The sequence below is a fragment of the Polyodon spathula genome, chromosome 2 (assembly GCF_017654505.1).
Source record: "Polyodon spathula isolate WHYD16114869_AA chromosome 2, ASM1765450v1, whole genome shotgun sequence".
Classification (NCBI taxonomy): domain Eukaryota; kingdom Metazoa; phylum Chordata; class Actinopteri; order Acipenseriformes; family Polyodontidae; genus Polyodon; species Polyodon spathula.
In genome coordinates, this window is record NC_054535.1 from 32,251,678 (window position 1) to 32,395,856 (window position 144,179).

At 36.4% G+C, this 144,179-nt stretch overlaps 1 protein-coding gene across 4 annotated transcripts; it reads left to right on the forward strand.

Moving 5' to 3' along the window:
- The first annotated feature begins 33,875 nt into the window (after positions 1–33,875).
- Positions 33,876–116,521, forward strand: tll1 (tolloid-like 1). Of its 4 annotated transcripts, none has more exons than XM_041219945.1 (22): positions 33,876–34,018; positions 35,927–36,391; positions 61,897–62,007; positions 63,176–63,256; positions 63,619–63,771; positions 67,005–67,122; positions 72,155–72,333; positions 72,799–72,904; positions 73,496–73,620; positions 75,834–75,949; positions 79,629–79,731; positions 80,608–80,724; positions 81,293–81,438; positions 83,782–83,977; positions 85,984–86,109; positions 87,666–87,826; positions 89,179–89,359; positions 93,540–93,665; positions 99,300–99,427; positions 106,466–106,679; positions 112,480–112,730; positions 112,993–116,520. In XM_041219945.1, the coding sequence occupies exons 2-22, from the start codon at positions 36,247–36,249 to the stop codon at positions 113,125–113,127; spliced, it is 3,018 nt and encodes a 1,005-aa protein (XP_041075879.1). In that variant the 5' UTR covers positions 33,876–34,018; positions 35,927–36,246; the 3' UTR covers positions 113,128–116,520. The 4 variants fall into 4 exon arrangements, with proteins under 4 accessions (XP_041075879.1, XP_041075870.1, XP_041075886.1 ...); XM_041219936.1 differs by lacking the exon at positions 33,876–34,018 and adding an exon at positions 34,874–35,039; XM_041219927.1 differs by lacking the exon at positions 33,876–34,018 and having other exon boundaries at positions 35,760–36,391.
- Positions 116,522–144,179: the final 27,658 nt, after the last annotated feature.

Sequence of the window (144,179 nt, forward strand, 5' to 3'; positions counted from 1 at the left end):
TTCCAAAATTCTTAATGGTCAAAGCTAAAGTTGAAGATAAATTATCTTAATCCCCACCAAGAAACTGCCGTAACAGTAAGATTTACTGAACCTCCTTTGAAATGGCAATTGTTTACAGCTACAAAACAGCAAAGAGCTGTCCTTGTCATTGACGCGCATCAGAAGAATTAGCCTTATTAAGTTCTTACACCATAGTGCTAAATGCTGATAGGAGGAAAGATCTATAAACCATCTTAACATTTTTAGCTTATGTTTGTTTTATATGTTAGTGCTTAATATTGAAGTGGTTCTGGCATCCACCATTTTGTAGTATTCTTCTATCTTCTCTAATTTTCTAATTACACTTCAAATCTCTCCAAACCTCTTCTATGGCCTGTAAATTCGTCTAATGGCTACCACAAATTTGTTTTGCATGATATCACAGAATAAAGAAGTACAAGCCACTGTAACTGTTCAGTTATTGGACATTACCTAGATGTGGAAGGTCAAAGAAAATATTTTAGGAACTGTTATTATAAAATCAAAGGTATTAAATAGTTTTATAAGGTATAAATAGTTTAATACAAATTAGATTTTATATCAAACAGATGAAAGAATAGAAAGATAAATAATCACAGGTGTTTTTAAAAAGTTCATGACAGGCTATTAAATAATTTTATATTAAATCACTCTGCTGGGAGATGCTGTGTTAATTTAATTGATTGACACTCAATAATGTGTAGATTACAGATGAAAGCAATGGTGTTTTCAGTGTTTTTCAAATAAAGATTGTTTAAAAAGTTAAGGAAATTACTCAGAAAATCTTTACGTACCTGTACACTCTTAATAAATATTGTTAATATTTTATCTTCATGATCATCACAGTATATTTCCTCCCAAATAAACACCAAGACTAAGTATGAGTAATGGTTCCACTGCTCCACCCTTTCTGTGAATAAGGAATAACACTGAAATCTATTATTGTGATTTTTTATTGTGTGTAATATCGTAGTAGCAGTGGCACTGGAACAAATTTCCAGTGGGGTGGTGCTGAAAGCCATTGAACAAAACTGTCACCCCTGTATATAATGGAAGTCATGCAAAGCCAAGGGGGTGCTACCGCACCACCAGCACCCCTAGTTCCAGCGCCCTTACTTAGTAGTACCATTTTAAATACCAAAACCTGCACACTGTGATTATGTATTTTCCATTTAATTTCCATATTTCACAGGAAGAGGCTTGGCAATGTGAATAAACAAAGAACTGGAATTAAATATTAGTCTCCCTGTAAGTGCAGAGACAATCAAAGTGCGTGGTAACTTTACTGTCAAATAATCCCTAACTGATGAAAGTTTGTGATCTGAAGCAGTCTCTTACACAAATGAATAAGGTCAGCTATCTTTCAGTTAACAGGAAAGGATATTTAAATAATGGCCATTGACTGACCTATCAAAAAGTAGTTAAATAAAATGTTCAAGTTATTGTTTCACAGTTTCCTGATCCTGTTAAGCACTTTACAGTGTATTGATGCAGTTGGAGACTCCCTCCTTTGAATGTCAGAGCACCAGTGAACATTTAAGTCATTTTTTATTTCATCAAACAGCTTAAAATTAAGGTCACAGCGACAATGTTTAGGTTAACAATAATTACGGAACAAAAAACTGTTAAAATGTGATTAATTTTGAAAAAGATGTGTCCATGTAACCCTATAAAAACTAAATTTATTAAACACTAGCATTACTTTGAAATCCAAGTCATTGTCATTTATTACGTTCACATGGCATCCTTGCATATGTATATACTGTGACTCCTGCCCCAGAGCTAGGATCTAGGACAAATTAAGTTTCTTGAAGAAATTCTGAACAGCAAAAAATAAAGATTTGAGAAGACTGTTGTAATCTCTCTCTGTCAGTGGTGCTTCCCGCTGGGCCATTGGTAGATGGAATTTGTCCAGATTATCTAATAGCAGAGTATGAGTCCAAGAAACTACTAGAAAGTGTGTCCCAAGTTTGTCCAAATGTTCAATAGCGTATGATCACTTTTAAGAGAGAGAATTAGCTGGCCAAGGGGGAATTCTTGTTGCAATTATGTTGATTTTGTTTAGCTGGAATATGTAACATGTCCATTCTTGCTATCAGAAGAGTATTACTACTGAAACAGCATTACAGAATGGCAGATTCATTCAACCGAAACATTTTTCATCTGTTCTTACTTAAATGTTCCTTCATCAAGACAATGACCGCCAAAGAGATCACATGGTCAGCACCTGGTAATAGCAATTGGGACCATAAATTACACAGAATCCAAAATGAGATCAAACTTTTTCTCTTGTGCTTGTGTGAATGTCACTGTAGTTCACTGCTAGCTAGTGAAGTCTCTTTTGTCTTGACACCACATTATATCAAAAAGCGAAATTGTTTTGCACAGATTTTTCTGTTTTTCAGTAACACATACAGATTACAGATAGTCAGCATTATATTAAGTTGACATTTTATAAGCATAGGGAAATGCATATTATTGTTTTTTTCTTTGTGTCTTTGTATAAATATTTTACATATTTGAAGACTCTTCATCCATACCAGGGCATAAATTAAAAATCTATACCTGTACTAAACTGTCTCTATATATAATGATGGAAAAAAAGACAGAAAACATGAAGAATGATGTTAGGAATTTAGGAAAATGTTACTAATGTCACTGAAATAACATGTTTGTGCTGGTTACTCTTTAATCAGAATCCCTTTGTACCATTCTCATGAACCGTTCCTTGTGCATAACTGTGTATGCATAATACTATGAATTGACTGCTATGTTAAGAACATTGATTAAACAAAAAAAGTAAACACATGTGAGGATAGGCCTCAAAAATAGATTGTAGTAATTTCAGAAAATTGAACAAGGACACACAAAACAAAGAAAAAACAACTGTAAAGAAACAAAGAAAATGTGAGAAATGATTATATTAATAATAACGAATGTATTCATAATCTCAAAAAAAAAAAAAAAAAAAAAAAACTACAATTGGCATCAAACAGTTTATAATTGATTAATATAATTACATTTTATTTTATTACAGCAAGTAGGTCAAATAATGATCAAAACCAATAATCAGCATGAGCACATAATCTCAGCAGCCCCTTTGGCAGGTTCCCTACTCAAATGAAAGGAGAGGTGACAATAAAATAGACGTTGATGTAAGAGATCTTTGCACGTGTTTACTGCCCTTTGGATATGATGCTTTACTGTCCTAAAGTCTACTGCCCTAAAGTATGTTTTTACAGTCAAATAAATTGTATTAAAGTTGAGTAAATATATTGGAAGCACTGTTTTCATGGTCAAACAAATGAGATCGAAGTTGGATCCAATTTATATAACAAGTAATGCATTTGATATATTGAAATGTCACCAGCTATGTCAACAAACCGAACATGTCACTGCAATACTGTCAACCAATCAGAGCCAACTTGGACATGATGTTTCTTCAAAGAAATTGCATGTGTTTGAGTATGTTCTATAAAGAAATGTGATCGATTTGGAAGGATATAAAAGGCTACTAATTATTTTAACAGTCTAAATGATGAAAAAGAGCTACAGAACAAATAAGGACATGCCAAGGAAGGTTTGAGGTTAGACATGGAGATACATTAGGCAGGAGGCATTATGGGCCTGTAGTCATTTGTGCACCCTGTGGGATAGAACTTCAAGACTTATCAATTTATATTTATCATCTTGTCAAAAACATATATGAATGACCCATTAAACTGATTTTGACCTTTAAAACAAAGAAAACAAGCTTATCCTTCAGCTGGATTTATCCACATTGGTGGGGTTACATTAATCAGCTTGACAGTTGCCCTAAGAGGTGTGTTATTTAAATCATTTTTGTTATTAGCAACACATACATACTTGGGCCAGGGGATTCAAAAAGTCATTGAAAATACAAATATAAACTCATTCAGGACAATGCTTTGTTCTATTTATTATTTTTATTGGCTAAAATATTTAAAACAATAAACTCCAAAATAATTATATGTATTAGATGCAGTAATTGTCTTAGTATAACACACACCCTGTGTGTATTGTGCACCTTGTGTGTAACACACAAGCTGTGTATATCATGCATGAGTGAGCTGCCTTGGTATTAATATCTTGTAAAAGCACTCCTCTCATATTAATGTACACTTCTTTTATAATATATAACTATTTTAATAATTTATTTTTATCAGGAAGTCACTTGAGATTAAAAATCACTTTTACATGACACATGTATAATTTCAAATATTTAGCCTATTCCATCCTACCAAACAAACAATTATATTATATATAATATATAGAAGTTATGTATTGAATCATTATTTGTGTATCGAAGAGGCTGTCTGATGTCATGAGTGGGATAATTCTCGGTACACAATGAAGATTCAGTACATAACCATTATATACCACGAATGAGACATTCCCGGCGCATTTCAAATGTAAACTTTAACTTAACTAGATTTGTTTTTTTATAATCTATCTTTATTTGTGGAAGGGGCAGAAAAATACAAAGCATCTAGGATTCCTCAGAAACAGTCAGATTTTTGTGCATTGCACTATAGGGCAATTTCAACAAGGCAGAGCTGAAAACGAAGCCAGTGCAGTAATGCAACATGTCGATTGCAGAGTGTAGTTTAGGGAATGGATAGAGGCAGCCTTACTTTGGAGGTCGTGGTACACGTAACCACAGGGAAGACTGCGTGTAACTAAGACACGCACACAACCAGGTTTGAATATTTTAATATTGTATGCAGTCAGTTACAAATCTGTAGTAGGTAGTATTAATTTTACTGTTTCTATATTAAAAATAAACAGTCCTGTGTGTGTTTAATGTGCAGGGTTGCTGATTTGAGCCCAGCCTCCACTGTTACATGTGACTCTAACTGTTAATGATTTACTCTTCATGGACTGTTATAATTAGGGCTTCTGTTTTTTGTTTTTATTTATTTCATTTTGCAGTGCTTATTTTTAGCTATTTTCAAGTTTTATGTATTTATTTATTTTTTTTACTTTTTCGGGGCTTTCACGTTTTATATACTGTTGAAATTATTGTTTTCGGTTACTTTCCAAAAGGCTTGACCATTTTTTTTGTCACAATATGTACAGTAACTCGACAGTACTTGCACACTTAAGTTGAACCTTCTTTCCTTTGCTGTCTTCCACAACGAAATCCTTATGGTCAAAGGCACATTCTTCTGGGGTTTTTGTGTGTCTAAACTGCACAAAAATGTTTTTTTACATTTCACCTCAATCTGCCATTCTGTTTTAAATTCTTCCTATCTAACTGTAATATAGCTTTAAATCCCACGAACGAGCCTTCTGATTGTAATCTTGTTTTAAATCTTGCAAGCAGAGTATCCAATAGAAATGTAGGAATTTGCTGCCACTCTGTTGTTGGGGCGGGTTTAAAGTATTCAGAACAAATCAATGATAGATACAAGTCAGAAGGAGGGTGTCACAGAGACGGCCGAAGTGGGCGCCGTCAGAACCAGGAAAAGTAATGAAATACACAAAACACAGGACGGATGAAATGAAATGATGAAGACGCCTGTTGGCGCCGGTTTAATACAAAATAAAAGGTTTAAACAAACACGAAAAACACAGGACACGGCACTCTACGCCAAAATAAATAGACAAACAAAAACAGACTAAACTTAACAAAACGGTGCACGGACAGACACTGACAAACACGGTGAGCGGATACTTTCTCATTATTATTATTATTATTATTATTATTATTATTATTATTATTACTACTACTAATTTCCTCCGTCTCCAATCCCGTTCTCCGCTCACCGAACACCCAACCACCAGTATGTGACAACGTGCATCTATATATACTATTGTGCTGGGATTCAATTACCAATTAATTATTCACTTGAATCCCAGCACGTGAATTAATAAAGTGCAATTCCCCGTGCTCACATATTACTACATTTTACTTGCACGTGAAGTGCTGTGCAATCCTCGTGCCTAAATACACATATTTACACAGACCCGTTTATATCCCGTGTACCAATGTCTATACACCAACATTTAAACACACCACACGCAACACATAACAGATAATATACACAGGGGCGGGCACTTTGTTACAGAGGGACATTGCCCAACTGCACTGGGAAAGTTAGTTTCTTTTTGTTTGTTTTTTTGTAAAAGGTTTTTTTTTTTTTTTTTGGAATGGGTGTGGGAAATGGGTGAAGTCAACATGAATTGTAACAATTTCCATTGTTTTTTCATTGTTTTTCCGGTGTTTATTGGCTATCCACCAATTACATTTTTTTGTATCGGGGGTGTTTTATCGTTTTTTATCGGTTGAAACCGAAAATCAGAAGCCCTAGTTATAATTTATGCAGTTTAATGCAAATTGGAATACTATGATACATTAGATGAAAGTAATCTCTCTGAGCAACAAAAAACCTTTAACTAAACATGTAGTGATGTTGTTTCTATCAATTATATATATATATATATATATATATATATATATATATATATATATATAATATATGTGTGTGTGTGTGTGTGTGTGTGTGTGTGTGTGTGTGTGTGTGTGTGTGTGTGTGTGTGTGTGTGTGTGTGTGTGTGTGTGGTAGTGAGCCGGGACATTCAAAATCCAGACTGAATGTGCAAACCCACTTTCAATCACATGTAATCAGTAAAAACTTTGCTACTCGCTTCCTTTGAAGATGAATTGAATGTGCAAACCACTTTCAATCACATGTAATCAGTAAAAACTTTGCTACTGCTTCCATTGAAGATGATATGGTTATTGAATTGAACAGAATCTACACGTAATATAATATATATATATATATATTATATTATATAGATATATATCTATCAAAAAGTTATAAATGTGTATTCAATATTTACATAGAAGCAAGAGTATACACAATGGCTACAAGGATATGATAGAAGATATCTATAATTAGACTTCTTTCCTCTCGTTCACATGTATGTGTTCTCTTGTTATTGCATTAAGTGGAAAATCCTTACAGGTGTCAATAGTTAAGCTCTCCTACTAATACATAGGATCTGTATGTATTGAGTGATTACCCTCACTAAAAAATGTGGCCCTAAAAAAAAAAACCCTACCGGGATGAAGAATTTGGGATGGTTTTTACTTTTGGGGGATCCACCTACTAAAAACCCCAATATATATATATATAGATATATATATATTATTATAATATATAGATATATATATATATATATATATATATTGTATAAATTACTATCAAGAGTCTACCTGAATGTCGTCCCAGCGGACTGAGACCGTCAAGTTGGTACGACACTTTCTCGAACTTCGTTGTATGAGCCGGTTTCACCTTTCCCGTGAGTGGTTGGACGGACCAGCGTACCTATTGGCTCAATACCGCTTGGGGGGGGTCCACCCCCATGATGATACCACAGACAAAAACATGGCCCTCATTCCCCAGAGGCTGGATTGTCGCCGACCAAGGCAGCGGACAGTTAGACATGAAGGCAGAGGGTGATGAGAATAACCGGGTTAAGATTTTAGGCTGCCACAGAACACTGACCCTGACCACATACAACTACAGATCTCTTTCGGGTGAACGATGAGTTGGAGAAGAACTTGGAAGAATCAAGTGGGACATCATAGGACTGAGCAAAGTATGGTGAAAAGGACTACTAGAACTCAAGACAGGACATCTTCTCTTCTACCGAGGCACTACAGATGGACTATCACAAGGCATTGGATTCATTATCCACAAGAGACTCAAGAATAACATAATAGATATTCACAGCATGTTAGAGAGGTGCACAAGTCTGATAGTGAAAGTTTCAAGGAAGTATGAACTTCAGGTCATTCAAGTATATGCACCAACAGCAAGCTATTCGAATGAAGAAGTGTAAGATTTTTATGAAGAACTATAAGTTCATCATCCTTGACTTTGATGACAAAACAAGAGCCCAGCAAGAAGTTGAGAAATCTGTTGGCCAATTTGAAAGAGAGGGGCAACAGACTAGTCGAATTTGCAAAGAACAAGAACTTATTCATCATTATTACTTTCTTCCAGAAGAAACCCATCAGCAAATGAACATGGAGAGGACCCAACGGAGTGAAGAATCACACCGTACAAGATGTCTCAGTAGTAAACAATTTTAACACAGGAAGGGACCACATACTTGTAAGATGCAAAATACACCTAAACACAGCACTGGAGAGAAAGAAAGTTGTGATGATGAAATCCAACATAATCAACGTAGAAAGGCTCCAGAGGAAAAGCCTGATGTTTCAACTGGAACTGAAGAATAGATTCAGCGCTCTTCAAGAACTGCAAAAAGATGAAGCAATTGAGGTAAACAAAATCTGAGGAAGTGATGCAAATAACTGCAGAAACAGCAAAAATCATTGCTGGAACACAGAGTACAAAATGTGACCACAAGATCACGCAAGAGACAAAAGACCACATAAAGAAAAAAAGGGAAATGAAACAAACAGCAGCTCTGAAGTCAAAGATTGAATACATTGAGCTCTAGACAGTAAGAAAGCACATTACTGAGCATACACGGTCGTTCAACTGTAGGTTGGTAGAGAAAACTATTGAAAACAACTGAAGCATGAATAAAGCAAAACAAAGAATGATTATCGGGAAAAAACTTTTTAGCAATCAATCAAGAGGACGGGGCTGTCTCAAGAATTGTGAATTGATTTTGATGAGAGTTGAAAACTTTTACACAAAATTATATCAAGATGAAAAGAGCAATGTAGCAGATGACAAAGACGAGACAGAACAAATGCAATATAAGTAAGAAGTTCCAGACGTACTACCGGAAGATGTGAAACATGCTATTAAACATATTAAGACAGGAGAAGGACCTGGAGAAGACGGCATAACGATTGACATCTTGAAAGAAGGTGGTGAAGAACTAATAAAAATACTGTGGCATATTTTTACAGATTGTATTAAGCAAAAAAAAGTGCCCAATGGCTGGAATGCATCAGTGATACTTTACATGAGAAACGAGATAAAGAAGAGCTCAAGAACTGCACACCTTTTAGCTTACTCCCTATAATCTACAAAGATTTTACCAAGATACTCACCAACAGACTTCAAGATAAATTTGACTCGGCACAATCAAATGAGCAAGCAGGATTCATTAGTGGATTTAGCACAATGGATTATCTTCAAATTGTACAGCAAGTGATTCAAACCAGCAATGAGTACAAACTTCCACTTTGCTTGGGATTCATCGACCATGAAAAAGTCTTTGACTTTGTTTACACAAGATCTGTATCTGCCACCCTAGAAGACATTTTCAAAACAATGGATTGGGAAGATAAGGGGCTGAAGATCAGTGGAGCCTACTTGAATCACCTACGATTTGCTGACAACATCCTCATATTTACAACATGCCCAGAAGAATTATAAACAAGAATACAAGAACTACACGAGGCTAGCATCAAAGCGGATTTGAAAATGAACCTGAAGAAAACTCAAGTCATGTTAAAAAAATATATCACTCCACAGGCAATTGAAGTCAATGTGATAAAGCTTGAAGAAATCAATAACTACGTATACTTAGGACAGTTAGTTTCGGCAATGGAGAACCAAATGGGAGAAATCAACAGAAAAGCAAAAATGGGCAGGAGTGCCTTAAAGATTAAGCATAGTTCTAAAAGGGAAACTACCCTTATGCCTCAAGAGGAAAGTCTTCGACCAATGTGTGCTGCTAGTGCTAACTTACGGATGCGAGACCTGGACCCTCAATGCAAAAATGACTCAAAAATTACAACCGACTCAATGGAGTATGGAAAGATGCATGCTGGGAATAACAAGAGACAGGAAAAGTAAGGAATGGATAAGAGCACAAACAAAAGTATGCAATGTTATTATGATTATGGTTGCCTCAGCAGAGTGGGACTTTATGGTAAAAGAATACTGCAGCTACCAGTCTCCGATCTAACAAAGGAGTTTAAGTGTACCAAGGTCCGACTGGAAATGACATTAGTAGAGTAACACGATAAATGCATAAGGGAGGCAGCACCTGTGTTGAAAACTGGAAGAAAGTGGGTGGCAAAGGAAGCCGTGAAGATTCAAAGGCTACCCGTCAAATCAGTGATATCGTGGGTCAAGCTCAGCATGGAAGAGGAGGTATTGGTCTCAGTTCAACTCCATCTACATGGATCAAGGCAGCCCCAGCTCAACAGTAGAAGCTGGTAGTCAACGAGCTGCAAAAGCAGGAGGAGAGGATGAGGTGTGTAAAGGCAGTTTCCTAGGCCAAGCAGGGAGAATGGATGAGATGGAAGAGTGTGGAACAATGCAAGATCGGTCGACGAGACCTATGGCTAATGGAACAGAGCAGGATCAGTTTCCTCATCAGGTCAACATATGATGTTCTCCCATCACCACAGAACCTAAACCTCTAAGTAGGAGAGGATCTGTCATGTCCTTTGTGTTCATCACCAGGAACATTGAGGCACATTTTGACAGACAGCAAGGTGGGCCTTAGACAGGGATGGTTTACCTGGCATCATGACCAGGTGTTGCATTGTTTGGCCTTAACATTGGAAGACAAACATAACATGACCATTAAGTTCTCAACAGTTCCATCAAAACATTACACACACAGGATAACATTCCTCCATCCAGGGGAGCAACCACCAAGAAAAGGTAGTAAAACCAAGCCTCGTCTAGGACAACTGGAAGCTGCTAGAGACTAGAAAATGCTGGCAGACCTTGGTCAAAGGCTTATTTTTCCACCTTTGATTGCCACCACTAACCTTCGACCAGATATTTTCTTATGGTCTGGATCAGCATGCCTCGTTCACCTGGTAGAGTTATCAGTTCCATGGGAGGATGCTGTGGATGTGGCTTATGAGAGGAAGAAACTTTGGTGTGCTCAGCTAGTTGCTGAAGTGGAACAGCGAGGCTGGAGAGTCCGGGTTTACCCAGTGGAGGTAGATTGTCAAGGATTTGTGGCTCTACAACTCAGTTTCTCAGAAACATCAGAGCAGCAACTGGCTGTGGTGAGACAAAAAAATTCTGGTTGGGGATTTCAAGCACAATAGAAAGAAAACAACGTTGATGCACATGTAAATCAGCTGTGCTGAGCTGAGTGGGGAATGGAGGGGGGTGATTCTGGGACATCAGAGTCACCGTTGAGCCTTCTTATGGTGTCGTGGGCTAGTCGTCGAAACACCAAGGATGGCGGGTCCCCACTTGAAGACCCTAGAGATGTACCCTACTCAGATCAATCCAGATGGATGATATGCTGAGGCACTGGGGAGACCGCACTGTGGTTGATCCCTGGAGCCAGCATCGCAGCTGTTGTGTGTACTTATATGCCAGGGAGGCAAAATAAGCTGATCCCTAGAGCCAGCATTACACATCAACGTTAACACCAGGCAGAAGAATATCTACATCACCAGATGGAAGGAAACATAAATGAATAGAAACTCAGATGGATCACATTAATTTACTGTAAAGCTAATACTTAGTTGGTGCTTATCTTGGTAAGACCCGATTATAAAAATTAGCATGAAGTTTTAACATCTACTCTCATGTAATGGAAATCATAAGAGCAAAAACTGACATGGCAGTAGGCAGGACATGTAGTAAGAAGAAAAGACCATCACTGAATCAAGGAGATACTAGGCTGGTTCCCAAGAGATATAAAGCAACGAAGAAGAAGACCTCCAGGAAGATGGCAAGATGAAATTAAGAAACATGCTGGAACAACATGAGAGCAGCAGACAGGCTTTTGTGGAAGAATCTTGGGTAAGCCTTCATCCAGCAGTGGATTGAAAAAGGCTGAAGATTGCTTCTCATCAACTTAAGTCTTCAATTAATTTAATGAGTTTTATTCTCCTTTTTCAAATACACAAACCCGCTGCTTTGAAAGAATCCATTCCCAAGTCACTGCCCTGTGACTTTTGCTAGTGCTTTGCTGCCACAAGTGAATATCTCATTGGCTAAAATAAAAACTGCTTCAGCAAGTAGATATTGGATTTGCTTTGTGTTATTGTCTGTGTATGGGATAAAAGTACAATATTAATGCTTTGTTTAATTGTTTTGTATATTTTTATTTGTGATGTGCAGTACAAAATAAAACAAACAATAATTCAAAATTAATTTGCCTATGTATATTGCAGCTAAGGCATGCACAGTTAGACTGTAAAAATATGGGGAGCCAACTCCAGGACCACAATATATGTGAATCTACTGTATAGTGAGGGGTGATATAACTAGGTGTGGGTGTATATACATCCTGAGGAAGAACAAGTTTTAACCCCATAGTAAACATCAGATTAATTTTACTGTGACATCAGAAACTGTTATTAAACATTATGTTTATAAGAAATAACAATCTTCACCTGGGTCTACTAGTTATTGCTATTATATGACAAGCACTTTGATCTTTCCCTGTTTAAAAGTCCTGTAATGCTGTCAATTGATTTTTTATTCAAACTGTACCATGTCACTTGCCCTAAAATTAGAGGTGATGTGGCACCACAGCCCAACAGTAGTGATTTACCATGCAATATCATTATAAGGAATCATGTGTTCTGGCTTCTGATGTAAACCATGAAAATGAAGTATAAAGTTTTTATTTTCACACAATTTGGTCTAAAAATTATTTGCTGTGCTGGTGAATGTAACAATATACTTTTGACATAATTATTATATTTATTTGTTTATTTAGCAGACACCTTTATCCAAGGCAACTTACAGCGACTAGGGTGTGTGAACTATGCATCAGCTGCAGAGTCACTTACAACAACGTCTCACCCGAAAGACAGAGCACAAGGAGCTTAAGTGACTTGCTCAGGGTCACACAATGAGTCAGTGGCTGAGCTGCGATTTGAACCAGGGACCTCCTGGTATAAGGCCTTTTCTTTAACCACTGGATCACACAGCCTCCATCAACTAGAGATTATCTAAATATCCTTTCTGGATCAGCTTCACAGCTGCACTCTTTCAAAACAGACTTTCTTAAGCTGAAGAATCAAAATATTATCTTGGTTTACTTTGGCCAATTTGAGATTGTTACCTCTCCCATTACAGGATCAGATGACACAGAAAGCTGTCAGTACAGGGATATCCTTTGCAAAACAACTGAAGTACTAAACACAACTCAGTGTTTTAAGACGTGTTTAGACATATTTATCTTAGTGTAATACAAATTACAACACATGGCAAATAGTTTGCTGAATAAAGTGTAGAAGTGAAATACACATCGTGTCTTTAAGTTTCATTGATACTATTTGAGCCTAAGCAGGGGACCAAGACACCTTAAGAAGTAACATTGTTTTTTTTATCTTTCTTTCTGGTGTTTCTGATATGTTATTCTGCCCCAGGTTTGATGGAATGTGTAAACTTTTTCTTGTTGAATTTATGTGAACACCAACATAATAGTGTAGGTGTAAATATGCAGCAGTTTTATGTTAATTATAATTTAATAACATAGAAGTAATGCCTTTCAGCTAATGTAAAAGCTACATGAATGTTATTGATTTATTTATTTTAGATTTAAATACAGAGACATAATGTAAAAAAATGCACTTCACATTGGCTCTGGCACGCTCATGGGTTAGGGAGACAAAACTGTCAGGGACTAATTTCTCCTCAGAGCGGCAGTGAACCGTGCTGGTCAGGCGCCCAGTGAGCTCAAAGGCGGACACCTGCAGTGCTCTAGAGGTCGGTAGCTCGCTGACATTCACTCTCCTGAGTGAGAAAGGAAGCTGTAGAATAGCCTAAATATAATATATTTAAAAATTAGAATTTGTATTTAGGCCTAACTTAGATGTAAGCCAGTGTGCATACATCGTTTTCTGTGTTCATGGGAGAGAAGCTCAGTTGCCTATAAACTTATTGATTGCCGCACCTAAATCCCCATCAGTTGCAGCTCCAGGAACACCTACAGTATACATAATACTCTGCAATATAAGCTGTCTGATGCTTTCTGCTCTACACCAGAGGGTGCGATTCTTGCTTTATGATCTGGATAGACGATCTAGCTCAACAAAAACATAAGCTAGCTGCCAGATGCTCTTAACTCACAAGCAACACATAAGGTGGTACACAATATTCACCAAAAGCCATACATTGCCCGACCTTTTCAAGCAGTGACAACACAACCCTATACCCCTCCTCCTTTAGAACACAAGCCACCCCAGACTACATTACTGTGGGAGGGTTGTTCCTTTTTCTATTTCAGATCCACCTGTGCCTTCAGCCAAGATCACATCTGATCCAGATCCTGTGCAACCAGAGCCTCTTACTGCTCTCTTGACTGCCCCTACTCCAAATGAGACTAGTCCGGTGGCTGCATGAAACTGCAAAGACTCATCAGATGTGACTTATAACATTGTTGGGTCCAGAGACACATGGAGTGGCAGGACTGGTAAGCCACCTCAGTATTATACAGACTTTAAATGTTCAAGTAATTTGTTGCCCCTTAAAACAAATTGTTGCTTTGCTGCAACTTGTTTAAAAAAAAAATCCTGCTGTTGACATAACCTGTTACTTGCCACCATATATAAGCTTTTCTATATTAGTATAAATTAAGACGTTTCTTTCTGAAGGGGAAAAGAGATGCAGGAATAAATGTGCAATATTTTTTCATAGTCATCGGTATACAAATAATTTCCTTTTATTTGAATTTTGGTTAGCTTTAGCATTTAATTATGTGTTTTCTGTCTCTGTTTTTCTGTTGATATTTCACATAGTTATTCTCTGTATTTTTCATATTTTTTGAGCATATGCCAAAAACACTTCGCAAAATGTTGAGGGACTACAAACATAACAAATAATTACCTACTTTTGGATCAATTTTAGTTCCCTGCAAAATATGTATTGCATGTTAATGCCATTTATACTGTAACACACTAGGGGGTCTGTCCATTTGGTACATTTCTGACTGAGCCAGCTAATGTTTCTGGGCATTAGCAATTACTCCATTAGGCTCAAAGTTTGTAGATGAACACATATTTTATTTCAGTCAGTCCTTATCACTGGCCGAGCTGCTGATCCGAATCTGTTCTTACTCTCTCTCACACAACCAATTGGCTGAGAACAGCACATCTGGCAGGTCACCAATTCATACAAAGCAGTCAGGGTGCTTTGTGAGCTACCATTACAAAGTTTATTTAAAAATTAAATTGTTATAAAATTATAATACCTGTTTAAAACCTAGAAGAAACCACAGAAAATAATTTGCAGACCACCAAATTACAAGTATTGTCAAGTAAGTCAATGGATTTCAAACAAATACAGTGGTCCTTTTTGATTACACATACATATACAGAACAACAATACTTGTATCGCTTAATATTTAAAAAAAGGATTTGCACAAAACTATAAATGCACTAATAAAAATTCAGACATAATAAAAAAAATAAACAACATTAATTTTGAATGTGCAAGATGATTTATTGACCCAATTATTAACATTAATATATACAATAAAAATACAGTGAAAATCTGGTTTATTTTAGAGCCGCAGTATTAAGATCCGCCTTTGTTTCAATTGTTTCAAAAAAAGGCAAAAATTATATTTACAACAGCGTAATTTTTTTTTTACAGAAGACAGTTGAGATTTCTTTTGTTGCGTTTATTGAATCACTTTTTATATCTTGGTGTCGCCCTTGCATTAAAATTTTGTATAAACATGTGTAAAACCCCTAATGAGTCCTGATACAATGCCAGGAATAATAGAATCCTGTTTGAAAATGATGTGTGCTGTGCATGGGAGTTCATCTCTTAATACAAGCATTATGTGCCTTCGTTAAAATAATACTAATAGTTATTTATTTAGGCCCTTTTACACTTTGCCACAAATAAAAATGCATTTTATCCCCTTTTGCATTTGAAGTAAGTTTATTTCAGACAATACGGGATTGACACTGGCAATTTAGTTGTGAGAGTTGTCTTGAGTTCACAGTGCTGTGGTTTGCAAGGAGTCTTACTGCTGGCCAATCACATTAGTTGAAGTCAAATGCATATAGTGCGTAGGTGTAGGGGTAATGCAGGTGCTCCAAACATGGACAAACACAGAGTTCACAGTTCAAGCTCTTTTATTTTTACTTATTCTCGTCGGCTTGACCAGTTTAAATAAAAATGCTGGCTCTACCCAACTACGGGTTTTGCCAACGTCAAAACCAAGGGTTTGCAGTCCCGAAATAATAACAATGAACAAAAACATGCAACACAAAAACAGACACATCTCTGGAAGGTACGTGCTCTCAGTGCAGGTGTGGTGCTGGTGTGTGTTCAGGTGCAGTGTAATCCGGGTTTATTGCTGGCGTAAAGCGACAGCTCCCAGATCCGTATTTAGCCACCTGGCGAAGACAAACACACACAGTTAAAACACGAAGCAACACTTCACTCACGTTTTAACATTCTTTGTTTCCTCCCATTAATCAGCACAATGGAACCGATTATTCATGAGTATAAATCAGAACACAGCCAAACACAGAAAATGGATAAATAAAATATATTATACTTGTGCTGGCTGTATTCTTGTACAGCCTAACAGTATTGTGAAAATGCTGTCCTGTGGGGAATCAATGCATAGTGGAATTAGAGGAAATAAAACTGTGATGAATTCTAGGTAACAATAATCCCTATGTTTATTTCTTCAGTACGGGTGATCTCAAATAAGAACGCATCCATGCACCTCCCACATATTTCCACAGTAATCTGTTGCTATAATGGGAATACTAACATTAATTCATTCTCACATTAATTTCACAATCTTTCACTTAGCTAATCCTATAGGGGACAGTAAAAGGTTCAGCAGCTAATGATATGGTCAATAATGTTAAACATTCAGATTACCCTAAAGTACAACTTCTTTAATGTAATGGCTTTAGTCAAATTTTTGTTTGGTAAACGTTTCCCTGTTTCCACTATATAAGAACATAAGAACATAAGAAAGTTTACAAACGAGAGGAGGCCATTCGGCCCATCTTGCTCGTTTGGTTGTTAGTAGCTTATTGATCCCAGAATTTCATCAAGCAGCTTCTTGAAGGATCCCAGGGTGTCAGCTTCAACAACATCACTGGGGAGTTGATTCTAGACCCTCACGATTCTCTATGTAAAAAAGTGCCTCCTATTTTCTGTTCTGAATGCCCCTTTGTCTAATCTCCATTTGTGAACCCTGGCCCTTGTTTCTTTTTGCAGGTCGAAAAAGTCCCTTGGGTCGACATTGTCAATACCTTTTAGAATTTTGAATGCTTGAATTAGGTCGCCGCGTAGTCTTCTTTGTTCAAGACTGAACAGATTCAATTCTTTTAGCCTGTCTGCATATAACATGCCCTTTAAACCTGGAATAATTCTGGTCGCTCTTCTTTGCACTCTTTCTAGAGCAACAATATTTTTTTTATAGCAAGGTGACAAGAACTGAACACAATATTCAAGATGAGGTCTTACTAGTGCATTGTAAATTTTTAACATTACTTCCCTTTAAATTTAAATTCAACACTTTTATAATGTATCTGAGCATCTTGTTGGTCTTTTTTATAGCTTCCCCACATTGTCTAGATGAAGACATTTCTGAGTCAACAAAAAATCCTAGGTCTTTTTCATAGATTCCTTCTCCAATTTCAGTATCTCCCATATGAAATTTAAAATGCACATTTTTATTTCCTGCATGCAGTACCTTACACTTTTCTCTATTAAATGTCATTTGCCATGTGTCTGCCCAGTTCTGAATCTTGTCTAGATCATTTTGAATGACCTTTGCTGCTGCAACAGTGTTTGCCACTCCTCCTATTTTTATGTCTCCTGTGAATTTAACAAGTTTGCTTACTATACCAGAATCTAAATCATTAATGTAGATTAGGAATAACAGAGGACCTAATACTGATCCCTGTGGTACACCGCTGGTTACCACACTCCATTCTGAGGTTTTTCCTCTAATCAGTACTTTCTGTTTTCTACATGTTAACCACTCCCTAATCCATGTATATGTGTTTCCTTGAATCCCTACTGCGTTCATTTTGAGAATTAATCTTTTATGTGGGACTTTGTCAAAAGCTTTCTGGAAATCTAAATAAACCATATCATATGCTTTGCAATTATCCATTATTGATGTTGCATCCTCAAAAAAATCAAGCAGGTTATTTAGACATGATCTCCCTTTCCTAAAACCATGTTGACTGTCTCCCAGGAGACTGTTACCATATAAGTAATTTTCCATTTTGGATCTTATTATAGTTTCCATAAGTTTGCATATAATAGAAGTCAGGCTTACTGGTCTGTAGTTACCTGGTTCAGTTTTGTTACCCTTTTTGTGTATCGGTATTACGTTTGCAATTTTCCAGTCTGTCAGTACCACCCCTGTGTCAAGAGATTGTTGCATGATCTTGGTTAGCGGTTTGTAAATAAAATCTTTCATTTCTTTGAGTACTTTTGGGAGACTCTCATCAGGCCCAGAGGATTTGTTTATTTTAAGAGCTCCTAGTCCCTTTAACACTTCTGCCTCGATTATGCTAAAGTTATTTAAAACTGGATAGGAACTGGATGGCATGTGGGGCATGTTGTCCGTATCCTCCTTTGTAAAAACTTGTGAAAAGTAATCATTTAATAATCATTTAATATATTTGATATACAGTATACTCTATCAATTCTTAACCCTTCACACGATAGAATGTTCCTACTTAAGTGTCAAAGTGCTCTCTCTTCCTTTACTTGCTCAGACTGCTTCAAGTCGTTCAAAAGGTGAAACCACTTTCTGCTACGTTACAATCTTACTTGTTTCCAAAATGTCCAGAAATGTGTCCAAATTATTGAATGAGAAAATCATAGAATACAAATGTCTACCAAAATGGACAACAGATTATGTTTAGCAACAAGAGCACAAGCAAGAAAATAAATTAACCAATCTGGATTTTCATTACTGTTTAAATTATTCTTCTTTGTTTTTCTTTTCAAACAGGGCAAATTGTCAAAGGCTAGGATACGGCTGTTAAAATTAAGGCCAGAAGCTGATCCTTTTAAACCTGTATACTGTATATGTAAAATGTTTCAGTAAAGAAAACATAGCTGCAGTTGTTGGCAAGGTATTCATTTGGTCTGTGTGTTTGGTGTAATTGTTGCACACACCCATAACTATACAGCTTCAGGTGGTTTTACAGTGACCCATAATTTGTAAGGCATATCTATTTAAAATGCCACCATACAGCAACAGCTATTTTTTATTTTAGCTTTGGTCTCTTTGAATTAGAATTCACACACACACACACACACACACACACACACAGGTTGGGTACCATCTCTTCTATGCGGACCTGTTTTTTAATGGCCCATGTACCTAGAATCTTTTTTCAGGTACTGATAAAAAAATTGAAAAAATCACATATATTAATATTTTAAGTGCATTGTACATATTTAAATACTATATAGTGCACATACATTTAGTGCCTTCAGATCTGTAGATTTGTGTAACCTTTTTTCAGTATGTGAAAAGACATAATAATAATAATAATAATAATAATAATAATAATAATAATAATAAATAATAATAATAATAACTAATAATAATAATAATCTCTGTTTAAATACAGTTTTTAATGTTAAATGCACATCAAGTTGCAGGATACTTTGTAACATATATTGGCCATATTCCACTGTTGTTGTTGTTGTTAATGTGGCTGTTATGTTCAATTTTAAAACTAACAGTAGTACAGCACCCCTAGTTTATATTATGGACTGTCGCAATAGCTACCATAAATTGAGCCAACTGGGTTCTGACGGCAGTCGCAAAAGAGACACGTGCATCTGTTTGGTTAACAATAAAGTGTTATTACTGCTCATCACAAAATTCTCTTGTGTTATCTGCAGAGATTTAGAACATAAGAATATATATAGATATATATATATATTATATATTATATATATATATCTATATATATATATATATATATTAGTATAGGTCATACTCGAAAAAATCCACAGTGACTAGGAGGTGAAACAGGGCCCAAAACATGTGGTGTCCATAACACTGATAAGTGCACGAAATGTAACAAATACATGAATTAAACAGCTATCTCCTGCCACTGTAATTGCTAGGTTGCTGTTGGCCACAACCATGCTGTATCTGTTTTCGATACATTAATCCACACAGAGCTTGTGAGAGGGTGGTGAGTGGTGGGTGGTAAATGAGTCACACAGCAATTATGTTTCTCCCAAAAATGTCAGTGTTTTTTTTTTTAATTACAAACAATAAATGAAACAAAAAGCAAGTCACCCCTATACCAGCAATGGTATAGGGGCATCCAGTAAACATGGCGGGTTGCAGTCCCAAACAAAGTGAACACTCCTATTACCATGATCCTCCATGCACGAAACTGTGCTCTGTGATTGTGGTGAGAGGGCCCATCAGTCGTTGTGCTGTGAAGCTGTGAAGCTGTGAATCCGGTGTGTGCTCTGTGACTGTGGTGAGAGTGCCCATCAGTCACTGTGCTGTGAAGCTGTGAAGCTGTGAATCCGGTGTGTGCTCTGTGATTGTGGTGAGAGTGCCCGTCAGTCACTGTGCTGTGCTGTGAAGCTGTGAATCCGGTGTGTGCTCTGTGATTGTGGTGACAGTGCCCGTCAGTCACTGTGCTGTGCTGTGAAGCTGTGAATCCGGTGTGTGCACTGTGATTGTGGTGAGAGTGCCCGTCAGTCACTGTGCTGTGCTCTGAAGCTGTGAATCCGGTGTGTGCTCTCTGTTGTTGTGAGAGTGCCCGCCAGTCGCTGTGCTGTGAAGCTGTGAAGCTGTGAATCCGGTGTGTGCTCTGTGATTGTGGTGAGAGTGCCCGTCAGTCGCTGTGCTGTGCTGTGAATCAGTGAATCCGGTTTGTGCTCTGGCTCCGTGGCTGCAGTTCCCGACTTCTGCAACACAACAAAACAAATACAAAATACAGGCTCCGGCTGTTAGTACTGTCTTAGCGTAGCATAAGAGGAAGTACTCATGTAGCAGTACTACCCAATTCTTCCCTGCAATCAGCCCGGTGGCAGGCTTTCTCCAATTGCTACCTGCCCTGTAACTGATCGCAAGGGATTAGTTTCATGCACTCGCCAATCAGCGTGCAGTCTGGTGATTGACCCTCTGGGCAAGGCTAACGAGGGTGTGCATTTCCACAATCTGGCTGGGGGGAAACAAAGACTCTCAGGTCGCATTTTGGTGTAGGAGCCTCCCATACACATTACAGTATATATAGGTAAAAGCGACTGGCAGAGCCTTGTGGAACCTGACGCTCTCACTCTGGCTAGAACACTGGAAATAGCATGTCAGATGAACTGGACGATGTAGGAATTGTGGATCCACCCGACATCAATCTGGAGGCCTGATCTGGTCAATGTCGCAATTGTGGCAAGTTTAATAATTGTGCTCACTGGTACAGATCTACCCCTTCAATTGCTGTCCAACTGTTATTAATACAGTGCAAGAAATGGGGAGTACTTTCAAAGTGCATATTTGCTACTTAAATGGGGTTTTAATTCCCTTGATTGTGGACACAGGATCCAAAGTGTCAAGAAAAACTGAGCTGGCACTTCATAACACAGACATCTTATTCAGCATTTGTTTTATAGCTAATTAAATATTACATTACATGGTTATTTTTCCGAATGTGTTTAGTTCTCTGCTGCGAGAGGAGCTGCAGCTTTCTCTGGGAGACAAGACACTTAAGCTTCGTTTCAGCCCTGCTCTGACAGCTGAACCTGGGGTGAGCCCATTCCCTCTTCCCCACACCCAACACGCTCTCCTTCTCGAACTTCTGAACTGCCGACCATCGTTTAGCCAGGCCATTTATAGTTTAAAAACTGCTAATTAAAATGATCCATGAGTGGTAATGTTACCTTTTTTGTAAAAAAAAAATATAGTGTTGATTATATGGTGCTTTATGCACGGTCAATTCACGGAAAGTTAAATTTTTGCTTCACTATATGTACATTTTACAGAGGGAGTTATTTTATTTTGTGATTTACTCAGATGTGTGTTTTTATGTATTCCGCGGCACCCTCCAACCCCCCCCATTTATAACGCTCTTCAGATATAACGCTCGTATTGTGTGTCCACCGAGTCCTGCGTTATAGCTAGGGATCATTGTATGTGGAGAGATCCACCAGGCACCATACCATTAAGTTTCCTTTTGGTGGTTTATGACTTGCATTCCAAATGGCCGAAGTGATTGCAATAAGTGAAGTAACTTCAACAACATTGACGTCTTGTTTGCATGATGGTGTCTGTCGCAAACCATCATCAATAATAATGGACCCCAGTTCACCTCCCATGTGTTGAGAAAATACCTGAGAAGTAAGGCTATCGAGCATGTCACTATTTCACCCTACCACCCTCAATTTGCCACCCTCAAACCAATGGTGGTGTTAAGAGGTTCAATTGAACCCTGAAAAATGGACTTAGAACCAACATTTAGGCGGGCAAGACTTTCTTGAAACTTTCTCTATTAACTACATTACAACACTATAGGGCCACTGCACATGCTACCACTGGAGTTTCTCTGTCCATGCTGATGGTGGGCAAAAACCTCAGGCTGCAGTTAGATCAGATTTGAAAACCCCAACCGTCAGCAGCACCAGTTGCATTTAGGAGCAGAGTAGCTTCGAGACAATGAAGAGATATAAAGACCACAATTGCCATGCACATAGGGCAGATCTGAAGGAAGGCCAGAGGATGAGAACCAAGAGGCCACTACAAGGCCATAAACTGAAGTCGCAATTTTCAGCTCCATTGCAAATACTCACTAAACTGGGAGAAGCCACATACAAGGTTCATGATGGCTCCCGGTGACATTTCAGTAGGTTGGTCAGGGTGGCTGTGCCAATGGGAGGAGTAGTGGAGCCTACAGATCCTGTACTGGTGGATGATGTGAATCCGGTGCCAGTGCCAGCAAGAAAAGAGCCCAGAGAGGGGGATGGTCTAAATAGTTCAGTTTGAGTTCGGCACACCCACAGAGATTCTGAGACTTTGTTACAAACGTTCCTGTTTATTGGACACATCTCCTGGGAAGGGGGGGAGGGGTGTTATGTATTGTTTTAAGGTTCATTACGACAGTTAATGTAGGTACCACAAAGTGTGATGGAAAGGGACTTTATGACAGGAAGTTGAAAAACAATCTATATGTAAGTTAGCAGGCATGTTTGCTTAACGCACAAACGCTGTACCTGAGTTTATTTCAGCAAATTGGATTTATTTACAAACACAACAGACAGCATTTCATATGCTCCATGTACGTGTGACGGATCATTTTTTGGCCAAGTTTTGTGAAAATCTATGCTATAGGTTTAAAGTTAAAAAATCACGAAAAAATTAGTTTTGACAAATTAGTCAGTTTTTTTGTGCTAAAATAACTAAAAAATGTGTTTTTCAACACCATAACGATCAAGCGGTTATTACCTGTGCCTTTTTTTGGAACTGAAAAAATTGAATAAGTATTTAGTGAGTTATTTTAATACTTCTTTGCGAATGCATAGTTTATTTTTGCTAACTTATTTTTGCTAACTTTAATCATTCACTGAGGGGAATTTTATTTGAATTTTATTTCACATGTCTTGTGATTCTTGTGGATCCTGACTTTATCCATTTAATTTTCTATGACTTATTTTAATTTGTTTTTGTAGCAGGTCAGTAAGATAAATGCTATTTAAATGTGTTGTTTATTTGTTTTTAGAGCGGGGTCTCCCCAGGGGTCTCCCCACCCCCTCCCCCCTGCCCCGCCCCGCCCCGCCCCTGTGTGTTATTTTGTGTTTGTTTATATGATTATATTATTGTGTTGTATTTGTTTAAATGACAGCGTAGCCACATTTTTTTTTGTTGTTTTGTTTTTATTTGAAACGTGTTCTGGCAGAGGCGAGGGAATAACTCGTCTTCTGCCAGGAATGATTAAAAACCTTGTGCAGAAGGTGGCCATGCTCCTACCGAGGAAGGGCCATCTTTGTTTGCCCGAAATCGGGGGCCAATTATTAAGTCATTACATAGCTCTATCTAAAACGGGTGGAAGATGGTCACCTGGCTTTACGAGTGGACGTTTTAGGATGTCGCGCGAATGAATCCCACCCAGCCCGTAGGGTGGGTGTTCGAGAGGCGGAACGAGAGCGAACAAGGAGAGAGAAATTGAAAATAATAATAATAATGAGGATCAGTGAAGGCAGTTGCCCAGCCTGACCTTAGTTTTAGTATTATTTTGTGTTCATTGTTTTGTTTTATTTAAAACCTTTATTTTCGCACTGTGCGCAGTGTTTTCTGTTTAAACATTTTATTTAATTTTGTTGTTTTGCCTGCAGTACTGCCTTTATGTGTCTCTTCCTGCTTCTGGCCTGACATCACCACTTAGCCGACATGTCACAGGTTTTTAAAATGCTTCTGACCTTAACTCAGTCTGTGAAGCTAAACCCTGGATACAGTACCATGACTGGCAGGACTATCACCAATGGGGGACTCTAGAAGTTGGCCTAGCAATGAATGAAATTGTACCTCTTTTAAATATTTACAGCCAAGACATGTCAGTATATATTTAGTTTATATGCGTTATATACACTTTAAAACATAAGCATAAAATATCTATATTTGTAATACTAATATATATATATTGTGTACGATAACATATTACAAACAATGCAATAGCCATGATAATTAGCATTAGCAAATGTTTGAAGGTTTGTTTCCGAACACAAAAATGGTTGCATAACATATTATTTGTCTCCTTTCAATGATCTCATTACTACGGAACCCCTAAAGGGACATAGTGTAAAATAAAAAGGGAGGCTACTATCTTGTGAGATAGTAAGTCATGCGCACAAGGTAGTAGCATTTCATTTTAATTTTGAAAGTTGAAATGGTTATGACAGTTGTAAATATTTGTATACTTGGAAAAGCACACAATCAAGAACTTGTTTTACTCCAGATTTGTTAATATTCCAACTATTGTAATTAGCTTTTTAATTAACATATAATTATGACAACATGAAAACAACCATGGCCTCACCTGCCCAGTGGTGACTACACATGTTGTCTGAAGTGAACTCACCTACTGTACCAGTTAAGCAGTGTGTGCTGGAAAGCCTTGTCAAAGGGCAAAGTGGCAGCATTACCTGACTATTTCTTGTATTTTTCGGAATTGTCAGCTCTTACAAGGGACAAGCTTTTCCTTTTCAGTTTAATGCACTTTACAAATTAAAACCTAAACAATGTCATTGTGGGTCTTACTTTGTTTCTTAGTTGTATTAGCATGTATAGTAAGAATTGAAAATATAAATGATCAATTGGTACCATTACAGATGAAATCCTAGAATATAAGAATAAGATAATGTAAACCCTGATTATTCTACTTAGTCTGGGACATCTGGTTCAGTTACATTTACTTAATTTTTCACTCATAAACTACATTTATCCTCCACATAATTCTCAATGCAGATTTATGTTCCAAGATTTATGATTTCCATTACATGAGAGTAGATGTCAAAACTTCATGCTGATTTCTCGCCAAGATGAGCAACAACTAAGACATAGCTTTACAGTAAACTAATGTGATCCATCTCCGTTTCCATCCATTTGCTTTTTGGTTCCATCTGATGATGTAGATATCCTTCTGCCTGGTGTTGATGGCTAAAGTGTATCAGCTTATTTTGCCTCCCTGGCGCATCAGCACACACAACGGCTGCGATGCTGGCTCCAGGGATCAACCACAGTGTGGTCTCCCCAGTACCTCAGCAGGACAACCGTCTGGATTGAGCTGAGTGGGGTAAATCTTTGGAGTCTTCAAGTGGGCACCTTCCATCCTCTGTGTTTCATCAACTAGCCCATGACACCTAAAGAGGGCTCGACAGTGATTTGGGTGTCCCAGCATCACCCCCCTCCATCATCCATTCAGCTCAGCCCAGCTGACTTACCTGTGCATCAACATTGCTTTCTTTCTATTGTGCTTGAAATTCCCAACCACAACCAGTTTCTGCTCCTCTTTGCTGCTTCAGCTAAGTTCATCGCTGTGTGGCGTAACTCTTGAATACTGAATCCAACATCTCTGAGAAACCGGGTTGTAGAGTGTGCCACAAATCCTCGACAACCCACCTCCACTGGCTAAATCCAGACTCTCCATCCTTGCTGTTCCGCTTCAGTAGCTAGTTGAGCATACCAAAGGTGCTTCCTCTAATATGCCTCTCATATGCCATTGTTAACTCTACCAGGTGAACGAGGCATGCTGATCCAAACCACAAGACAATATCTGGTCGAAGGTTAGTGGTGGCAATCAAAGGTGACCAACATCTGCCAGCATTTTCCAGTCTCTACAGCTTCCAGTTGTCCTAGACGAGGCTTGGTTTTAATATCGTTTCTTCGTGGTTGCTTCCCTGGATGGTTGGAATGTTATCCTTTGTGTGTAATGTTTTGATGGAACTGTTGGCAACTTATTGGCCATGTTATGTTTGTCTTTCACTGCTAAGGCCAAACAATGCAGGAACTGGTCCTTTGCCACCAATGAAGCAGTTCTTTAATAGGTAGGTTGACAATCTCTGAGCAATAATGCTGAAGAAAATCTTGCCTTCTACGTTTAATAGGGAAATGGGACGAAACTGACTGATGCTTGTAGAATCTTTTTCTTTTGGTATAAAGACTCCACCTGCTCGGCGCCATGCTCTTGGTACAACCTGTTTTTCCCATGCCACTTTCATCAATTTCCACAGGATTCGTAGAACTCCAGAAGTACTCTTGTACACTCTGTATGGAACTCCATTAGGCCCTGGAGATGATGACGCCCTTGCTTTTTTCACAGCTTGCTCTACTTCTTTCCACTTAGGTGGACACTCCTCCATTTGGTATTCTGGTGGATTGATAGGTGGGATGTCTGAAGGAATTGACAGGCTCCTGCTTTTTTAATCTGTGTGTGTTTCTTCAAAATATCTCTCCAGCTCAACCTTTTAGTGTACAATTTTTCTCACTGGTGAATAACTTCTGTACAAATTTTGAATGGGGCTTTATAAAAGTTAGTTCTCACATGCTCCTTTCTGCAGCGTTTTTGTAGGCGCTCAGCTCTGTGCAATGTTGCTAGCTTATCTTTTATGACCCTTTGTAACAGATTGAGTCCCGCCTTCTGGCTTTGTTCTGCTCTTCTCCATTGCTTCCTCAACTACCTCCTTCTCTAATTAAGTGTTCCATCTCCTGCTGCAATCTAGACTTTCCAGGAATAGTTTCCTTTTTTCCTTCCATTTTTCAACTCCAAACCGTATATGCGTAGATGATGTTCCCAAATTTATCCAGCTTCTTTTCAACGGTTCCACTTACCTTTCCAATGCAAAACAGAGATCCTTGTTTACTGTCTCCCATGCAGTCTCTTTGGCCATTTAACTCCAGGCTTGTGCCCGTTGCGTTTTTTTTCTCTCTTACGCTGGTTCGTCTGCCTTGGTTCACAAGGATCATTAGGTTCATCACTAGTTGTATCCATGTGTCCTCCTCACATCTATGACAGGGATGCTGATATCCTGAGAACTGTGGTTTGCTTCCTGTCACTGGATTTCATTCGACTGACTTGACTGAATTTGTAAGAAGTACTGATCAATGCAAGGCCGTTCTCCTTTCTCCCTTAAACATTTCATCCTCCCTTGATAAATCGTCAAACCCCTGACCATTGTTTCCTTGCTCCAGCTGTAGGGTATGTAAAACTGATGTATGAGTGCTGATACGGCCCACTGTGAGTTGAGGCAGGGAAGGGACAAACAATAGCCGGGGGCTATTATTAGTGGATACTGGAAACACACTTGCAGTTTTACAAAGATAATCAAAGATATCTTCTAGGGCCTTGAGTTAAATATTTTATTGCAAATGTATCACCAATGTACACAATTTAGATGCTCCAAATTAGACTGGGGAAGCACAAGGGAACTGGTTGTCTGATACTCTGTCAGTTTTGGGTTCATATGGCCCAAATCTGTGTGCCTGCAGACATTATTTTTGTTAAGCGATTCACTCTGTAACCTTTCCCAATCAAGATGTAAGAGATAGCATCACAGCTAAACATTTGTTCTTGCTATTTTTATTTTCAGGAGGACAGAACATCCTAGGAAGATTATTATAGGAAATAGAACAAAATGTATTTCTTGGCCTTTTGTTTATTGGAAACCTAATTTTAATGATGCCGTGAATGATGATTTGTATTTGGGGTGAATAATGTATTCATACAAATACAGGGTATTTTAAAGTTAGTTTGTCATTGTGCAGCTGTTATGAAAAACAATATCGGTAGAGCAGTGAAACTTGAAGATACTTACAAAGAGCCAGGGGTTAATTTGTTATCAAAAAGGTACCAGATCTTAAGTTATAATTAAGGAAAAGGGCGAGCATTTTTGTTTCTAGACATAATGTACTGATCTAGTCATGTTTTAACATAATCTTCAGGTTTGAACAATACCAGTGGCAGGCCAACTAGTCTAATGAACAGGAGAGACAAGTTCTAGTTTTTGTCATAATAAATAAATAAAAATAAAATAAATCTAGAAATTTTCTTACTCATCGATGTTGCATCCTAAAATTTATCCTTATAGAACACTTTTGTCGTTGACTTCATGGAACAGGAAAGTGTTTTTATTGTATGTGTTACCGTAAAACTTAAAATCATTGCTGGATCTCCAATAAGCGCCGGGTCTGCTAGCAAATATTGTAAATAACGCCGGGTCTCTATTAAACGCTGTGTCTCTGTTAAACGCCGGGTCTCTATTAAACACTGGGTCTCTATTAAATGCCGTGTCTCTGTCATTAACATTGAAACTGAAGAAGATGAGGAGGAGCTTGAGCATAATAAACTGCTAATAGGTGACAGCGATGAAAGTAACTAGCAAGATTAATAAATAATATTAATAATAGAAAACGTATTTTAAGGTAGGCCTAAATGTAATGCATATTTGTTTAATGAAGTTATTACATTATTAAAAGTTTTTGATAATTTTAAGAGTTCTGAAAGTAGGTCAGATACAAACCTCTTGGTGTATTTTAAAACATTTTGTTAAGTTTGAGACTAAACAATAAATGATTTTTGATAATGATACCTATTGCTTTTATTGTGCATTTTAAAAATATTTAAAAAATTTGTATTATTATTATTATTATTATTATTATTATTATTATTATTATTATTATTATTATTATTATTATTAACAATGGTAGATCTAATTCAGTTTTTAAATACAAATTCGTACTTCATTTTCTAACGTTTTGCCTAATGTATCCGTGTTAACTAGTCCATATAAAAAGACCATAATAATACTTTCGCTTTATACTTGAGGGTGTACAATACAATGTAATTTTGTTAAAAAACAAAAGTTCCCACTGACACACAAACAATTTAATGAAGATGCTGGAATGTTTAAATTGAGTTACAATGTTACTGCAAGGTTGTGTGTTAGCGACTTCTCAATGACCTCATGAAGCATGTGAATCTAGAGATCTAATGTAAATGGCGGTCTCAAATAATCAGCGGTCTCTCAAATACATGCTGGGTCTGCTGATAAATATTGTAAATAAATGCTGAATATATACTGTATATATATACATATATATATACTGTGTGTGTGTGTGTATATATATATATATATATATTCTGACGGTTGTTCATTTGCCAGCTCTATGATTCTCATCTGTCAGATTAAAAGGTACTCTGCAAAAGATTACCACCATGGCTATCGAGGGGTACTGTTATTTTAATGTATTACTTGTTCAGCATCCTATCATATATGTTATAATGTCATATATTATTATTGTTTTTTCTGCGTTTTTTCAGAAATGAGATGGTTTGACCAGTATGGATCTGCAGCTTAAAAATCCCTTCAGAAAGTGGGCTTTTGTAAAGAGATTTGCCATTTACTAGCCCACAAGTGCCATTGAAGAGGTAGAAATTACAATTGCATGCCCCTAGAGGTCATTTTTCAAGCCACTTCACTTAAGATATTCAGCCTTTTCAGTTCATTATGATCACCATTTGTCTTAAAGAGGGGTTGATATTTTAAATTACATTGAGAACAGCAGTAATGAACATGTTCTTACACACAATGCATGGCATCCTTCCATCTGGATATTTATTTTTTTTTTTTTCCGAAGCACCTGCAAGAAGGAGCCAAATGACTTTATAATCAATCACATTGTAGGATTATAAAATCGAAAGGTCATGTCAATGTAATAAAGATCAAAAAGATGTTAATTGCATAACAGCCTGACCTCAACTGTTTCTCAACAGCTTAACAGGTAAACAGTTATACATCATGTTATGGAAAAGTGGGGTATTGTGGGAAAAGTGGTCTTAAATAATTTAATAATCTCAAATTCTAAAGCAGCATGCAGGCTACATGTATCAAAACATAATAATGAAATTGGTTAATTGTCTTTGTTGACCTGTGTAACAATTAGGAATAAAACTGTCTTCTTTACATTCTCTACATACTAAAATGCTTTTACACTGTGTCAAAATAGAAATACATTTGCTTTCGGCTACGCTGCTGTTAAATGCCAAGTAGATGAATTAACTCCCATACCTGGACTACTCAGTGGAAACTATGACAGAATGATATAATCTCCATAACCCTGCTGAACTCTCTACAAAGGTAAATGACCACAAGTAAACTGTATATAACTTTGTATAGTAAACAGCTTAAAAAACAAGCAGGGATACACTTCTGTTTATTTTTTTTCTTTTACTGAAATGTATAATTAACGATCAAAAAAAAATAATATCATAAAAGCAGTGCCACAATTTCCAGCATAAAGATCATGTTGGTATAATTATACTCTACAAAACTAGTGTTTTATTGCCAGAAGCTCAAAAGTTTCAACACTAAATTCTAAACATGCCCGACACTGATGGGAGTAACAGTAGTAGGGTAATTGACTCTTATCATAATGACACAGAGACAATAACATAACCAAATGAACATTAGCTCATTGTTGGTGTCATGACAAACACAGTGTTTGTTGTTATTTTTTTCAGCATGGATGGGGTTAAAATCCTCCATCCAGCTAAAACTTGTGCCTAATATGTAAACGTGAAGCAGCCACTCCTGTTGGGTTGATGTGAGTTGGACAGAGTTTGGAGAAAGAGTTATAAAACTAAAAACAATTGCTACTCGTGCTGGCTTTACAGCAGAACAATACTTGTTTTAATTATTGTCTGTTTTGTTTTGGCCACCATGCCTTTTTGTTTATGAAAAGTGTTTTGTTTTGTTTTGTTTAAACGTTTTATTTAATAAGGAAATACAAGCACATTGGCGATTTCCTGGTCTGTGACGTCACCACCAAGCTATCCTGGTCACAGTTATCTCAGACTTAACTAACAATAACTGTCATATTATTTTGCACATATTGTTATGTTTATCATAATATATTTCCCTATACCATTGTAGGTACATAACTCCTGAATACAATCATTTGTAACAGTCCTTGTTACGTGTAAATATACTGCTAGGTTTGTATATATGCATTAAAATTAAAGATGTTTTTGGACAATTACAAATCATCCCCAGGGGCAAAATATCAGAGGAAGATTATCTCAAATCCAAACATTTGTAAAATATCAAGTAAAATAAATACGTGGATAAAGTTGGTGGTCTGTGTCTATATTAGGACAGTGGTCAAAAATTAGGGGTAATGTTGAATTTTTCCTGCAGTTTGTATAACAACTAAATGATAATGTATTCTGACCCAAGCATTATTATTATTATTATTTATTATTATTATTATTATTATTATTATTATTATTATTATTATTATTATTATTCACAGGGCTCGCTCTGTGCCCAAATCAAAATCCAACACAGGTGGATAAGCATTTGAATACTGTATACACCAATATAAAATTGTTTGGACTATATTCCTTACCACTTTATTTATTGTAGCTTACTGTAACATACTGAATGTGAGTAATGATTTTTTTTTCAGCACGTCTTGCTTCTATATCGATCACTTTGTTGTATTTATCTGGACAAGACTGGAATGTACTGCGCCTTAAAGGCAAACTAAACATTGGAGAATTTTTCATTATACAGAAAAGGCATCTAAAAACAGTTTAATAGATCATAACTGTCTAGTCTGTTTGCTGTTGTGCTAACTCTATAACGTGTCATCCCAGTACCTGTCAACCAGTATCTGTGAGTCTGTGGAGTGATCTCTGTTAACCTTTGGCTCTCGCTAGGGGTCGCACGATGTCAGAAAATCGATTTGGCAACAAGGTCTAAAATGACAATAGAAAAGCAGTGACCTCCAGATTTCAAGGGTGCTTTCTTCTGAAATCTGAAGTTAATGATACTGAGGTTCTGAAATACTGGTTGTTGTGTATGATTTATATACAACATAATTATTTTAGAAGAACAGTGAGTGGATGGAAATTCACATGTTGAGAAATGAGATCAACGTCTACAGGCCTATACCTAATGTTTTCTGCGAAGGTTCACTTATCTTTCACAATTTATAAACAATCTAATGTGTATAGAGCTGAACCAAAGAACGTGAAATATACATGTTTCTTCAAAGGAGAATAGACTCAAAAATAGAATTATAAGTGTTTAGATAAGTTAAAAATCTGCGATTATGGAAAAAAATATAGTTTTAAAATGTAATTATCAATTTTTACAGATTCGCTTATGATAAAAAAAGAAAGGAAATTGCTTGCATGTATTTAGTCAAAGCGTCACCACATGTATTAATACCTAGCTTTGTATTGGTTATATTTAAAAACAATAATCGAGATGATAGTGGTTTCCCTTTAAAACAAAGCCCAGACATTGAATTATTTGGATTGTAAAAAGTTAGAGTGCAAAAAATACTGCTGCCTCCCCTAAAGCTTGTCCTCGGCCGAACCCACTTCCATTCACTTAAGATAACCTTCCTGTTTCTAAATAAGTCTGCATCACATAATTTCATAACTTTTACTAAGAGTAGTCTAATAGGGGCCATTCTAAAAAGGGTATGGATGCAGCATGTCGTCCGTTTTTAAATGAATATTCTGTAACGACAGCATGTGGTGGGTTCTCAGCGGCGGTAAGATACTTCCACAAATTTCTTTTTGGCTCTAAAACGTGCTGTTTAATACTTTTTAAGCTCGTTCAGAAAGACCAGTTTACCTCTTTTACACTCCCAGCAACAATTCAACAATAAACCGTGGATGCTGCGCTTAATATAGGCTCATCCTCACTGCTCATTGGTTGGGGTTACAGTAGGTTATTTGCATAACCTTCCACCACTCACACAATACAGCGAGCCCACAGGGGGCGGTGCACACACACAACAGGAGGCAGACAGAGACACACACAAAGAAAGTAACAGGCAGCAAGCAGCTGGCACACACAGCAATAACATAACAGTGGTAATCACAATCAACCCCCCCCAGTTCAGTAAAGAACACAAAGTCCCAACTTTTGAACTTGTTTGACCTGACGCTACAGTACTTTTAAATCAGCAATCAAATGTCAGTTGCAAATACTTGTGCAACATAGAGATGGTACCTTTTTCATTAAATATGTTATGTCCTTAATTCAATATAGATAGTAACACATTAAATAATGTAAGTGTAGGTTATACACTATACTGCACGAGTTTATTAATTCAATATAAAAAAATAAATCAATGTCATAAATCCAGGGAAGTCCATAAAAGTTAATTGCCCCAATCTCTTTATAGAGTATAGTAAAACTACCAAAACCTGACGTTCAAAGACACCATATGTATATAAGAAAAAACGCAAATCTAGATACAGGGGCAGATCTATCAGGAGGGATTTACTCAGCAGGTTAGTACTAGTAATGAGGTTCAGACAGATTGATGGATTGATGGAGTGACGCAAGCACGTACCTTGCTTGGAGAATTAATCTCCTGCCGAAAACAGTCTAATCTCAGTCACAGGGGAAATGGGCACATTTGGATTCAGGTGTTCCACTCAGCAACCGCCAACAAATATAGTAGTATTATTGCTAAATTGTTACAAAACCTTAAATATGTTGCTGCAAAGGTTCAAGATTCATTTACAGAAGATATAAAACAGCAGAGCATTATATACACGGTATGTATAAATGCATTTGTATTCCTGTATTGTATGTTTTAAATAAGTATAACAATTATTAAATTGCGTCACACTGAAGTCAAAAGACGTTTCAATTCCTAGCTATGGGTGTTATAAACATAAAGGTTGTTCCGTATTCTGATCTCGGCTAAGTCTTATTTATATTTTTCTTGAAAAATCAAAAACTCAGCTTGGCAGCAGAAACCTACCGACGCTGCGGTAGGAAAGTTGTTTTTGTATCATTAATAGAGAGAGCGGGGTCTTGAACAGAAGCAGTCTTTGGTTAATAGAGTTAGAACGTAAGGTCAGGAAATCCCACAAACTACCTGCACTGCTGAAGTGGCGAGTAGTATAGCGTTTGTTTAGCGAAAAAGTAAGATTTCAAACCATGTTATGACTATTATGATAGGATTGACAATACAGAGCAAAATTGTGCTGTATGCATAACAGCACAGTAACAGACAGTCGAGTCCGTCAGTATTTAAATCACAGTATTATTATTACTGTTGATATACCGGATGGTTATAGGCACACGATTTACAAAAGCATTGTTGACAAACAAAGGCTAAATGACATGATATTTGAATCAGCGCCAGAAAAGTTATTAAAAGTGTGATTATTTCCGAACTGAATGTGCATTTTCGCCATTCTTTTATTCGGATATGTGGTTGTCTAGTCGAGACATACACACATAGGAGACTGATCATTGAGGAAGACAGACGTTGCTTTAATCAGCTGTTTGTTTTACATTGTACAGCATTTAAATAGTTATCTCCGCCCACCCATTGTCCCTCCCACCTTCTGATATAGCCTGTTACATTAAAGGCACGCATCGTACAGCTGAAAGGAGTGAGGTACTGCAACAACAATAGCGTGTTAATCTGTTAAATGTAACACCATCAAAATGACACTCCCCCCTCACCTCCCCCTATGTAGCACGTGAAGAGGTGGGGTAGAGAGAGGGAGTTTATTACTGGAATCTCACCTAGATGAAAACTACTGTCAGATACCAAGGCATCCGGTATTTTTCTTTCTTCAATTTTTAGTTATTTTATTTATTTATAGATGTAGTTGTTGGTTTACTTGTGTATGTATGTATGTGCTTGTTTGTTTGTTTGTTTGTTTGTTTGTTTATTATTATTATTATTATTATTATTATTATTATTATTATTATTATTATTATTATTATTGTTATTATTATTATTATTATTATTATTATTATTAAAATGCACTAATTTTTCGTTGGACAATAGCCAGTGTTATCGCTGAGTTCCGACTTTGAAATGTACAATTGTTAGAAACAAGTGTGTGTGTGTGTGTGTGTGTGTGTGTGTGTGTGTGAGAGAGAGAGAGAGAGAGAGAGAGAGAGAGAGAGAGAGAGAGAGAGCGACACAGTGTTTATTTATATATCGAAATCTTTTTCATAAGTATATATTATTATTAATCATTACATTATTATTATTATTATTATTATTATTATTATTATTATTATAATGCAACAATTTTAACGGACATCGTAGTTTACAACCAGGGTCAAAGATTTGTTGTATAACGTCTGTATCAATTTTACTGTATAATTCTCATTTAACAGCAACTGCTTTACAACACTTCCAGTGTTTCTCCTGACTTGTGTGAAGTTAGTGCTTTTATTATCAAGAGGCCAGATCAGAGGCGGTCCGGATCCTGACCCTGATTGTATGAATAAGTAAGCAGGATGCTGACGAGTGTTAGATGCCTATAGGATTTTCTTAAGTTAGAAAAAAGTGCTAGTGCTGGCACTCCGCCCTGCAGTGCTCGTGTCATCTGAAGCTCAGAGCCCTGTGTTTTGTTTTATAAAATTGCACGTTCCTTTGTACTTTAAAGATCAGCAATTCTAATGCAACGCTGGATCCTTTATTTTCCCAACAGGATTTTCACCCGGGATTTTCATTTTCCGAAGAACAAAAAATCTACCGGATTCAGAAGTCCTGCAAAAAAAAAAAACCACACACACACATGCTTAAAAGGAATTGCTACCTCGGTAGTAATTTGTAACGTTGTCATCAATCAAGTGATATAAGCTCTGAGCTACAGTGGCTTTGCAACAACCCTCTAAATTCCACCATCAGTCACTTTAAGAGTGGCGAGCTTTTCAGAAAGAATATCTATACTCAGAGTGGAGAAGATTCAGCCTTTTCATTCATTACTTATTTTTTTTGGACTGCAGTCATCTGGTATTTCCTTCTAAAATGCTTTGGATCACGATTTTACTTGCCGCGCTGACTTTTTGTGGAAAACTGTCAATGTACAATGGCTTAGATTATGATTATAGTTATGATTTTTATGACGAAGAGAAAAGTGAGACGATTGATTACAAGGACCCTTGCAAAGCTGGTAAGTGATCTAAATATTTGTATTGAGTACTCTACTCTGGCATGAATTTAAGTCATAGTTTAATAATTGAAAAGTTATACAAACCTTAGATCCCGTTGATGCTTGTAGGCTACAGTCTAAATATTTATATCCAAGAGTAATTGAGCGATTTACATATCAATGTTAAAATATAATACATTTATATAAATATAAATATATTTTCATATATCATATCTATGTGCTATATGAAAGTGTGGTGTACCTCACAGAGTTTAGACCATAACACAGTAGCTATTGTCTTGAATGTGGATTATCATCCCCCAGGTGGTTGCACAATGCTTTTTTTTTTTTTTTTTTTTTTTTAATACCCTAATACTCTCAAATCAGTTGACAGACAATATTGTGTTTCACTGTTATAAAGCATGGGACGTAGTAAATGTCTGGTGAAGTAGTTCCAATAAATTTGTATCATTATAATACAGAATTATACTTACTAGGTACTTTACTTCTATGCATTAGCCCCTCTCGCGTAACTACTTGCATCTGGCAGGTCATTAGACATTTTACAATTTATTGGCTTTCACACTACCCTCCCACCTTACTATTACAGACTGTGAAAGCTTTGACGCCAGGTTTTAAATCGATGGCTACTTAAGCATCTGAGAAATTCCTTTCTTTAGTGTTGTATGCGTATGCACATAAAATATGAAATGGGACAAGGTTAAACTGTTCTCACTTTGTTATGTGCGGCTGGAGTTTATTTGCTGCCGGTACAGTATCACGTCCTCCCATGACCCCATCACGTCTTACCAAAGCCACCTGCAATTTGTAATCACAATTACATTATATATCAGCGTTAGGATTTCAGCACAAATCACAGTCTTAACATAGCAGGCATACCTTTTTAAAATTCGCTTACTAAAATACCAGGAAGCATTAAAAAGGGAAACGAAGTGATGTTTTTTTTGTTTGTTTTGTTTTTTTTTTTGTTTTTTTGGTGCAGCAATACATTAACAGTAAAGCAGAGTAAACTTTAAACTGGATTCCCTTAGCTCTTCTGTTCCATTTTGTTGCAATGTTTTAACCACTTTCTTCATTAATTAACTACTTTTCAGTTAGGGTCAAATGTATTATAGTCAATGAACTGTTTGGAGAAAGAAGTTATTTAATGGAATGAAGTGGAAGAGTCAAGTTTGCCTACCCCTGACACAGGAGGCTGTTTTGTATAATTTTTTCTCTATACATCTAGTTTATTTTGACTTGTACCTGTGTTTGTGCTTGTTATTTTCAATGGAGGCTTGAAATGAATCTTATCAGCTCTCACAACTGTGTTCCAACTGTTTGCTGTGCCTTAGAGTCATCAGCAGGTGTTTTGTCTTATGTGCAGGGATATGTGTCACCTGACTAAAGCAAAGCCAGCTTGGCTACAAAAGTACATATTTAGCGGATCTGCTATTCTTTGGTCAGATATGTGAATGGAATAAAGGGCAGTGTGCTACTCAATAAGTGAATGCATTGTATTTGTTGATATGTTTAACTTTACCTCAGCAATTTCCAGATTGGAGATTGGTATTCTTCTAAAATAAACACTCTAGAAAACTTTTGCAGTTGGTGTAATACATTGTTCACTGTTTACTTTTCTGTAGAACAGCTGGTTTATGAACAAATAAAACAGGGGTTGTTCTTTTAGAAATCCCACCCATCTCTCAGTATTAAATCTTAAATACTAAAGGGCATGTGTGTCTATTTATCTAAGCTGGTAAACGATTCATATGTTCTAATTACAGTGGAGTGGGTTGAAAGGGTAGTTATGGCATTAGTCCTGAATCATATGTTGTGTTGTCATAGCTGTATTTTAAACTGGATGGATCTCAACAGCTGAAAGACAGCTGGCAAATAATAGGATAGTGTATCAGATTAACAGTTTTATAGCTGTATTTAGCTTTTCCACTGGGTAGCCACCACTTCCCAGTTGTACATTTGATGTCTTAAGCATTGGAGTAATTAGTGCCAGAACTTGTTATGGAATTTGACCTTAGAGTGGTGGCAGCATAAAAGAATGACTGACTTACCATAATGTAGTCTGTTATTAAGAATGTCAATAGCTCTGTTTATACAATTAAAACAGACACAACCTAAAAAGAGAAGTCATAATTAAATACTTTATATTTATGTACCAAAACAAATTTGAGCTTTTTTAAATTATTACTTTTTTTTATTATTATTCATTTACCAATTACATTTTTAGATATGTCTAGATAGACCATTATCCATGTAAAAAACAAAAAATAATAACAATTTTGGCAAATTTAGAAATGCTAAAAGAAACTTAGTAAATTCATGGTGTTTTGACAAAAAAAACTTTCCCAATGTTTTTAATGCAAAAAAAAAAAAAAAAAAAAAAAAAGTGCTTTGGCTCATATACATTTAATGCTGGGTGATGCAGTCTCTACCTGAAGTAGTAAAGTGTGAAGGATCTCGTAATTGTCCCATTAAAAGGAACGTGCATACACCTATTTTTGCACATATTAGACATTAACCTTACGTAGGTGAGAGAATGCAATAGTGATGAATTTTGGGAATGACTGAAACACAAATAATGTAATAATTTAGGGATATATGAAATCATGTTTCCATCTGTCTGTACACTTACATTTTAACACGCTTAATCTGTGGATGTTGGTCATAAAGATCTACTTCTTCAGGCTAGCATGCCATGCTATCATACAAATTAAAGGCTCCGCTTGGGAATTTAGAAAAGGTTACTTGTGCCCAGGAACAGACTGTCGATAGTGACACATTGTGGAGAATCAAATTGATTTTTGCGTCCCAAGAGAATAGTTCACTGTTGTCTGCTGAGGACCAATTTAAGATCACCAAGCTGATTAATTTGTATATTCTACTGTATAGTCTTCTGTGAATTCAAACCCAGACCTCAAGACATGCAAGTAGCCATTTTTGACATTTATTTAATATCTTGAACTCCCCAACCTCAAAAACAAAGTGATGCCACTGTGTTCTACTGTTCTACAATCTTATAGAGAGAACAGGATTAGGTGCACCCTGATCTACTTGGTTTAGTGATAAATAGAGCTTTAACAATTATTATTGGCGCATACTCTATTTATTTGTTGGGTTTTAACAAAGACTAGTAATTGTGCCCCCCCCCCCCCCCCCCCCCCCGCTTCATTAGAAACAATGTTAAACTATAAATAAACCAGTGAAATAAGAGATTAGCATACATATACCAGAGAAACATCTGGCTGCTTTCAATCTTCAAGCCTTAACATTTTTTTTTTTTTTTGTCACTGCAACTTAAAGAGTATGTAGCTTAAATTTTCATTTGTGTCTTTTCTTGCAATAACTTCAGCACTGTGTTAAGGTGCTTTCCCCTTGAGTCCAGGAGATGTCCCATTTGGCAGCCACTGATTTCTGTAAAAGATAGCTAGATCAGCCACAGTTTGCTTATGTAACTGGGAGCAAGCACTATCTAATGATCTTTCTCTTTAGAGATATGTTTACTTTAGATTTGCTTGCACTACAGTGCTGTGCACTAGATGGTGCTGGTTCTTACAACTATACAGACCTTTTGACTTATGAAGAGCAGTGTCTTAGTAATTGTAATAAGAACTACTCAGAATGATTACAAATATAAGAGTATGTTTTGAGAATATTAACCCTGTAATGCCTATATATTTTTTTATATGAGAAAAGCTACTTTATGTAACTAGATTCTGTTTCTTGTATAACCCCCCCCCCCCCTCCTTTCTGGCAACACATAATGTACTGTATATGAATAATTGTGGCTTCTGAGACTTACAAACGCAATCATATAGAGGGGTGGCTAAGCATTGTGTCACATGTAATGCAGGAATGGGCATAACGGGTTAAAAGGAAGTTCCCGAGTAATGAATCTAGTATATAGATGTGTCAGCACTGAGGGCAGTGATTTATTTAACTTTTAGGAATTTGATGCACTTTATGAGCAGCATCATCAATTCTCCACTGTATTTCTGAAACCTGCTTATGAAGTTTTGGCAAATGATCACTTTAAAAGTGGAAAAGACCAAATTGCGTGATTACAAAAGATGAGTTCCACTGTAATTGCTAAATTAGAGGGTTTCACTAGATTAGGAGATAGCCTCGTTTTTAATCGTAGAATCTTTATTTTCTCTAATTGTATAGGTAGGCTTGCATTACAGTTTCCCATATGCCATGTTTTCTTATTATTGTACAAAAGAGTGCTGAAAGTAGCAGTTGGAATTGACAAGTAATCTTTTACATACAAAAAAAAAGAAAAAAAAGAAAGACATTTATGCGTAATCATGTGGTAGTTTAGTTATGTGAATAATTAAATAGTGCATAAGGGACTGGGCTGAGACAGCCTAGATCATTTCACTTATGACGGAAGATTGTATAATGGTCTCCAGAGCTAAAATGCATAAATCTACCAGTTTTTTATTACTTTAATTCATTATCACCCAGATTGTAAAAAAGGTATTTCACCAGTCTTGGTGTTATACTGCTTAAATATTTCTGCAGACAGGCAATTTAGAGGTTTTTATTCTGTAGCAGATTTGACTGGTTACCATTCTAATTGAGCCTATACTAGACAAATCGAATGTATGACTGTTTGATGCACTTCCCAGCCTCATTTAAAAAGAACAAAAGATTACTTTGCGAATGTGTCAGCATTCTTAGGTGTATAGCATCCAGGCAGGTTAATCTGAATTTCAAATGACATGAGAAAACTGGGGAGGGTATTAATGTATTGACTTGCATTAAAACCTCACTGAATCTCTCATTTATCCATTTGTAGTATGCAGCAGTTGTAGTTTCCTCTTGCTTTTCAATGACTTGCCTTTTTTCGCTGCAGAATAAGCTGATCTAATTTCTCTATGCAAAGTTTCTGTGGATGTTTACTTACAATAGTTCATGATACCACTGTTATGGTCAATTAAAATGTTAGAAAAGTAGCAGTCTGGCTGTTGTTTCAGGTGTATATGTAGGTATTATTGCTTTCAATGGAGGTTTTGCCCTCTGTGACTCTCTTAGATACAATATCAGCAAGTCTTTACTAGAATACAGCATGATTTAGAAAAAGATACAAAACATGTTGAATCCAAGTGTCTTCACAGAACTGGGGCAAAGCTAAAGTAGTAGCCATAACAACCAGATGTAAGCAACATATATACCAGTAGCTACTGCATATATATTTAACATCAAAAGTAAAATAATCCTCTAAAATATATATATATATATTTAATTCACACCAACACACACATACATTGTAACTGTGTCAAAACGGATGTCACCACCAAGCTAATGTACCACTGCTGTTTTAAAGAAACTTTTGACATTTCAGATTGATATGTTTTGCTTATAACTTGTGATATGATAAGAGTTGTGACATTACTTTTTTTTTTTTTTTTTGGCACAGATGCATTTTAAATCTAAATCTCTAGATTGTTCGTTTTCCAAACAACTGAATATGGCTGTACTCAGATTTTCTGCATTACAGCATTCAGATATTGGTGCTTCAACATTTACAAAACAATAATAATTTACTCTTGTCACTTTGGTCAGTGCTTTCATCAAATATTGTGCTCACAAATAATGCACCTACCGGTAATTTTAGGGTTTCGCTGAAAAGGTTTTCTCAGTGTTCTTGCAACAGTTTTTGCATTACAGTGCAGTATTTTGAAAACAGTCAAATTGGGGTAGTTTTTTGTTGCAATTTAAAGACACTACCCTGTAAATTGTAACTTGGCTTTTGCCAAGGCAAGACAGATGTCATTCTGTCTATATTTTTGGTCCAAATTTCCTGCCTATTTTCACAAGTGCTTTTAGGGCTCCCCTCAAACGCAAAATGTTCTGTTATAAAAAATGTTTATATGTTTGTACGGATAGTGTTAAAGGCCAAAATTGAGTAATGCATGTTGTATATATGAATTTTGTTTAGGACTAGCCTTTATATTTTTGTCAACCTCCACTCGCAATACATACATTTACAAAAATGTTCACAGACCAGAAAAATTTTGCCACAGACACATTGCCAACCCCTGCTATAAATGTCTGTGTGACCACAGAAAAGAACCTGTAAATTATGTTGCTTTTGGCAGATAACAAGCACCATCGTATGTTTGTTTTTCTGAGCTCATGCACTGATATTCATATCAAAAAAAGCTCATACAACATGAAAGTCTAAAGTGATAAATCTTCAAATAAATAGTACACCCCAATGAAAGGAATTCATTGTCTATGATAATCTGTATCATACAGATTTGATATTCTTTTACTCACATAATAGACCAGTTTTTTTCTGGGAAAATTGACTGCATTTTATTGCATTCTTTATTTAAAAAAAATGTTAATTGCATATTTTGCATTCACCTATATTTATGTAATTTTTCACCATTTACCTCCTGATATTATAATTAGATGACAAAACAAAGCACTGGTTATTGTTTACATTATTTTTTACATATTCCAGTATCTTCAAAATACAAATTAAACCTTTTCTTCTCTTGGTGGTGGGGGAACACCAGTGATTGTCCAGTGCTAGTCATTTGGTTATTGTAACTGAAGAAATGTACATTTGATTGATTTAAATGTGATTATAAACGTGCTTGGGTAATACGTGTTCTGCCCTCCAATCATTTTTAAACAGTGATGTAGCTATTTGATGCTGGGTACATTTATAAAAAGACTGATTTGAGTTCAAATTATATTAGAACCATAGGATATGTTCTATATTGTTTAAATGCCATTAAATGCCAAAACAGTAATGAGCAGGGCAAGAGTTGAGCACATTACTATGTTTAAAATGTGTATTTATGAGAGCTGCAGAGCTTCTACTTAACTGAGATATTTAACTGCATGTTCTTTTTGGCAAGGCCATTTACTGTACTTTGACTTCAACTTTTGTAATGCAAATAATAATCATGCAAAGGAAATATCTTATTTTCATCCAGAGGTATAATTTTCATATTGTCAGATGTCATTTCTTCACTGTAGGAAGCACAGATATAAAATTAGGTAAAATAGTGGCTTGAATGAGAGAAAGCAAAACTGTTCATTGTACAATCTTGATGAAACTTTTCTTTTTACTAAGAAAACATAAAAAAAAAATAGATTAGTCATGTTTAAGGTTTTAATTCTGGAAAACTGTGTTTATGGTGCTTGGCCTTGCTTGCATAACACCTTTGATTCATGAAGTCAAAGTGTAGTGGGGCCTTAGAATGGGTTGGTTCTCTGAACACGTTGCTAAAAAGAAATTACTTATTAAAAGGCAAAAATAAAATGTCACTGGCTGAAAGATAAAACTAAAGCTTAGGAGGCCCTAACGTTAACAGTAAGGTAAACCAGAACAAATGTTATAGGCTACAGAAATAACACTAACATATTTATTAGTTTTTTTTTGTTGTGTTTTTGCCTATGTTGTGGTCTAGGGACCAAAAGAAAGGGCCACATTTAATCAATTCATTTGAATTTTCTAAATGTGTGTCCATGAATGATGCATTGAATGAAAACATAGTTCTGTGGTCATTTTCTGTTCATTTACAACAACTAACTGTCTCTTGACATTTTTTTTTGATGCATAAATACTATATGACTTTACTGCAACATAATCCCTTTATCTCTTGTGATATAGTTCTGCTACACAGAAATAATATAAATGACCTGATTCTAAAACCCTTTAAATGTTAGTTTATGCTAATCCAATATTAGTTATTTGCTGTTCTAATGATTTGACTGGTAACAAAACAGAAAAATAATTTACAATGGCCCATTTGCAGTGTCCATAGTAAGATAAATATAATGTCAACAGACAATCTTGTTTTGTACATTAATAAAAATAAAAAAAGGAGGTGGCGGAGATGCGTTTCACATGTTCTATAGACACAGACATTTTCCATTGAAACACTTATTGATGGTCTGTTTTTCAGGTGTACTAATTTATTTCCTAATGGGCTATACTATTAATGGGTTTTAAATTGTCACTGTACTGCAGGTGTAGACTAGCCTTTAATCACATTTGTATAACTATCTTTAGTTACGCAAACAGCATCAGGATTAGCACCATTGAGCATTGGTGAAGAGAGGTTGTTATTTTTCTTTCTTTGTAAAACAAGGTCTTAATGAAGCTTGGTTTTGTTTGTTAAAAACATCAGGCTTTTCAGACCTTTTTGTCTTTTAGGACATTAGCAAATTGGATGCCCCATTGTCCTCATAAAGAGATTAATGATGCTGTGGGAGGATTAAGCATTTCACCCATCCCCCTCCCCTTTGCTCAGATGACCACACTGGAGCCAAGTTACCTTTTATGCAAATTGTACTGGAGCTTTGAAGTTAATAAAAATGCACTATACATACATTCTTAACTGTTGTCACCTGTGTGTTATTTAGAAGCTTTTATCTCCTTGGGTAAATGGGTCTCCTGTTACTTCACACAAACATAGAGATTGTGCAATTATGCTATCATATAATTGAAAGTAATTGGATTCATTTTTTAATAGTATCAGATTGCAAACAGAACCAGACAGATTACCCACTAATTACCTCCAGGAGCCAGAGACAACAGTTTATTTCAAACAGGTTACTCCACAAATCCACAAACTATTCTTTTTTCATTTGATTACTGTTGATATTAATTAAGCATTTGTTCCTCATAATAGCCAAGTTAGGAGGGGGTCATCAAACTGTACTGCATCAAAATGTATCGATAGAATAGAAGACCACTCGATGAAGGACACTTGATTCAAATCTCAGTTTATTAACTTAACTTACTTTGTGGAATGATTGTTACTACAGACAGAAATACAAATTATGGTTAGGTCTTTTTAAAAGGTCATTTTGGTTTTCTACCTCTATCATTTTGATGCAAAGCAAAGAGTTCAATCTAGGATTAGCTTCAGTGTGAGATTTGAACTGTGACACACGGTTACAGGTACACTGTCAGCATAGCTTAGTACATCAGTCTGACTGTAGCTCACTAGGTATTGCTGTTATTTCAGATCTTATAGCCTTGGGTGTTCTCAGAGTTAATATTGTAGAATTGCTTCCAATCTCTGTTGGTTTTGCAACGTGTAGTTTTGTATGCCAGGGACTGGGCTTTGGCTGTCTGAACTCAAACCACGAGAGATTTGCACAGCTTTTCAATGCCAATGATCTCAGTTCTTCTGCTTTGTGCTGGGATTCACACTCAAGGGTCCCAGGGGGAAAGGGGCACCAGGGCACAAATTCACACAAGAGTCTTAGCCCCATTTACGCTTTTCAAAATATAGGACCCTGAAGGTTGCGAACCGTCTGTAAATTAACAGACAGTCAGTAAAAAAAAAGTCACATTTTAACCAGCAGGGACTGTTTCTCCTCATTGCACTACAGTGAACCCTGCTGGCCAGACGCCCATTGAGCTCAGAGCAGACACCTGCAGGGCTGGCCCTTTTCCTCTAGAGGCTGGTAACTCGTTAATAGCTGCTCTCTAGCTCCTGGGTGTAAAAGAGGAAGCTGGCTTGATCGTGGGATTGGAGGACGCCCACTGAAACTTTGTATCTTCTGAGCTATGTGGGGAATGCGGTAAGGAGAGCAAATAATTGGACATTCCAAATTGGGGAGAAAATCATTAGGCATACTACCTTTATTAAAAAAAAATATAGGTTTCTTTCTGAATTGTGCAGTTATTGAACACTGCTTTTTTTATCCCACGTAGTTCAATAATTAATTTTGAGAAGGGGGTTCAAACCCCTAATACATAAGAACATAAGAACGTTTTCAAACGAGAGGAGGCCATTCGGCCCATCTTGCTCATTTAGTTGTTAGTAGCTTATTGATCCCAGAATCTCATCAAGCAGCTTCCCAGGGTGTCAGCTTCAACAACATTACAGGTGAGTTGGTTCCAGACCCTCACAATTCTCTGTGTAAAAAGTGCCTCCTATTTTCTATTATGAATGCCCCTTTATCTAATCTCCATTTGTGACACCTGGGCCTTGTTTCTTTTTTCAGGTCAAAAAAGTTCCTTGTGTCAACATTGTCAATACATTTTAGAATTTTGAATGCTTGAATCAGATCACCATGTAGTCTTCTTTGTTCAAGACTGAATAGATTCAATTCTTTAAGTCTGTCTTTAAGCCATGTCTATTAAAACCAAAATAATTGTGGTCGCTCTTCTTTCCACTCTTTCTAGAGCAGTAATATGCTTTTAGTAGCGAGGTGACCAGAACTGAACACAATATTCTAGATGAGGTCTTACTAGTGCATTGTAAAGTTTTAACATTACTTCCCTTGATTTAAATTCAACACATTTCACTATATATCCGAGCATCTTGTTGGCCTGTTTTGTAGCTTCCCCACATTGTCTAGTTGAAGACATTTCTGAGTCAACATGAACTCATAGGTCTTTTTCATAGATTCCTTCTTCATTTTCAGTATCATCATCTCCCATATGATATTTATAATGCACATTTTTATTGCCTGAGTGCAGTACCTTACACTTTTCTCTATTAAATGCCATTTGCCATGTGTCTGCCAAGTTCTGAATGCTGTCTCGATCATTTTGAATGACCTTTGCTGCTGCAACAATCTTTGCCACACCTCCTATTTGTGTCGTATGCAAATTTAACAACATTTTTAAAAAATAGCCATACTTTTTCTGTGGATGTTATCTGTATTTTACTCTAGTCTACTTCTGTTAAACCATCCCCCTAGCTACACAACTGTGTATGAGTGAGTCTGTGTGTGCACATGCTTAATCCCTTGTATGTCCTATCATTTGTGCAAGATTCTAACTCAGCTGACTACTGTTCATATCAAAATCTTGATTTCGTAGGATTAGGATTGCTAATTGCTTTGGTTTCATACTAAATAGTAATACTAAATATATTTGGGAAAGTTTAGGAAGTGTTTGAACAAAAAGGGCCAGTTTTATTAATGAGAAATTAGTGCCTTTTGAGTTACCAACAGGTGACTGTTTCATTTAATGGTGGTTTTACACTGGCCGTTTTTATGACGGCTTTGGGCCGTCTCAGGTCTTTTTTCTGCAGTGTAAACGCACACAGCTTACTCTCAGCTGTCCTAAAAACGACCAACTAAAGATGTGGCCCAGCGCCAGCTTAGGTCTGTCCGAAAGTCAGTGTAAACTCACCAGACTTTAGGACGACTCACGCACGATGTGAGTGCTGCTCGGCTCCTCCCCCACGGAATCTAAACAGGAAGAAGTTGCAGTGCCGTTGCTGTGTCACAAAAGAGAAGAACTTGAGACACAAGTGTCTTGAAGATTTGAATTATTAACTGTTTTGTTAAACAGGTGCAGGCGCCGGTGGACGTAAAAGAAACAAAAGTGTAATATTTGAGTATATCGGTGAGAATTGGGGAGAATAAGAAAGCAGAGCTGTCGTGGGGCAAAACTCAAATCCAGCATGTATTGTAATTTAGATGGTATGCATGTGCATTCGGACCTAAGCCTGTGTCGTAACCAACACTGCCTCCCTGTATGATAGTGCCTTCCGGATAACAATCTGATTGAATACAAATGACTAGAATTTGTGCAAATGACTGTATTAATAACAGTAGAATAATCCCAAGTTCCTGCAGCAGCTGTGATGATGTCCGAACACGTGTGAGCAGTGGCATAGCCAGGATTTTGTTTTTTTTGATGATGGTTAATAACACTGATGTAGCAAGGATTTTATTCTGAGGGGGGCGGGGTGGGCAGACTGCTGGTGATGGATCGAGATTTTTCCACTTGACTGATATTTTTTATTGTCCCACCTAGTTGTATAATTAATTTCAGTAGTGGTGGGGAGCACTGTTTTGAAAAAAAAATGAAATGCTGCATTCAAGACATTTAGAACAATAACTACGAAAAACATCAATAAAAGTACACTTATGGTCTCTGTGTTGCACACATGCCATTAACAAAATGTCCCAAAAACTTAAAATAGAAACACGGCAAAAGGTCAATAATAATAATAAAAAAACAATAATTAAAAATCAAGTGAAAAGGTTACCGTATCACACTGAAAGTTTGTTTATTTGTGAATTTCAATCCAATGTTCTCTTTTGCCAGTGAAATTGTTGTGTGATTTAATTGCACAGCAATTTGCCTAGTTATACGACAAGTTGATAATATCCCTTGACTTCAGCCAAAGAAGCAAGCAAGGTGTTACCATAATGGTGTTTGTACTAAAGTAGAGTCAGCTGCTACAGGGAAAACAGTTTATTCCTCACTGACCATTTTAAGAAGGGCGATAGCAGAATGCATATAAATTCTATAATTAGGAAGTGTACTCCTAAGAACTAAATAAATAAATAAATGAAATGTACTGCAGCCTGCTTGACTGCATAAGAAAAAGATTGTCTGACAGTGGATTGGCGGAGCCCCAAATCCTTAGAAATGGCACATTTCAACAATATATTCAACATATATTCAACAACAGTAACTTCTGAAAACATACACGCATGTAAAACTTTAAGGTACTGCCTGTTTGTATAGTGGTGACCACAAATCAGTCAATTTCTAATAAATCATAACTAGTGCCTGCATTACAAAAGTTAACAATACCTTTAAGTTGACTGTAGTTATTCCTTTGGAAATAGAAATATGGTCGACTGTACAGCCGTTTGAAGTGAAAGTAAAACAGCCACATAGAAGTATTAGAACTGCCAGGTATTCCTGTTCATGTTATTGTTAGGAAAAACATAATGAGAATATTTGGCTGTCTGCTTATCTGATACAATCGCCTCTTCTATTAAAGTTGCACATTTCCAGCCTTTTGTTATCTAATTTCCGAACTTGTATACAGTACTATACAAGGCTTTGCCAAGCTCTGCAACTTTTTTGCAAGCACTCACCATTGACTCAGTTATCTCTTCCTGGTAGTCTGCATCCTGCCACTTAGCTGGAAATGTCACACACTCTTGCTCATTCATGCTTCCTACAAATAATTGTTTTTATAAAAAAAAAAAAAAAAAGTACACAAAGCAAAATAAACACTGGGGAGGCCGGCACCTCATTACACTTCAAAGTTTCAGCTGACATTAATGACCCAAAGTGCACTATCATGTTTGCTTTCCTAATTTCTAGGCATGCAATAATTTCTTGAAGCATAATATTTAAACTTCTGCTGGGCTAATTAATCACAATAGTGAATAGGCCCTACTTGTGCCTATACATCCAGCCAAGCTTTCCTTACCAAAACCAAAAAATTTGACCATCTCTATTTGAAAAAAAATAAAATAAAAAATAAAATAAATATATATATATATATATATATATATATATATATATATATATATATATATATATATATATATATATATATATATAAAGTTTTATTCTAAATGGGCATTTTCTTGCTGTGGCTTATAACTCTTTGACTAATGACTAATGTATTCTTCAGTTGTATTCTTCAGGTACCAGTTAATGATCACCAGTTTTAGGTGGTAAACACTTCTAATGCTATCATAATTTCTTCATTACAGTGTTTACTTACCTTGATTAGGTGTGTAGTAATGCTATCACCCAACTGGCACCTGAAGAATACAACTGTTACCAAAACTAACATGTTTATTATTTCAAACCTGCTGTGCTTTGTCTGGTGACAGCAAGAGTAAACATAGTGCAACTGCACTTGATGTGAGTTGGTGTGAATTAACCAGAATATAATATTATGCTTTTGCATAGGGATACAAATGTTAAACAAGGGGATGAATTTATTTGACATTAATGTTCCAAACTTGAAATGTCAAAACTGTATTGTAAGCCTGAGATTTGTTTTTGTTGTGCAACACAAAAAAGGTCTTTCATAAGTTTAAGAGGCTATGGAAAACTTACAGAGCATTTCCTATGAATTCTGCGAAAGCAGTTTGTCATGAAGTCAGTTTGATAGATGTAAATACTAAAGAATTTCACATGAAAGAATGATTACACTTAATTGCATCACCAGGTGTTGTAAGTTGTCTACTTAAAACTAATGATTTTGGTATTTGGACCATCTTATTATACTGATCATTGGTCACTGTAATATACTGTGCTTATTTAATCAATACAATATTGTTGTTAATCTTTCTGAGATATTTATGCAGATAAAATACAGGTCCATAAATACAATTATAATATTAACAAATGTTAAACTGTAGTTTGGTGCAAGTTTTAAAACAGATAAGAGTTATGTTAGTGATGAAAAAATGAAACAATGTTGGGGTTGGAATCTTTTATTGAACCAACACAGCACAAGCATACTTAGAACTACATACATAAATAAAGAAATAAACACACTGTACATTTGTTCCTAAGGAAAATATATTTTACAAAAATGAAATCAGGGATTACTTAAGCCTGTCATTTACTTTCTTTCTCTACTTATAGTAAAGCCTAAAAGGCCACAAACCAAAACGGAAATGGGTGTTTCCCTTTGATGTTTAATTGTACAATGTGGGTTGAAATATCTAGTTTTAACCTTCTGAGAGGTTAGGCAGTTCCTATGGTCCAAGTATGTTGCCTTTAATTAATAATATGTTTTTTTTGTTTGTTTGTTTTGTTTTGTTTTTTACATTTTATTTCTCACCAGTTGCCTGGATTTTCACTTCACAGATCTCTAAACCATTTGGGATTATTTTTCAGCCTGTTTTTCAGCTATGTTTCAGCCTGAATTTTTTCTGCTCTGTGTGGTGAACCATAAGAACTGGGGTAAGGTCACCAGCTAAGCCCACTTACCTAGGCCCTTGATTATGTTTGACTTAGGGATCTCAAGAGTCATAAGATAATTCTATTCCACCTAAAACTATTTGTGCTGTTTAGTTGCGTTTTATATGAGGAGGAATCACTTTGGGTCAATAGTTCTTTCACAACACTGTCAAATTATTAAATCACTAACCCAAATTGAAAACACATGCTTCATATATACATATGTTTCCTGTATAACAGTTCAAACCTGAATAGCTTTCTCTTACAGTTGAATTACTAAAAACATGACTACTGTAGAAGTGAACAGAGGAGGCAAGTGACCCTAATGAGTATATTATTTTCAAAACAATGGCTTCAAAATAGCTACTTGAATGACAGTTACAAAAAACAAAAACATTCGAACACAAAACTATTAAATTAATGTTTGCTAACTGATAAAATACATAGCAGTTTTCAACAGTTTCCAGGCCTTAATCTCACTGATGTGTGAGTTGCTTGGACAGTTCAGCTACCCCCTAGGAAGTAAACCCAAACTTGAGATATAAATATAGATATAAATCTCAGCGGGTGATGTTGCTAGGGAGCAGTGTGGGCAAAGGGGCTTTGTTCCAACCATAGCTGTTAAATTAATTGAACTGAATAAACCTCCATAACTATCAATAACATCAATAGAACAATACAAACAAGCAAACTAACCCTATTTTATGTGTGCTCCATATTCTTGTATATTTAATTATAATGATTTTTTGTATTTTAGCACTTTATTTTAGTTGTACTGTGTTTGATACATGTACAAAGCTGGATTAAAAGCAGATGTTTCGCTTGTTCATTTCTGTGGACCACATTTAAAGATCACTCAACTTACAGTGTCTGGCCTGACTGGCCTGGTATTGATATTTTAAGGAATGAATCAAAAAGAGAACAGTATGCCTGCATCATAAGAGAGATGGCATGTGAAAGTGACACTTTTTCCGGGTGACATCCATAGCTAAAATAGTTTTATAGTGTGTATTGAGACACGCCTGAAACATGTAAAGACTGCAACGTATCTGAGAGGGCAGCCAGCTGTATGCTCTGGAGCTGTTCCCATTAGCCACTTGTGAGGGTACTCTTGTTTTGTAACAAGTGTTTACACTCCACCCCCATTACAACGGTCACTCACATATAAAGCTACTATGTCTACTTGGCTGTCACCTATAATAACCTTTCCCCTTACTCGTAACTTTACAGGTTACTGCAGCTGAAAGACTAATTTCTGACAAATTATAAATCAGATGGCAATATAGTTACAACATCAACAATAAAGAAACTGGGATTTTTTTTTTAAATTTTTTTTTTACTGCAGAAACATAAACTATATAATGGCCAGCCATGAAAAAATATTAAAATACTTATTGGCCAGCACCATGGCCAATAATTTTGCTTTGTTATCCAAATGTTAAGGAATATAATTTGTTCTGTGATAAGCAAAATATATAATATATATATATATATATATATATATATATATATATATATATATATATATATATATATATATATATATATATATATTTTTTTGTTTTTCTTGGTAATTTTATAACATTTAACAAATGTTGTCCTGTAAAATAAATGACAATTAAATTATATGTACATTGTACCTTAAATGGCATTATTATTATTGTTATTATTATTTTTTAAAAAACAAGCCATTTCAATACCCTTTAGGACCAGTTATTAGTACAAATTACAATGTCTCTTCACTCTCTCTTATACACAATTATCACTTGCACTATTTTGGATGTGTATTAGCTTCCTTGCTTTGCTTAGTGTGTTTCAATATTGCTAAAGATCATTTGATTAGGTGTTGAAATGAAAATACAAACTTCATTTTTGCAGTTCAAGTTCTATTTGATACAAAAAACAAATACTCTCAACCTCTCTCATAGAGCATTTCTCCAGCTGTACTTTCCACAGGGCTTTCAAAATCACTGCCTATGTTAACTGTTCACCTTTACAGTGTCTCTATATGATTTGTGGCCTCCGACAATACACAAATGTGAAAAAGGTGGTGTGGCAGCCCTCACACCAATGTCTTATTGGCGAAAGTGGCCCCCCTCTGAAAATTAGTGAAGAACACTGGTGTAAAGTGTCATCATTTAACTGATTTTGTTCCTATGAACGTATAACAACAAAATAATAATACTGTTATTTTTCTTGAGTGTACTGTATGATGGAAGTGTTTAGTGAAGGTAAACCACAATAGTTTGACTGGAGCCACACATAGTTAAGGAAACATTCTCTGCCCGCTTGTATGTTCACAGAAAAATTATAAACAGGTATGTTAAATAAACTGATTTAGCTGTTGTTCTACATACTTACAGGGAATTTAACAGCCCACATGTGCGTGTTTGGTTTCAATCAATTAGTATTACTAAATTCTAGGAAGGGTTGCTTGACCCATATATGTAGTTGCAGTACTCTTTCTTTCACCCACTGACATGCTCTGGGAATCATTGTTTGGCCAATGTACTGCTTTATCACAGGTCTTTCTGGTAAATGCAACAATAAACAGCAGTTGGTATTAGGGTTTTAAAAGCAATCCCAGATTTACACTTATCATTAGCAAGACGGACAACCCACACCATTCTTTAAAATAAAACTTGATTAGAAAAGCTTCAGGTTATTTGGGTGGCATATGCTACATGTGATTATAAGACTGAATGGCTGGGACTATACATTAGAAAACAATCACACTAGAAGTGAATGTGAATAAAACACATGAGCTAAGTTTAACATTACATTTTTTTTTTTTTTCGGTGGGGTGGGGGGGTTGTGCGATGGATCATCAAGGCCAGATGATCTTCTGCTGAGAGGTGAGAGCCATCTGGATTAATTTACATGTTTTGAAGTACAAAGTAAATCAATATTGATAAAATGACCAAGTATAGTTATATATGAAGTGATTGCTTTTTATTTTCTCTAGGGATGTGCCTTTACGCTGCAATAACAAAAAAATATGGCACTCACATGAAATATATGCAAGTGTTGCTAAATTATTTGCTGAATTACTAAATTATATTATCAGGGAGTGTGGCAAGCATGCTGTATAACAAACTCCTGGTCTCGGGTTTGATCCAAAGCAAACATTGCCTTTTGTGATCAATTTTGCTGAGCTAACCATTTTGAATAAGCATCCTGTCAGTTCATTTTGGTCCTGAATAACCTTGTTGCTTTTTCCATTCATGATTTAAATCAAGTCCCATGATCAACCTACAATAAGCAAGTGTAGTTCAAAGATAAGCTCAGCTAGCTGACAGGTTTTAAACAGTAAAGTACAACTCCTTAACTGGCAGTTTCACATTGTTAAACTGGAGCCCCTAAAAACATAACCAAGGGAATGCAAACCTGAGCAAAAATAAAGTTATAAAACCAAAAATAAACAACTATACTTGGTCATTTTATAGAACAGAGGCAGGGTTTGTCCACATGCGCCAGGGTATCCTGCAATGTAAGGAGCTGGCATTCTTCCCCGAAAATACAAGACTCAATTCAGTTTGGCAAAGAGGCTAACAAGCAGAGGTTTGTGTATACATAATTTCATAGAACTGTTAGAAATGTAGTATCCTATGTTTGCATTGGTAACACCTTATTTTAACAATTATCTAAGTCTTCCTTAAGTTTGTCAAACTATAGAAACACCTGAATTTGCAAATGTGCTTTAAGCTGCTTAGCCATATCCATATAATCAATGAGCTACTTCCCAATCTCAACAACATCTAAATAATTGAACCTCCGGTGAATATATACAAAGCATCTCATAATATCACATGCTGTAAATGCCTAAATCAGCTCAAAATTACTTTACAAAGAATATTAAGACATGCACTGTAAACAGGCAGATCCACAGAAAGGGCTCTAAATAAGTGTTATTGCTGCTTAGCATTAAAGTATGAGATCTCCGTAAGTCTTACATGGCAATGCAAGCTGCTAAACAGAAAGGATCCATTTGTTGTTTCTCTTAATATTAATCACAGGATTGGATTAGACATAAACTAAGTTGTGGACAAAACCTGAGCATAAATATCTCCAAATGTGCTGTACTTTCCATATTTATTCAGAGTCAATTCTACAATGGTAATTGATAGTTTAAATCCATATAGCTCTAATGTGGTAGTGTGCTTCTAGTGCTGCCCTTTTTGATGGGATTGCAAATCCACACAGTATGCACATTTCAGCATTACACATTTTCATTTGCTTAACACCAGAAGCCTTTTGTAGGGCTGCTGTAATTGCAGTTAAATTTCTGTTTACAAATTGGCTTTATTTGCAAGCATACTGTACACAAATCAAGATGTAGTTGCTCTGTGTGAAAGGGTTAACTGCAGCGACGGGCCATTTAACTATCACAGGAGTGCAGTATCTGCATACACTGTATTAATTTTGAACTCATGAGCTGTCAAAGCCTTCAGTCACATGGCAGCATGAATGGTTCCATCCCAAACCAATCACACTGGGGCTCGAAGGACGTAAGCTGCATTAAGCTACTGAACTGTTGTTTGATCACTATTTATATAACACATGATTTACAGGAACTCCAAAATCAATGCCTCATTGGAGCTGTATGATATTGAAGAAAGTGTCTCCCATTCACGAATACTGTACGTTCAGGGTAGTTTGGGTGAGAGCATCCTAACTAAAATTCACCACCACAGAAAACGTAATGTTGAATTAATATTGTGTTTGTCAAAAGGCATCAGCCTTGCAGATTCATATGTAAAAAAATCTAGTCTTCAAAGTAGCCTTTACCTTTTTTTAAATTATCACGTTATGTAATGTTCAAAATCTATAACGTTTATAACATAAATTGCTCCCCTCACCTATAAGTTGGACATCTTTAACCTTAGTCGTAAACTTTCCAAAAAATAAAATCTTCATTACTTTTGTTAATAAAAAACTCTTACATATCTTAAAATTATTTTTAATAGCTTATTATGTTAGAAGTTTTAGATAATGAGAGATTTATAATTATTCCAAAACAAATCACCAGTATATATGAATCAGTATTACAGTGTTTCTGTAGTGTCCACAGATATACATGATGTTTGTTCAAAGCAAAAATGAAGTTTTGAAAATGGTTCAGAATTAGAATTAATTTATTTAATGAGTCTGGTTATCAGGATAGGAATGTAACATCTCATTTTGTTACTTTACCTCTTAATTGAAGTGCTTGCTAGAACAAAATGATCTATTTTTTGTGGTGAATTAGTCACGTTTGACTTAAACAGGATGTTTTTTGTTCTGAATAAAGGTTATTCTATCTTGTTATTTGAGGAAAATGTCCAGTTGTACATTACACAGAATGTTACATGGAAGTTATAGTACATGGAGCGTTTGTTGTATTGTTTATAAATATTTGTAATAGAAGACGAGTGGGAGAGAAGTAATGGTTACCACATATATGGCAACTCAAACAACCAATTTATAAGAACATAAGAAAGTTTACAAAAGAGAGGAGGCCATTCGGCCCATCTGGTTCGTTTGGTTGTTAGTAGCTTATTGATCCCAAAATCTCATCAAGCAGCTTCTTGAAGGATCCCAGGGTGTCAGCTTCAACAACATTACTGGGGAGTTGATTCCAGACCCTCACAATTCTCTGTGTAAAAAAGTCTAAACTTTGTCTAAACTCCATTTGTGACCCCTGGTCCTTGTTTCTTTCTTCAGGCTGAAAAGGTCCCTTGGGTCGACACTGTCAATACCTTTTAGAATTTTGAATGCTTGAATTAGGTCGCCACGTAGTCTTCTTTGTTCAAGACTGAACAGATTCAATTTTTTTAGCCTGTCTGGATATGACATGCCTTTTAAGCCCAGAATAATTCTGGTCGCTCTTCTTTGCACTCTTTCTAGAGCAGCAATATCTTTTTTAATACGAGGTGACCAGAACTGCACACAATATTCAAGATGAGGTCTTACTAGAGCATTGTACAGTTTTAACATTACTTCCCTTGATTTAAATTCAACACTTTTCACAATGTATCCGAGCATCTTGTTAGCCTTTTTTATAGCTTCCCCACATTGTCTAGATGAAGACATTTCTGAGTCAACAAAAAATCCTAGGTCTTTTTCATAGATTCCTTCTCCAATTTCAGTATCTCCCATATGATATTTATAATGTACATTTTTATTTCCTGCGTGCAGTACCTTACACTTTTCTCTATTAAATGTCATTTGCCATGTGTCTGCCCAGTTCTGAATCTTGTCTAGATCATTTTGAATGACCTTTGCTGCTGCAACAATGTTTGCCACTCCTCCTACTTTTGTGTCGTCTGCAAATTTAACAAGTTTGCTTACTGTACCAGAATCTAAATCATTAGTGTAGATTAGGAATAGCAGAGGACCTAATACTGATCCCTGTGGTACACCGCTGGTTACCACACTCCATTCTGAGGTTTTTCCTCTAATCAGTACTTTCTGTTTTCTACATGTTAACCACTCCCTAATCCATGTACATGTGTTTCCTTGAATCCCAACTGCGTTCAGTTTGAGAATTAATCTTTTGTGCGGGACTTTGTCAAAAGCTTTCTGGAAATCTAAATAAACCATGTCATATGCTTTGCAATTATCCATTATTGATGTTGCATCCTCAAAAAAATCAAGCAAGTTAGTTAGACACGATCTCCCTTTCCTAAAACCATGTTGACTGTCTCCCAGGACCCTGTTACCATATAGGTAATTTTCCATTTTGGATCTTATTATAGTTTCCATAAGTTTGCATATAATAGAAGTCAGGCTTACTGGTCTGTAGTTACCTGGTTCAGTTTTGTTTCCCTTTTTGTGGATCGGTATTACGTTTGCAATTTTCCAGTCTGTCGGTACAACCCCTGTGTCAAGAGACTGCTGCATGATCTTGGTTAGCGGATTGTAAATTACTTCTTTCATTTCTTTGAGTACTACTGGGAGGATCTCATCCGGCCCAGGGGATTTGTTTATTTTAAGAGCTCCTAGTCCCTTTAACACTTCTGCCTCAGTTATGCTAAAGTTATTTAAAACTGGATAGGAACTGGATGACATGTGGGGCATGTTGTCAGTATCTTCCTTTGTAAAAACTTGTGAAAAGTAATCATTTAATATATTTGCTATTTTTTTTTCTTCATCTACGATTTTGCCATTTGTATCTCTTAAACATTTAATCTCCTCTTTGAATGTTCTCTTGCTGTTGTAATATTGGAAAAACATTTTGGAATTGGTTTTAGCTCCCTTAGCAATGTTCATTTCTATTTCTCTCTTGGCCTTTCTAACTTCCTTTTTGACTTGCGTTTGCAGTTCTGTGTACTCTTTCTGCGTACTTTCTTTTTGGTCCTTTTTTAATGCTCTGTAAAGTGCCTTTTTTTGCTGAATATTTTTTTTAATTGATCTATTAAACCATTTTGGCAATTTAGTTTTACATTTAGATTTGTCTACTTTAGGGATATAATTGTTTTGCGCCTCTAGTACTACATTTTTGAAGAACAACCATCCTTCTTCTGTGGGTGTTTTCTCTATTTTACTCCAATCTACTTCTGTTAGTCTCTGTTTCATACCTTCATAGTTTGCTTTTCTAAAATTGTAAACCTTAGCTTTAGTCATTACTTTTGGGGATTTAAAAAACACTTCAAATGAGACCATGTTGTGGTCTGAGTTTGCCAGTGGTTCTCTGACCTCTGTTTTAGTTATTCTATCTTCGTTATTTGAAAAGACTAAATCAAGGCATGCCTCCCCTCTAGTGGGTGCCTTCACAAATTGTGTTAGGAAGCAGTCATTTTGTCATTTCCACCATTTCTATTTCATCCTTCGCGCTACCCACCGGGTTTTCCCATTTTATTTGGGGGAAGTTGAAATCCCCCATTAGTATGGCTTCTCCTTTGCTACACGCATTTCTAATGTCATTGTATAACAGATTATTTTGCTCACCGTCTGAATCTGGCGGTCTATAGCATGCTCCTATTATTATGCCCTTTGAATTTTTGTCCGTTATTCTGACCCATATTGATTCGGTTTTATTTTCTTTGTCCAGGTTTAACACCTGGGCTTCAAGACTGTTTCTTATGTATAGCGCTACCCCTCCTCCTCTTCTGTCCTGCCTGTCTTTCCTATACAGTGTATACCCACAAATATTATATTCGTCCCCATCACTCTCAGACAACCACGTTTCTGTAACACCTATCACATCATAGTTACCTGTTAGTGCAGTAGCTTCAAGTTCTAGAATTTTGTTTCTGATACTTCTAGCATTTAGATAAATACATTTAATGGTTGTCTTACCTGAGTTGTTGTTCTTGTTTTGATGCGGTCTCCCTTCTGTTTTTTTGTTGATTTCTCCCCCCTTCCTTTCTAGTTTAAATGCTTCTGAACCTGCTCGAGGATCTTTTTTCCGAGTAGACTGGTTCCCTTGTTATTTAAATGCAGTCCATCCCATCTATACAGATAGTCCTCGTTGTAGAATGTGGTCCAATGATCAAGATAGGTGAAGCCTTCCCGTGTGCACCACGTCTTCAGCCATGCGTTTTGATTAATTATTTCCAGCTGTCCATATGGTCCTTTGCAAGGTGCCGGTAGTATACCAGAAAATACCACAGTTTTGGTTTTCTCTTTTAATTTCCTTCCTAGCTCTCTGAATTTGTTTTGCAGGGATTTTGGTCTGTCTCTTCCAATGTTGTTTGTACTGATGTGGACGACTACTACCGGGTCGTCTCCTGTTCGTTCTAGGAGCCTGTCCACGTTCTCAGTGATGTGCTTGACTGAGGCTCCCGGAAGGCAGCACACTGTTGTAGTAAGGGGGTCCAAACTGCGAATTGAACTTGCTGTGTTTCTCAATATGGAGTCCCCAACAATCATGACCTCCCTTCTTTTTGCTGTCTGGTCACCACTGTCAATGGGGTCCTGGATGTTGTTCCTTTCATTCTCTTGTTGTTGGTTCTGCTCATCAAAATTCTGAAGTGACTCAAATCTGTTGGTTGTTTTGATTTCTGGTGGTTGTGTTTGACAAAGTTTCTTTTTTTCCCTGCTTCTGCCTACCTGAACCCAGCTGTTCTGACCTTCTATCTCCCTGGTGGCTTTCAGTCTGTTAGGGGTGATGCAGACTTCCATGAATTGTGGGTGTGCCAGTTCCTCAAGATCCTCTTGCTGTCTCACTTCTTCCAGCTCCATTTCTAGCATACTTACTAGTTTATGCAAATCCTGGATCGCGCGGCACTTTACACACACTTGGTTTAGCTCCGCTGGGTTTTCTCGGATTTCCCACATCAATCAGGTGTCACAGATTACTGGCTTGAAGACCATGTTGAGGTTTTTTTTTTTTTAAGTGTAGTTTCTTCTGCAGCCGTCAACCTGCTTTCAAACTGCTTCTAAACTGCTCTGTACTTTTCCAGGCCTGTACTTCTCCCACTCGCTGTCGCTTCCACTCGCTGTCGCTGGGAAGACTGCCTCGTTTAACTGCGTTGTTCTGCTGTGCTGTTGGCTCCTCCCCTCGCCCGTGTCTCAGAACGGCACTGAATTTGAATCAGCTGCTCCGAGTTTCAGCTTGTTTGTTATCAGAAAAACACACGCGGCTGTTTGACTTTGAGCTGCTGCTGTGTTTCCCCAATGTCCTCTGTTTTCTGATTAAAGCAATTCAAGATGCAATTTCTCCTTTCTGCGTCTAAACTGCTCTGTACTTTTCCACGCCTGTACTTCTCCCACTCGCTGTCGCGTCCACTCGCTGTCGCTGGGAAGACTGCCTCGTTTAACTCATGGGAAACAGTAGATTGTGACATTGAGTGCTTGTAAAATGTTACATGCTTTTCAAACAAAGCTTTAAATTCACAGACAAATAGATCTACTGATGCCAGTGGATTTCAATGTTGTTGTTGTTGTTTCTTCTTATACTATCAGTAAATTATTTATAGCCCGGTGTGCAGAATCTATTGACATAATTAATTTACATATACAATGTTTTATATACAATTCATATCTGGTGAGGAACATAAACGTAAGTTGTACAACCTTGTTCTTTGTTTTCATCAAGTGACAGATAAAACTGTTTTATTTTTCAGGGTATGTACTTTCTGATGATCACCATGTTAGCAAGATTAATAAAAATACCAGGTTCGCTGGTACCCCAGATGCTTACTGTGTTCTTTACTGTTACGAGGAACCTGTTAATCATTTATTTTTAAAGATACACATTAATGTCATTTACTGGATAATTTCTGCATTCTATATAAGTCCATAGTGTATTATGGTCCTGCTACGGTGATAAACAATATATGCCTGTTATTCAGTGGTTGTTATTCAATGCTCAGCCATACCCATTATGAAGAGGGCATATTATATTCAGAGGATTACAGTATTCAAGAATCAACTTATGTTCTGGTCTCAAATGCAAAATGCTGTGGGTTCAATCACAGACTCGCAGATACTCCCAGTAACCTGTGCTTTGATTAGATTCCACATTACCCTTTACTGGCTGTTTGATATGTAACCAAAAAGCAGTTTCCATTTCTGTTTGCATTTTGGGAAGAACTTATGAACTATTACAATCAGAAACATATTCTGAATACTTCTTGATACTAAGGTGTAGAGTCAATCAATGTAGGACCCCCTTTCCTTTTCTTTATTTTATTTAGTCTACCAACATGAAAGACATTCCCTGAACACATCACTGCATTAGAAAGTGTGTTAACATTTAAAACAGACCTACATCACACCCTTTGAGAGTGTGTTTAAATGTCATCACAGAACAGGGAATTATATAGTTATCTATCTTTATAACATGTACCCATGACTAAGCTATACTTTCCAGAGGTACAATCCTCTCATACGTGACTTGCTCTTTCATTTACAGCTGTCTTTTGGGGAGACATTGCCTTAGATGAAGAAGACTTGAAAATGATTCAAATCGATAGAACAACTGACCTCACTCAGCACACAAATGAAAGACTAGGTCACACAACAGGTATGTATCTAAATTCTATGAAAATAATTATTGCCTTATCAAAATCCAGCACTGTTTTTAATGTGACCTATTTCCTCTACCTAGCATTGGTTTCTAACTGCATTGCTAGAATATTCCTTTCAGACCCAAGTTAGGTTATATACCATAATACTGCCAACTGAGCTTTGCTAGACATCTATTAAAAAAAAGAAGAAGAAAAGAAAAAAAAGCACATTGGCTTGATCATGGAATGGGAAGACGCTCCCGAGCCTTCAGTTTTCCTGAGCTGTATGGGGAATTACTGTGATGTGGGAACACAAACTCAAACCTTAACATAAGAAATTAATTTGAAAGTAGGGTGTCCATGAAAATTCAATTTCTTACACATGCTATTGACCCATTGCATTTCCTCTCAATACTACCTAAATAACGGCTAAAATTAAAAATTCTTACACATTCATTTTTACTTTTAGTATTAGTCATATTGTCATTATATGTACTCATGTACACTGGGCAACAACAACTTCCTTCATATTGTCTTACTGAGATTTGTTTGTTCTCAGCCTTCCTGTTGGCTGAGACATTAGAATCCATGTGAGGCTGAACTGTGCGAGACATCAATACAGAGGAGCCACAATAACTAATGCTTCATTTACTTGCTGAGTCAACTAACTTGGGATGATCTCCAGCCTTAAATACCCAACAATCCTCCCTAAATGTATTTCAAATGCAATAAAATCTTCAGTACAGTAAAAGCAGTCCAAGTAATGAAAATATAAAATTGATTTTCATGACAGAATACCATCAGTGGACTGATATTGATCTCTATAATTGCCAAAGTAGAACAAATATGAATTACATTTATACCAAAACTAATATAGTCTGACAACAATTGGAATGATGTAGACTATCTCACTATATGGAATCCAAGGTGTTAAAATATTCAACATTCCCATGTTTAATAAGCTGTGAAAGATTTCATAATAATTTAAAATTATAAGATTGAAGACAATATTATATTAGCATTTCTTTTTTTTCTTCTTTTTTTATTGATTTGGGAACTGTATATTAAAAACACCTCTAATCTGCTTTCTCCATTCCAGAGAATTATGTAGGTTAATATGAATCATGTACAAAAAAATATTAAAAAAAAAACCTGTAATATCTCTATCTCTCTTTCTTTTTCTAGGTGGCTTAGGGGAGCATGTCCTAGCCAAGAAGAAAGGATCACTTTATCAGCTTATAGACAGAATAAGAAGATTTGGTCATGGTATTTACTTGAACTGTTTCAATTCGCATACTCTCTGACACAGTATACAAGACATAATTAACCATTTGGGAACTGTCCTCTTGATGTACTGTGTAATATTGTGATTATCAAATCCTGTTGCATTTATAAAGTTGTTAGGCTCATATAAAGTGTACTTCCTGTTAATGCACCACGTTAAAAGTGCCAGATAGTTCTCAAACGATTGATTCCTTGGTAATGTATGTTAATTACAAGGCTTTAAAAATCTTTCCAACCACAAAGTCTTGTTTTTAAATTTTTGATGAGATACTTTAGAATAAAGTATTGAAATTATAGATATAAGTCAACAACAAGAAAGGTGGTCTCTCTAATTGCATTTGCAGACATTGGGAGAAAAAACACAACAAATGAAACTGGGAGCACAAAATCCTCCGGGAAAAGTAAGAAAAGCAGAGTCCCCAGAGCTGCAACTTCACGCGCTGAGAGAATATGGCCTGGAGGCGTCATCCCATTTGTTATTGGAGGCAATTTCACTGGTGAGATACTTTGCTTTTTAAAGGATAAATGTGTTTACAGAAGATGAACCGGGATATAAACATGCTGTACTTTATAGTGCCTTGTAAATCGGTTGGGGATTTTCTTATGATATAATGTGTAGATGTTTAATGATTTGTTTTGACCTTTAAAGCTCATTAAAGTTGTACTGGACTGCAAGTCATCTTGTGCTGTTCACAGAGAAGATATAATTAACATTCAATAACAAGAGACACAGGCCATGACGATGTAAGGTTTGCCTGCATTGATGGACCAACCTTCTCATGGGGTTAGAAAGCATCTATTTTCTCATCCATTCCCTGACCTTACTTTTTGAAACTTCCTAAATAGGTGCAGTGTGCAGTGTTTAATTGTGTTGTGGTTTTGGATTGTGGACTAGTATTTACTGAAACTATCAGCCCCATTTGTTTCTGGCTAAACTTCATTGCTTTAGTTTTCTTTCACAACTCATCTACCTAGCTGTCCCCGATACAAACACTTGCCTAGCCACAGGTACACATGTCCTGTTCCTGTTCAGGTCAGACAGAATGATAGGCATTACTAATTCACAGGTACTTGGTAAAGTGCAATACAAAAACACCTTCTCCACAGTATGGATATTTGGATTCTAAACTTAAATACCTGGGTTTGAAGATGATAAAATGGCAGTGTGAGTGCAAAAGTAAGGATGATAAAACACACCGACATTGGTCTTCACATGGACTAAATATGAGAACACTCTTCTACTGCTGTCGAGTTGATAAAATAGACATTGGAATTTATTAACTTGTTTTTTAATTTCATTTGGAACAAAATGTTTCACTGTCACATATTATTCTAAGCCATTCACAGAATCTGCAACATCATTAAGTTACAAAACACAATTACAAGTTGATTTACATGAGTTACTGGGCAGGATTTAAAAAAAAACAAAAAAAAAAAAAAACAGTGTCACTGTATCGAACTTGTGGTATAATACCGAGAGTTTTAGTAGCAAGTGATTTTCAAAAGAAATGTGTTAATTAAATCAATCCGTTAATGCTTTGAAATTGAGTCAATGAGGTTGTCAATGAACGCATTTTTCGTTAAAAAGCTTAATTGTCGCAGGTCACGTACATCACTTCCTGGTTCAATGACTTAATAAGGGTAAATTGTTAATCAAAATACATGTTAACGAGATAAAGCATAATTCGCTATTATGGAAACTACTAGTGTACAGCGAGACGGCTCTGTCACCTGCGAGCAGCAGTCAAATAATCTATTTTGTAAACTTCATTTAAAATTGTGCATTTTGTCATGCAGAATGTACATTTATTTACATAACTTCACATATACAATGCTGATTTCCGATTATGTGGCGTGTGGGTAAAAATCGGACAGCTCAGAAAAAAACTTTTTTATTTATCTTTTGGATGGGGCAGGGGGTAAGCCATCTGTCTATATTGGTTGGAATTTATTTTATGATGTTGACTACTACTTGTGCATGTATTTAAGTGTATACTATTGTAGGCTATAAATAAATACGTTTGAAGTGCCATTTGTGTTTATAGTTTGTAATGAACGACCCCGAACAAAACTGTATCATCTCTGCCTTTAGTGCCGAGGGTCAACGGTTCAAATCCGGACAGTGGAGAAAATAATAAGTAATAAATAAAATGCGTTAAAAAGTGATTTGTTTATTATTAATAGCATTATGATTAAACTATACTAAAGCATGTTTTTATTTACAACGAAGGGAAAACTTCTTTTTGCCGACTTTATAAGCATTTGGGCGACACAGTATAACTGTGTTAACTTAATTGTAAGTAAAAAAAAAAAAGTGATTTGGTATAATTTAATGATAACGCTATTAATAATAAATGAATCGCAGCAGTTTTTAAGTATTCTGTACATATTTCATCTAATGGTTAAAAAGTACAATGTGGTTTTGTCAGGTCTTGTTTTCAAAAATATTGGCACGGACATTATATATATATATATATTATATATATATATATATATATATATATATATATATATATATATATATATATAAACCCTTTGGAATACAATGTGTGTGTGTGTTTAATAGAGAGAAGAATACATGCATGTCTCCACTCATATGTGGTTTTCAGGATCACCTCACATTAGGTTCTAGCCAAAATTGTAGCTATTTATTATGCTGCCATAGCATTATCTTTTCACCTATTGATTCGCACCATTGCCACTGTACTTTATGCATCCCTTCCTGTGATGTCATCAGCAGTGTGTTCCAGGCTTATGGTTACAAATTGTTAAAACAAGTGAACAAATGTCATTCATAACCACAAGTATATAAAAGCCTCAAATATTTCCATAACTACAAATATTGAATTGTCTAGGCAGTCTCTGTATCGTCAGCATCACAGACACGGTCTGTTAAATTTCTTTTTTGAGGTGAGTTGTAGTCTTTCAGTAATTAAAACACTCCTTTTCCAAGTGCAAATTAACTCATGGTAAATGATGACAATTAACACAGATTTACTTTTAAATTCCCGTGCAAACAAAATAAATTGTTGCAAGAACCAGTGCTCGTTAAGACATTAACATTATTTCATAAATCAACATCATTTTGGAAATCACATTAGCATAATTATTTAATAATGAGATATGCCAAAATCAATGCTACATAATGACTTGTTGATTAAAACTGGAGTTATCATTTATGAACTTTTGAAAATCCTGCCCACAGAATTCCACATCTTGTTAAACTACCCCATCTTAGATGCTTCATATATAGGGAGAGCACCCTTGTCAACTGTTAACATTAACATTTGTGCAACAAAATAGCACCAAAAGAAAATAGGCAAAAGCAGGTGGAAGCAATACTAATATCTGCCTTTTTAATTTTTTAAAATTTTTTATTTTATTATTATTATTTCTCTAATCATTTTACAGTTGAAAAAATCCACTAAGTGAAGGGACAAGTATTGAAGATGATCCAATTGAAATAGAACTGGTTTTCTCCTGATGCTGATAGCTTCAGCTGATATAATTGATGTTTGAATGGAGATGTATCAACCACTGACTTTTAACCTGAGATGAAACACATTTACTGAGTACTCCTAGGGTTGAAAAAAAATGTAATAAATATTCATGTGACCCTTGGAAGAAATTCTAAACCAAGTCTAGATGTTGCTTAATTTTTATGCCAAAGGCTACTATTGTGTTAAATCTCATCTTGCATGGAAGTTGATGTTTGATTTGATTCCTTCAGGCAGTCAGCGAGCTATGTTCAAACAGGCCATGCGACACTGGGAAAAACACACATGTGTTACTTTCATGGAGCGGACGGATGAGGAAAGTTACATTGTCTTCACATACAGGCCTTGTGGGTAAGTTTTAGTTCCAGTCAGAATTTGTTAATCTTTATGGTAAAGTCATGAAGCAGACTGGGTGCTTCTGTAGCTTAAAGCTCCACTTGTTTTGGCATGCAGTGTTGCCTGTAATTGAAATCACCAAAACAGTTGTCTTTGGATTGTGCTCCGTCATTTATGCTTTTTATTTTCTGTTTTTAGACCTTTGAAGTTGCAAGATAGTTTTTCCTAAAAAGGCTTTTGCACACATATATGTTCCTTTCTAAAGAGCAGCTTTCCCTAATTCAGACTTTACTTTGGGTGCAGGTTAGCTGTGGTATTGTACTACGTACCAATTCTTCCATATTTGATGAGCTATCGTTAATGCGCAGAAATGGGATGGTCCTATGGTTGATATCGTTTTTGAACGAATACACAACTAATTGTCCAGCTCTCTGACTCTCCAATATATTAGGTACAATTCTTTTAGAAGATTACATTTCAGGTTTGTGTCTTAAGCATATTTAAACCTCTGAACCCTGGTTCTGATGACCATCCTTCATATCTTACAAATTAAGAATTAGGAATTTTCAAGATTACGGAGACCTAGACTTTTTATACATATCTTAGTCATATGCTACAGCATCTAATGTAAGAAAATAAGAACATAAGAAAAGTTACAAATGAGAGGAGGCGATTCAGCGCGTCTTGCTCGTTTGGTTGTTAGTAGCTTATTGATTCCAGAGTCTCATCAAGCAACTTCTTGAAGGATCCCAGGGTGTCTGTTTCAACAACATTACTGGGGAGTTTGATCCAGACTCCCACATTTCTCTATGTAAGAAAGTGCCTCCTATTTTCTGTATGGAATGCCCCTTTATCTAAACTCCATTTGTGACCCCTGGTCCTTGTTTCTTTCTTCAGGTCGAAAAAGTCTCCTGGGTCGACATTGTCAATAGCTTTTAGAATTCAGAATGCTTGAATCAGATTGCTGCATAGTCTTCTTTAAGGCTGAATAGATTAAATTATTTTAGCCTGTCTGCTTATAACATGCCTTTTAAGCCTGGAATAATTCTGGTCGCTCTTCTTTGCACTCTTTCTAGAGCAACAATATCCTTTTTGTAGCCAGGTGACCAGAACTGAACACAATATTCAAGATGAAGTCTTACTAATGCATTGTAAAGTTTTAACATTACTTCCATTTAATTAGATTACAACACTTTTCACTATATATCCAAACATTTTGTTGGCCTTTTTCATAGCTTCCCCACATTTTCTTAATGAAGACATTTCTGAGTCAACATAAACTCCTAGGTCTTTTTCATAGATTCCTTTTTCAATTTCAGTATCTCCCATATGGTATTTATTTGGACAATTTTATTTCCTGCGTGCGGTACCTTACACTTTTCTCTATATATTGTCATTTGCCATGTGTCTGCCTAGTTCAGAATGCTGTCTAGATCATTTTGAATGACCTTTGCTGCTGCAGTGATGTTTGCCACTCCTCCTATTTTTGTGCCGTCTGCAAATTTAACGAGTTTGCTTACTATACCAGAATCTAAGTCATTAAAGTAGATTAGGAAGAGCAGAGGACCTAATACTGATCCCTGTGGTAATCCACTGGTTACCTCGCTCCATTTCGAAGTTTCTCCTCTAATCTCTACTTTCTGTTTTCTACATGTTAACCACTCCCTAATTCATGTGCATGCATTTCCTTGAATCCCTACTAAGTTCAGTTTGAAAATTAATGTTTTATGCAGGACTTTGTCAAAATCTTTCTGGAAATCTAAATAAACCATGTCATATGCTTTGCAGTTATCCATTGTCGATGTTGCATCCTCACAAAGTTAGTTAGACACGATCTCCCTTTCTTAAAATCGTGGTGATTGTCTCCCAGGATACTGTTACCATATAGATAATTTTCCATTTTGGATCTTATTATAGTTTCCATATAATAGAAGTCAGGCTTATTGGTCTGAAGTTACCTGGTTCGGTTTTGTCTCCCTTTTTGTGGATCGGTATTACATTTGAAATTCTCCACTCTGTCGGTACAACCCCTGTGTCAAGAGACTGTTGCATGATCTTGGTTAGCGGTTTGTAAATAACTTCTTTCATTTCTTTGAGTACTATTGGGAGGATCACATCCGGCCCAGGGGATTTGTTTATTTTAAGAGCTTAGTCCCTTTAACACTTCTGCCTCTGTTAGGCTAAAGTTATTTAAAACTGGATAGGAACAGGTCAACATGTGGGGCATGTTGTTCGTAACCTCTTTTGTAAAAACTTATGAAAAGTAATAATTTAATATATTTAATCATTTAATAATAAACTTTATATGCTTCACCGCAGAACTGCCAGTGGCGACCTAGTGCATATCCTTTTCCAGCTTGAACCTTCTAAATATAAATTAGTTATCTTTGTGTAGATTTCCACTCCAAAGGTTTCAAAATGTGTATTTAAAATGATATAAATATGTAAATAAAAATAACGGGTAGCTAGTTTTTAAGACGTTTTTACAGGACAAGTCCACTTCTCGTTCGCACTATAAAGAGGCACAACATATGTTTTTGTGGGCATTTGTACAACATTAACGTCACGCGTGGGAAGAAAGGGCACTAAGGAGGCTTGGTGTAGGGGTGTTAGGATCTCATACAGTTGCTCCAATAAATAAGGTCAGTGGAAAAAAAAAAGAAAAAAATTATATCTATGTATATAATATCTGATTTTAGAAATTAACTTGAGTCAGTAGTGTAATAATGTATTACAAATGCCACTCTAAATTATTGGGAGTTTCTTAAGTCTCACTGGGAGATGGGAGATTGAGGTCTTACACTTGTTAATTTTATTTATTTATTTATTTGTTATATTTTTATAGCACTTTTTATAGAGAAGTATCTCAAAGCACAGTACAGTACATAGTAAAAAAATATATGTATATACAATACATTTGTAAAACACATTACTCATCTACCACAATCATACCATTAAAATAACATTCAAACAGTATAATATACACACACACACACACACACACACACACACACACACACACACACACACACACACACACACACATATGTATACATAGATAGATATACTTACATAAACACATAATAATAATAATAATAATAATAATAATAATAATAATGCAATATAAAAGTTAAACATTAAAACCCACTAAGACAAGAAAGCCATTTTATAACAGTATGTTTTCAGTCTTGACTTAAAAACTATAATGGTCCCAGCTTCCCAGATGCAGGCAGAGCATTCCACAATTTAAGAGTTTTACAAGAAGAAGCCCACCTCCCATGTTGATTCCATTGACCCTGGGAATAACCAGTAAAAAACATTGTCCTCAGCTCTAAGCCAAGTTTCAGTTAAAGCTAAAATATCCAGGTTAAAGTCCTTAATAAAATCCTGAATTAAAGGCGCTTTATTAGAGAGAGATCTAACATTAAATAAAGCTAGGCATAAAGTTGTATTATCAGAGGCGTGCAGTTGGGCAGAGGTAATAGGGATTTGATAAAGATTACTAAAACAAACACCACAGGGTCTGTTAAAAGGCAATACATACTGTGAGTGGTAAGATATTATAACTTAATTTTTTCTTTTTTTTTTTTTTTTTAACATTCAGCACAGGGCAAACCTCTTTAAATCCCTTCCCCTCCCCAGTTCCTATCAGGAGTCCTGATGAAATCAGGAGACTTGGCAAGTCTGTAGATGCAATACTGAACTGGTGTTAGGCTGTGGAGAACAGCATTATTAAACGTATAGTAGAAATAATTTCAACAGTAAGTAAGCTACTTTGATGCATTTCCCCCTGGGAATATGGATGGGGGAAATGTACTGCCCTGTATCAGTGAAACCTTAATCCTTCACAGACTTTACCAGATGTTGATTTCCATCAGCAGTTATATTGCTCACTTAGTCAATTATTATTTTTTATTTTTTTTTGATGTCTATATCAAACCCAGCAGTGTCTTAAACCCTCGTCATTGTGTCAGTTTTGCTTAGCTGCCAACTCCACAGCTGGTTTAAATGCTGAAATATACATGCCCCTGAATCCAGCCAAACCAGATGAAGCTTTAATTGTGGCCAGTTTGTGTTCAGGGGTTCATCTGGTTCAAATGATTGCATCTTTTGCAACTAGTTACCACTTGTCCCAAGAATTGACAGAGAACGAGACTATAAATAATTGTGCCTTAAATATGTAACATGCTATACAGAGGTCACAATATTAGTCTCTCTCTTTACCATTTGTCACTCTTTCTGTGCTATCATTAGTGAATACCAAACACTAAACAGAATTTATCACTTGTATAAATAGATACAATCCTGAACTGGTGTCTGAGGTAATAAAGATTAGGCAGATCAGCAGTCCAGCTGCTTTACTCTTTTCTCTGACTGCAGGTTTGGCTGAGTTGATTTTCAAGATGGCTGTAAAGGTGGATAACTCGTTGGTCCAGGGAGACGTGCAATATATCATATCACATTTTATAGGAGAGCTGTCTGATGAAAACAGATGTGCACCTCAAATATGTGATGTAATGTACATAAGTAGGCATTTGGTTTCAAATCCCATAGTTATCACAATATGAATCATGACTTGGAAGTAATCTTGGCCTGCTGCCAAATTAGAAAATGGTATAAAAAAAATAAAAAGGTTGGGGTTTGTACCTTCTTTGTGGTTAAAGTTCAGATTTCTCCTCTTCTCTAATGGCTTGTTGGTTTAAGTGCTTTTTAGTACTTCTTGTCTGCGCTCCAGTAATACCAGATAAGTGTTTGTGTTTTTTTTCTGCTAGGTTTACATGTCCTTTGAGAACATTGCCAACTCTGGAGCACTCTTGTTCAGGTTAAGTTGTAAGTCTGGCAAATCATCAATAGACATTCCACATAAATGCCTGTGGTAACCTCTGTTAGTATGTTTTATATGTAAAGAGATATTCGTCTCTTATGTTAGCTTTTTTATGACGCTAAATCACTTAAGTAGATCAGATTTTGCTAAAGGTGAAGCCCGCAGAGCATGAGGAAGGGAAGCTGGCTGATGTTACTAATCCCTCCTTTATTTCCATGGCAGGTGCTGCTCCTATGTGGGAAGACGAGGAAACGGTCCTCAGGCCATTTCCATCGGCAAGAACTGCGATAAGTTTGGAATTGTTGTGCACGAACTGGGACATGTGATCGGGTTTTGGCATGAACACACACGACCAGACCGAGAGGATCATGTAACCATTATTAGAGAAAACATCCAACCTGGTGAGATTCTACAAAAGGACAGGCTCCACTCCTGTTTGGCTCTTTGTCTGGACTGATTATCAAATATATCAGATGTGTGCAGACATCTCATATGTTATCCATGGCACTGTACACCTTACAGACCAATGGAAAAAAGCACGTAATGGAGCGTATCACAGTTTAGAAAACACATTTTTGAAAATGTAAGCATTTTGACAATGACAGCATAGTGTGGCTTATATAGTGTGTGGGTGAAGTTATTTTTGGTAATTGAACAGCAACACACAAAATAAATGTGTTCCCTCTGAAATGTTATGCACTGTAATGAACAGTTTAGGTGTCTATTTGTAATTTTAAATATTACGGAGTAATAATAATAATAAAAAACTAAAAATAAAATACTTTAACTGATTTACATATAAGGGCATTCTGAAGCTTAGCAAGTTAGATGATTAAACAGCATCTGTGGTTATGATTTGTTTACAGGTCAGGAATACAACTTCCTGAAGATGGAACCTGGAGAAGTGAATTCTCTTGGGGAACAATATGACTTTGACAGCATTATGCACTATGCCAGGAACACCTTCTCAAGGTTGGAGTCTAAGGTTCCACATCTCTGAGCTTTAAAATAATATTATATTGTCTAAAAAAAATTGCTATAAGTGACAGGCAACCAGAAAATAAATCCCTGGGTTTAAATAATCAAAACATTTGTTTCCTTTGAAGGTTACACAAGGAACTTTACACTATGCTCCAGAAAATCTTACCTATCAAAGTCTGACTGATCAATTGTCCATTGTGGATGTTTCCATCCTGTTGCCACCAAACCCTGAAATGCTCTTAATGACCTTTTTCACAAATTCCTTTCAAATGTGTTGTAAGACAAATTAAATATCGTTGTGGATCTATCATGTTTACCCTTTCAACTGATTATTTTCCCCCTCTAAAACCAAGAACAATGACAAACCATCAGAAAAGCCTACATTGGGATCCTGCTCCATAGAATAAAATAAAAGTATTATGTATATGTAACCAGTTTGTGCATACCGGAATTTAAAAAAGATGTTGACAGAAGGATTGATGTATAAGGGATTTTCTGAATTGCAGCAAAAATTAACAAAAAAATATGTAAATCAATATGTAATTAGAGCACAAAATGAGATGCTGTGTGTTTTTGTTCTAGGGGCATGTTTCTGGATACTATTCGTCCCTCCCGCGATGAAAATGGTATAAGACCTGCCATTGGCCAGAGAACACGATTAAGTAAAGGAGACATTGCACAGGCAAGGAAGCTGTATAGATGTCCAGGTATTGCCATGTAAAAGTACACAAATAAGGATCAGTCTGTTAAGACATTTCATTTTTTTTATATTTAACTTTGAAGAACACCATCATACTCAACCCAGGGCATACAGTTTATCCAGCATTCGTTAGCATAGAACAAAAAAAAAAATCTTCCCTTTGTGTGCTGAGTGCTTTGGGTTCTTGATGTATAATTGAATTATTAAAACTGTCCTTAAACAAGGCAGGTTAAGAATTGCTATTCTACATCCATTATTTTCACTGACAGACCTTCCCCATAGCATTTCAGTAACACATGTAGCAATGTGACAGCCATTTCCCTTCAGCTAATGTTAGTCAAGTTCATTCCTGCAATGAAAAAGTCAAATGTACCTTTGATTTCTGTTTCAGTCAGTACAATCAGTCTAACGAGTGCACGTTAGTCACGGCCCCCTCAAGAACACTAAAAATATGCAATGACCTTGAACTGATTTGTACATACAACCCTTTTACATATGAGTTAACACTTTTCATTTGAGCATTTGAACACTTAGGTATTCAATTTGACCGCACAAAAATATTAAGAAATGTGATAGAAATAATGGTATTTCTTTTATTTGGAGGACAGTTTTTTGAAGAAAAAAAACCTCTTGATTGAAATCCTGAGATGTTTAATGGCCTCCAGTGTGTGAAAAGCATGTTACGGCATAGTAAACCTGTCCCATTCCGTTTGTTCAAAAATCTCCATTTGGAGTAAATGAGGTTTAATGTTTTTGTAGCAAAGAAGGTATGTGGAGACCCTGTTTACCCTTTATTCATTCATTTATGATACTTCAAAATAAGTTCTCTGATAATGACAGTCTGTTTCCAACCTCCTGTTAATTGTGAATCTGCACTCAGTGTCCTGTTTGTCTCCTGCACAGTAGAGAATCTGCTTTTCTCTGTGTTTACCTGATGGTCAGCCGCATGTTGAAATTCCATATTTAGTACTCAGCGTGAAGATTCACGCACTGTTTCAGAGCCCTTGTCAGATGTAATCTCTCATTCAGTCTAACAAGGCAGCCTCCATTTTAAAGACATATTGTCTTCCCTTTAAAAGCAGAGCCTCATCACTTGTCCCCTTTTATCTGAAGATATTCTCATCATCTATAATTCATTGAGATTATGATGGTGCTTTGATTGCCTGCTGACTGTTGATGCTCTGTAATTGCAAGGTACTTCAGCACTGATTACACTTTCATGGGGGAAAGGTTGGCCTCGTTCACGATCAGGCCAGCAATTCATCAGGTGAAATAACTTGTAGATTGAAAGCCATAAGGGTGGGTGGCTGCTGAGTGACGGTCTAATTGAAGCAGTCATTAATTGATAGGAAAATGAGAGCAGCTGATGCACCGCAGGAAGGAAAAGTATTAATCAATCCCCCAGGAGCTGGCAAAGTGATTGACAGGTGGAACTACAAGTGATAGGCTAATCACTCCTGTGAGAAACAGAATTGTATTTTTCAAGCTCACTTAAGCTCCTTAAATAAATATGTATATTACTAAGCTGTCTGTCATAAGCAATTCCATACTACCGGTTGTATTGTTGTCCCATTTTTTGTTCAATCCTAAACAAGTTACACAAGTCAGCTCTCTAACGGCACTGTGTTTTTTTTAAAAAAAAATAGTATATATATTTTTTTAATGCATGGGTGTTTTATTGTGCATTTGTAGTAGAAACTCTGGATGTCAGTTGTCTCAATGGAATTATTATTATTATTATTATTATTATTATTATTATTATTATTATTATTATTATTATTATTATTATTAATGCTGTTAATATTAGTAATAGTAGTAGTAAAAGATATATTATAAAATAAAGCACACTGAGACCATGACAGTATAGATAAGAGTACATGTTTTGGAATACATCTACCATAATTTCAACATAATTTAAAATTGCATCTGCTTAGCAATATTACCTATAAGATGAATAAAATGAGTTCATATCAATTTCAGTGGTGTAGTGATAAATGGTTTGTTGCCTGACACCGTACATTTTAAAGAATATGCAGTGCCCAGTATGGACAATATGACAGCCACATGTTCCAATTTTTATAAACTAAATTGTGCAGATAATCAAGATTTATGAATGCCAGTTTGCAATATCAATCCAGGCAAAGAAGTGAATTTCTTTATCAAAACACATCAATCCAGCAACTGACAAATAAATGAAACAAATTATTGTGTATGTTACAGCATGTGGAGAAACACTACAGGAGTCAACTGGTAATTTCTCATCCCCTGGATTCCCTAATGGATACCCCTCTTACACTCACTGTGTTTGGAGAATCTCAGTTACCCCAGGAGAAAAGGTAATCCTTCCTTAATTTCTGGTGTTTCAGAAATGCTTTCATTGTCTAGAGACATTTGTACAAAGGCATTTATCAAATACCTATACTGTGTATGCATGTATGGGTGTTGATTAGTTTACCATTAGTTATTTACTTATGGTTTGCTAGTAATCTATAGCATTGACTGAGATAAGCCCATAGCTTTTTGCCTGCCATTTGCTGTAAGGATCACTTTTATCTTCTGCTTGGATCCAAGGGAGTATGGATGATATTGTTTAATCTGTAATGCATCAGTGGGGGTAGGGCTAAGCTTTGGAGAAACCAACCCTTTATCACCAGGGGTTCTGCAAGCAGACACTAGGAAGGGAAATACAAATTTGCATTGCCAAGGTTGCCAGGCACTAAACATAAAACATGTTTTTTAACCCTGTTTATCGATTTTCCGTGATTTCCCCCCAAAAGACAAAATAATATACACAGCTAAAGCATTACCTTGAAACAGATAGCCAGAGCAGAACAAAACACAAACACATATGTCTTGTAGTAAATAATAACAAAAACATGATATCCCCTTTAGCAGGTCTAAAGGCTTTTCTATTTAAAAACATCACCTTAAAGTACAGTGTTGGCAGACTTGCCAGGACTATGCTTGGTGGAACACATCTGATTGAAAAACCTTGTTGTGAAACAAAATGTTTCATCAAGTCTTATTGACAAATAAACCCTTTTTCCTATCCAAGCAAATTTCCTTACAGAAAGTCGTTGCAACAGTCACTCAGCAATGACCATTTTGGCCGTGAGTCTTGCAGTACGGCAGAGAAGCATAAAGCTATGCATTCTGTGTGACCCTCTGCTGTCCCAGGAAGAGCCAAACCAATGCATTATTTGCATTCAGCCTTCAATGGCACAGCAGAATGTGCTTACATAGCCAATATTTTCTGTATCTTGCTGACACACATCCATTGATTGTCCTCTCCAGGGAGACTGGGCCATCCTGTCCCCTTGAACTGCAGGCTGCCTCATCCCATTTGGCTCCAGATTTCTGCAGTGTTGCAGAATGCTCCTTTTCAAAGTCTGCCCATCTCCAATAACCCGGGCAATTGCTCTTAATTTGATTTTTGCTACTAATGGTCGACATATCTTTTTTCAGCTTTTTTCTTTTGATCTTATAGTTATTGGGAGCAGCCCACCTGCTGAGGCTGGGGACAGCTTACTGACCAGTATTATTATTATTATTATTATTATTATTATTATTATTATTATTATTATTATTATTATTATTATTATTATATTTCTTAGCTCTCTCTCTCTCTCTCTCTCTTATATATATATATATATATATATATATATATATATATATATATATATATATATATATATATATATATATATATAGACACACACACACACACACACACACACACACAATTTAAATCAGAAGATTATGCTTGGGGTCTGTAATTGAAGTCCAGTGTGGTGGATTACAAACGCACTGTTAACACCCCCACACCCCCGCCCCCTTCTGAAATAACCTTCCTCAACATACAGGGGAATCAGGAATTAAAGATCAAATATAAACTTCTCTCTCGTAACCTAATGCAATTTAAGAAAAAAATAAAGACTTCACTGTTCGAGGGTTATTCAAGTTCAACTCACTTACTGTAAAGGTCTTTTCACACTACACCACCAAAACCTGTGTTCAGTCGACATAGGGTGGTCCCGGGGTGACCCCTGAGTTCAGCCCTGCATGCATTCACATTTGCAGATGAAAATATCCAACTTGGCTCCCGATATGGCATTCATTTGTCTGTGTGCTTTATTGCAAGCTTTTTTCATTATTTTGCGAAGGAGGGCACTTGTACAACAAGCTCGGAGGAGGCGCCAGCAACGTGTGCTCTGTGCAAGATGTAGCCTTTTCAGGTTACTATGACAACAATCCCGAAACAATCTCTTTTTTTATTATTTTCTTTATTTTTACTTAATTGTGTGTGTAGGCTACATTTGTGTAGAGGGTTCTTTGTGCAACCAAAAGTGCTTTTGTTATTTCTTATTGACTACACTAGTCTTGGTCCTGGAGGATCTCATTATTGCTTAACACTCTTGCCATTTTTTTAATTTTATTTACAACTGTGAACTTTGCCACTTGACGTTTGTTTTTGCCTACTGTCATGCACGTTTTCAACCCGAGGCGAGCATAACCCTGTTTCATTCACATTTAATTTTTCAACCTGAGATGAACGCTTTGTCCTGGGTGTGAAAAGCCCTTAACTGAATTCACATGTTTAATAGTTGGCCTGTGCATGCCAACAAAAACAGAACAGAGCAACAAAATTCTTTGTGTATCCCTGTACTGAGAATTTACAATGAAACACCTCTGAGGAGTTCAAAAATGTGAAGTGGCGTCTCAGGCATATTTTTCTTTTATATTTTCCTTTGAAGCTTTTCAACATGAATTTGACACATCCAGCTGTTAACTTTGCAACAGCTGCAGGTAATAAATAACATATTACCCTCTTAAAATCAGCAGATTAAAGAAAAGCCTTCTGACTGATACATTTAACATTTAGAATAAAAGAATACATTTTAAATACTAAGTCCTGAAGCCACTAGCTTCATACCGAAATAATATATTTTAAAGCTTCCAATGGAAAAAAAGTGCTGTCTCATCAAATGATGCCTTTAGGATTTAAAATTGTGTATGCGCCTGAAAGATACATTTTTAATTTCCTTAATCACAGGCCAAATTACGTAAAAATACCTCACTGTTAGTTTCTGGGTTTATGCAATTCGTTGTCTTTAGCCTTATAAAATGTTCCAGAGGGATTTTTGTTGGCTACTGAAGAAAATTGCAATATTTAAATTGCGTGGCCAAAAAAGTCACTAAATAATTGCAGTATTTGTATTGCCAAAGACAGACTAAAAGGCTGCAAAATTGCTGGGGTGGAGCAGGGGGTGGAGATATTATTTGTTATAACATTGACGTTGATGCTGTTACTTCTGTGTGTGATTTAGTTTGCTGTCCTGGGGTTGAAAGTGTGAAGCAATTGTTTGGCATCATCAGCTGTAAATGTAGTAAGACTCTAACTCTTTTTTTTTTTCATCATATCTTGTAATTAATTAACTGTTTTAGAAAATGCTGTTTGAAAATGTAGCTGAGGTGACAGAAGTGATAAATCTGTTCTGTACAAGTATTGTACTGCCTAGTTACCAGAAGTACCAACATATTTGTACCAACTGATGGTTTCTTTGGTTTTATTTATGACAGATGGAAGGAAGTCTGTGTCCTTGCTCAGAATAACACTGAATTCAGTGAAGATGGCGTTACAGATTTCAGCTGATAGCCCCTCCTGTCTTTTTCCTTTATTTAATTGTAACCCTGACCACCTATGTTAGGAATAAAAAACTTAGCAACCCATATCAGTTCTAACATTTAAAAGCATGTCAAATATGAGGGTTTACTTAGGCCTGTGATGTGTACTCTTGAACAGCAGTACATACAATAAAAGTTCTTTGGACTTTTAACTGGATGCAACTTTCTTTAGGTATATTTATATACCTACTATATTTTGTCTTGGAAACCAACCCACTGAGATGCAACTGGTAGGGGGTCCTGGTGTAGCTGTATTAAGGAGAAGTAATTATTATAAATAAAACACAAAAAGAAAATGTATTTATTTTTCAATATCTATTTGTGTTCAAGATTGTCCTGAACTTCACAGTAATGGATCTTTACAAAAGCAGTTTGTGCTGGTATGACTACATAGAAGTCAGAGATGGCTACTGGAGGAAAGCACCCTTACTTGGTAATAAATCCTTTATTAATTTTGCATCTGCACCAACTTACGTATCTTAGAAGGTGTTATAACTATAACATCCCTAACTGTTATGTATGAAACATGCTTTGCAGTTTTGCAAACTTTTGTAAGCCTTAATGGGTATGGATATGCAAATCTTATACTAACTTATGCTAATGGTTTAATTATGTTAATGTTTTACTAAATTATTGTTTCTTGATTAAAGTCAAGGAAAGTGCTTCATTTTTAATTGAAACATTATCAGACAATCTTTGATTGGGTAGCCTAGATGATTATTTGAAAATCCCCTCTAATCATATTCTAATTTACATTTCTAAAAATTCTGAAAAAATAAAATGTATAAACTTAGTTCATTAGAAATAGTTTGAGAATCAAGCACCGTATGAATTGAGGCACCCTGACTTGTCTGAAATAGGTTTTATCTTCTAACTTACAAGCCTAGGCCTTGCCTGCTTAAGAGGGCATGGCATTCAAAATGAGAACCACTTTAAAAAACCAGTGATATTGTTGAGGACCCCTTTAAATATATTCAGCCCCTCTCCATGAAACAGTGTTGTAAACAAAGAGAAGGTGATTTATGTGGCTTGTGCTGAAGTAAGGGAACACATATTGCTTATTTCTTTTTATTAAAATTGATTTATTTAGTGTGTCCTTAAACACCATGTTCATTTCATTTGAATTTAATTTAATTTGTTGCCATGAAGACCAAATGTAATTTCCTCACAGCAGGAATGAAATTTAAAGTTAATTGGAAACTACAATTTTTAAAGTGAAGAGAAATTATCACATGTCAGTGTCGAACATATTTGATCTCCACTGGCCAAAAAGAAAAGTGAAAATGTAAGCAGCCTTTGTCTTTTACAGGTAGATTCTGTGGGGACAAAATCCCTGCGGTTTTGACATCTACAGAAAGTCGCATGTGGATAGAGTTCCGCAGTAGCAGTAACTGGGTGGGGAAAGGCTTTGCTGCTGTCTATGAAGGTATTTTAATGATGATGTATTGTGCAGTCATAAAATAAAGCAGTACAGAATGACAGTATGCTCACAATAATGAAAAATTGAATTAATAATCTTTTAGTGTAAATCAAACATAAATGTTTTATTTATTTATTGTGTATATCCCATACAATCCCAGTATCTTAAAAAAATATATAAATGGTTATCATTATTTAAATACATTTCAGCATAAAACACTGGAGTCATCTTATATATGTAACACATCATTTTATGTCTAAATTTGTGGTCCCGAAGGGGATATTGTGCATTAGTATAGTAGCTATATATTTTAAAGTATCAGTAGTGGCTGGTTCTGATTTACAAAAAAAAATAATAATAATAATATTCTTATCCTTGGGAGTTTGTTATAAAGAGAGTTGACTGTAGAAATAGTGTTAACCTCTGACTCTGCTGTCAAATATCCTAAATACTGGGTCTTGGAGAAGAATGCTTTATTCAGTGCAGTGAGCATATAATATGACTTCTTAACCAGGAAGCCTGCCAACCAGATTTGAGTCTCCTGACAACCATGTTCTAAATCAATTTTTATCAGCCATCTGCGGAGGTGAGATCAGCAAAGACGAGGGCCAGATTCAATCCCCCAACTATCCAGATGACTACAGACCAATGAAGGACTGTGTATGGAAGATAACAGTGTCAGAAAACTACAATGTGGGATTAAGCTTTCAGGCTTTTGAGGTAAAAGCTTTGAATTGTTCTCTTTTTCTAAGGCTTTAGGAGCACTGGATTATTATCAATTAATTACTTCTTAGCTACTTCCCTCACCTCTCTGGCTTCCTTTTATCAGAGCACACACACACACACACACACACACACACACACACACACACACACACACACCATATATTCAAATAAATTGGCCCTTTGCTTCTCTTTGCAACTTGCTTATAAGCAGAGCCTCATCTGAGAAATCACTGGTGTTTTGTGATATGATATCTCCGTCTATCAGTTTTCTTGCTTTTGTAAATGGTCAGCAGTGGCAGAGTGAGCAATGAAAAAACAGTACCAGCATGAGATAATGGAAGATGACCATCTCAGCAACAGTAAGCCCATTGAGTGGCATAATCTGTAAATCAGATTACTGTGTGTGTCTCTCTGTTTAAAGTGTGTTCTAATTACAGAACATCATTCTATTCTTGTTCTTGAATAAAGTGAACAATTAAAATAATAAGAACCTCATGTTTGTGTAGATAAACCAAAGTTAGGTAAAGCATTGCATTTTATGGCTTACTTTATTCAGCCTATATATTTTGATAAATGTGTTTTCCCAGCACTATTAACCCCATGACCTGAACAACTTTGAACAAAAAATGACTACTCATTATAGCACATGAAATATATCATGCATAAAGAAATTGTACATATTTGCCACTAAATACAAACCAATTAAAATGGACTCTTCTAGCCTTATCAGTGACTTTTGGTCTTATGAGGTAGCAATTTATGATGAATCAATTCACAAGGGTCTTTTGATTACTATGCAAAGCAGCCCAGTCTCAGATGACTACCCTTTACTTTGTTTGCCGCTGTACACATCTGTTACTTCAGCCAAAGATTACTCTATGTAACACAATTTTTGTTCCTGGGTAGTAAGTGTTATTTCCTAATTGCTTATGCCTCAAAAGTATAGAAAATGGCTATTATTCCCCACAAACTTTGCTTTTGTGACCAGGACAGTGAAATTTCAAAATATCACTATTTCCAATGGGAAAATTGGCAAATGTGTGTCTTTTCGTTCACATAAAGTCAGAAAAAAACAACATATGAATCCAAATTAACATGTATTTATACTAAAGTAATACAAAAATGACTACAAAAGATTTAGAAGTGAGTAGTTTTTCGAGATTTACAATTATACTGTAAATTTACCTAAATCTTTTGTAGTCATTTTTGTATTACTTTAGTATAAATACATGTTAATTTGGATTCATATGTTGTTTTTTTCTGACTTTATGTGAACGAAAAGACACACATTTGCCAATTTTCCCATTGGAAATAGTGATATTTTGAAATATCACTGTCCTGGTCACAAAAGCAAAGTTTGTGGGGAATAATAGCCATTTTCTATACTTTTGAGGCATAAGCAATTAGGAAATAACACTTACTACCCAGGAACAAAAAAAAAAAAAAATTGTTACACAATGTTATTCAGTACAAAAAGTGGTTAAATGACACTAGCTGGCAAACATTTGTCAACATTCTTGCCGTTGAAAATATGTTACATTTGTCATACACGTTTTTAAATGATCACTTTCCTTGAAACAAATTAGAAACACTAATACCAACCTTACAGAAAGTTCAGGGCAGAACTGAAAGAAAAGAGAAGAAAGAACCTTCATAGCTTCCACTGACTTGTGACGCACAGGACTTCCTCAGTGTACACAGTGTAGAGATACTCCAGGTTCAGTCTCAGTCTATCAAGTGAAACATTGGCAACATTCATAGGAAACACACTGGCAACGATCCATCATTTCATTCAAACAAACGTAAGGATTTAGAAGAGGGCCGCCTGTAGGCAGAATATGAAATTCCAACCCACACAACTCAGTTAGTACTGATGTTAATTTTAAAAGTTATGTGATCTTTAAACACTGCTTATATTGGAAAAGATCCCAGCCTTAAAACTACTATATTAATGTTTTCATATGTTAATAATGGAGAAATCCACATGTTGTTGAAATATTATATTGTTTTGAAAAATTCCAGGCGAGTTTTATTAAGTAAAAATATGAATAGTATTATATCTCTATTATCATATATTCTCTATAATAATACTGAATTGTCTTTTTTTTGTAATAGTAATATATTGTCAATTTTTGAAAATTATGAGAAAATCCTTTTCTCATCCTTTTAACTGCAATAGTACAGTAATAGTGCAGTAACTAATTTTGTAAAGGATTTTAGAATCCAGAATTTCTTGTTATGCAAGAGTTATTGAATACAAAAATGGGGGTACATTGGGACATTGTTAAAACCATGAGTGCATATGCTGTGATATAGATCTCTTGTATGTTCTGGCAGATCGAAAGGCATGATAACTGTGCCTATGACTACCTGGAGGTGCGAGATGGGAGCACAGAGAACAGCCCCCTGATTGGCCGTTTTTGTGGCTATGATAAACCAGATGATATCCGATCTACCTCAAATAACTTATGGATGAAATTCATTTCGGATGGAACAGTCAACAAGGCTGGATTTGCTGCAAATTTCTTCAAAGGTACAATCTTCATGAAATCAGACATTTTTGTTTTATCACTTCCACAAATATATGCTTTTTTATCACCTGATTATACTGTATGATGTAAAATATATAAAACATATGTTTACATAGATCAACTGTATACTGAGCATCAAAATAAACTTATATCACTTATATTTGAGCATAAAAGGAGACTTGGTACTTATATTTGGATACAATTTAAGAGATGTGATTGAAAAATTACAAACTCGGTTTTAGAGCAGGTGCAGTGACTTTTTCTTGTGCTTATTAACAATTGACATCATGAAGATGCTGCAAAATGATCTGTCGATCTCTCTCTCTCTCTCTCTCTCTCTCTCTCTCTCTCTCTCTCTCTCTCTCTCTATATATATATATATATATAAAAATGTAAAGATATGTTAAGGAAGATAAATAAATACATAAATGAATAAAAATAAGCACCTAGAAAATAAGCAATAAATAAATAAATAAAATAAGCAAAACATGCTTTTAATATGTTTATTGTTTATTGGTTTAGTAACTACGGGACTACTGTGTTAAACAGAAAAGCAGTAGAATTGTGTTCAGTTGTATGTATTTAGATATATAACAAATGCAATACGTTTCAGATACTATAGAAACCTTTGTGGCAGTAGCACATGCATATTAAACCAATAGAGGTCTTGCTCTGATCTCCTATTTTACAAAGATTATACAAGTTGGTGAGGGAATATTTATTTTTGCCAGAATTATCTTTAGACAGAAACAGATGCTTAGTTGACAGTGTACTGTAGCGGTTATCTGATATAATGAAACTTTAAGAACTGAAATCAGTTGGTTTGGTATCAATGTTTTTGATGGTGCCGTGTTAACTTTAAAGTACAGTTTTTATTACTATAAGAACATTCAAACTGCACAACTCTAAAACTGGGAGAATTTGAAAAAAAAAAAAAAAAACATAAATTAAAGCGCTGTGATTCTCTTAATGTATACACCAAGCATTATTTATTTCTGCTTGTGTATTTATTAATTTTAGGACACCTATTGTCTTGAAAAAGCTGTGTGAAAAGGTTCAGTTTCTAGAATGCTTTCTATACCACACTATTACTCCCACCTTAATACCTACACTCTCTGGCTCCAGATAACAGCTCTAATATACATATACAAATACAAAGAATTATAACATAACCTAAGCAACTAGGGAGGTCTGAATCCCAAATCCTTGCAACAAGTTATTAGAAAAGGGTATGAAAACAGATTTTTTCAGCCAGTGCTTATTGCTTTGTGCTTAGACAGTAACACCAGAGGTTTAAGACAAAAACATCAAGTAGCAGTAACAAATTCAGGTCTGTGCAAAAGTCTACAAAGTCCTAACTGTATGATTAGAAATAACTTTTGCAAGTATTGTACATTTAAAATATGCTGTACACTTTACAAATCCAAAGTACACAAATAATAATGCAAGTGAATACATCTGTTGAGTAGTTATTATTATAACCTTATAGAAATACATTATTTATTGTAACTGTAGTCAGGATGTACTGCTTTAATTTACCAGTGATGTTTTTGCTCGGAATGGTCCCTCTCAGCCAGGAGTATTGTGGTCTCAGTTAGGTAGCCTCAGGGATAAACTTTTAATAATATTGTAATAGAAAACCATAAGGTTGCAGATAACATGTCCTACAAAACATGTCCCAGATCTGGATTTCCAGTCAGTCACGTTGTTATGTACGTGACTCTGATTGTTACTGTGTCACAACCTCTCGCAGGTTCTTCTAAATTAGGACTGCAGCTGTCATAAGCTTTTGTTAGGAATGGCCGAGTAAGACTTGTCTTTTTTCAGTTGCAGGTCTTCAGTGTTTCTAAAATGCGTTGTTTAGCAGAAATGAATCGACTCACACAGTTATAATGGTGTACACACAACCCCTTGCCCTTTTTTGGCAACATTCATTTATTCTTTTACTGCCGGAGCAGAGGAAAGCGATGGTTCTTAATTAATGTGCTCTGATTTTGTCCCTTCACAGAGGAAGACGAATGTACCAAACCTGACAATGGAGGGTGCGAACAGCGATGCGTGAACACACTGGGTAGCTACAAGTGTGCCTGCGATCCTGGCTATGAACTTGCTCCAGACAAGAAGAGTTGTGAAGGTACAGTACACATTCAGAACTATATACTGGTTCAAGAATACAACAAGGCTAATATATAGGTAGTGGACAAAAAAATGGAAACACCAGTGTAAAGTCACTTAATAGGCCGTTGGGTCACTATGGTATCCCGCTCTGTGGAATTCTCGGCGGACCGTTTTTGATGAAACTGGCTGCTCGCGCCCCGGGCTGAAATTTGTAGTCAACTGATCTGCAGTTGCTCGCCTGTTTTGTCTTGCACTTCAAATTAATGCACAGATTTCACGATCCTGGAGTATGTGCTTCCGTCCACTGTTGCCCTATGCTGATGAAGTCTTTCCCTCGGAGTTCACCTTAGACACCGTTACTTGTGAAACATCAGCAATTTGATCTGTCTTGGTCACTAAATCTCCTGCCAAACGCGCCCCAACAATCACCCCTCTTTCAAAGTCACTGAGATCTCCTCTTGCTAGCCATGCTAGCCATAATTATAGGCAACCAAGCCTCTCCAGCATTGTTATACATGACCCTAAGCATGCTGGAATGTTATTTGATTAATTAACGCATGAGCCACACCTGTGTGGAAGCCCTTGCTTTCAGTATACTTGGTGTCCCTCATTTACCATTTTTGCTGTCCATTTTTTTGTCCACTACCTGTATTTTGCCCCTGAAAGTTATTAACCGCATTGTAGTAAACTACTAGTGTGTGTCATTGAGAGTTGGTATTTTTATTACAAGTCATGCTTGAAGCAAGCAGGCAGCTGTCAAGACACAAACCGCCCTCTATATACTGCATTTAAAACTAAGTTAAACAGTATACATTATATGTTATATATTCAAATGAAAGGAAGCTTTTAAGATTGTATTTTAATCTCAGCATTCTGAATTGATAAAACAAACAAACTGGAGCATTTACATTTCTACATCAGACCCCTTTCATGGAATTACGGATTTATAATACCGATCCTGTCATCTGTTATTCTCTCTCTACATATTCACGTCCCTAAAATTGCAATTTCTATCCTGGTATCATAGGATTGGCAGAGTAAAAGTACCAATTAAATAATGTGTATGACAGAACCTTTATCAACCCAGCTGCAAATGCTAACCTTGTGTAAAACCAAGAAAATCTTTGTTATTCCAATTCTTCCTTTCTGTACTACGGTTATAGAAACATACACCTCTAATCATGCTTGTGTTACAAGCATGCAGGCTTGGGTAGACGAAGGTGGGGGTTGCACTTAAATGTTTAAAAGCTAGAAGTGGTATACTTTAAATATGTATGTAGCTTTGTAAATAAAACATAGTTCAGCAACCAAACTATTCTGGGATGTCAATGACCAGGCCAGAACACAATGGACCTTAATTGAGAGGTGTGGAACAAGCTGTCTGTCCAAGGAATAGATAACTCCTAAATGGGACCATCATTAGCAGCAATGAATCAGACAGAGAAAGTAAAAGTAGTTGAAGGAAAAGAAACTCTGGAACAGAAAAAAACCCAGTGAACCATAATGCAAGCTGAATAGTAAATTGATGGCACTAAGTAGCATTCTGTGATTTTTTTTGTAATTCTTTTTAAGCTGCCTGTGGTGGTCTCCTGACCAAGCTGAATGGAACTATTACAACACCAGGCTGGCCCAAGGAATACCCTCCCAATAAGAACTGTGTGTGGCAAGTGGTTGCACCTACTCAGTACCGGATCTCCATGCAGTTTGAGTTTTTTGAACTTGAGGGAAATGAAGTAAGTGATTTCTTAACATCCCAACAACTCAACCTCCTCCCCCCAAACATACACAGAAGTTATTCACAAGTACTTGCTATTTAACATGACTCTTTCTACAAGTGCCTTTTAAATTAAAACTGGGTTTGGGGCAAATAGTCTGGGAAGTCTTTTACAACTTCTGCTGTGATAGCTTTGAGTGAAGTTGTAGAATGAGTTTCAATCTTGAGAATATTATTTAAAAGCTTTCAGATTTATAGAGTATGTTTTATTGCATTTTTCCCCCTCATTTGTTATCTTTAGCTGCTATTGGACCAAAACAGCAGGCTATCTACTCCACATATCTTTCTGTCTGAGTAATCAATATACATGCAGTTGTTGCCTGTGGCCTGGAGGCCCAGAGACAGTCTGCAGTTCAAAAAAAAATACTATTTTTTTTTATAAATAACACAAAACAAAAGTGCACAATGGCAAAATAAAGGGATTTAAACACAAAAAAAAAAAAAACAATACAAAAACAAACTTACAAAAACAAGGACCCCAACCCCAACCCCACCCCAACCCCAACCCCAACCCCAACCCCAACCCCAACCCCAACCCCAACCCCAACCCCAACCCCAAACCCAACCCCAACCCCAACCCCAACCCCAACCCCAACCCCAACCCCAACCTGCTTCCTCAGCTCCCTCCTCCCAAATGAGGAAGCAGAGGCCTCCTTTTATGTCAGGTGGCTGGGCACTGATTGATCGTTAATTAACCTAATCAACTAATCAACCCCAGCCACCTGAACATAATAAACCCAGGCAGGTAGGGGAAATTAACCCCATCCTTGCCAATTTAAAAAGGGCAGAGCTTTGCTCTGCCACATTGCCATTTATTCCTGTTTAGTCCTGACAGAATGATCTTGTTTCTTTTAGCTGATACAACTATCAAAACCCTCCAGACATAATGATTATTACAATATTGAAAGACCCTTCTAAGGAGCTTAGAGGTTTTTGTGTAGGACGGTTGTAACAAATTGTGGTTAACAAATAAGGGGATAATCCTTTGGTTTCTGAGAATAGATTTGTGTTTATGTGCAAATGACAACTGTTAAATTTATATCCTGAACAGAGGGGATGGGAAGGATACATATTCCTAGTTTCAAAAAAATGACTAAAGACTTGACAAAGCTGTCTTTATAACAATATGAAAACTTGTTAATTTTTTTGTTAATTAACCACTTAATATTTAGATTTTCTTATTAAGAAATGATTTGTTTGTATCATGTACTTTAATTCACCTTTTAAAGTGCTGGAATGTACAATGCATTTTTTGTCTGAAGTCAAGTGATAATGTCACTGATGATGAGAATAACTTTTGCTCTAACTTAGGTTTGCAAGTATGATTATGTAGAAGTCCGCAGTGGCCTTTCCTCAGATTCCAAACTGCATGGAAAGTATTGTGGAACAGAAGTGCCTGAAGTCATCACGTCCCAGTACAACAACATGAGAATAGAGTTCAAATCCGACAACACAGTATCAAAGAAGGGCTTCAAGGCACATTTCTTTTCAGGTATGACACTGTCCTTAATTCCTTTTTTTTCATTGTGTTCATCAAGAGGTAATTGACACTAGTGTAGCAGTTACAAGATTTTATGGCTTTCAATGTTGTTTATATTGTTGTTTCAGAGTAAGTATGCAAATGTTTGCATAGTAGCCAAATGTCATTGTTTGTGTGCTGTGTCATCATTCACTGGATGCAAAGACCATACGTTATCTTTATTATTTTGTTTCCTTTCCGCATTCTGAGATATACTGCATAATTGGTATTTATAATAAGTGCTAAGGGTCACTGAAAAGTATTTAATGTGAAAATTGCACTATACTGTACACTTTTAATATTCTTCCTGCCATATCAGAGGCATTTGCAGGAAGGCTGAGTTTCAGTGTGCCAGACCACAGATTGTAATTCAAATTTGAAATGTCAATCTCTTTTAATTTGTTGTGTAGATGGGGTATAAACAAGTATAGCAATTAAACCTGTCTGCTTATTTTGCGGGTGCCAATTACTGTACCTAATAGATAGCCTAATGTAAAATGACAGTTTACCATTTGGTTAAGTTATTCGGATTATATATATATTTTTACAAAGCAGTGTGGAAATGAGCAATATCAAGTTAAAAATAAATGTCACAGATATAACTAGGTGCCTGTCTAAATAATGAAGAAATGAAGCATATCTGACAACTCTGACAAGGTGATGTATTTTTTCTTAGTATGGCAGTTGACAGGCAGTGTATTTTTCCTCATGGGTCTTAATCTTTGTAAAGTATCCTGATCATGGGAGGGTCTATGCTGGTCTAGTCTGATTGCATTTTATTCTTCCATGAAAACTGTGATACAGTGTCAAATAATCCAATGATCTGGTAGTTGCCCCAGATCATTTGTGTGAATGACCACCAACAATACTTCCATGTTCAAGCAGTGTAAGGTTTTTTATTCTGTTATGAATAAATTCCATCAATCTCACAAAAATCTGAAATGGAAACCCATACAGCTTCTGTCCCTACCCTGCTGTACTAAACCCTGTTTTTTGAAAAATTCTTCTTGGGAAATGTAACTTTGTGTGCATGTGCACATATTGAAGTGCATGGGTTTTGTGTGTGTGTTTTTTTCTTTGCATATGTCTGTATGTGTGACTCCAACTTGAGATTATCCAACCCCAAGAGATAATAAACACAGCATTATTAACAGCATTATAAAAGGTAATAGAACATTGAGCAATATTTACAATGGTTTTCAAGTTGTTTTTCTCTTCTTTTAATAAAAAGAGGTTAAAAGTTTTGCAAAGGTTTAATACACATGGCATTTTTTGTCATTTACTGTCAGAATGTGATAAAGAATGTCTTCTGTTCATATTTCAGTCATTTACTTTGAGAGGCAGGCAGAAGGATGGTGTGCCTTTTAATCTTTGGCAAATGTTTCTACCTGTCCATTAAATCATCAATGCAAAGTTTTAAACACTCTTTAAATTGAAAAGCTACAATCTACAGCTATGTTTTTAGCAATTGTTTACCACAACTCGGTGGTCAAAATAACCTTTGGTTGCCATGATGATAACCAGTCTGCAAACAAGTAAACAGCAAGCATGCTATTTAAAAGCAGTTAAATATAGTTTACTGAATAACTCTGTAGTGATAATATATATTTAATGTCTGTCAAACAGTGTATCCTACTCAACTAAATATAACAAGGAAAATATATTTTTTTCCCTTTGCAAATGTAAAATTAAATTATCTAATTGTGTGTGTGTATGATTACTGTGTAAAAGGTAAATTTGAAACAAATCATTTCCCTACTCTGGTTTTTATTAAGATATTAAAAATGGTATGTTGCAAAGTAGTAATAACTTTAATTGTGTATGAATAACTACAGCATTATGTTGGTTTATTAGGCTGGGTCCTCTATTTTTAAAATAAAAAGTACAAAATCTTAGCTCATTAATTGGCATGGATGTGCCGAGCACACACTCACCTTTGGTGCCATCTTGGTACATTTTCTTTCACAGACAAGGAAGCTTCCTGCAAAGACAAAATGTTTGTTTTTCAATCTTGCAAGGACTTGGTGCAGGTTGCCACTTCAGGCCGAGTACGTATTAATGAGAGACTGGCGGCCTCTGAGGGTCTCAGAGGTACGACCACACGTCCTCTGACTGCTTCAGAATCTAACATGTATTACTGGGAATGGATCTTTCCTTACTCTCTCAGACTGAAAAAAGCATCCATTCAAAACTGGGAAACTGGTTTCCACCTGTCAGCAACAAATGTTTTCTTGCATCCAAACATTTGTTCTCTGATATTAACATGGTTACATTCTAATTCCTTGTTTTTAAATGTTAAAAAAATTAATGCCAGGTTGCCCCTTACTAAGTGTTACAGTTTTAAAGGGTATACATTTTGTTGGGTATCAGAAAAATTCTCTCCTGAGCCATTTTATTTCTCTTTTTTTTTATATATACATTTCAGACATTCTTAATTAATATTCATTGTAACTCCATTTACAGTGCTTATTTATGTGTTGTTGTTTTACATTTCAGTATGTTTATTTTACTAGATGCCACATTAATCACCATTGCTAACTGAGAGTGGAACTCAACCTTGTTTTTTCCACCCAGAAAACATTCAAGAATAATTTCCTAAAGATACACACACCTGACTGTGAATGCCATGTTACCTGGAACATGATATAAAAAAATAATAACTCTGAATAACCTGTACAGAAAGGTGTAGGTATTATGCAGGGCTTAGAAACATACAAGCCCTGCAAGATTAAAGACTTGCATGGAAGTTATGTATGGAATTTTCTGAAACATTTTCCGTGAAATTTCACAATGTAATGTTATTACATATAAGTATCGACTTGTAAAATAAAATGTGCATCTAACTGTATAAGGGGGAATGTGTTGAGAAAATTCCTTCTAAGTACGGGAGATTTGGACAATTTTTAATATGTTCTTGGTTTCCATATTGACAAAAAAACAAAACAAAATGAACAACAAAGCGTATTCTATTTCAGCCTGTTCATACCCAAAGGATACCAGGAATTTCTCTGAGTAAAGAGATTGAGCTTCCCTTTCAGTTTCAGCATCCTCTGATTTTTAGATGTCTTTGTAACAAGTAACTGTGCTTTCATTTCATTGCATGTTGAAATGACAGGAGCTATTTGCAACATGGCACTACAGTAAGTACCTGTGTCAAACAGTCTGATAGTTTTGCTTAATGGACGGGCCAGTCCTGCCTGAAATGACAGCTGATTTAGAATGGTAGCACCTGACTACATCTTTCTGAAATGACTATCTGCTAATGCAGTTTGGCTTTTCTTCCTGCTGTGGAGAATTATGTTGTTGTTTTACTCAGGTCATATTTCTTCTGCTTGTCTTCAGCTTCACGTCTAACCCGGTAAAACCTCTCTTAGAGGATTTATTTGCTAATAAACAGAAGGGTCTGCTTAGTGGTTGCCTTGAACAAGTCAAATCTAATCTGACATTTTTTTTTGTGAAAAAATGAGTCTCTTTATTCTAGTTTCTGAAAAATACTGCTGAATTATTTGTGTGTTTTAATATGTCCAGATACATCAAGAGCTAAGCATATTGTCAGTATTTTTTTTAAATGATTTATTTAAATTATCAGAAGTAAATACCATTAGCAGTGAATAAAAAAGAAGTGACACTTTGATTTTTTATTTTAACTAATCATATACAATATATATAATTGTATGTTATCATCAACAAGAAGTGATATCACTATATTTCAAAATTTGGTTGTGAAAAAGAAATTCTTAACATAACAACAAAGCAATATTATTTGCAACATTTCACAATTCTTGTAAACATGTACTGTAGTTATGATGTCAAAAAACTTTGGTAGTACTACACCTAATAGTGTAGAATATAGTAATGCATCTACAGTCGCCTAGACAAGCTTATGAGTTATGTGACAAAAAGGTGTAGCACAAACAGTAATACAGAAGAACCGCAGTGCATTGGCAATAGCTGTAAGCTACACAAAGCAATAGGCTAATGAATGGGTACAACTAGGGTAAAAAATGTTGGGCTTCTTTTTAGAGAGGTCAGCAGAGACTATTGCCCTGGCTTACTCTGTTCTGGACAAACACACCAGCATGTTGTTTTTCTGCTCATTTCGAAAGTAAGCAATTCATGGGTGCATGTTGTGCGTCTCTCACACTCTCCACAGACAAGGATGAGTGCTCCAAGGACAATGGCGGCTGTCAGCATGACTGCATCAACACTATAGGGAGCTATGTATGTCAGTGCCGCAATGGATTTGTGCTACATGAAAACAAACTTGACTGTAAAGAAGGTATGTGATACACTTTCATTTGTTGATCGTAAAATCTAAGTTTGTGTCATGTGTTGGTTGAATTGCAATGTTTCTAGTGCAGCTGGGTCTCTGAACCCTAATTTTATATTGTATGCATATATTAATTCATTTTCTTTAGTGACCAGTGGAGAGCTATACATTAGAAGTATATACAGTGTATCCATCCCAGACATTACTACAAAGAATACAAAACATGGTGGAAATAGGTCTGCCATAGAAATGCAAAAAATGTTAAATACTAAGGTAGGTAGGTAACCTTGGCTCTTCCAATCCATTCCACTGCAGGACTTTGTTCCAACCAGACCCTTAATTATTGAATCAAACCTTTTGCAGGTCAATTAAATAATTAAGGGTCTGCAGTGAGATTGATTGGAAGAGCCAAGGTTGCTTAATACTGGTCTAGAGAGTAAAATAGATATCATAAGGTCATTGGAAATAAATGTAATTGGGCATTCCAAATAAAAGCAGAGAAATTAGGGTCTAGGGTTCAAGATACACTATTCAGGGGACAGACAAGGGTTAGTTTTTTTTTTTATTATTATTATTTTTTAGTAAAGCTCACCAATGACATTGGGTAATAACTGATGTTCAAGAAACAACATATAGCCTTGGTATTAAGTCTTATGATTTAGTTCAAAACAAAATAACAGGAAAATCAAGTTAAAAAACAGCAACTGATTTTGAACAAGGATAATGAAAAAATAACGAGCAGGGATGGATTCCTGTTCCTCCTTTTGATTTTCCAAAATAAGATTAATTTAGGGGATGTTTCATAAGAACTTGAGAAAGTTTGCAAACGAGAGGAGGCCATTCGGCCCATCTTGCTCGTTTGGTTGTTAGTAGCTTATTCCAGAATCTCATTAAGCAGCTTCTTGAGGGTCCCAGGGTGTCAGCTTCAACAACATTACTGGGGAGTTGGTTCCAGATATTCTCAATTCTCTGTGTAAAAAAAATGCCTCCTATTTTCTGTTTTGAATGCCCCTTTGTCTAATCTTCATTTGTGTCCCTTGGTCCTTGTTTCTTTTTTCAGTTTGAAATTCCTTGTTTGTAAAATTTTGAATGCTTGAATCAGGTCGCCGCATAGTCTTCTTTGTTCAAGACTAAATAGATTCAATTCTTTTAGCCTGTCTACATATGACATGCCTTTTAAACCTGGAATAATTCTGGCCGCTCTTCTTTGCACTCTTTCTAGAGCAGCAATATCCTTTTTGTTGTGACCAGAACTGAGTACAATATTCTATGTGAGGTCTTACTAATGCATTGTACAGTTTTAATGTTATATCCCTTGATTTAAATTCAACACTTTTCACAATATATCTGATCATCTTGTTGGCCTTTTTATAGCTTCCCCACATTGTCTAGATGAAGACATTTCTGAGTCAACATAAACTCCTAGGTGTTTTAAAACCAAAAAGGTATACTTGCCATATAAGTTTGGATATAGCTTTCTTTAGTTTGTGTTCAGTAGACCCTCAACAAAATGATTAAGGGAAATACAGTGCAGACTATAAATACTAACTCCAGTAGCCTGTTATGTGTCATTATAGGTTGTTCTAGACATGAATAATACATAATTTTAGAATTGTAATTTATACGTTCAAAGGTATAATTCTACTATGGGTGTTGGTACATTATAGTTGGATCTGTTATTAACACAGTCTTCCTAATGGGTACTTTAGGCATTCTCTGAGACTAAAAGTAACAGAAATATTTCCAAGAAGGTTTAGACAATTACTTCTCAATCAGTACAGGAACTGTACTTAAAGAAATATTAATAATGTATACAAATTTAGACTGACACACATACTTGTATTTATTTATTAATTGTGAATGATACTGCATGTTGTAATGTGGCATTTTGCATTTGAATAATTTCAGAACAGGAAGAAAGAATAACATTTATTTCATTTTTTAAATTTATTTATTTTTTAAATGGCCAAATCCTGACCTAAATACCACAGTTAAGTAATCTCTGCATTGAACAATAAAATAAAGGAGACTTTTATACATCTATAAACATGGTTGTGTAAAATATTAAATTCCATCCTTTGACTAAATTACAGTTTAGTAAAATGTCAACCACAAAACTCAGTATACTAAATTGATAAAAAATTAAATAAAGAAAAAGAACATGCATACTACTGAACCAGGCTTAACTGAAGACTTTAAATGGCCTATGCACTATGTATCAAAGATACATAGCACTGGCCAAACATTTTGCTTCACCCTATAGAATTAATTAATTTTGTTTCATAAAGTGAAATGAAACCTGCTGAATAAGGTTACGTTACATATTGAATTACATAGCGCTTTGTAGTGTTTTGTATATTTAATGAAAAACATTAAAAAAAAAAAAAAATGATACTGATAAATCTAATTTTATATGTACACCTGAGGCTAAGGATGTAAATTAATAGCATAATTGTTATGTATTAGGTTCACATATTACCGAATACTCAAAACCTCTAATATGTTTTTTTATTTTTTTAATTATTATTATTATTATTATTATTATTATTATTATTATTATTATTATTATTATTATTATTATTATTATTCTTATCTTGCATCCTGGTAGTGTTTGGGGTTTTAATGTTATTGAGTCTGGTGCTTAACCTTACTTTAGTATGGGAAAAGTTAATCATTTGTAATGGTATTAGTCTACAATAACCTTGGCAAGCATTTAAATCCCCAAGCTGTTGTCTTATATCAGTACATTCAATTCCAATAAGTTCAATTCCAAAAACACCATGAAAGTGGCCTAGAAGGAATAATAAATGTTAATGTTATATACAATTTACATATTATATATTATATATATATATATATATATATATATATATATATATATATATATATATATATATATATATATATATATATATTTGTGTATATAATTACACAAATAAATGTTTCTTTTATCTAGAGAAATGAAGATTTAACTCTAGTCTAAAATAATCCTTAAATGTTACTCATATATTTTTTTCTAATTATGGGCGGATTAAGATTCATCTTTGTGCCATCATAGATAGTGAACAAAATATGCACAATGATACATCATCTGCAGAAACCATTAGGCATGTGCTGTTAGTCATACTCATAATTGCTTTAAAGGGAGGTATTCAATAAATTAGTTCATAAGTGTGTTGATTTTAAAACAAGAACTTATCTATGGCAATTAACTTCCACATTGAGGGACTGATGTAAAGATATGTGCAAAGTGATTTGCAGCTGCAAAACCCCTATATTGCGGCCAAATTCTGCGTTTTGCACATTCAAACCGTGTTTAGCGGCTGTAAAGTGAGACTTCAGCTGCTAAAAGCTGCTACTAAAAATCAAATTAGCACTTTGCTATAATTAGTACATTTAAATTATATTGAAAAGTATTCAGATGAAGAAAGGAGCATGGAATTGGGCAGGGATCTGGAATACTAAGCATGTGCAAACATTATAATGGGATGTAAGGATTTTGCCTTGCACTTGTGCAATTGCTGACCCTGAAAAAACTTTATAGAAAAAACTGTATAGAACTGCACACCTTCAGAGACCTGTCATTGGCCTCAGGATGGCTGCTGTGGTACACTTCCTGATGCAGCGAAACTTGGCTCTTATTGAGGACAGACAAGAAAACCTTTGGCGGAGAAGGGCAAGATGGAGAAGACCCAGCATATTCAAACCCAGGGTCACCTGGTTTGAGATGCCAGTGGTGAGCGTTATCATCTCACTCCGCAGGTCATCCTAGACCTAATAGCTGAATTTCACCTTTTCATCACCTGGTTGACTGTCCTCCGAGTAACACCGCCAGCATTGACTTTCTCCACTATAGAGGACCATATGGTATTATGTCTTTGGTAGTGAAACTGATGTTGGCTGAGGCTTTTCCAAATAATTAAATTTCATGCTGACTGACCTGAATGGTAAGGACTCTCAACTCCTCCTCAGAAGAGTTTTATTTTATTTTAGGTGCACCAAGAGGACTTTGCTGCCCTTTCCCTGACATATTTTTTCTGTTTGGTTTAATTAGATTTTTGTGCTCCAGAGTGCCTACTGCTCTCTGTACTCCTAACTTACCTCACCTCTAGGTTGTGAGTGCGGTTACGAAATAGCCTGATGCACAGGCGGCGCTCATTGCGATCCTCATTATCATGATTGCAGCTCATTATTTGTGCGTGTTGCTCTTAAGCTTACATAGGCGGCAGTGCAAAATAATTACCTGGCCACTATTTTGTTTGCACTCCGTCTATCCTTACATCAACCCCTGAGTGTTTTAAAAGCCGATATCCAAGGCGCTGACATTTTTACTGGCATACCGGCCGATAAATACTTCTTAAAAGCAATTCTGAGTACAAGTATGTGTAACAGCAAACCTGTAGAAACTATGTTTGTAGTAAGAAGTCCCTTTTACAATTCCTGTTACTTGTTGTTATTTTTGTGAACACTTCTCAAAAAATAATCACTTCTTCCTTTTTTAAATACTATACACAAAAGACATGTGAAAGAACAGTAAAGCCACCAATTCAGAGAAATTGATTTATTGTGAACCTGAACACCTCCAATGTCATTTTATGTTATGAATAAAAATGTACAGTACATCTAATTTAATTCACAATAATTGACAAAAATGCAATCTGTATCCCTTTAATTTAGGGCTTCTGAAACTGCTGGCTTTCATTCCAACCTAGCTCTCAATTACTTAACTATACTCTTAATTGAACTAATAATTTGCTTAATTAGACATTTTTACTTGTTTTCAGCTCTTAAACAGTTGCAGTTCAATTTACTTATTCAAATGTTACAGCTAACTTGAAATATGCACGGTTCAAGTGCTGAAAACAAGTAAATAGGTCTAATTAATCAAATTATCAGTTCAATTAAGGTTGTAGTTAAGTTATTAGGAGCTTGGTTGGAATGAAAACCAGCAGACACGGTATGTCCCCAGGACTGACTCTGAGAAGCCTTTCTTTAATTAGAACCTGATTTGTGGGTATTTTAGGAAACAGAACAAGTGGTTATTTTGTAAACTATTAAGTTATATTTTTACATTGCATTGTCCACTCTGGAGTCCTAACAAGAATGCACTACTTCCATTTGCACTTGGTTTTTGCAAGATTCTATTCCATTATTAAAATATTTTATGTTGGTTTGATCCTCAGTCAGTGTTAACTCAGCCTGAGTGCACTGCAGGTCTGAAGTGAGCACTTAGGGGCGGGATGTTTATCCTGCCTTAAGGATAAGTAAACCATACTTGGATTGGGAAAAAAAAAAACATACATGGTCACGAGAGTCAGCTGCCAGGTTCGACATACGTACCTTTGGGGAGGGTGAGATCTGTGTTTGAAATAGAAAAGGCCTACCTGAGCAACTGTAAAATAATGATTAACAATAAACTGTAACATTTGGGGACTAGCATTATACATTTTCTAGATATTGTCATATAAATGTATTTCCAAGGCATTGGCCCTGTTTTGTCTGTTAACAACTTTGCTTGATGTTCACAATAGTGCTAAACAGTAGTATTAGCAAAAAATAGTTAATCCCAGCTCAAGATCCAAATTTGTTATAGCCTTTGTATATTTATGTTAACTAACAGGCATCTGTCATTTGTTACCACAGCTGAATGTGAACACAGTGTCCACAGTCCCAGTGGAGTGATCACCAGCCCCAACTGGCCAGACAAGTACCCAAGCCGTAAGGAATGCACATGGGCAGTTACAGCTACTCCTGGGCACCGTGTGAAAGTAGTGAGTACTGTGTAGGGGAGATAAACACACCACATTATAATCAGCTGCCTCCTTCATCTGGAATTTTGTAGAGCAAATACATTTTCAAAATACCTAGTTTAAAAAAAAAAAATCTAATCTCAGAACCGTTACAATGGGTGAGAAAAAAACTCATTACTGATAGAGGTTTTTGCAATATTCTAGAATCTCCACAGGAAGACTGCCACAAAAATCTAGGTTACTCTAGGGGCTCCCATGGGATAAGACATGTATGCCAAGATTTAGAACTCCTTGAAGGAGTTTTGAAGGTTATTCATCATTTTAATATCTATATTTTTAGGTCATTTTATATGCAGCTATTTTCTTATGTTTTGGCTTCATAGCTTCTGGTTTTAAGGTGGATATGGTGCCTTTTTAGCTACAATGTTAGTCATAATAAATTAACTACTGTATATCACTGCCATGATAAAGCTAACGGGGTGATGTGATTTGTAATGGTTAACAATGCTCACTTATGTATTCAAAAAAGCCTGTGCTTTTCTAGTTTAATGATGTTTGCCTCTTTTTATCTCAGCTTTTTACTTAAGTGAGAAATTACAAAAGTAAGAAAAAAACTATATACTAGAAGTTTTTCTAGTGCGAATTTTCCTTGTATCACTTTCACTAAAAATCACGATATTAAACTAGATGCATTTAATGGATTGAGTAAAACCATGTGTGTATTTATTTATTTTATGTTTTTGCCAAAAAGTGGATATATTCATAAGTGGGAGCTGGGGCATGAAGAATATGGGTTAGTATTTATAGTCTTAGCCTCGAGGGAATGATGATGTCCTGCGGACAAGGAGTGCTTGTTTTGAACTGTTAGTGGCTTGTTGGCCAGGGAAGGTTTGGGCTGTTAATGGCCTGCAGGCCAGGCCAAAGGACGGGGTCCAGACTTTATACCGCAAGAACCACGTACTGTGGAGGTCAGCCCCATGGGCCCCCGGGGGCCCGTGAAAAACATAGAAATCTTCTGACTCTGCAGAGAATCCTTGGAGGCGCTGCCTCACAGACCAGGCCATGCCCCCAGAGGACGGAAAGGTTCATAACCTGGAAAGAAGGAAGGAAAAAGAATCCCTGTCTCCAAGAGCCTCCCTCAAAGAGGTGAAGCATGTCCTCCAAGGCCAGGCACTGGAGTGAGTCTGCAGGGGTATCAGAAAGATAGAGTTTGTTAGTATTTGGTTTTTGTATTTAAGGATTGTAGATGACTACAGCTCTTACTCATACAGTGAGAGATATACAACAGAGTCTCTGGGAGAGACATTAAAAGCTCATGAGCTGCGAAAGAAATGTGGCCAGTCGTCCCAGAGAGTCTCTGCTGTGAGGACCCCCCTTTGAACGAAGGCATGAGTAGCTGGGGCTGGCTCAAAGCCAGGGAAGTGAGACTCGCTAACCTCCCAGTGATGCACCATCGGCTCCCCGCAAGGACCACACCTGTGAAGACAACAAAAGACTGTGTGCCAATGTGCAACAAAAAACAGGGAAGGACAAACAAGGACAAAGAGAGATCTTTAGTAAGACAGGTTATGTGCAACCCTCTACTCAGTAGAATGAACAAAAAAAAAAAAACTCTGTTAAGAGGAAACCTCTGGTGGTCCAGGCAGGAAAGGTTCCCCCACTTCAGGTATACTAGCCTAGTAATTAATTGGTGAGCTGCTGAGATGTCTGTAGGAAGAGAATGAATGTAGGAATGGACTGCTGCTGATGACCAGTGACCCATAGTTTTTATAAGGTGATGATTAACATTGGCTTTTGCTGCTGATGAGGCTGCTCCGATCCTGAATGAGTGCAGGGTATAGAACTGGGGAGAGAGACCTGCTTTGGAGATAAGAGAAGAAAAATGAGTTGCTAACAAGTGTCTTGTAATAACATTACGGGAACAATCAATAAACATGGAATCTAGGGGACTGAAGGGTTTTTTGACAGATAGGAACCTGGACAAAGAAGCATAAGGGCAGAGAAGGGAATTTATCTTAGATAATTAAACAAATTGTCCTTGACGAAGCTGGTCAGTCTTGGATGAGCGACAAAACAGAATTAAATGAATATCAGGAACTATTGAAAGGTCAAAAGAATGAATACCTATGGCTGGGAAACTGGATAATAATGGTACTGTGAATTCTGCACTTCTTAGAAATCCCTGACAGACACATAGCTTCCATCACCTGGTCGTCAAATGAGTTAAAACATCCTGAGCACAACATTGAAATTTGTTTGGAAAAGTTGTCTGTAGATATATGTAGTCTGGATGGAGATGATGGGGGAAGGCTATTGGAAATTCCTTTGAGTGTGAGGCACGCTGCTGGGATGGAGAGAATTTTCGGCAAGGGGATGGACAAGCTACGATAATGAAATTGGATACCTGTGATGTAGGATTTTATAGATGCTGGTAAAAGATGAAGAGTGTCTTGTGCGTTGACGATGAATGCTACAATCCAATTTTCATTGAATGGGGTAGGGGATATTCGGTTCTGGGCGCAGAATGAAGAGACTAATGACCAACCTGTAGTGTAAGAGGACCTGGTAGATGGAGAGAAGGCTGATGACATATCTGGGACTATAAGGTAGATTTCGAGGAGAGCTGATGATTTGAGATGTCGTAAAACCATTCATTGCCTTTGACACCTCAGAATCCTAGGGAAGAAGCATCAGTATAAAGACAAAAATTGTGAGGGGGAGAAATGAAGTCATCATAGAGTAGCGAGGGACCATTCCAGTGTTGCAGGAGGGTAGACCACATTTTGATGTTTTTTTTTCTGGCTTCTGGGGAGATTTTTACATTGGAATCCAGGTTTTTTGCAGTTTAGGAAAGGGCGAGAAGGCGAGAAATGAAAGTCCTCGAAAATTGCTTGAGATGGAGGGTCTATAGAGGGGGAGTATATAAGAAGCAAATCACTAACCCTTATTGGTCCATTTATTCAACGTTTGTCAGGCGCGTCAGGTCCAGTTTATTTTCACACATGCTGTTTATTTTACACACACTGTTTAAAATATTTTTCAGAGTAAAACAGGTTTAATAGGCACCGCATGGCGGTACAAAATCAGTACTGCATCACCAGCCAAGCCCCACCCCTTGTTCGCTGTATTTTTCACATACCTCTTCATAGTTGTACGCCCCTTTTTCGGCTTCTCTCAGCTCCTGTCGGTCTCATTTGGCCATTGAAATGTTTTCTCAGCTTTTTCTGGAGAAAAAATGACTAGAGGCCGGTGCTTGATGTCTTTTTGATGATGGCGGACAGGATCCGACATCGGACTGGAAAAGGAAAATTGTAATGTTGACCTGGTTTGACATAGGACCGCAAAGGGTTTAAGGAGATGGAGCAGGAAGGGGACCCGCTATGAATTAAGAAGAATCCAGCAGAGTGCTTCGGAGAGAGAATTTAAAACCTTTAGGCTGCTGCAGCAGCCGAAGCTGAGTTGTGGCGAGGTAGAATTTGTCCTACCAGCAGATTCCAAAGCGATGACGAAGAGAGAGGTGAATAGGCATAACTTTTAGTGTGCATCCCCACAGTCGGTGCACATGTGAAGGAATCCCCACTGAGGGCGAGTACAAGAGGAAATATTAAAATTATTGCAGATTTGTTTGGATCCAGAGAAATTGATGGGGCGGCCATAAACATCTTTTGAATGTGGCCGCTATGCGGTCTCTAAATCTAGGAAGGGTGGCTGGAGGCACAGAATCTGCATGCATTGGACTAAAGGCCACTGAAAATATGATTGAAGAGATCGTTGTCTAGACTAGTCACTAATAATGTTACCTGTAGAAAGAATTGCTGCTGCTTTGGCTGAAAAATTCTTTATGATATTCAAAGAACATTCCCCCATATCTCATTGATAACTCTACAATGTAATAAAGATATTGATCCAATTCAAAACGGCGATGGGGATGGGATAGGCAGAGCAGAGAACATCCCGGAAGATGGAGAAAGCGAGAACAAACTCACCAAAAGAAAGATTTTTGAGCAGCCAGGGGTCACAGGATTTTAGTGTGACCTGATAAATCTCCACAACCACAACTCTATAATCAATTCATTCTGATGAAGCAGTAAGAATGGCAATGAGATTGATATCCTTACCTTCAAATATTTGATGACAAATTGAGGGGAAAGAGCATGGCGGCAAATGGCTGCTGCAGACTGAGGAGAAGCTGATGTGAAGTTGAATTCTGGTATGTTGATGGTTGGAATTTAAGTTGAAGCAGGGGCTGGCTGAGTTGCTATGGCAGTGGGGGCAGAGACTGAATTGCTTGAGGAGGAAGGAGGACGGATACAGAAAAAAATGATGTTCCTGCTGAAGCGAGTCTGCTATCTATGCCATTCAGATAGGTGTTTATGGCTGATAAAGCATCTGCGAAAGGTCCTGGAAGATTTTTGACTGCAGTTCTGACATGGCTGTTTCGCCTGCTGGGAGCTGATGATCTGACTCTTAAGTCTTCTGGTGGAGCTGGAGTGATGACATGAGCAGATCTGGCAGCTTGAGGTGGGGCTAGCGCTGTAGAGCGTGACTGGGCAGAGCGAGGTGGAAAAACAGGCTCGGCTGAAAGAGACTGACAGAGCAAATGAAAAAGATCAATTCTATTAGAAGCAGATGGAATATAGTTTCCCTTGTTGAAAAGGGCTTTGAGTAGTTTGGATATCTGACAGTCTTTGAAGAAAAGTCTTTCGGGGTTGGGGTTCTGATAGCGTTTCCTTTTTGAGCGACATGGCTGGGAAAGCTCTGGGTCAGGGAATGCAACAAAAGAGCAAGATGGCGTGGGAGGTATCGAAATGTTCTGTGAATGCTCAGGTTCGGAAGAAGACTGGGTCCAGTTTTGGATCCTTAATGAAATCGGGTAGTCATGCTGGAACTAGGTCAAAGTCATACAAAAAAAGGGTTAAAAAGCCGAGTCGAAATTGGAATCAGGGAAGTCAGACAGGCAAGGTTTCGTTCACAATAATTAATTTAATATTCTCTCTCTCTCTCTCTCTCTCTCTCTCTCTCTCTCCACTTTAAAGTTAACATTTAAAATCAAGTGATTTTTACAAACAAACAAATAAATAATACATAATTGTATTGTACACTGTCAGGGTCAGGCAACAGATTTTGAACTGTCCCTTGAACTGTTTGTATTATACCATAGGAAAATTTGTAGTGAGGATTATAGGTCAGATAAAGGTAATCCCTTTCACTCCTCTGAATTGTCTGTGATTGAAAAAAAAAATCTAATATGAAGTTATTCATTCAAATCCCAATATTTTCTTCTTAGGTTTAAGTATGCGCTTGTCTTCAAGGACAGCTGTTAATGTAAAGTGCATTCACATTCAGGGTTTGGCCAGGTTCCAGCAGGGATTAGGTAGATTAAGGCAGTTTTGCTGTACTAGACAGAACATGCACTATTATTTGCACAATGCTTTACTGTTTTCCATTTATTTATTACAAAAGCTGCTGCTTAATCTTTCAGCCTGCTGCATTTGAGAATGCCAAATTTTAGACATGGAAAATATCTCCTTGGAAATACATACATTATGATACATTGTTTCAGTCTGATGATTTATTAAGAGAGGAAGGGATGATGACAGATTGCATACTGTTTTCCCAGTGGAATGCAGTGGTTTATTTCACTCATATTGTTAAGCAGAAAGGTTTATACACAATACTTCTGTAGTTATTCAGGCTAATAATATATATATATATATATATATATATAATATATAATATTATATATATATATTATAAATCTACGCCATAGTATGTCCTGAATTTTAGAGAGACACTGCTTGTGTCAAGTGAGGTAATCCTATCACATTTAATGCATGTTAAGGCAAATAGTCTCAGAGCTGTGTGTGTGACACACACTGAACTACAATCAACATATCCCAGAAGCTGTACATATGTTACAGCCACGTAAAGCCTGCTTATAGTAATAGCTCATATTCATAGATACTTAGTGTTAGTGTTCTTCAGTGACTAACAGAATCAACATCTGCATGTAGCAGGCATGCTCATACATATTTTGGTGACCCTCCACTTTAAAATGATATCACTTTATTTTTTGACAAACGTTTCAACTGTATTTTTGTCCTGTAAAGTGTTTTGAGATACACCTGAATGAAGGGCGCTATATAAATACACTTTGATTTGATTTGTCAACGTCTTCAGTACTGGCAGTAGAGATATATCTTGGATATTTAAATAATGATTCTTATTTAAAAAGAAGTAGAAAAATGTTGGAGTCTATTCAATCTCAAATGGCATTACCATGGCACTCTATCCCATAGTACAATATATAAAATCTGCCCCAAATCCTCTAGTTCATTTACCATTGCACTTCTATGAACAAAGAAATAGCTGTTCTGAAAGTACAGTACAGATACTGTAATATGGCTAAGTCTTTGAAATCGAGATCTGGCGTTTATTACCACATATTTTATACACACTCGCACACATTAGGTCAGTGTGGCAGGAAATAGTTTCAGAACTATAGCAGTGAAGTGCAATTGGATCTTTGTACATTTGTACAACAAAAAGTTCTTGTACATTAATACAGAAGGCAATAGTCCAGTTGCATGAATTTGTAGAGATTATCCTAATAGTATTATCCCAGCCATAAAGATACTGGTAATATTTTGTGTGTCAAAGGACTCATTATGTTGTTTATACAATTTGTTGTATTTTACCAAAACACAAATTATAATGGAAATCATGCTTTGTAAGTAAATAATGAGCCTGTTCTTCACATGTTGTTGACACATTTACAATGGGGGTATTTATTTATGTATTCCACATCACTGTTGCCTTAATATCATAAACCATGTGTTTCTGTTTTTTGTCATACCAACCCTTACTATACAGAATGTACATAAGAACCCTATAGGATCCTATTCAAAAACAGCCCTTTAAATCTTATGAATATGGTCTATAAGTCCTCCAAATAAATATTCACTTTAGGCTAAATAAGTTCCAGCCATTTTATAATTATCAACAGGATGATGTAGATGTCTCCCAAACCTCCTGTTTTATTTGATTTTTTTTTTTCAGTCTTTTAATGAGTTTGAGATCGAGCAGCATCAGGAATGCGCCTACGACCATCTGGAAGTGTTTGACGGAGAGAGTGACAAAGCCGCAATTCTGGGGCGGCTATGTGGCAGCAAAATACCAGATCCTGTTATCTCCACTGGCAACAAGATGTATCTCAGGTTCATTTCAGATGCCTCAGTACAAAGGAAGGGTTTTCAGGCCACCCACTCCACAGGTTAGTAAGTGCAACACCACCAGTTAACATGGTTGATATGTTTGCTGAGGCGGCTCTTCCTCCTACATATTTCACGTGTCGTAGTCACTTAAAATACATTTAGACAATATAATGGGATAAAGAAAAGGAGCAAATGAAGGTCTTGCTATTTTGTGATAAGGCTTAAGCAGTCAAACAGATTCTAACATGCTATTCCTAAAATGCTCTTAGATTTCTTTTTTCACAACAGGATAAACTAGGCCATGATACTGATATTTGTAATTGTATAAGATTTAAATGCAGTGCACACTCGAATATAACAAATAAACCTAAACAACTTTAAAGTAACAGTGAAGGTGCACAAAGTGCAACATAAATACAAGAGTTTTTAGGAGGTTTCAGCTAAAATGTCACTGGCTGGAGGACTCTTTTGTCAGAAACATCCTAAATACTTGTATTTATGTTGTACTTTGTGCACTGTTACTATTACTGTCAAGGTTATATATATATATATATATATATATATATATATATATATATATATATATATATATATATATATATATATATATATATATATATATTCAACCACCTTTAATTTATTAGAAATAAAAAAAAAATATATGAATGAACCAATAGTACAGCACTTCACCAGTCAAGGACATGACATGATGTGATTTAAAGTTTGTAGTATTAAAGTATTCAGACCCCTGACCAATTCTCTCATATTACTGAATTACAAATGGTACATTGAAATTTCATTCTGTTTGATATTTTATTTCTAAACACTGAAACTCAGAATCAATTATTGTAAGGTGACACTGGTTTTATGTTGGGAAATATTTTTAAGAAAATAAAAAACTGAAATATCTTGCTTGCGTAAGTATTCAACCCCCACATATTAATATTTGGTAGAGCCACCTTTCGCTGCAATAACAACTTTAAGTGTTTTGGGGTAAGTATGTACCAGCTTTGCACACAGTGTCAGAGTGATTTTGGCCCATTATTCCTGGCAGATTTGCTCCAGGTTGTTCAGGTTGGTTGGACAACGCTTGTGGACCGCAATTTTCAAATAGTGCCACAGATTCTCAATGGGATTGAGATCAGGACTTTGACTGGGCCACTGTAGGACATTCACCTTTTTGTTCTTGAGCCACTCCAGTGTTGCTTTGGCCTTGTGCTTGGGATCATTGCCCTGCTGAAAGGTGAATTTCCTCCCAAGCTTCAGTTTTTTAGCAGACTGAAGCAGATTCTTTTGCAGTATTTTCCTGTATTTTTCTCCATCCATTCTTCCTTCAATTGTAACAAGATGTCCAGTCCCTGCTGATGAGAAGCATCCCCACAGCATGATGCTGCCACCACCATACTTCACTGTAGGGATGGTGTGTCTTGAGGCATGGTCAGTGTTAGGTTTGCGCCACACATAGCGCTTTGAGTTTTGGCCAAAAAGCTCTATCTTGGTCTCATCTGACCACAAAACCTTTTCCCACATCGCAGCTGGGTCACTCTCATGCTTTCTGGCAAACTCCAGATGTGCTTTCAGATGGTACTTTTTGAGTAACGGCTTCTTTCTTGCCACCCTCCCATGCAGGCCAGTGTTATGCAGACCTCTTGATATGGTTGACTGGTGCACCATTACTCCACTCCCAGCCACTGAACTCTGTAGCTCCTTCAAAGTGATTGTTGGCCTCTCTGTGGCTTCTCTCACAAGTTGTCTTTTTGTCTGAGCAGTGAGTTTTGAGGGACAGTCTTTTCTTGGCAGTGCCTGGGTGGTGTGATGCAGCTTCCACTTCCTGATTATTGATCCAACTGTGCTCACTGGGATATCCAAACACTTGGATATTATTTTGTACCCTTTCCCTAATCTATGCATTTGTGTTTCTTTATCTCTAACTTCTGTAGAATGCTCTTTGGTCTTCATTTTCCTTCAGATTCACAGCCTTACCAATGGTCCTTCAACAGTGGGGTTTTTATCCAGAAAATGTGACAGCAACTTTAATGGTTCACAGGTGGAGGCCAATGGTAAAGTAATTGTGTCCTCATTAGGGCAATTTCTTTCATCGGTGCAAACTGGGAGCTTCCACAGCACAGGGATTGAATACTTATGCATGCAAGATATTTCAGTTTTTTATTTTTCTTAAAAATATTTCCCAACGTAAAACCAATGTCACCTTACAATAATTGATTCTGAGTTTCCGTATAAAATATCAAACAGAACGAAATTTCAATGTACCATTTGTAATTCGGTAATATGAGAGAATTGATCAGGGGTCTGGGCACTTTTGAAAACGTTCCGTGATATATATATATATATTATATTATATATATAGATATATATATATATTATATATATTATATATAGATATATATATATATACCATTCAGATTCCATCTAGTGGTATTAATGCTGACACATTTCTTAATATTTATACAATGTTAAATCTCACACAATACAGAATCTAATGCATGCAATAGTGGCTATTAACTAACTAGTGGAAACAACACTTTACCCTTACAGAATAACTTTGTTAAATATGTTGGTTGCATAAGTAAAGCATAAGTAAAGCATGAAGATTTTAAGAATATCCTACCCAAGTGATTCCCAACCTTTTTCAATGTAGGAACCACCTTGGGATTTTTCCCATGGACCACTTGCCACACATTTTTTCACAGCAGCATTTTGAAAGTAATTTGTATGTGTATATGTATAAATACATGTAGAAAGTAAAACACAGTAGTACAATAGAACCTCAATTATCCACAGCTCCCTGACAAGTTTCATCTCTGAAATACAGTACACACACAATAATGCATGCGTCAGTCTGAAACCTGTGCAGTAGACGTGAAGACAGAAGCGCTACAGAAGGAATTAATCATTTCTTGGCAATGTTAACAGAAGAATTCTGTAAAATTAGTTCTCCTGAGAGTTAATTAGTGAGTCCCAGCAAACATATTTTGCCTCACTGAAACAAAAGACTATGATGGACTTTATCAATGTTCAAAAGAATGATTTGCGGCAGTGAATTGTTTAAAAAAGTTGTTAGGTAAAACTCAAAAACACTTCTGTTGGTACGTATTTTGTTGAAATGTAAGAAAAGTTTATTTATTATTTAATATTAATGCATGGAATAAATTAGCGATGCAGTAATATTTCTAGCTACTAAACACAAGTAAAGCCTGTTTCATACTAGCAGTCCTCCTGGCTAACCAGGTCACAATCCTGCGAAGTGTGAAACCACGTTAACCTGGGTCCCGTTGATCCACCTCAGGATGTGGGTTGACACGCTTTGACCCGGGTTGAGAGAGACAAATGTTTGACAGCCGTTCGTGAGCTGACGCAATAAGAAACAGCCGCACCTGCGTGAAAGTTTTACTTCCACAAGTAATGTTTCTTCTATTCAGCCATATTTTTGTTGATTGAGACACACGATGAGCCAGATTGCAGCAGGGATGAAGAAACGTTTGCTCTAATCAGCATTTGTGCCAACAATTCAATCCAGAGAAGCATCTGTAACAAGCTGCTTCCGGGGCATTGATACGTGTATTGTTTACTTGCGTCTGTCACCCATGTCAACCCTGCTTTATGAAAAGCAATGTGAAACCGTGTACCCGACCTGCATGACACAACAGAGTCCTGCATGGGTAGGTTCTGACCCGGGTAGATCATGCCAGTGTGAAAGGGGCTTTAGTTTATAGGAAAATTCTGAGCTCTGATGGGCTTAGCTTATTCGTGTCATAAAATGTCTTATGATCTTGAAGCTTTGTAGTGTTTTTATTTTTATTTATTTATTTTGGTAACAGAAAAAGCTAGGGAAACAGGGTTTGGGTTTGGAGATATATTGCATTTTGGTTTTGCTAGGAGTAAAACTGTCAAACTAAACTAATTTTAAAACATTCTTCTGTCTTTGCAATATATTGTATTGCATACATCTTCAGTAAACGTTTATTTGGTTTACGTCACTAGTTTCTGTTTTTGATTGATGCATCCACAGATTTCATACATCCATGGACCTATGTCACCCCCAAGAATGTGAATAAACGGAGTGCCACTGTATTTATATGATGTACCTAACTTGATGAGATTCCTGGGCTTGAATTTTAGCTAGTACCAGGTTGTCATTTTGCTCATTGAAAGTTGCTGATGGCAAAGTTCCTGTTTCTTTTGTTAAAAATTGTTTATTTTTTTTGCATTCTGAATGCTGTGTTGATAAATAGCATTTCAATTTTGCAGTTTAAGAGTTTTGTGTGAGAAAACAAAACTCAGAAATAATGCACTGGGGCTTGGGCCACCTTCGGATCCAGTAACGCGCTGGTCCCCGCAACCGTTAACTCATGTAGCAAATGAATCTATTAATTTCTAACACAATCTGTTGCACTCACTGATCACCAACTTCGCTTGATGTACATATAAAAAAACAATTTTTTTTTTTTTTTTTTAACCTCATATGAAGAAAAAAAAAATGATTGGAGAGTGTACAAGATGTTACATACTGTACCACTTCTGGTGGGCTGTGATGTGTAAATTATTCAGGATTGGTGGCACACAGTAGGTAGGATTTATAGCATTTTGGTTAAATATGACAACATCAAGAACAGACTGTACACATTATTTCCAGAAGTAGTGTTAATAGAATGTCTAGATGGCCTGGGAATTAATTGTCTGTCTATCCAGTCCAGGGCTCTCTGTTCCCTTTACACGGCACCCTCACAGGTCAGGAGGGAGATTTATAACCAAGGTTCATTCTATCTTTATCACACCCTGGCAACAATGTAGCACATATATTGTTGAAAATGAAACATACTAAAACTGTGTCTTTCATGTTTGTTTGTTTGTTTTTTAAATGTAGTTATTGGAGTTAGGAATATTCAATGCAGTGTGCTACTTTTATGACGAGCAGAAAGGCTGGGACAGTCAGATAACTTTTTTTTTTTTCAGTTATATTTTCTTTTCCTGAAGTTCAGTGAACACAGGCAGTAGAATGATCACACATTACAAAGAGATGCATTTATGTGAATGATAGATTTTTAAAAAAAAATATTGCTGACTAAAAAAATAATAATTTTGACAAGACATTTTATGACAGCTATATATTTTTTAAATTTGTTACATGTATTTAGAAGCACTATAATGTTTTCTGAGATTACATTTTGCATGAATGACAGAATAAAAATAAAGTGTATGAAATTGTAGGCATACCTGAATAATCTTTTTTGGTTCTTTCTGTTCCTTTCAGAACATAATTAAAGAGAAGGTTTGACCTTCTGCTTCCTAGCTTTTTGTTTTGTCTGATGAGGTTTTGATTGGGGTTTCTATACTAATCTTCACCAGGAAGCTGAGGGTTTCTCTTGGCAGCTATTTCTGAGAGGGAATTTCTTAATTACAGACAGATTCTTTAAATAGAAACGGACTTGGCTAATGCATTTTAGAAAAGTTTTTAACGTGAAGACTTCAGCATCATTCTTGCTAGTGGTATCACTTTCAGATTGTAGGGTTTTAACAGTGCATTTTATATAAATAATAAAGTGCATCAAACATGGTCGGTATCATCACATATCATTTATTTATCCCAAAATACTAAAAGGACATTCAAAGCACAGTATAGCATCTCCACACACGATCACAGACCACACACACACACACACACACACACACACACACACAGATGCAACCCTCTTAATCTGACTTTATGGGTGGCATTGAAAGGTTTCAGTCTCTTGTTTTGTAATGCTTTGGGAAACAGAATAAATCTGTTTAATGGCAGGTGTGCATTTATATACTCAAATGGCATCATCAGTGCACTCTTTTTTTGGATTCCTGCAGAATGTGGAGGCAGGCTGAAAGCTGAAACCAGGCTAAAAGACTTGTATTCACATGCACAATTTGGAGACAATAACTACCCAGGACAGGTGGATTGTGAGTGGATGATAACTGCAGAGAAGGGCTATGGAATAGAGCTGACCTTCCAGACGTTTGAGGTGGAAGAGGAAGCAGACTGTGGCTATGATTACATTGAACTATTCAATGGTTATGACAGCACATCTCAGAGACTCGGACGGTTCTGTGGATCAGGGGTAAGGGCACCCTGGATTAAGGGTTAATTAACACTGTTTATTTGTACATTGAGCCCTGTTAATACAGTTATGTTATGTGAAACTGGCAAAAAGGTTTGGCTAAAACTAAAACTCTCCCAAAATGCCATAAAGCTTCGAACAGGCATCATAAATATGTTGAGTTTGTTAGTTCACTGCTAGACGAGTGCTTTTCATTCACAGCTACCATACATGAAAAGCCTGCAAATGATTTAACCTAAATATTCCATATTCCCTCTTTTAGCCACCTGAAGAAATCTACACTGCAGGAGATGCTGTGCTGCTTCACTTCCACTCCGACGACACGATCAGCAAGAAAGGGTTCCATGTACGATACACAAGCACAAAGTTTCAAGAGGCTCTCCATACAAAAAAATAATCTGGGAATGTCATCGCACAGAAACCTTTTTTTTTTTTTTTTTTTTTTTTTTATAAAAAGAAACCAAAACATTTTTCTATTATTGAAAAAAAAAAAAAAAGTCAGAAAAGGCAAATTAAAACTTTTCAGTGCAGAATGAAAGTTTTGTATCCCAGTGGAGTAGACAATAAATAAGATTTGTTCTGTGTTGGAGGTCAGTTGAGGACCTTGTGAAAGCAGCATCCACCCACGCCATAGACTGTACAGACTGTTATCAGTGGCTGGCGTTTATTGTGGATGCCTGCAAATTTAAAATGGGAGGAAGTCGCCCAGGTGGACCATGGTAATTGGACAGGCGTTATGTTGTTGTGAAAGAGATACTTGAGGCCACTGTTAAATTCGTACTTTCTTCACAGATTACTGAGCAAATGAAAGTGTTGAAGTGGTTTTGCTTGCTGTAAAACCATACATATATTTATGGTGACGGAAACATTACAGTTATTTTAAAATAAACCACTGAGGACTTTATTTTGTTTTACTGTATTTGTAATATTTCTTTATTCCTCGCTAAATAACTCGGTAAGCTTTTTCAGTACAGTCACATAAAAGCTTTTTTTTCTTGTTTTTATCACTAAAATAAGCTGGATTCCCGTTAATGCTTACAGTTTACCAAGCTATAGTTAAGTCTATTAGTTTTAAAAGCATACGCTGTAACTGAAATTGCTTTAAAATAAAGCTCAGCTGGTCTGACAAAGCAACAAGCAGTCAAAAACTGCAGGATTTCTGTCTTTTAAAAAAAGTACTGTCTGTAATATCTGAATTGCCATTCCTCAATGATTAGAGAGTTACAGATGCTTCATCAAGTAGAGCTGCAATGCTACCTTGTGTCAAACAGGTGGTACTTCAGCCAAAACAAAGTATATCTGTTAGCACTCTCTACTGTTGCAAACAGTGTTGCACCTCAGCATTTATTTTATTCAGAGATTCACACTAAAGTTGATTCTGTTTTTGGCATCTGAATTTTTTTGTTCAACTGCTTTAAGCCAAAATAATGTGTTTGTGCTTTGAATGAACAGCATAGAACCAAGGTAAAGAAATATAACAATGTAATACTGGTGATCTTGAATTTAAGCTTTTGGTATATTCAGACTTGTTTACTGTAAACAACTTATACATACTTGACTTATACATCTCAAAACTGGTATTTCTGTCTTAACTGATTACAGTGTGCGTGTGTATGCATGAATGTGTGTACATGTATGTGTATGTGCGTGTGATGCTGTCTATGTCATTCTTAGGGCTTTTGTGCAAATGTCCACCTAAAAAAAAAAAAAAACATCAACTGTGAAGCCTTGCATATCGTTGTATAAGTGTTTGTTTAATATCAAATTGTTCTACCATAGTATTGTGCTCTTGTTCTGCACTTAAATTATAAAGGAAATTAATTTCTAAGCATCTCTAAGCTGTTATAGCAAAGGCCCTGTTAAGCTAGCAAGGAATCAGATCTTTTAATCACCAAACCACCAAAACGTAGTCAACACAGCTGTGCATTGAGCAGTTATAAGTGAATATCCCATAGTTATAGTTGAGGAATTGTCTACATTGATATGAATGGTAAATGGACAAGCCACCCCTTGGATGTTTTTGTTCTGATTCTAGACTAGTGAATAGAACAGTTTAGGGAATATGAAACCAAGTCTCTGGAAGCAAGACAGTTACTGTTGAAGGGATTTCTTACGGTGCTATTCCATGTATAAATAACCTTTTGGATTTAATGAGCCAAGAAACTGCAGAAACATGTATGAATGTTGAACTATGTCTGGCTGCAACTGAAGAACAAAGACTAATAACGTCATTGCATTGACAGTGCTAGTCCTGTGGAACAACAACTATTGCCTTAGAACAAAAATGTATATTCTTGCACATAATCTTTCTGTAGATATTTATGTTTTGTTTTTGCTTTTCAGTTTAAGAACTTGAAGATTTTATTGTAAAAAAAAAAAAAAAAAAAAAAAAAGTCTTTCTAGTGTATATTGTGGCAGAAGGTGGTATTTTAACAAATAACCATTAATGTATGTTATGTAAACAGGGCCATATCCCAGCTTTAGTCAAGGTGTATATGCATTGTGTGTTATAAGGGGGGGTGAGGGTAAAATGAATTTATGTGGTATGGTCAAACAGTTAAGTTGTTACTGTATGTGCCAAGTTCCATTTGAACCTGTTCACTGTAGTTTGTGTTGTTTTCTGATGTTTGTAGACTGGTATTAGTGGCTTTTAAAGTCATTAAAACCTGTGTCAGGTTGATATTAAATATTTATGTGTCGCTGAAAAAAATTCTTGAATCTCAGCTGCATCTTATTACAAAAGTTTTCAACCTGTAATTTACCAAATGGCTGAATGTATTTGTGGTTTGACTAGACTATTATAGGTTGAGTGCTGCTCATCCTAAATTCACCTTTTGGCCAATTGTCCAGAGGTAGGTTTTTATTAAATACAGCATAGGGGTAAACACTGACAACAGTGAGATAAAATAATAACTTAACTGTGTTGTCACTGGTGACTGTAGTATTGCTTATTTGGTAGCTCCGTGCTTACAGATGTGGTGGTTATCCACTAATGCAACTTGAGACACCATGAAGTGAGCACAAATTTTATAACATAAGTTAACCAATATATTATTAATCCAATCATGTGCATTCTAGTGAACAACAGTTATAAGAACTATATACAATAATATGTGTTGTACTTGTTTCACCAAATGATGACTGTCGTAACAAAACCTGCTGAATGCTGTTCTGTGTTTGTATTGAAAAAAGCCCATAGAGCAAGCACTTAGTCAGGGCCTCCGGATAAAATTATAATGAGCTCACATCCAAGGATTAAACTGAAAGGCTTTGTGCAGGTTGTTTTAGATACCCAGACTCTTTTAAGTTAGTGGTACTAAGTTAAGAAGGGGATCAGAAGAGTAATACTAACTTATAACTATAAATATTGTCTGGACCTTTGTAAGTTTAGGGTTAAGGTAGGGGTCAAGCAATCCAAAAAAAAAAAAGTCTGGTAAGAAAATTGGCATAGCATTATAGATACAATATATTCCAAAATCTGCATGCATCCTGATAAACTGGTGAAAATAAATTAACTTGTTTTATAGTCTAATGTTATATAAATGTGTTACCACCAGGGAGCACTGATGTTCATTTAATGAAATACTTTTCATGCAGGCTTTGTTTTGTCACGTGACTGTTTCTTAATATATTTAAAACCTCTGTTTTAAGGAGGATATATTACTTAGAACTCCAGTCTTCATTGGAATCTAAGGCAGAGCAGAGAACTTATATGGTCTATTCTAATGCAGGTTTAATTTCTTTTTTCTTTTTTTTTTTTAAATTATTGCTCCAAGTAGATTTGTAATTTATTTCCGATTTAAAGGTTAATGAGGGTTAAAAAAACAAAAACAAAACGTAAACGTCCTTTGTTCAAAAATCTACACTGGGTTTAAATGCATTTACCCTCTAGGCTGTTGTAAAGCGTTTACAGATTAGGTATTAAATCTTGGTGAAGTCAGAGCCTGGTGTGCTGATCTGGATTTTCTTGTACCATGCTCGTCACAATGAATACCTTTCATCTATGTGGACTCCTTTCTTGTTGGCAGTGTAGTTTATCAGGGGAAATAATTAACTGAAGAATGATATACGTTTAAAAATCTATTGTGACAAAATGTCCAGATGAGTCTGATTCCACAGAAGAAAAGCACACTGCACAATCCAAAATAAATACTGTAAGTGTAGGTATTAATTTAAGAATACACTCAAGACACATATTATTTATATATAAATACCTGGGAAGAGCACATTTTCTACTGTGAACAACTATTGAAAAGGTTGAACTGCTAGAAATTAATTGATAATACCTCCTACATGGTCATCTTAATACTTGATAACAAAAACAAATCTTCCAAGAAACAAGCAAGCTTTCACCTGGATTTGATGTTGGCAGTGCAGCACTGTAACAAGCCACTTACAGTACTGAACACAAACAGTAGTATGTAAAATGTTTCCTGGAACTATTTAACGTTCAATTTGGGAAGCGTAAACTAATCTTCAAGGATGTGGAAATCTATTGTTCATATCACAAATCAATTGTTTATTATCAAACATAAGCATCACGATATTATATTATACTATATTTGTTACATAGCCAACAAATGCTAATGACAAACTATATATATATACTGCATAATAATAAACTGTAAAATCATTTATTATAATATGGGGAGCAGCTTAAAAGTTCCTTTTATGTCCCAAATATGAACTCAGCCTTAAAATCTTTGAAAGAATAAAACCCCAATTTAGACCTCTGTGTACAGTAAATGATTGTAATCTATGCTCTTTGTGAGCTTTTGAAGATATACTCCATAAAAACCCTTACTTGGAAGTATAATGTCATACTGCTGGATATGTCCCCTCGACCATGAATACAGAAGGCTTGGTACAGGTGCAATTTCACGTTCAAATTAAATTAAAACTGATGAAAATAAATCCAATAAAAGAATGAAAAGTTCATTACTGTGAAATGGAAAAAAAATATGTTAACTGTTGATTGGACAGCCTGAGCTGCATTAAAGTATAACACATTGGGCCAGATCTTCGAAAGGTTTGCACACAGCGTGTGGTGTCATCAGTACATTAATTTGAAAAGTCGGCGTCTAGCTATGGAGCCAATTGTGTATTTGAATGGTCCATATGTATGTGTGCATGATATATTGTGTGGTCTCGTCTGCTGTCATATCGGTACATACTGTGGTGACACCAATGATAGCAGCTTGTCGGGGTAATGCCATTACTAATGGTGACTGTCCATCATTCTGCATTCTTGCTTGGCTGTTGTGTGCAGTTGCTGTATTGGTAGTGAATGCGCAGACAGTTTTGCGAGGCACAAACAAGATTTGCGAATTGTTAAAAAAACTGCTATATTCCAATGTTTCGCAACTGCTTTGTGCTGTTTTGGAATATCTCTCATTTTGTGCTAAAGCACTATTTTTTTGCGAGGAGATTGCGCGAAGAACCAAGATTGGGCCCAATATCACCAACCACTGTAACAACTGTGAACTGTAGCAACTAATGTTGTGTGATGAATGTATATTGCTTAGAAGACAGCTGGATTAGGTGGGGAAAAAAAACAGCTGTACCATGTGTCCTAAGCCTGGATTTTCTTGGTACAGTATGAGCTGGCTGAACTGGCTATATTTTGACAAGCAAAGGGTTTGGATAGCTAATACAGAAATACTATGCCAACAGAATGCTGCACCAGCATATGCCCCAAGCAACAACAAAATTCCACTGACAGCACTGATGCATCTGCCTACCTCATCTGCTCCTCCCTCCCTGAAAAGATACTACTGAATAGAGTTGCCCTTCAGTGATGTACTATCTTTATATTTTTTAATTTACTTTCACTTAGTGGTGCTTTAAAGACAGAGTTGTGTGCTCTTCAGTTTATTAGAACTGTCTTAACTTGAAGTGAACATTGTTTAGTAATAATATATAATATATATATATATATATATATATATATATATATATATATATATATATATATATATATATATATATATAACATAGTCTATAAATACAGTTGAGATGGTTCCTGATTTCTGCAACTAAACCATCAGTGCAGATGTATTGCAGATCATAAAATGTCGGTCTACCTGATGCAAACTATGGCTCACATGGCACCCATTCAGAATGTATGTATAACATTTTACATGTAATAAGCGCCACACTATTCACTATGTTAAAATATTTTTTCTTAATTATCTTAATCTCACTTAACATGTCAGGTTTATGGATATTGGAGGTGTTCAACAATGATGTTCAACTATTTAGGTTATAACAATACCTGTGAGATGTATTGGACTATTGGACCTTGCTATGCTGTTTACTATCATGCTGCATACTTAATAAAATAACATTCAGCACTTTTGGGAATTATGAACAGATTTGGGCAACTCTGATCTATCCCAAAGCATAGTTACACAGTTCCATTCCTCTGCTTGTCCATCTTTATTCTGTCCAATCAGGTAGCAGCATGGTACCCCCACAATAACAGTCAGTGGGTGTACTTATTCTCAAGGGCTAAATTACAGAAAGTAGGTGCAACGTGCAAAAAATCTAGTTGTACTCTGCGTTTTGTGATTTTTATTTCTGGTTTTTAAATCGAAAATGCAAAAATAAATTCTTAGGCCACCATGCAGGGGGCGGGTGTGTCCGACATGGGGAAAAAAACAAGACAGAGCACTAAAGCTTTTCAAGTAAGGTAACATTTTAATTTAAAAAGAATACATGTACACAGATATGGAGTTTAAACTTCATAATGGCTCTTTAATAATTCTTATGTTTGTTATAATCAGACCTATCTTTCCTTGCAAGTTGCAACACATTTGAATGCAGCACAATTTAAATCATGTACGAAAAACCAACTGTCACCGTTAACAAGTTCTAGGGCATCTCATCCTGTGTAAACACTTGTTTAGGTTTAATTATAGTTCCTGGGTACAAAACCTGTTGAAAGGATTTATGATAAGTTAATACGTTATGTGATCATTCTGCACAGTTTGAGCAGCCAGCAATGTCGTTTTGAGGTCCTTTGTCCAAACTACAAAAGATTACTTCTCTTATTGAATAAGACACATTATACATACAAAGTACTACGGTAAGTAACTTCTAATATTATTACATAGGCAGGGACAAGGATACAAAAATCAAGAATAAAAACTTCAACACGAACAGTTCATTTCTGAAACAAACACTTGCTGTGATGTGATCTTTTCAGAGTTTGGTATATGGCCGTGAAAATGTATTTGCCCCTGTCTGATTTTTTGCATTTTTGCAGTTTTCACATTGAATTTGGTCAGATCTTTCTGTGGGTTGTAGTAGTATATAGAGGGAGTCTAGGAGAAAAATTTTTAGTGCTTCTTTGATTTGTTTGGTGTGCAAGGTAATCAAACATGCAATCTTCAGGTGTGAAAAAGTTATTGCCCCCCCTAGTTAACTAACTTAAAAACGTAAATCAGGCCTGATTTGGGCCAGCCCTGCCCAATATAAATCTGATTAACTTTGGCCCTTACCATCAGAGTGAAGTTGTCAGCACACAAGTTCTATAGGCACATCATGCCACGATTAAAATAAATTCCTGAAGACCTCTGGAAAAAAAGTTGTTGATGCTTATCATTCTGGAAAGGGTTACAAAGCCATTTCTAAGGCTCTGGGGCTCATCACAGTCAGAGCCATATTGTCCAAATGGAGAAAGTTTGGGACAGTAGTGAATCTTCCCAGTCGTGGCCGTCCTGCCAAAATCTCTCCAAGACCAAGGTGTAAAATCATCTAGGAAATCACAAAGAACCCTAGAACAACATCCAGGGATCTGCAGGCCTCTCTTGCCTCAGCTAAGATCAGTGTTCATGACTCTACCATCAGAAAGACACTGGGCAAAAATGGAATTCATGGCAGAGTAGCAAGGCGGAAACCACTGCTCACTAAGAAGAACATGAATGCTCTTCTCAAGTTTGCCAAAAAGCACCTGGATGATCCTCAAGCGTTCTGGAACAATGTTCTATGGACAGATGAGTCAAAAGTGGAACTTTTTGGCCAACATGGGCCCCGTTATGTCTGGCAAAAACCAAACACTGCATTCCACAGTAAGAACCTCATAACAACGGTCAAGCATGGTGGTGGTAGTGTCAGAATTTGGGGATGCTTTGCTGCATCACGACCTGGATGATTAATTCTGCTCTGTATCAAAGAATTCTACAGGAGAATGTCAGGCCATCCGTCCATGAGCTGAAGCTGAAGCGCAGCTGGGTCATGCAGGGAAACAATGATCCGAAACAAACAAGCAAGTCTACATCAGAATGGTTGAAGAACAAGAAATTAAAAGTTTTGGAATGGCCTAGTCAAAGTCCAGACCTAAACCCCATTGAGATGTTGTGGCAGGACCTGAAACGAGCAGTTTGTGCTCGAAAACCCACAAATGTCACTGAGTTGAAGCAGTTCTGCATGAAGGAGTGGGCCAAAATTCCTCCACGGCGCTGTAAGAGACTGATCAATAACTACAGGAAGCGTTTGGTTGCAGTTATTGCTGCTAAAGGTGGAGTAACCAGTTATTGAGTCTAAGGGGGCGATTAATTTTTCACACTGGGGCATAGGGTGATGCGTAACTTTCTTGAATAAATAAATAAAATAAGTATCAAAATTGTGTGTTATTTGTTCACACAGGGTCCCTTTTATCTAATATTAGATTTTGGTTGAAGATCAGATAACATCCAATGTCAGAAATATGCAAAAATGCAGAAAATCAGGGGCAAATACTTTTTCACGGCACTGTATATACACACACACACACACACACACACACACACACACAATTTGTGTATACTTTCCCACATGCAAAAAATTGTTTTTTGTTCATTCTTAAAAATAGCTTTTTAAAGGGCATTTTCTCATACATTTTTTGTTTCTATTTATTTTAACACATGTTTTGTTTATGTCGTATGTGTAACTAAATCTACCTTGCCAATCCTCATTTTGGTCAACAGCATAGACCACAATAGAAATTTGTAGAACAAAGACAACCTTGTTTTTAATGGCACCAACATGGTACAATAATTACTTGTATAATATAAATAAACTACAATTACTAACCCAATCACATTGCTACTTAGAAGACAGCTTTACTTAAGTGAATAAATGTCTAAGCATAGTGAATATATATATATAATATATCATATGTATATATATATTATTGATATATATATATATATATATATATATATATATTGTGATGATGTGTATGTACCAAACGTCAATTTGGAGGCTTTTGGACCCTGGGGATAGCCACACACATTGTATAGTTAAGGTAACAATTGCTTAATTGTATAGTTAAGGTAACAATTGCTTAATTGTATAGTTAAGGTAACAATTGCTTAATTGTGTATTTAATGGGCAAATGCTGATCAGATGTGAGTGATCAAGTTGGGGTTAAAAAGGTTTTCAGTTGGTGTGTTCAGGGGAGAGGGTTGTATTTCTGTATATTTTGTTGATTAAAAGCTTTATTTTTGAACTTTGAAACTGTTTCTGAGCCTCACCCTCTGTCACCTTGCCACATATGGTGTCAGAAACTGGGATAGCGCCACCGGGAGGCTCAGAGCAGTACTTTTTTTTATTTTATTTTTTTTAGTTTTTGAAGTTTTTTTTTTTTTTGAGGAGTGTTGTGTTTTTTTTTTTTTTTTTTTTTTTTTTGAAAGAAAAAAAAAAATGGAGCTGGCCCAGGAGGACATAGAGGACAACTGGGAGTTGTTTTTAGAAAGGCTTGCGGCAGAGTTGTGCCCCGGCTGTGGGGCATATGGGCACACGGCCGCTGCCAAAGCCAGAAGTAGAGGAGTGGTGCGCTCACTGCTGCCAGTACGGGCATGAAGAGGACGCATGTCAAGAGCTCAACTGGGAGCCAGACGAGGAGGAGCCAGAGGGGGGTGGAGCCGTCTTCCCGAGAGCCAGAGGGGGGTGGAGCCGTCTTCCCGAGAGCCAGAAGGGGAGGAGTCTCGGACCCGAGAGCCAGAAGGGGAGGAGCCACGGATCCGAGGGCCAGAAGGGGAGAAGGCTGACGCCCCTCACAGCCCTTGCACATGCTGCTGAGAGGAGCTCAGTGTAGGCGCACCCGACTGCGACGGAAGGAGGTGCCAGCCAAACCTCAGAGGTCGCAAGAATTTGGCAGTTAAATTTTCCTCCCTGCCCAGGTTGATTGCCCCAGGTGGGAGCAATCAACTAATGTAATTATTCAGTTATCATTTAGCCACCTGGCATAAAAGGAGGCCTCAGCCTCCCAGTAGGGAGGAGAGGTTGGAGATCCAGAAGGAGAGCCAGAGTGGGTTTTTTGTGTGTTTGAAACCAGTGAAGGCAACGCCCAGCCTGGAAGATTTATTTTGTAAGTTTTGTTTTGTGTTTTAATTGTTTTTGTTTTGAAACCTTTTTGTTTGGCCCTTGTGCCTATGTATTTGATGTATTTCTGTGTATTTTGTTGATTAAAAGCTTTATTTTTGAACTTTGAAACTGTTTCTGAGCCTCACCCTCTTATCTTGCAACAGCGCATAATATGGTTTGTTTACTTTTTGCTGTCTAAAATTTTTAAATAGAGGCTCAAGAGCTGCTGTGTTGATTCTGTGTTTTTTAATATATTATTCTCACATATGACACAGAGCTCTTTTTCATTTGCCTTTTTTTTTTTTTTTTTAAACTGTAGCACAAATTCTGGTGAGATGGTAAATAAGTGCAAAGTATTTTTGTAGCGAATACGAACGTCTGATTATTGTATCCGAATACATGTCAACTAAATATTCGTTTATATTAGTGCTGGGACCCTGTTTAATAATATATATATATATATATATATATATATATATATATATATATATATATATATATATATATATATATATATTTATTATGCTAAACATTACGCACACATTGTCATTATTGGAAATCAAAATCCACTGTGGTTGTCACAAATAAAGCTTTAGATTACCTTTTAAAATCAGTTTCTGCTGTGGCTGATGATGACTTCAGCACAACAAATGCAGCATACAAAGAGCATATGCTTCTAATAGCATTTGCTTGAATAAAATACGTGAAAAGCTCTAATCAGAAACCAAACAAATAGATATCGGAGGCCGAGCACGTGCCTGTGATAACATGCCTCATCCTATTGTACGACTGATTAGATTAAATTATGATTTCATATTAAGTTACTTCTATTTGTCCAAGATTTACAAAGTGATCCATAAAATATATGGGGAAAGTGGTGGAGGGTGTGTATATTGGTCCGAGAGTGACGAGGAGCCTGTATCCTCTCCACTAAATTTGGGTCACACAAGTAAATTGCAGTCTTTAAATGCCAATGTCAGAGAAGACTACAAGTTACCTGTCTCCAATTAGGAAGCCACAAAAGAACAGTGTAGAAGCTACGACATATGCATAGACCTGTGCGTGCTGGAAATAGATTGAAGGTAGGTGTTCTACCTACGGGAAACAATATTCTACCAGGCTCAATTAGTACTATTGCCTGGTTTAATTTGTGTTTTGTTTTACCAGTGAACAGCTTAGCTGTCTGACTTGTAGAAAGGGGTAGTTCAAAGATAACTAAAAGGTTTAGTTAGTGCTCCTTAATGAAGAGCTTGTTTTTTGTGTGTGTGTTTTTTTACATTGTTGATATTTGTTTTGTGTGATTCTGGATAAAGAGAATATCGTAATTAGAGAATAAATATACAGGCACCGCCCTGTTAAAACCAAAATACTGTGGCCAGAGTGCTTGGTTTCCATCAGACTGTGTTCAAGACCTGAAAGAACAGTTTCAAAACACCCCAGCCTGTCACACCCTGTATTGCAGCTGTACCACTGGCTAGACATACATGCATTTTAGAAACTACAATTTCTCTCTCCACTGTCATGAGAATATGATGTACCATTCAAGTTCAAAAGCCGTACCATATATGCACGAGACTTCAACAGGAAGCATTCTACTAAAAGGCAGTGTCAAGCAATTCTTTATTAACTTCTACGATCTGCTGAAAGTAGCTCTGGCAAGCTTATTTGACCAAATAGAAAAAGTAAGAATACAGGGGGTCAGAGACCTTTTCATTTAGTATGTTTTTCATTTTAGTGTATCACAATGTATTCAGTGTTTGAAATGATTGCCATTTGTAGGTGACTCCTACTCTACCCTACTATAGGAAACCTTGTTTATGTTTTATATATATATATATATATATATATATATATATATATATATATATATATATATATATACACACTGCACTCGCTGGAATGTTGATATATATATATATATAGATATGCAGTAGAAGTCAAAAGTTTTAGTACACTTGCTGGAAACTAGGTTTTTTTCATAATTGACAATGTTTTACGTCGTATATGTTTCTGTAAATACTTGAAAATGAAAACACATGTTACAATATACAAAACAAAACATAAGGAGTATCAAAGCGATGTTCAAGAAAATTGAAAATTGTCTCTAAATCTTGGATTCCTCAAAATAGCCACCCTTTGCCTTAATAACAGCCTCACAAACACGAGGCATTCGGTTAACAAGTTTCAGCAGGAAATCACTCGACATGTCTTCCCAGCTCTTCTGCAGCAATTCCCAGAGATGTATGGAACTTGTGGGTAGCTTTGCATTGACTCTTCTGAGCAGTTCGTCCCAAACAAGTTCTATGGGATTGAGGTCTGGAGACTGGGCAGGTAAGGTCATTAGATTGAGTTGTCCTTCACTTTCCTTCTTCGCCAGATAGTTCTTGCACAACTTTGAGGTGTGTTTCGAATCATTATCTTGCTGAAGAATGAAGAACTGTCAAACTAGCCCTAATCCTGATGGAATGGCATGCCTCTGAAGTATGCTATGATAGCCATGCATGGTTGAGCTTGCCATGGACTTGGTAAAGATCACCAACTCTGTCCCCAGCAAAGCAACCCCAGACCATGACACTGCCGCCTCCCATCTTTGACACTGGGAACCACACATGCAGAACTCATGCGCTCACCCTCTCTGCGTCTTACAAATATTCAGTGGTTAGACCCAAATATTTCAGATTTTGACTCATCGGTCCATAAGACCAACTTACACTCCTCAAACATCCAGTTTCTGTGTTTTTTTTGGCCCAGGCAAGTCTCTTCCTCATATTCTGCTCTCTTAACAATGGTTTCTTTGCAGCAATTCTTCCAGTTAGGCCAGCTTCACGTAATCTCCTCTGAACAGTTGATGTTGAAACATCTGTACTTCTAGTAGCATTTAGCTGCGCTTGTATTTCAGGGGCAGTTAATCGCCGATTTCACAGACTTGTGACTCAAATTAACTTGTTCTCTGATTCTGAGGTCCCCCTTGGCCTGCCTGACCTTGTTCGGTCCTCATGAATGCCAGTTTCTTCAAATCGTTTGATACTCTTGGCCACAGCAGTTACAGACGCTTGCAAAGTTCTTGCGATTTGTCTTAGATTGACCTTCATTTCTTAAAGTAATTACATTTTTTCTTTGCTTAACTGTATTTTGCCATTTTCTGCTCCCTTACATTAAGGAATGACAAACTTGTGCCTATGCTACCTATATTTATAGTAATCTTGGACCCACACCTGTTAACAATAACTGGTGACAAAGTTAATTAACTCAGAACATCTAACAGACACTTTTATACTTAGGCCTGTGTTCTAACACTGTGTTATACACATTTCAAACTTTTAACTGAGGCTTCGGACTGAAATCCATTTGCTTTGGGTGACCATTTCATTGAAATTGACAAGATTTACATTTTCATGTAAAAGTTAAATTTTTGAATGCAATTCACTTATGATTATCAGCTTATATAAGTACATGTAACATATAATGAAATGTTAAGTGTTTATAGACAGGTTTATACAGTTAAAAGCATATATAATCATGAAAAGCCTGGTTTCAAGCAGGTGTACTCAAACATTTGACTGGTACTGTGTGTGTGTATGTATGTATGTATGTATGTATATATATATATATATATATATATATATATATATATATATACACACACACACACACACACACACACACACACACACACTGTCACTGGAATGTTGATATTTCTTGAGATATATACAGAGCATTGTCAGCAATGTTTTACTCATGTTGTAAGTATTTGTCATAGTGCTATGTCTGGTTTTTTGTTTGTTTTTCTGTTTTTTTTTGTTTACCAGTTTAGGCAGGCTGCATTTCTGGTTCTTGAACACAACCCAAACCCAGTTTAAGGAAGTAGTCACCATGTTGTAATTGTCAGAAGTATTTACATATTCCCTCCCACATTGTATTATTAATTAGTTAATTTGAATTATGCAGAACAGGTATTACCAAAATGGTACGGCAAAAAGGTGAGCTTTTCTATTTTTGCATGTAAACTAAGCTAATGTGGAATCCTGTGTTAACACTTTCCACAAGATGTCACTAAATCAATGATATAGTTGTATTTTTTTCACTTAGGAGTATCATTTGAGTCTTTATATTATATTATATTATATTATATTATATTATATTATATTATATTATAGGAGCATTGCAGGCTATATACAGTAAATCCATGTTTCTAGACATGTCTCCCATTTCCCTATATTTGATTGCTACCACCAAATAAATCAAACATTTTAAAGTGCCATACCAGAGGACAAATAAATAATGATCTTTCTCCAAAGAATGGCCTTATTCTGAATTTTCCGTTTTTGTGTGGCTTTTTGGATAGCGTGGTTTCAATGCCAGCAGCTAAAACTTCTGCTACACATCAGAAAACCTTAACTATGCATGAAAAAAAAAAAAAAAATTAAACAGGAAAGGCAGATTTCCCTGTGGGCAACATAGGCACTTCTACTGCCAGTATGTATTAAGTACAATGTTATACTGCTCTCTGTTAATCTTCTAGAAATGTTTGATAGTTATTTGCCAGCTGATGGGCCTAAATATACTCTATCAACCTGAAAGATACTGTTGTTTCAACCATTTATTTGTAGGAACTGTTGTGCTATATGTCCAAGATAGACTCCCAAGGAGTTCTGGCACACAGTATAGAATGTTTTATTTTTAGAATTTTCTAAGGTCATACATCGAATTCCGCTGTTGGAAAGTATTTTAGTACAAAAGTACATCCTCTCTAATTATGGTAGTTATAGCATTTCTTTTAAAACTGAATTGGCTTGGAGTTAATAATCATAACTAGACACATTTTGAAGATCATATTACAGTGAATCTATTGATACTGATGGTCACATTGCTGAGTGAGGAGGGGCAACCATACTGTAAACAACACTATTTCTCACTTCCACTTAAGTCCTCACACGTCTTACGATCTTCCCTACCCTCTCATCTTTGATGATTTTTTCCCTTATTGTTCTAACTGTTCATTTAGTATGTTTTTCATTTTAGAGTGTCACAATTTATTCAATTTTTCAAATGATTGCCATTTGTAGTTGACTCCTTAAATGATCCATTTTGACTGGATATTTCATTATATCATTAAAAGTTAAAGTGAGTGCTGGATTTTAGCTCTGTTCATAGTCTACTATAAGTATTAGAATTTTTACGATCTTCCCCACCCTCTCATCTTTGTTTTTTTCCCTATTGCTCCAATGCCTTTATTCTTTCACGGCGTGGGAGCCAGGCTACCTGTAGTGACGTTGCCTGACTTCTCAGAGAGCCATCGCAGTTAGGTGAGGCAGCATCGTGGTGAGGTAACCTCCAAGGCTGGGTGCACGGCACCCTCAGGGACATAGAGTAAAGATTACATACACATAGAAAAGGGGTTAGGGGGGCTGGAACTGGATGGGCCAGGGGGCCATGGCCCTTGCACTTTTAAAAGTGGGAGGACTATGCTCCCCCATTTGTTAACAAAATAAATATGCGCGCTGTGGTAAAACATATAATAGTCAATATCCTCGGAACGATAAACTAAGCCTTTAATTCCGCTACACTGTATGCAAAGGATCCCGGTATGCAGAGTTCAGGTGAGGTCTGATGTATATTGGTCCTTTGCGCACAGCGTAACACTCATTCACTCATTGAAAAGTGTGTTAGACCTAGAAGTCTTTGTGACCGTTAGAATAAGACAAGCCGCCATGAACAAAAAGGGAGAAAAACTTGGAATCCCAAGTAAAAAACAAAAGCTGACAGTCTAAATTGAATTTTTTGGTGCATCTCCATCGTCAGCAGCAAGTAATGCGAGCTTTGAGTCCGAAACGGGCTGCTGCTGTTCAAAGTCTTCAGCTTCAGCGTGTGACAGGGAGACAGAATCAACCATAATTAGACCAACTTCCCTGGGTCAAGATTTTCACGGAGAACCGATGGATGGCGGGTCGGGCGAGACTGAATGTAATTCAGTGTGCTGCTGTATTAATGACTCCGGTAAGGGCTTTCAACTTATAGTACCTAAGAAAGATACAGCAAGAGTGTACGGAAAAGGAAAAAAGGCTCGAGAAAGACATTTTAATTCTGAATGGTACAAAAAGAGGGACGGGCTTGTTTTTTGAAAAACTCGAATGAGAGCTTATTGCACAGCTTATAGCACAAAGAAGGAACTTTAAAATTAATCAATTTATGTACTATATGTTCTGTAGAAGAATTTGAGCAGTAGAACACCCAGATCAACACATTTTATATGGATTGTAGCTTTCCAAGAGGACAAAAGCACATACTGTACAATCACCACATAATATAAAAGAATATTTCAAAGGACAGTTAACTCTGAAGCAACACAAGTAATCACTTTAGATTTCTACTAATTGTATCGCTTCATTATGCACACACCTGCACAGAAAGCAATTCATATAAATACAAATGGTCATTCATGCTAAGCCTAGGTGTGTAGAAGTGTAGTAACCTTCATGGTCGGATGTTAAATCTTGGAGAAAGACACTACAGTATTATAAGAAGGAAGACACAATTTCAGCTGTAACTGAAATCAGTATTAAGGATGGTAGCATCATAAGAAGATGTCATTAAAATTCCAATTGATTCAATATGTGGTACACACTTGTGTAAATGGGTTCACACATGGCTGATCACAAATAACATCACTGACATGTATTCTGTAAGGCTGCACCTCCTTGGTAGAAATCTGTTTCAGTGCAAATTAGAAAGCAAAAGATCTGATAGACGTTGAGGGCTAATTGTAAATGGGTGTTTCTGTACTGCATCAATGACTGTTATTTTAAAAAGGAACAATCTCAGAACAGAGGACTACGGGTCATTCTGGATAAGAGACTTTTCTGAAAATTTCCACCAGCAAATTGGCCTGAAGGAATTATCATTTGCTTTCATGTAGGAATTGTCAAGTATCCCTCCTGAGCAATTTAAACAAACTTACACTTTGTAGACTTGTCACATCTCGTCAATGGCATCCATGATGCCCACTGTGGTCATACACCCTAGGTGTTTCTAATGTGTTGTCCAAGAAATGTACATAATAATAGTCAAGAATCATGAAAACTGGATGGTATTTAATATTCATTGCATTTTCTGCTTTTCTGAAACAAGTTCTTTGCAAAACACTTATTCTCTTTTTGTATACAACATCTTATTTTTGTGAAAGGCTTTTTTTTTTTTCTTTTCCAACAAATCAATGATCTTGTGGTTTTCAAAAATGTTAGCACTTTAACCAGTGTACTGCAGCCAAGATCAATCCACTCATCTCACCTACAGGGGTCATCAGTATATGTAAGAGCAGGGAAAAGCATGAAGCAGCACTTCCCTTTAACACAGTAAGAGTTAGGACAATCCTAATTGCAGCCCATGGCTTCAACTAATGGAAAACAACACATCTGTGCAACGTTACAGAACAGTTAGGTAATCATAAAAGTTAACAAGAGTTATAATAATAGCTACCAGGATCAAATTGTATGAGCCATCTATAAATAAACTAAGTGGTTTGGCTGGAGGGTATAGCTACACAGGCAAATAAAACTGAAATAATATTGTGTGTGCTTTTAATTGAAATTACTGTTAACAACTCCTTCTGGTGCCCTATTTTATTAGGTATTTTTGTGGTTTTGTGATTATAAGAAACATGTTTGTAATTTAGTAAGCAACAGTTTATCATCACTGTTACTCAGAATATCATAAATGTTTGTATTCCTTTTCAAAATGTGAATGTGCGAGTTTGATTGGATTGGTATACATTTCCTCTTCAAATATCATGTTTTATTTCAGTCAGACATTATGTTGGAGTGGTTTGTATAGTCAACCCAAAATAAATAGAGAAATTAGAGGATGGCCCAAGTAATTGGCTGGATTCATACAAAGTATTTTATGGAAAAAACTAAATTGCACTTTCTGTTTTTGTTTGTGTGTACCAACTTGTGTACAGTTATAACATTCTTATTATATATAATGGACTGTTGCCGTAATACCTGGGCAATTGGTGAAGTGCCCATCTGCAGCAGGCAGATGCCAAATTAGCTTAGAATTTTATGTCATTTAAAATTGCCCAAAGCCACCCGGGCTAATAGTGAAGAAAGGCTTTAGTGTGCACTGTTGTAACAAATGAAAGGTTAATGGAAAGTAATACAGCAGTGTTCCTCCTCTGGGTATCTCCTGCAGTACTCAATAATAGTTCGTCAGTCTAATTATTTAATCATTAGACCGACTGTATCGTTTATTTCTTTTTATTTATTTATTTTAATGAAATGCTGATGTCAACTAATGTTAGACATGAAATAATTGTTTGAATGTGTAAAAAAATATTATAAACTTTTTAGAAGAAAATGTTTTCTTCTTAGTCAAATTGTCGTTCATAGTTCTACAAAAACTGAAGAAAAATACAAACTTTATGCTGTTGATTAATGATTAATTAATATTGCTATGGTAAATTAGTTTTGGCACTGCATTCTTCCCAGTGTTTTTTAGTTAATTGTAATGATAACGAAAATGTTTGTTATTTAACATAAATCATATCCGTTAATAGTAACTATAACTCAAAAGTAATGTAAAACGATAATGAAATAGTAACAAAAAAAAAAAGAAAAAAAACATTTTGCTAGTTTGGCTTGCTACTTTTCGATTGTAATTGGTGGAGCTCGTTAAACACCGAATTCCCCAAAAATATGAGTTCGACTGAAATAAATTTATATAAGATAAACGTGTATAAAACACTTTTTTTAAAATTCTTACCAAAAATAATCATTTAGAAATCATCTCTAATTTGTCTAGTTTTTATACTTGCTGTCTGTCCAGTCTCCGTTCCGTTCTGAATGGTTAGATGTCGCTGTCAGTCAACGTCAGGTTTCCCTGTGTCAGGGACCCCTCTGAGTCTGCTGATTTTCATTCCAGCTGAGTTCTCATTTAATTCAACCCTAAATGAACTAATAATGTGTTAAACAGACCTTTTTAATTGTTCTCAGATCCTAAAAAGTTGCAGATTTCAAGTTACTTATAAAATTGTTTAGTTAACTTGAACTCTCCAACTGTTTAAAAGCTGAAAACAATTAAAAAGGTCTAATTAAGCTAATGAATTGTTAAATGAAGAGTTCAATTAAGTAATTGAGAACTCAGTTGAAATGAAAACCAGCAGACACAGGGGTCCCCCAGGACCAGGATTGGGAAACTCCGCCTTAATAGGCTACTGTAGTTTGACTGTCAGTTATTACATCCTATTATGTAGAAATTAGTAGGTTAAGGTATAGGTAAGCTTTTGCTATAGGTATACAGTAACAGTTACTAGTTTGTTTTGAAAATGGAGCATAAGAGGAAAACACTTAACAGAGGCGTAGCGTACATTGAGGCAACGAGGCATAGTGTATATTGAGGCAACGAAGCGTTGAGTACACCGAGACAACGAGGCAGTCGTCTCGGTAAAAATCAGCTAGGTTAATTTATTTATTTATTTTTTTAAAGTACAAAAATATATCAAGATTTTTTTATATAATGTGCCCACTTACATTTTTAAGACTGTCATATAATCGACATGTTTTCATATTGTTATTTTTATTTAATTAACATTAAAAATGTTCCTACAGCATAGAGACAATCCGTGTTTTCCACAGCAAACAGATTCCTAGGGTCCATGTTCATGACGAGAAAGAGTTTAACCGAGTGCATCCTTCCGATATGTTTAGTCTAGCAGCAGTATGGGTAAAAATTGACTGAATGGCCTTGCCCTGCTATATATCCACAGACCGTTTTTAAATGTGTGTAGGATCTTTATCTATACGTATAGCTCCACTGTGACCAAACATTATTTCAATTAGAATGTTGGTAACCATGGTTTTGTCGCATGCTGAATTGAAGTTTTTAAAGCATAAATGTCGATTTCATCCATTCTCTGCTTGAAGGGAAAAATAAAGATTAAAAAAAAAAAAAAAAAAACAGGTAAATTCTTTAATCAAAGTTAATCAAGCAAAATGAGTGCTATATTACATGTATGGAATGAAAACGTATCTTGCGACAAAGCTGTTATCAAAATATGGAATTGTAATGTAAGCCTATAGAAAATTTACATTTTAGAGTTTTTGTTTCAACTGGTCCATATTCATAAAGCATTTCCAAAAAAGGTAAATGCTTTATGAATATGGCTCTACAGTATGTTTTCTCCAGATCTCTTGGAAAGCCTGTGAGCCAGGGACATTTTGAATTGTACAGAAAAAGGCTTTTTTGTTTACACCATTGATTCAGGCAGGTTGCTTTTATATTTAAGCCTTCTAATACCTTGTTTTCATTAGGCATTGAGGTTCTACTTAAACATTTACAACTGCAAATGAAATGCTCAGCCATTACGGCAACTGCCCGATTCCAGCAACGGTCCGTATATATATAAAACGGTGGAAAAAATGGTAGTATAGTGTGGTGTAACTTTTTTTTCCCCAGAAAACAGTATAGCAAAATAATGTAATAATTTTCCAGGCTATGCACATCTATTATTTTTAGTACTACATGAGGCCTTCCTTTCTGATAGACTTGGTTACTTCATCGTCCCCACCCCTTCTTTCCTGTCATTAACCAACTAATTGCTTCCCTTATTGACTGACATACTGTCAGCCAGTTACATGCTTTGATCCAGAAAACAATGATGATGTGACCCAGAGAAAAAGGCATTGAAAACTGAGAATTTTATTGAACCTAGTGTAATACCGGATATCATGTTTTACAATCAAAATGCCATGATTTCTATGTTTGCACTAGAAAATGTTGTCAACAGTGTTTAGTGTAATTGCAATACTGGGTTTACCTAGACAACTCTTACTAGAAATGTGAGTCAAAATTATCAGACTAATAAAGGTTGCTTTGTTGACTGTCGTCACGTGGTCATGTGATGGGGAGCACCTTGTGACTTATACATTATAGGATTACAGTGGCTTTGGGGGTGCAATATTTACACAGCTATAAGAAAATATGGAGTCCAGATATCAATGTGATAATAATATGGTTGTACAACCTCAGAGAGTATTTTACGGTAATAGCATTGTACTAAAGGCTAGATTACGAAATACTTATGACAGTGTGTCATGAATTGTCCTGGAGCTGTCTCTTAAGATATACTATATATTGCCAAGCTAAAATATTTAATTATAAATAAATTAAATATATATATTATATATATATATTATATATATCTATATATATATAATATGTTATACATAAAAGTCACAATAAATTTTAAAGTTAAAAAATTGTACAACATAAACAATACCATTTATTGTTATTAAATATTTATTTAAAAAAAAAACATAGCGATAACATACAGATATAGGAAACTTGTAGCAGCTGGAGAAATGTGTTTTTTTTAAAAAACCTCTTGTAATTAGTACATCAGAAGAGACAGATGACCTCTGGTTAAAGACACACACAATGTTAAAGGACAGATCCGCTCAGAGGTCTTTTTATCAAATTGCTAATTGATTAGTTGAACCCATGCCTAATTCATGAAGGTCTGATAAGATCAAAGCCTACATTGTCTTTGTACATACCATTATTGAGACAATTAACTTTCTTAATCTATAAAATGCAATTACTGTATTGTGGTAAAAGTGTTTATTCATCAATCTGCAAGTTTAACAAAACATTGTTTACTGCTTTGAGCAAGTTTCTCCTGTAACCTGGTGCATAGCATAATCTTTGCTGGCTGCAGTTTTAACATATTTAACTCTCCACCTGCATAAACGATCGTCAATTTCACTTAATGACAAACTTTACATTATTGTTAATCTTAAAGGGATGAAAGCAGCCAGGATTATGCTGTCAAAGTGCTCCAGTTAAAAAAGCAGCAGTCACTGAGGCAGTTGTCTAATGCCTTGTCCATATTAGAGCAAACAAATCTACAACCGAGTTCAAAACCGATTTATCTGAACCTGTAAGTGTCCAGATTGCCGTAATGAAACCGAGTTAGATTAAATAAGCTGTTGTTGAAAAAAAATTTTTTGCTGGATGACTGTATCCCAGAAACCACTGTAATGTATACACATTCTTCTTTCTTTTTTCCCCCCTCTAAATGTTATTGTTTATTTTCATTGAACGCGGGAGCAGAACGGAGGAGCTACAAGAAAGTGCCAAAGTAATCAAAAGGGAAATAATTTGTATGGGGGAAATAATGCTCATGCCACAATTAATTAGATGGGCATTTGCACAAAGGGAAAATCTGGGGCGGATAAGACGTTCTTTCATTTAGTTAAAAGTCGAAATATAGACCTTCAACTTGTTAATATGTGATTTGATCTAAGATAATTTAAAAAGTGTTTTGGACATATTTTAAGTTTTGCGTACTACAGTACATTAGCAGATCTGATTGTACCAATGGAATATGACAAGAATAAATACTCCTATATTTTAATTTGGGCTTGTCTTTTTTTTTATTCTCGTCTCATGTAACCAGGGGGATTGTGGCAACGTTCTACCGCAAAGCACTAGGGGATGTCAGAGGATATTGTGTAACCAGACTCGAACACGGTTCATGTCCAGATTACAGTTAAACTAGTTTATCTAACCCAGTTATGCTGACAACCAAGTTAATGTGGCCAAGACCTAAAAGACTTCTTAAAATAGCGTACAGGCAATGATTACTGTAATGTACCTGAACTGGCAGTTTGTAGGGTAATGTTTATTGACTTGTATATTATTATTATTATTATTATTATTATTTATTTATTATTATTATTATTATTATTATTATATTGTATTGTATTTTTTATTAATTTGTTTATTTTACTAATTACTCTACAGTATTATTCAGTACATTACATGTTTTTTGTTATTTTTTATAATTCATTTACCTGACCATCTTTATCCAAGCCAACATAAAATTACTGTATTAAATAATTAAAATACAGAGTGTTACATAATGTATAGTAATGTACAGTACTAGTTATGTGTTACATTATTTTATATTGTTGCAACCACGCCATGCTCTACGGCCAGGAGTGACCTTGTGCTCCCAGCAGCCTCCCCTCAGCTGCCAGTCCCAACTGAAGACCCAGCTCACACCACAATACATGCAGTGTGACTCCTGAGCTGTGAAGAGCTTTGCCTGGAGCAGCGGCGCCAGCTGTGGTAGCTGTTGTACGAGTATCGCCACAGTTTCGCCACCGCCTCAGAGGACGTTTGGTGGAAACACCTGGTGCAGCATTAGATTGAGACCGGAGACGCCCGCCCCATCAAACAGTGCCCTCGACATTAACCACTTGCATGCCAGAAAGCCACAGAGCAGGAAGAGATGAAGGCAGTAGGAATAATTGATCCTTTCGACAGCCCATGAACATCTCCGTTAGTCATGGTGCAGAATAGGAATGGCACGTGGAGGTTCTGTGTCGATTACCGGTGGATAAAAGATGTGATGGAGAAGGACTCCTTCCCCCTTCCCCGCATCGATGAGTCCCTGGACCTGGTGGTCGGTTCTAAGTGATTCTCCTAACCCAATTCACTGTGTATTCTTCAGTCTCTATACTGTCAGAATGCAGGCACAACTTCAAGCAACAAGAGAGCAGCTCCAAGAATCAAGAGAGGAGCGACTGTCTATCTTACAATGCCTTGAGCAGCTCAGCATACGGCACAACTCAGCTAGCACAATAAGGTCCAGTCATGTGCTACAAAAGATGACCCCAAATGATGACATTGATGCATTCCTTTTGGCATTTGAGAGGACAACGGCCAGGGAAGAATGGCCACAAAGAAAGTGGACTAAAATACTTGTACCCTTCTTGATTGGGGATGCGCAAAATGCCTACTACGACCACAACCCAACAGAGGGCGAAAACTATGACCATCTGTCACAAAGACGGCCGGAGTGGGTGACGTCAGAACCAGGAAGGGAATACACCGAGACAAAACAGATGAAGTGAAATGGTGAAGACACTTGCTTGCTCCGGTTTATTGTAAATAAAAGGTTAAAACAAACAGAAAACAGGACACAACACTTTAAACCAAAACAAAAAGACACACAAAATGGACTATACTGAACAAACACGGTGAGCAGATGGACAGACTAACAAACACTGTGAGTTTTAAATAAACAAGTATCGTGCTGGTCCCACCAGCATGCAATAGCAATTGATATTACACTCTTTGGTTTCTCCTCCTCTCTCTCCCATTCCCTACTCACCGAACACCCAACCCTGAGTGAGTAAAACATGCATCTATATATACTGTTGTGCTGGGATTCAATTACCAATTAATTATTCACTTGAATCCCAGCACGTGAATTAATTATGTGGAACCTCATGCTCACATATTAAATACTTTAAATGCACGTGAAGTGATGTACAATCCCATGCCTAAATACAATTATACATTTTTAAACACACGTGAAACATTTATATCCCGTGTACCAATGCCTATACACCAACATTTAACACACCACACGCAACATATAACTGAAAAATAGACAGAGGGATGGGCACTTTGTCACACCATCTTAAAGCAAAGATCTTGGCCCGAGCAGGCGTCATGACAGTTGTCAGGGCACAGAAATAGCATGCCTGGGGTTTTAGCAGCACCATGGCCATGCGTTCTCAAATGTTTGACCTGATCCATTTAGCCAACAGCTGGTTAAATAATGATGTTCGTTAGTTTTCAAAAATTAATAAAAGCCATTTATATTACATCAAGACATTACAATATGTAACACATTAAAGTAGAAACATGTCCAGGAGTAAAGAATATGTAGTGTAGGCCTTACTTTAACCCAATGAATTAACTACAAAACAAAGGATGCCAAATAGCAGTTCAAGTTAAATGTTTTGTTCCCAGCTTTAATAGTCTGATGAATATAAATTCATTCAGGAGAGACCCCTGAACAAAGTAGAGACCCAATTGGGGTCACCAGAGAGCCTGGTTACTACACTACTTTTTGCCAAGCGTGAGTTACCGTACACTAGCAAGATCTGTAAGCCTAGGAAAACGCATCAAGACCTACGCCTAGCGAGAGAGCGAGGACCACTTATAGATGTTACTTTAGTGGGGGAATCAGGGAAACGCACACAGAAGGGTTTCTCAATATACAGTGTAACAAAAGAGATATTTTAAACAAGACAGGAGGAGAGGAATTGAGTATGGATCTAGACAGGGTAGAAGAAACTTGGCAGGATAAATTTTTACCATTAAGTGAGCAATTTGCCAGGGAACAAGAACAGGATACACCACTAGTCCATATCCACACTAGATTAGCGTCCCTAGACGAAGTACCCAAACAGAGTGTAGTGGTTAACCCTCAGGAATATTTTTTTCAAAAAAATGATTTGTTATATAGAGGGACAGTGATTAACGGCAGTCCAGTGGAACAAGTATTAGTTCCTTCTGCCTATAGACACCATGTTTTAAAATTAGCTCCACCTCTTTGGAGCTCATTTAGCCACAGATCAAACGCTGAGTCAGATTATCCAACAGTTTTATTGGCTTGGGATTCAAAAAACTGTGGAACATTTCTGTAAGTCCTGTCCCACATGTCAAAGAGCTAGTTCCAGACCCCCCTTACGAGCCCCCTTACAACCCATGCCAATAACAGACATCCCATTTGACCTAAATCCAATGGATTTAGCAGGACCACTTTCTACGTCTGTCAGAGGACATGAATATATTTTGGTAATCTTAAATTATGTCACTTGATATCCTGAAGCAATTCCAATTCAAAATATATCCTGAAGTGATTTTGGAATGCAGAGAACAACACAGAGCTAGTGTGAGTCCAACAGTCTTTTATCATTTGAGTTATTTAAAAATATGCCATGTATAAACAAAAGGTGCAGGTGTACTTACTGTGTCTTCTCCTTCATGGGACAAAGACTGTTTAATTTATGGACTGTGTTACTCAGACTCAGCAGCATTGAACTTCCTGCTGCATAGGGAAACAATCGGGCCTTGTGTTTGTTTTAAGCTGCATGGAGCAGTGCATTGCCTGTTTAGTTTGTGTTTGTAAATGGCCTTATTAGTTGTATTTAATGTAAAAGATACGTTGTACTCTGCTTACATTCAGAAAAGTATTCTACTTTTATATTGTGTTGAAAGGCTGACTGTAAGAGCCTGCATAACTCCCTGCAAGGACTGTGATATTTTACCTGCAATAAAAGGGACACTGCAGACAGAAATAATTGTACCAACTCAGAAGAATAAAACCACTGTTTATTTAAGCAGAAACATGTTCTGCCAACAATTGCATTTGTAGCAGGCCCAGTGTGGTCAAGACTGTACAAGGGATATCAACGAGAGGGCGTCTGTCTGGGGACAAAGAAACCGATAGTGAGGAAACATATTAAAATGAAACATCACCTGAGACCATAACCTGTTACACTTATCCAGTCTTGTGAAGCACTTGCCCTGCAGTAATCCTGAAGGAACAGAGTCCACCCTGTGAACTTACCGTGACAGCACCAGACAATCTACCTGTGGAAGGAAAACAAAGCAAGTTACCAGGATATCAAAGGACATACAACGGACAGACTTAAAGTGTACAGCCCCAGCAACCCTGAGGTCTTCTGTACCATAATATGCACTCAGATGTTGTACAGAATACCACACCGTGCAGTATATAGAAGAATATTGTTTTTACCTGTTCAAAGGCAAGCTTCAGCAGAATTAACTAGGGACAAAAGAAAAAGTGAAGTTAGAGCCCAGAGGGCAGATTTTCTTTTGTTTATTATTTTGTTTATTTCTCTTTCAAATATAAAAAGGCTGTAATCAATAAAAATGTACCTTTTGATTCAGTAATCCTGCTGTTCTGTCTCCTCTCTGCAAAGGCAAATCTTGGCTACCACAACAATTACAGAACTCATAGTTCACACTGTCTAAAACTTTTAAATAGAGGCTCAAGAGCTGCTGTGTTGATCCTGTGTTTTTTTTAAAATATTTTTTAGATATATTAATCTCACGTATCACACTCAGATCTTTTTCGTTTGTTATTTTTGAAACTGTTGCACAACTTCTGGTAAGAAAGTGGATGAGTAAAGGTGACCCCACTACAGTTCATCGCCTTAGTCGAACGATAACTTGCCGCGAGGAGTTGTCAAGGCAACCACGACCCTTATTGCCTGGAGACCCTGCTCCGCACCAAAGAACGGGTGAGAACCTGATTCAAATAGGGGGGTTGAAGAGCGGTCCTCAGACCAGTGTCTTGTAAGACACAATTACAAGACACTGGTCTGGGGAGTAGTACTAAGGGTGATAGTGATTTTAGTTACTATAAGTGTTACAGGTGCAATAAGTTATGGTACATAGCAAACCACTGCAAACAGCATGATGAGCCTATGCAATGCATTGTAAGAGAACATTTTTGCAGTACCATAATTGTGCCAGGGGTATCTGAAGGGAGGTATCCTTCCATTGTAACTGTAATGGTAAATGGGAAGTTAGCCAAAGCTCTTATCGATTCCGAATGCACAATATCTCTGTCAGCTCCTGATTTTATGACTACCAGTAAATTGGATAACAGTCTTAAATGAAACTGGGGAGGTACAGATCAGTGTGGACCAAGAAGCAGTGTCAGACTTCTGGTGTAATGCAGTTCAACCATTTAGTGGGCAGTTTGGTAAGGAACAAGAAAGGGATCCTACACTAGTAAATGTCAAACAAAACGTTGTAGTCAGTGGTATCCCTGGAGAGAATGCTGTAGTCAATCCACAGGGGGATTTTATCATTAAAAATGATTTTTTGTACAGGAACACTTTGATGAACGGTAGCCCGGTTACTTATCCCAAAGTTGTACCAAATCACTGTACTTAAACTCGCTCATAACCACTTATTTGGTGCACACCTGGGGGTGAGAAAACATTGCAAAGGTTGTACAAAGGTTTTATTTTCTAGGGATATGCAAGACCATAGAACAATTTTGTAAATCCTGCCCAGACTGTCAATCTGCAAGTCCTTGTCCACATTTAACCATGGACCTTGTGGGACCATTAAACTAGTCTGCACGAGACCATGAATATGTGTTAGTTATTATGGATTATGCAACTCTGTACCCGGAAGCTATTCCATTGAGGAATATGCGTTCCAAAACTATTTTTAAAGAGTTAGTACAAGTTTTCTCCAGGGTAGGGATACAAAAAGAAATCATCACGGATCAGGGTACTCCCTTCATGAGTAAACTCATGCAGGGCTTTTATATGACTCTTATACAGTAATTTCTTCTAATTTGGTTTTCAGTTCTTCGATTTCCTTTGACAGCTCTTCATTTTTTGACACTGCTATATCAAGGGCTGCAGGTTCTGGTACTGAACAGTAATTGTGGGCAAGCAGCGTTACTGCACAGTCCATTGCGTCTTTTTTGGTGACAGGCTCAGGTTTTTCTCTCCTCTCCCAAACACCAAGCCTTGGGGCTGTTGTTGACGATAGTCATTCCTTTGAAAGAGCACTGGTACCGAATCCTTTTTTAGCCATCACTGCCCTCCACAGGTTGCTTTGAGCACATTGCTTTTAACAAAGTGTCTGCTGCACACGTTTGTGTGTTTTGTTGCCGTAAATTGCTCTCGGCAGATGTTGTTGAGCCACTTCTTTTTAAGTTTTTCATTTACAGGACAAGAGTGAAAGCTTACACTCGAGTTGTATCGCGACGACGTTGAACAAAAAGGGACACAGCAGAGCTCCGAGGTGCTTCCCTTTCATTTCTGATATTTCACAGATTTCAGTTTTGTACCTGTGGCAGTACGAATAAAACAATATCCAATAGAATAATAACAAAATAATCTTCAAAAAACATGCATATACCAAAAACGAACTGCGATCACTATCAACAAGTATTAAACAGGACGTAAATATGCCGGTATAAGTTAAACCGGAAGCCCACTGACGCCATTTTGTGCAGAGAGCCTGTTGCTCATACACTGCTGTGTGCATGTGCGGACAATTTAGAGTTACTGCATCTTGTAAAGTGCTTTGTGATGGTGATCCACTATGAAAGGCGCTATATAAAATAAAGATTGATTGATTAAAGAATACTTACCTGCAATACCCCAGTTTTTAACAGTTACTTATTGGTGAATACCTGTGGATAGAAGAAAGAAGATGTCTCTTAGTAAAGTACCACAGCAAACCAACACAACTTTTTGAGGACTGGAAAAGTCACCTTAATTATCTTATGTGTGAAGATCAGCCAACTTGAAATGTTCCTCCGGTTTGGATACAATTGGACTGAACTCTTTGGTTTAAACTTTGTGTTTTTTTGCTTTTTTTTTTTTTTTTTTTTAATTTAGTGGTTGGCAATTATTTTTATTGTTTTCTCCCCAATTTAGTAATGTCCAATTATTTTTAGGTTCAGCCCACCGCTACCACTCCTGTGCTGACTCGCGAGGGGTGAAGACGAACACACACTGTCCTCCAAAGTGTGTGCTGTCAGCTGCCTGCTTCTTTACACACTGTAGACTCACCATGCAGCCACCCAGAGCTACAGTGTTGGAGAACAACGCAGCTCTGGGCAGCTTACAGGCAAGTCTGCAGGCGCCCGGCCAGACCACAGGGGTTGCTGGTGCACGATGAGCTGAGGACACCCTGGCCGACCTAGCCCTCCTTCCCCATGGGTGGCGCTCGGCCAATTGTGCACTGACCCCTGGGAGCTCACCTCCTCGATCGGCAAAGGAATAGCCTGGACTCGAACTGGCGACGTCCAGACTATAGGGCGCATCCTGCACTCCACGTGGAGCGCCTTTACTGGATGTGCCACTCGGGAGACCGATATTTCTTATTTTCATAGTGTTTGGACAGTCAGGGACTTAACAATTGAGTTAGTGCCCTGAATGATGGTTAGCCTTTTATTTTCAAGTTTTCAAACATTTATTTTGTGTCAGTAAATAAATAGCCCTCTATTGGCTAACCCGATTCACTGGGTATTCGTCAGTCTTTTATACTGTTAGTCACATTAGTTGGACCGTAGGCCGTTAAAAAAAAAAAAACATATATATATTATATATATATGATATAATATATATATCTATTATCACAAACACACACACACACACACACACACACACACACACACACACACACACACAGGCATATTGTGAAATCTGGCATTTTGCTAAATGCCTGAAACATTCAGGCACTTCACAAAATGCATAAAGATAGTAATTAGGCATTATGTTAAATGCCTAATCTCTGGTAATATTTGATAATATTAACTCAGACATTTTTACTGCATTTAGTTATATCCAGCATTGTGTTAAAGTTGTTCCCACATCTTCCCGATCCCAAATTTAATAAAAAAAATTGTGCTATGCATCCATTAATTCTACTTCCTAAAATTAAAAAAACATTAATTGTTCATAAAATGTGTATGTACGTGAGAGATGCCCCTTACGAACTTTCTGGTATAAGAGACACATTGTGTGTAGTTCGGGACTATAAAGTTCTGACTGTCCAAATGGAGTAATTACACATAAGATAAGCATCTCTCATTATAATCAGGGGTTCACATAACTGGTACGCATCTGTACCAATAAAAAACAAATGCAGAGTTCCATATTGTTTTTAACACGCAAATTCATACCGTCACCACATTTTTGATATCGGCAGCGAGGGTGCTCACGCTTGTTTTGTTTTCGAAAAATTTCTAGAAATTATACATTTCCACTGGGGTATGTAAACATTTCACTACAACTCTCTGTGTGTGTGTGTGTGTGTGTGTGTGTGTGTGTGTGTGTGTGTGTGTGTGTGTGTCTATATATATATCAAAATTATACCAATCATAATTGTTTACAGGTACCTGATGATGTAAGTAGGCAGGTTTGGACAGTAATGTGACAGTGTTTTTCTACTCATATATAGGTAAGTAGTTTGCTTTGTTTGCCTGTTGGTTCTTTTAGCGATACTAGAAATTGCATACAAATATATCTACTAATTTACAGTGGTAAAAAAAAATAAAGATGTTGGGATAAATAACTGGGTAATAGTTGCAGTTAGGTTCTAACTTAACTAAAGTGTGACTAGAAATGATGTATCTTTAAAACATTTACAGTAATCTTGAACTGCACTTACAATTCTATTATTGTGCATAATGATTTAGGTTTATTGACTGCAATAACTTTCTATTGAACTTTAAGC

Excerpts from the sequence above, each read along its gene's own strand:
- tll1 (XM_041219945.1), top strand. The coding sequence starts at position 36,247 with ATGCTTTGGATCACGATTTTACTTGCCGCGCTGACTTTTTGTGGAAAA. Across the intron at positions 79,732-80,607 it reads GAGGAAAGCACCCTTACTTG|GTAGATTCTGTGGGGACAAA; the intron begins GTAATAAATCCT and ends TGTCTTTTACAG. Across the intron at positions 99,428-106,465 it reads CTGGGCACCGTGTGAAAGTA|TCTTTTAATGAGTTTGAGAT; the intron begins GTGAGTACTGTG and ends TTTTTTTTTCAG.